This window comes from Phyllopteryx taeniolatus, chromosome 15, assembly GCF_024500385.1.
Source record: "Phyllopteryx taeniolatus isolate TA_2022b chromosome 15, UOR_Ptae_1.2, whole genome shotgun sequence".
NCBI classification, from domain to species: Eukaryota; Metazoa; Chordata; class Actinopteri; order Syngnathiformes; family Syngnathidae; genus Phyllopteryx; species Phyllopteryx taeniolatus.
Genome location: NC_084516.1, coordinates 16,352,637 through 16,496,815, shown reverse-complemented (window position 1 = coordinate 16,496,815; position 144,179 = coordinate 16,352,637). Strand labels below are relative to the sequence as shown.

At 40.6% G+C, this 144,179-nt stretch overlaps 2 protein-coding genes across 3 annotated transcripts; both read right to left on the bottom strand.

Moving 5' to 3' along the window:
* Nucleotides 1–61,071: 61,071 nt before the first annotated feature.
* On the bottom strand, nucleotides 61,072–127,775 carry eng (endoglin). Its single transcript, XM_061799701.1, has 13 exons — nucleotides 127,550–127,775; nucleotides 126,631–126,760; nucleotides 98,989–99,131; nucleotides 86,851–86,964; nucleotides 77,531–77,708; nucleotides 74,478–74,694; nucleotides 74,298–74,400; nucleotides 74,021–74,213; nucleotides 72,417–72,565; nucleotides 71,256–71,486; nucleotides 69,663–69,729; nucleotides 66,580–66,690; nucleotides 61,072–64,850 (listed from the first exon to the last, which is right to left on the bottom strand). Exons 2-13 carry the CDS (start codon nucleotides 126,674–126,676, stop codon nucleotides 64,687–64,689), a joined length of 1,716 nt encoding a protein of 571 aa, XP_061655685.1. The 5' UTR covers nucleotides 126,677–126,760; nucleotides 127,550–127,775; the 3' UTR covers nucleotides 61,072–64,686.
* A 9,208-nt stretch (nucleotides 127,776–136,983) lies between these two features.
* ak1 (adenylate kinase 1) lies at nucleotides 136,984–143,108 on the bottom strand. Of its 2 annotated transcripts, XM_061799570.1 has the most exons (7): nucleotides 142,933–143,089; nucleotides 140,211–140,248; nucleotides 138,996–139,031; nucleotides 138,754–138,917; nucleotides 137,990–138,106; nucleotides 137,725–137,916; nucleotides 136,984–137,089 (listed from the first exon to the last, which is right to left on the bottom strand). In XM_061799570.1, the coding sequence occupies exons 2-7, from the start codon at nucleotides 140,215–140,217 to the stop codon at nucleotides 137,024–137,026; spliced, it is 582 nt and encodes a 193-aa protein (XP_061655554.1). In that variant the 5' UTR covers nucleotides 140,218–140,248; nucleotides 142,933–143,089; the 3' UTR covers nucleotides 136,984–137,023. The 2 variants fall into 2 exon arrangements, with proteins under 2 accessions (XP_061655554.1, XP_061655555.1); XM_061799571.1 differs by lacking the exon at nucleotides 140,211–140,248 and having other exon boundaries at nucleotides 142,933–143,108.
* Between the last annotated feature and the right edge of the window lie 1,071 nt (nucleotides 143,109–144,179).

Here is a 144,179-nt window from a genome sequence, read left to right as displayed (position 1 = left end):
TATTTTTTTTTTACTTTAGGGTTGTCGACTTGCAGTTGTCAGTAGCTAATAGATAGAAAGTTTTATGTGTGTGGTGTGCTGTGTCAATCATTTCCAGTACACCAAACTCTACAAGAAAAATAAGCGCGCATGAGATTTGTTATCTCGTCAGGTGTGGGCTCTCTCAGTTTATCCAGCCATCCATTTTATCCTCACTAGGGTTGCGGGTATGCTGGAGCCTATCCTAGCTGACTCTGGGCGAGAGGCGTGGTACACCCTGAACTGGTCGCCAGCCAATTGCAGGGCACATATTAACAAACAACCATTCACACTTAAGTTCATACCTACAGACAATTTAGAGTCTTCAATTAACCTACCGTGCATACAAAATAAAATACAAATAAAAAAGTGGAGGACTACCACAGAGGTGTTTGGCATGACAACACCGGACCATGCGTGCCACACTTGTGTGCCATCTCCACAGCAGAGGACAGATGGACAGATGTTACGCCTGAGCAGCAGTGGTTCAGTGCCACAACAATGTCACACTCATTCCACTCTTCCATCCATACAGTGTTTGGCCAAGCTTGACGCATTTTAGCAAGTCGACCTTGAAATAAAAATGTCACGACGCTGACGGAAATAAATTGTGAAGGAACTTTCCCCCTACTTGAAATGCATCTGAATTTTGAAAGATGTCGCTGTATGTTGACTAATATAGTATTTTGTTTTGCAAAATTAACGGAGACGTAATTTTCTGACATGCTTTCGTCAAAATACAGCAAGGCTTAAGAATTATAGAATGCTTTGCACCCCCTTTTTAGCCTCTTGCTAAAATCAGCCTGTTTTGTGGGTGTGGTGCTGCAGCATGCAAATGTGTGTGAGATTTTCAGCTTAGTTACACTTCCGTCCATCTTTTTCCTGAGCCGCTTATCCTCAAAAGGGTCGCGGGAGTGCTGGAGCCTATCCAAGCTATCATCGGGCAGGAGGCGGGGTACACCCTGAACCGCTTGCCAGCCAATCGCAGGGCACACATAGAAACAAACAACCATTCGCACTCACATTCACACCTACGGGCAATTTAGAGACTTCAATTAACCTACCATGCATGTTTTTGGCATGTGGGAGGATTAACCCACGCAGGCACGGGGAGAACATGCAAACTAGACACAGGCGGTTCCGGGGATTGAACTCCGGTCCTCAGAACTGTGATGCAGATGCTCTAACCAGTCGGCAACGTGCCACCTTAGTTTCACTTGATAAAACCAATTTATTTCTTTACATTTTCTTTATATTTTTATAGTTTTTGGGTGGGCTATAATGGATTAGTGGCATTTCAATTCAATGGGGAAAATTTACATGACGTATGAACAAATTGATTTACGAGCTTTTTCACACAACGAAATAAACTGATAAGTCTAGTAACCAGTGTGCAGCTAAAGTCGCACAAAACAGCATAACGCCACGTGAGACTTTTACCTTAGCATCAAAGCTTTACCTAGTGGAAAATGTATCGATTATAAATAAAAGTTTACACATTTGAATGCGCCAAGGGGGCACACAATTCAGAATTTTCATGAAATGTCTTTAAAGTCACATTTGCTTTTCTGTGGGTTATTTTATTTTTTATAATTTTTTTTGCGACATGAAATACAACGCAGCATGACAGGTTAGCACATCTGCCTCACAGTTCTGAGGACCCGGGTTCAATCCCCGGCCCCACCTGTGTGGAGTTTGCATGTTCTCCCCGTGCCTGCGTGGGTTTTCTCCGGTTTCCTCCCACATCCCAAAAACATGCATGCTAGGTTGTTTGCAGACTCTAAATTGCCCGTAGGTATGAATGGATGTATGTTTCTATGTGCCCTGCGATTGGTTGGTGACCGGTTCACGGTGTACCCCGCCTCCCTTTCAAAGATAGCTGGGATAGGCTCCAGCAACCCACCACCCTAGTGAGGATAATCGGTAAAGAAAATGGATGGATGAAATACAAAGAATATTTTTTTAAAAGTTACAATGAAGTAAGTGGATATACATTCAACGCAGCTTGATCGGAAACTCAGTTGAAAAGACTTGATTGATGATTTGGATCTTCTGTGTGGTCAACGTTGGAGGTAACACTGTACATAAAAATACATTTTACTATATGGACATTTTATCTTATGGAAGTTTGGTATACATAATATAAAAAAAAAATAGGAGCACTTTTCTCTGTAGTTTCTACATGTTGATACGGCATGATTCAGTGACTGATGTATGTGGTCTTTTTAAGGGGGGGGGGGGGGGGGGGGGGGAATGCAGGTTGACAGTTGTGAGAGGGGTTCAGCACCATCAACTCTCTGGAGAACTCGGATGCTTTCGAGCCCTGAGAGCACGCTGGCGCATTTTTAAGAGAAGCATCTGTCATGAGCTTTATAACTCAAAGCAAAGCACCAAAGCTTGAGCCGCAGCCTCTTTTCGTCTCGCCACCCCATGGGCTTCTTTGCACTCATGGATGATCCTGCCTGATGGCGACTCCTCCGACGGCCACAGTGGGATGCCTTTTGGGGAGCTGCATGGGCTTGTGGGAATTATTTTTATTTTTATTATTTTTACAGAGAGAAAAATCCAGACTTTTCTTGGACTGAAAGGCAATGCACAATGTCTTATCATTATACCTTTGGCAAATACCACAATAATAGAATAGAATAGAATAAGACATTAAGAATCCCGTGATGGGGAAACTCCTGTTTTACAGCAGCAACATGTACACTAGCAGGAGCACACGAGAATAATAATATCAAAGATCAAGGGAAGATCTATGTGCATATTTAAATCAGACAATGAGACTGACTGGAATGAGCAGCCCCAGTGTATGTGACAACTGTACATGAATAAGGAATACTATACATGATGATGTGAATGGCAAACTGAACGTCGATAAATGGAAACTATGTCTACAGAAGTGAATGTGAACATCAAAAAGAATAGTCAGCAGCCCTGTATGCAGCAAAAATGTACATATTAATAATTAGTGTGTAATTCACTGGCGTCGGGCGGAAACCTCACTTTTCAGGAAACCAAAAAAACGGCCTGCTTGTTGAGCCATTAACATTGCATCGTCAAAGAGAGCAAAGCATTTTCCATTTCCATTTCTATTAGTCAATAATTTATAATGAATAAATAAATAACATACCGACGTGGGGACTGACCAGTAGTATTGATTTATGAAGAAAAAAAATATTAACTTGACCAAATTTGGATATAGGAGGTTTTGGCAGCATGCCAGCGAAGAATAGGTTTGCAGCTATCCAATAGTTTTAGAATTGATTATTTTTGGGTACTGATTAATGCAAAGGACTACGAGTTGATGTACACTTTTGAGGCTGCTTCAAGTTCCACGACAAGTCAGTTGCAAGTTTTCCATACTGTGGCTGCAAATAATGATTAGTTTTGTAACAAAAATTAAACTGAATATTATTTTTTTCCATAAAGTAATTATGTTTCACTCACTGATGGTGTAGTAGTACATTTGGCTGACTTCGGTGCAGGCAGCATGGGTTCGGTTCCCACTCATTGATGGCGTGAATGTGAGTGTGAATGTGGTCTATACAGTATGTGCCCTGCGACTGAATGGCGACCGGTCCAGGGTGTAGTCCACCTCTCCCCCAGAAGCCAGATGCGCTAGGCTCCAGCACCTCGCCACCCTGAACAGGGTCATTGAAAATGGATTCATGATTCAGTTGCTGGTTTGGTCCGTAACATGCCAGTAAATAGGTAAAAAATGCAAACTAAAACAAGCAGATATTCCAACAGCTTCTTCCCTCTTGCCATAAACTTCTTAAACAGTTAATTTCTAATTTCATTGTAACATGCTGTCAATTTTGTCTTGAGATTGTTGTCTCTGTCAGGCCAATTATACATTATTTGTGCACTCACTGTAGTGAGTAGTCTCGCCACCCTGCGCTACTTGCATATCTGTTGTTGACCAATACTACCCACTCTTGTGCTTGAGAAGTATCTGCACCATTTGCACAATTGACATTGTCCCAGATTATCGCACTAAAAGTAACTTTAAACTGCATAGATCGCTAGAGGACTCGGCATCATTTTGCACAATTGTCAAAAAAAAAAATAATAATAATAATTGTACTGACATTATTACATTACTGGTAACGTTTTATTGCTCAGTGACTGTGGTTTTTATGTTTTTATGTCTCAAAAGTATTATCTGTCAATTGAGTGTCTGTTGTCGTAATAGAGCTCCAACTACCGGAGACAAATTCCTTGTGTGTTTTTGACATACTGAGCAAATAAAGATGATTCTAATTCTTGTTCTGAAAAATGGTGATCATTGTTTTTGAAAGTAAAAGCAGATGTTTGGAAATGTCTTTTTTTAAAAGACAAAGATAATCACTCTGCTTTCATTGAGGACAACAGAAATCAGAGAATATTTACGGTTGAGAGGCTGAAATCAGAGGATTTGGACGATTTTAAATGAAACAATTGCTCTAAAATTATTAATCGATTACCAAAATAGTTGTCAATTATTTTGATAATCGATTAGTTGTCGATTCATTTTGTTGAAGTCGTCGATAAAGCTGTTGCACCTCTTTGTTAGAAGTTTAGCTTAAAATAAAGTGATAAGTATATACAGAAGTAAACGTGAACAGCAGCAAGACTTTTCAGAAGCATTGCATGTCGCATATGTATGGAGACATATAATACAAGAATAAAAATAAAAACTGTCTTTGCTCCGTGCATGTTTACATTTCCCATTTTAAAAACACTTGTATGTTCGGATTCAAAAGGTTGGAACGTTATGCATAATTGCCAAGCCGTGCCCTTTAGATAATGTGGGATGCCCTTTATTATGACGCACGTTGGTAACCCTACCAATCAAACAGGTGCACTGCTGATAAAGCCCACTTATAGCTTTAAGGGTGCCGACAATTTGCAGATAGACATCAGAAAATTAATATTTGTTGGGGCATGTGTGCCAATTATATAAACGTATTTTGCCGAAGCGGAAAAACCACTGCGCTTCATATTGTGTGTGTGTGTGTGTGTGTGTGTGTGTGTGTTTAATTGAAAGGAAACTAGCATTTAATTAACAATTGACGAGCAGGAAATGAGTTTTATTGACTTGTTTGCGAAGGGACAACAGTCATCTGTGCTTGTGTGCCTCACCACTTGACTACTGCGAGGCAACTGGTTGGTTATCGGCAAATATTGCGCATAGGAATCGATGTTGACGGTCAATACGCGGACTTCTTCAGGGGAAGGAAACCAACGGGTGCAGTCATGGTCCCAAATCACGACAAATTTGTGTACTTAACATTGTGACACCAAGAGGACCAACTGGCTGCCCATTTCTTGCATGCTAATGCTTGAAGATGGTATGATTGTAACATTTTTATTCCCTCAGACGCACTGTAAAATCTATGAAGTCAAAATAGAAATGTCCCTGAATAGAAGCCAGGAGTGTTTATTTATTTAACTACAGATGGAAGAGGCATTGATTGTTGGGACAGAGCATCTATGTAACTGTAATTGTATTTCAATTTTACAAGTATATTCCAATCTATGTGAAAATAAAGTGACTAATTTGGATAAATGCTGAGATGGTGTGGAACAAATAAGTCTCGATATTTATCCATCCAGTTTCTATGCCGCTTTTTTTCATTAGAGTTGCGGCTCAACTGGAGCCGATCCTAAATGACTTCGGCCTAAAAGCGTCGTACACCCTGGACCGGACGCCAGCCAATAGCAGGGCACATATTATAGACCTGGCTTGTCTCATTTCTCAGAAATATATGCTCTGTGAACCCAACCACTGAGATCGATTTATCAGTCAAAATCAATCAGGTTCCTGTTCGCACGCAAAACTCAACGATCCCGAAAGGCTGCTGATTGGTTGAGCCGTGTCAGGTGACTTATGAACTGCTTTGACCTTTATAATAGGGTGCTTCTGACATGAAATCATTATATAATCCTTGAAAACTGACAGAAATTTGGTTCTAATAGTGCCTTGGGTTTAATGTCCTTTAAAATCAATAGCAATCTTGTTCGGCCTTAACTAAAACAACCCCTGAAAGGTTAAAAAAACTAAAAGAGAAAAAAAAAGATTCAATTCAAATAGTGCCTGCTGGTGTTCCGAAAAGTACCGGGGCTATGACTTCATCTAAAGTGGCCATCTTTGGTCCAATAGCCTTTAAAAATCAATAGAATCCTTGGTCAAACAAACACACAAAATCCAACCGATTCAGATTAGGATGGCTATGTCAAATCTTCCAAATCTATAGGGTTCTTCCCGAGGGTACTTTGGCATATGGATCTTGCCACCTCGTAATGCCGTCCTGGCTTGTGCGTCATCAGCTGGTGGACGCTACCTTGTGCAGCCGGACATCAAGAGGAAAATCCGAGGCACCCAAACATGAGTGAAAGCATCTGAGAGCTGCCAATTGATCGTTTTTCTGTGGCTTGAAAAAATATATATATATAATAAGAGCACAGCAGGGGGGAGGAAAAACATGTTATTGCATTTCTTGCAGATAGAACAAGAAAATAGCTTTTTGATTGCTGCTTTCGGACAAAAAAAAAAAAAAAAAAAACAAGCACCTACTGCTGCTGCTGTTGCTGCCGCAAGGTGGGCGGCCAAGTGTGGACTTCTTGCTTGCTTATAGAAGTGTGCGTGGGCGGGGCGAAGCCAAGGTTGGAGGTCACACGAGTGTGTAAACACACATGTATATTGTTTATACAGTATCATTTTACTCATACAAATTCCTCCTTTACAACTCCAACTACCCTACAGCAGTTTCAATTTCAATTTCTTTTTTTAACAGTATCTCAGTTACCAGTACCTAGTTACCTCAGGCCAAGCCGGACTGGCTCCAGCTGATTGTTCTCAACAACAACAACAACAAAATAAACAAAAAATATGTACAATTTCACCAAATTAAGCTTTACCAAGTTCAACAGGCCCAGCTCGCCGCTTAATAAGTCTGACGAAATTCATATTTTTCACCCAAGTTTAGCTCAGTGTATGCGACAAAAATATCATTCACAATTTCACGAGATAAAGGATGAAGTTGGCCGTTACTACGGTACTGTAAATTTGATAGGCCAAGACCTCACTCAGTGAGTCCAAGTGAACTGGAATTTATCAAACAATTCCATCTTATTTTAATCCACAGAAAATCTTTACAATTTAACCAAGATAAGCGCAGAATTTTGAATCTGATTAACTTGAAATTTATCCCACCAAAAATCCAGCTCATTGTACATACACTACAGAAAAAAAATCCATTCAAGGGATGCGCTTCACTTTTAGTCCAAATGACTGATCACTCGCTTCTCTCTTGATGGATTGCTGGTGTAGACTACTGATGTGATGGAATTTTTTATTTTTTTTTTCTTAACCAACCTGGACTCACAGAAGTGGCTTCAAAGCCTCCTTGGTGTGTGTGTCTGTGTCTGTGTCTGTGTGGATGTGTCTTTTTTTATGGATGAGTTTCGCGTTTGCATAAACAAGAAAGTCCGCCCATTCATCACGACTTCCCCGCTCACCTTCATGAATAATGTCAGCGTTTGTGCATCCCGCTGATACCGTCGGCACGGCAATGCAATAGTGTGCAATGCAATGGCGCTTTAATGTTGCACATTACAAAGCATTTGCATCAAATAGTAGCCACACCTGTCGTGATAGGGACGCTATTAAAACACTTGTTAAAATATGGCATATTTCAGCATATAGTGGCTGGGGGATGTTTATTTACTCAACTGCAGAGGGCGGAGGCACAGAAACTTTACTAAAACTTTATGCCTGAGCACAGAGGAGATTATAGAAAGGTTGAAGAGGAATGCTAATGCTAGCTGCTAGCTCTAGCCTAGCCCTAGGCAAAGTATGCCCGTGGCCCACATCTGCAACTTGGAATACAACTTAGTTACTTTTAAAATCAAGTAATCAGTAACGTAGCAGATATTTTGCGCATTTTTTGTGTGTGCAGTTGCTCAACCTCGCAAGGTCTCTAGGCATTTTGAATAGCATATTAAAATAAATAAGTAATGGTTCACATAGCAATGGTTATGAGTAATCTAATAATCCATCCATCCATCCATTTTCTGAGCCGCTTATCCTCACAAGGGTCGCGGGTGTCCTGGAGCCCATCCCAGCTATCATCGGGCAGGAGGCGGGGTACACCCTGAACCGGTTGCCAGCCAATCGCAGGGCACATATAAACAAAGAACCATTTGCACTCAACTCATTTGCAGGCAATTTTAGAGTCTTCAATTATCCTAGCATGCATGTTTGTGGGACGTGGGAGGAAACCGGAGTGCCCGGAGAAAACCCAAGTAGGCACAGGGAGAACATGCAAACTCCACACAGGCAGGGCCAGGGATTGAACCCGGGTCCTCAGAACTGTGAGGCAGATGCTCTAACAAGTCGTCCACCGTGCCGCCTAATCTAATAATAATTAAAAAAACATTTTTTTTAAAACAGGTTGCTAATGCAGGCCAGATGTGGGCTAAGCAGGCAGAAACAAATGCAGGAATAAAAGTGAGGAGTTAATTAAAATTATTCCCCACAGAGCAAAAAACTGAGCAATTAATGGGTTATTTGGTTGATAGGCAATTAATCTACAATTATAGTGATACATGAATTGGGAGAATTAAGCAGATGTGAGAAAAGGGTCTTGTTTGTTCAAGCCCAATAATTGAGAATGGGAAGTAACAGTCAGTGTTGTTGAGTCAGTAATGAAAAAAAACACAAGCCAAGCTAGAATGTATTTTACGTAACGGCTATTAGCCAGGCGGCACGGTGGACGACTGGTTAGAGCGTCAGCCTCACAGTTCTGAGGACCCGGGTTCAATCCCCGGCCCCACCTGTGTGGAGTTTGCATGTTCTTGCCGTGCGTGGGTGGATTTTCTCTGGGCACTCCGGTTTCCAGGAAGCAGTTTAGCTGTTGCCAAATCAGGACAGTCGAGGCGAGGCAGGCCGCTCGCTTTACGGTGATAAGATGCAAGATGTAATTCCATTACAACATGCTTTTTTTTACTTGAGTTCGTTGTCACATTTCTGTGGTGCCAATTCTATATTACTCGTGCACTCACTGTAGTTGTCTCGCCACGCTGCCATATTTGCATATCTGTTGTTGACCAATACTGGCCACTCATGCCAGAGTAGCATCTGCTCCATTTGCACACTGATTGAGGAGTATCTGCAACATTTGCACAATCAACATTGTCCCAGATTATCGCACGACTCGTCACTTTAAACTGCATACATTCCTTGAAGTCTCGGCGCCCTTTGCACAATGGTCATTGCACCGGACTATTGTAATATTAGTCATTCGAACTGCTCTAAGTGCTAGAGGACAAAAAAATAAATGTACCGGCATTACCAGATAACTAGCAACCTTTTATTGCTCAGTGACTGTTTTTCTCAATGTCTTTATGTCTCCAAAGTGTTCTCTGTCAATTGACTGTCTGTTGTCGTACTAGAGCGGCTCCAACTACCGGAGACAAATTCCTTTTGTGTTTTTTTGGACATACTTGGCAAATAAAGATGATTCTGATAAAAGGATCGAGCGTGGCCAGGAAGCGCTCGTGCAAGCAGCATGCAACTTTTTAATCCTTTTCCGTTTAACCATGGCAGTCCTTAACATGTTTTTCACAGCCAATTAATCCAACATTTTGTCTATAATTTATCTGAAACTGGGCCCACGTCCACAGATACTGTATGTTTGTTCTTTTCATCCAAATGCATTTTGAGTGACTAAAATACATTTTTGGGACTCGTGAGTGGAAAGGGGCTATGATGTCACAGTGTGCAGCAGTTTTTGTTGTTTGTCATATTCTTAATAGTGGAACTTCTCAAGTCAAACACTAAAATTTCCCGGATGCTGGTCAGTCGATGCTTTGTTGACATTGCGAAAAACATTTCGCATCAGAAATGAAAATAGAAATAATCAGCTTGTTAACTGTTTACTGTAGATAATTTATGTATCCATCCATTTTGTATACCGCTTGTACATGCACCAACATCACGACACATTTGTTGCTTTATGACAGGGGTATTAAACTCATTTTTGTCATGGGTGGGTACGGTTACTCTCAGAGGACTGTTATGACTGTGAAACCATATTGATCGTTCATCGCCTCATCACAGTATTCAGCGGTGGCTGGTCAATAGAGGGTGCTAGGGCGCTGCCCCACAGCTGCTGAGTCACCTTGAAAAGGACAAAAGTGTAATAATGAAAATGAAAATATTATAATCAAAATATTACAAATTATATGCATATCTATTTTTAGACAAGTAGGATAAATAGCATACAGTTAATGATGAGGAAAACTGATTTTTTTTTTTCTATCTCTGGTTGTCTCATTTTATGACGTAACTTCTGGTTTAGGGCGCATCAACGCTTTCCCATTGTATCTCGTTAAATGTTTGACAGTCAGTCCTCAAAGGTACAAAAGTATGGCGTTGGATTCCAGCGCCCTTTAATGTTAAACAGGGTTACTGTTAAACCCTCCCACCCCCCATCAAGTTACTGTGAAAAGGGGTTGGTTAAGAAAAAAATGCTTGAAATATCGCAGCATTATTCTACATTACATATAACAATTTTAGATTTTTTTACAAGTTTTAGCACTTAATTTGACACAAATGATTTGCTTTCGTGGGCCACATAAAATTGTGTGGCGGGCTGGATTTGGTCCTCGGGCCTTGTGTTTGACACCTGTGCTTTACAACGCTGTCGTCAGTGTATACGGCCGTAGGGATGCTGCAAGCATATTAAAATATTTTACCTTAAATTAGACCGGTAACTCCCATGTGATTGGCTGGCGACCAGTTCAGGGTGTAGCCCGCCTCTTCTCCAGAGTCAGCTGGGATAGGCTTCAGCACACCCGCGACCTTAGTGAGGATCAGCAGTACTGAAAATGGATGGATGGATGATGGACAGATGGATAAACGGATGGAGGAACGGACGGACGGACCGGTAGCACAGTCATTTCCGAAATATGCAAGTTTATCTTCAAATGCAATTAGCAATAGTCCAAAGGAAATAGAAACAGTGAAAGGGGGGGGGGGGGGTCTATAGTAACAGTGATAATTACAGTAAATGTTTGTCTGAAAAACATTTCTAGGACATACATATAAAACAATCACATAAAAAAAGTGAATAAGGCAGTAACAGAGTAGGTTTTCCTGTGTGCATGACAACATACTCATATGCCACTGCTCAAACTAGTTCATTGAGTTACCTGAAAACATCGTATGTCACCTTAAGAAAAAGGTAGAAGAGGAGCTTAAGGGTGCTTGCCAGATGGACAAAAGGGAGGGAGAGTTCGCCTCTAGCTGTAGTAATTAAGTTGCGTAATTGCACAGATAATGAATCATTGTGCCTTGGAGTCAAAACAGTCCATGATACACAGCAGAGAGGTTTTTTTTTTCCATCATCATCTACTAAGAAAGCTCCATGTGCTTCAATATATTTCTAATGCAGAGTGGTAGCGGGCTACACTGGCGGGCTGGTTGATACGTCAATAAAATACATCTACGATGGCTTTAATTCACCTTCGTATAATATTAGAGAACATAAAGCATCGTGGAAACCGTCGCCTATAATAGGATGCAGAGCAGCCAGGCGGTGTAAAACCTCTTTTATGGACACTTGCAAGCCAATAAAAAAAATAAAAACATGCATTACTGTTAATACTATAATAAAAAAAAAATCCTTCAAATATACAGTAAATGAGAGTTTAGCCTGGATTTGAGGAGAACAACTAGCCACAATATTTTTCAATTGAAAATGGTTAAGGTCTTATTTGGAGCATGATGAGAGCAAAAACTACAATAGTGTGCCACAAGGCTGTCACATTTCAAATCTTTTTAAAAGGGGTCCTCGGCTTTACGCTCCTACGGTGTACTTCAAACTTGGACGTAAGTCATAAAGACGGTAGTCAGTCACTACCCACGCTACCACAGCCATGAAGTCCTCACAACAGAAAATATTTGTCAAATTAGAATTTTAAAATCTTTTTTTTTTTTTGTCATTGCATAGTGTACAACAAAATTGTAGGAGAAATACTTCGAGGCTATGAATATAAAACAAATGGAAAAACAATACGATCACCAGCCCACACTAATGCAGCAGTCATAATTACAGTAAAAACACTTCATAAATATAGGTCATAAATATAAAACAATGAAATGAAATGTGGTAAGTGAGTGTGCCTTTTTGTGACCACATATTCTTACACTCCTACGTAAACTACGATAGTTCATCGTATGACTATCGTAAACTAAGGACAATCTTACTTATGTTATTCCAGCTGACTATAGGAAAAAAAAGCAGTCCACTACACTATTAATGACTATAAAACTGTTCCGGTAAACGTCAACATCTTAACGTGGGCTGACTTTTCAATTTGTTATCTTGTGTGTCGATTTCGGTGGTTTATAGTGATCTTCGCGTAACTACACCTCCCCACGCCCCCAAACCCCTCACATGGGCCTAATAAAGAATGTTCTTGTGAGGTACAGCGGCTCCTCGGTTTACGATTGAGCTCTGTTCCTGCAGCAGCGACGTAACCCAAATTGTGGCTTTTTTCTTTCTTTAAGGTCTTTAAAACAGAGTTCAGTTAGACAAATCTGTATTTGAAACAGTTTTTAACACACAAAACAGAAGAAGAAAAAAACACTTATTTTGCTAATGTGTCCCAAGAATGAGAGACGAGGCATCAAATTGGCTCCGTTTAAAAAAGAAAAATGTAATTAATTAATTTAAAAAACACCAATAAAACCTGGCGCAAAGACAGGTCGAAACAAATCTTCTGGACCAACTGCAAGGCTCATCATTAGATTGCTGGTTAGTCGCCGAAAACAAAGGTAAACCTTTAAAAGCCCTTTTGACAATTTAATCAGAACAGTCACACACCCAGAAAGGCACTCCAAAATCTGAAAAAAAAAGTCTTTGAAGGAGATGGAGGTGTAAGACCAGAAAGTGTGCATGGTTGTATGAGTCCTGCTGAAAGTTAAACTTGCTTCGTCTTTTAAGACTTTTTTTCCGTCTTGAGTTCTGTTAGTCTAAATGGAATTTCGAACATATACAAAGCAATTGAGACAACAGATAACAAATAATAAATATTTGCGGAGATTTGTCCTTGAAAGAAGTCTGATAAAAGTTGTTTTAGATTGAAATTGGAAATTTTTACATCAACATGGGGGAAAACTTCATGTGCAATTCAAGAAATAAACATAACAGACTTTTTTTTTTTAAGTCCTGCCACAACATACACCACAACTACACAAAAAAATATATATATATTAAAAGTTCTGGTTCCACACAGTTGCATATTGCAAAATAAGTAATTCAAACATTAATCTATTGTTTTGTGCTTTGAACAAAATAACGAAAAACAGTGTGCAACTGGCCCCAAAAAAAAAAGAAGAATCCCAACTTCACGAGAAGGCACAGCTGCTTTAATATTAAGAGAAAAGTCTGATACTTGCATATCTGTTGTTGACCAATACTGGCCACTCATGTGCTGGAGAAGTCTCTGCGCCATTTCCACAAATTTCCACCAGACTATTGTTGTATTGGGCATTTCAAACTGCTCTAATTGCTAAAGGACTCGGCATCTTTTTGCACAATTGTCAAAAAAAAAAAAAACAATTGTACCAGCATTACCACATTACTGGTAACCTTTTATTGCTCAGTGACTGTGGTTTTATGTTTTTTATGTCTCCAAGGTATTCTTTGTCAATTGACTGTATGTTGTCGTACAAGAGCAGCTTTTGTTTTTGTGTTTTTGACAATAAAGATGATTCTGATTACTTTTTGAAGTAGGAAGTCAGATGTTCGGCTATAGAAAATCACGAGAAAAACTATGGAAAGTCTTTTTTTTAAATCAAATGTAATAATCTTACTTAGAATAATGTAAGCATAAAAATAGTTTGTATTATATTTTGCTTTACTGTTTGTAGCAAAAAAAAAAAAACGAGAAGTGACTTATTTTCTTGGGTGATTCACTGTCTAATTACAGTCATGCTAAAAATCAAAATGTAAATATCAGTTAACTAAACTGTTTACATTTTTAGTGTTCATTTCAAAGGGGTTTGTGTACTATGTAATAAGGTGCGTTATTTAGAAATATTTTTATAAAATGTATTACTACAAATATATTTCTTTTTATTAGTGAGATTCGTGGGCTGTCATCTCATTTGCAATGCACGCACGTGTGTTTGTCGTGTTGCTAAACTCTTGTCAGCCTCGGTGTATACTGTAATGGAGATTCTCTGCCAGATGATTTCCTCGCCGCTAAAAGCCGACTTTATTGTCTTATTGACTGTGTGGCGTGCTGAGTGCATTCTGTGTGAGAAAAACATGAATGCCAATGTTGTCATTGTAAAATGTACTGTATGTGACGGACAGTGGCCGACTTGTTGTGTATGGGAATGAATCTTGGTTAGAGAGAGATTATTAATGTGTTTGCTTGTCGCCGGCCTGTAACTGTCACACTTCTGGCACCTTTATTGTATTTATTTGACTTTTCGCTTGGCTATTTTATGAGCGTCTTACCCACTGTGTAGTGAAGAAACAGGTTGAAAGCGATACAAGTGCAGTGGAGCTCCTTCAGGGTCACTGCGGATGAGATCCAAATGAGTCACGACAATTTCAGCGGGGTACACACATTCCAATTTTTAACATCTTAACTGTATTTTAAAATGTGACAGAGCCCAAACGTGTAAAAAATAAAAATGTGCCCGCTCTTTAGTGTATGATCAACACAACACACAACACACGTGACATCTGTTGCAGTACCAGGCTTGTCTTTCCAGAGACAACATGGTGCGACAAGGTATCCAGACAGCCAGAAAATACAAAGCACAAGAAAGAGTATCAGCAGAAGAAGAAATAGAAAAACACAAGCTTTTTGTTAGTTTATCTGGTAACTCCATTGCAGGTCCAGTTGCACCTGTATTTGTTTCTGGCAATAAAGCGAGCGTCAGGTTTTTTCCTAATTAGCTACTGTTGCGTTTTATGTCACAATCATCGAGTCAGTGACTCGGCCGAACTGCGTGTTGAGTTCACACATAAGGATTGTGTGACTAAGAATTGCAAGCATAACATTTATAGAAAATACTGTGCGTTTTGTAATATCTGTCTGTTCGAAATGTGCTTTTAAGAGACAGTGAAAACTGTATAGTGTTCCCTCGCCTTCAGTGCTTCGCGGGTTTTTCCAAAATATTCATAAAAAATAAATAAATAATGCAGCCATATCGGCAGCCATATTGCGGAAAGACGCGTTGTGTCATGTTGATGCGCGCGAGGGAAGGTTTCCCTGTATGCCAAACAAAGCGATGAGTTGAATCAGAGGCTTCGTACATGCCTGTCTTCTTCTTCTTCTTTTCCTTTCGGCTTGTCCCGTTAGGGGTCGCCACAGCGTGTCATCCTTTTCCATGAGAGCCTATCTCCTGCATCCTCCTCTCGAACACCAACTGCCATCATGTCTTCCCTCACGACATCCATCAACCTTCTCTTTGGTCTTCCTCTAGCTCTCTTGCCTGGCAGCTCCATCCTCATCATCCTTCTACCAATATACTCACTCTCTCTCCTCTGGACGTGTCCAAACCATTGAAGTCTGCTCTCTCTAACTTTGTCTCCAAAACATCGAACCTTGGCCGTCCCTCTGATGAGCTCATTTCTAATTTTATCCAACCTGGTCACTCCGAGAGCGAACCTCAACATCTTCATTTCCGCCACCTCCAGCTCTGCTTCCTGTTTTCTCTTCAGTGCCACTGTCTCTAATCCATACATCATGGCTGGCCTCACCACTGTTTTATAAACTTTGCCCTTCATCCTAGCAGAGACTCTTCTGTCACATAACACACCTGACACCTTCCTCCACCCGTTCCAACCTGCTTGGACCCGTTTCTTCACTTCCTGACCACACTCACCATTGCTCTGGACGGTTGACCCCAAGTATTTAAAGTCCTCTACCCTTGCCATCTCTTCTCCCTGTAGCCTCATTCTTCCCCCACCACCCCTCTCATTCATGCACATATATTCTGTTTTACTTCGGCTAATCTTCATTCCTCTTCTTTCCAGTGCATGCCTCCATCTTTCTAACTGTTCCTCCAGCTGCTCCCTGCTTTCACTGCAGATCACAATGTCATCTGCAAACATCATGGTCCACGGGGATTCCAGTCTAACCTCATCTGTCAGCCTATCCATCACCACTGCAAAAAGGAAGGGGCTCAGGGCTGATCCCTGATGCAGTCCCACGTCCACCTTAAATTCTTCTGTCACACCGACAGCACACCTCACCGCTGTTCTGCTGCCCTCGTACATGTCCTGTATTATTCTAACATACTTCTCTGCCACTCCAGACTTCCGCATGCAGTACCACAGTTCCTCTCTGGGTACTCTGTCATAGGCTTTCTCTAGATCTACAAAGACACAATGTAGCTCCTTCTGACCTTCTCTGTACTTTTCCATCAACATCCTCAAGGCAAATAATGCATCTGTGGTACTCTTTCTAGGCATGAAACCATACTGTTGCTCGCAAATACTCACTTCTGTCCTGAGTCTAGCCTCCACTACTCTTTCCCATAACTTCATTGTGTGGCTCATCAACTTTATTCCTCTATAGTTGCCACAGCTCTGCACATCACCTTTGTTCTTAAAAATGGGCACCAGTACACTTTTCCTCCATTCCTCAGGCATCTTCTCACGCACTAGAATTCTATTGAACAAGCTGGTCAAAAACTCCACAGCCACCTCTCCTAGATGCTTCCATACCTCCACAGGAATGTCATCAGGACCAACTGCCTTTCCATTTTTCATTCTCTTTAATGCCTTTCTAACTTCCCCTTTACTAATCATTGCCACTTCCTGGTCCACCACACTTGCCTCTTCTACTCTCCCTTCTCTATCATTTTCCTCATTCATCAACTCCTCGAAGTATTCTTTCCATCTACCTAGCACACTGCTGGCACCAGTCAACATATTTCCATCTCTATCCTTAATCACCCTAACCTGCTGCACATCCTTCCCATCTCTATCCATCTGTCTGGCCAGCCTGTATAGATCCTTTTCTCCTTCTTTAGTGTCCAACCTGCCATACATGTCATCATATGCCTCTTGTTTTGCCTTTGCCACCTCTACCTTTGCCCTGTGTCGCATCTCAATGTATTCCTTTCGCCTCTCCTCGGTCCTCTCAGTGTCCCACTTCTTCTTAGCTAACCGTTTTCCTTGTATGATTTCCTGTACTGTGAGGTTCCACCACCAAGTCTCCTTCTCTCCTTTCCTGCCAGAAGATACACCAAGTACTCTCCTGCCTGCTTCTCTGATCACCTTGGCTGCAGTGGTCCAGTCTTCTGGAAGCTCTTCCCGTCCACCGAGAGCCTGTCTCACCTCTTCCCGAAAAGCTGCACAACACTCGTCCTGTCTCAGCTTCCACCACATGGTTCTCTTCTCTGCCTTTGTCTTCCTAATTTTCCTCCCCACCACCAGAGTCATCTTACACACCACCATCCTATGCTGTCTAGCCACACTCTCACCTACCACTACCTTACAGTTGGTAACCTCCTTCAGATTACATCGTCTGCACAAGATGTAATCCACCTGTGTGCTTCTACCTCCGCTCTTGTAGGTCACCCTATGTTCGTGCCTCTTCTGGAAAAAAGTGTTCACTACAGCCATTTGCATCCTTGTTGCAAAGTCTACCACCATCTGTCCCTCCAAGTTCCTTTCCTGGATACCGTACTTACCCATCACTTCTTCATCACCCTTATTACCTTCACCAACATGTCCATTACAATCTGCACCAATTACGACTCTCTCTCTGTCTGGGATGCTCAGAACTACATCATCTAGCTCCTTCCAGAATTTCTCTTTCACCTCTAGGTCACATCCTACCTGTGGGGCATAGCCACTAATCACATTACACATAACACCCTCAATTTCAAATTTCAGCCTCATCACTCGATCTGATACTCTTTTCACCTCCAAGACATTCTTAGCCAACTCTTCTTTTAAAATAACCCCGACTCCATTTCTCTTCCCATCTACACCATGGTAAAATAATTTAAACCCTGCCCCTAAACTTCTAGCCTTACTGCCTTTCCACCTGGTCTCCTGGACACACAATATATCAACCTTTCTCCTAATCATCATGTCAACCAACTCCCGAGATTTTCCTGTCATAGTCCCAACATTCAAAGTCCCCACATTCAGTTCTAGGCTCTGTGTTTTCCTCTTCTCTTTCTGCCGAAGAACCCGCTTTCCACCTCTTCTTCTTCTTCTTCTTTGACTTTGACTTCGACCCACAGTAGCTGGATTTCCAACAGCGCCCTGCAGGTTGACGGCGCCGGTGGCGGACGTTGTTAACCCGGGCCACGACCGATCCGGTATGGAATTCTTTGGATGAACGCTCATATTTGTTTGGCAAGGTTTTAAGCCGGATGCCCTTCCTGACGCAACCCTCTGCATTTATCCGGGCTTGGGACCGGCCTACAGTTTGCACTGACTTGTGCCCCCCATAGGGCTGCATTCTTCGTACATGCCTGTACTGTACGGGAACTCAAACAAGGCGCGTGATTGGTTCCCGGTGCGACATCGACCAATGAGAGCACAAGTGGATTTATCCCGTGAGCTGATTGGCTGAGCATCATCGCAGCGTCACCCAGCATCTTCCCTTGTTGTGTCTCGCCAGTCTCGTCCACGCTGTTGTGTTCGCAATAACTTTTTTTTTGTTTAAGCGCTAATTTTTTGGATTAGTTAAGCAAGCCCTTACAATGCCGCCGAAGCGCTGTGCCCCTGCGAAAGCTTCCTCCGGGGCGCCCAAGAGGAAGAAGAAGATGATGAGAGCGAAAACGTTAAACTTATATTTGATCAAAGAGAGTAGAAGTTATGCATCTGTGGCATGCCATTATGGCATGAATGAATGGCAGTGTGGTACATCAAGAAAGAGGAAGCAAACATCCGCAAAACTGCTTCAATAAGGAAGCAAAACGTGTGCTAACTCTACGTAATAAGAGACGGGGTTATGTCCTTGTACAGGGGACAACAACTACCCATCACCATGTTTTTCTCCAAGGTAAAACCCCAGCGACACCATCAGCGCCTCCAGCAGAAGAGTCTCCGAGTGAACCTAAAGCCTCTCCGAGTCAAGTGAGAGCCTCTCCTCCGCCACCAACGCAAGCCTCTTCGCCTCTCTCAGAAGGCAATGTTGATGAATGTTAAGTACTGTATAAGGTTTTATAATTAAAGATTTAAGTAAATACGTGTACTGTTGTAATCTTTGTCTCAAATATGTAAAGTATAAATACTGTTTACATATTTTAAACATTCTGGTACCCATGTACACATCCATGAAAATTCCTTGGGGGGGGGGGGGGGGGGGGCAAATCCTACTTCGTGGTTTTTCACCTTTCGCGGGGGGTTCTGGTCCCCATTAACCGTGAAAAATGAGGGAACACTACTCTTTTTCTAGCAATCATTGCTTATCTCCATCCATCCATCCATTTTCTGAGCCGCTTCTCCTCACTAGGGTCGCGGGCGTGCTGGAACCTATCCCAGCTATCATCGGGCAGGAGGCGGGGTACACCCTGAACTGGTTGCCAGCCAATCGCAGGGCACATAGAAACAAACAACCATTCGCACTCACAGTCATGCCTACGGGCAATTTAGTCTCCAATTAATGCATGTTTTTGGGATGTGGGAGGAAACCGGAGTGCCCGGAGAAAACCCACGCAGGCACGGGGAGAACATGCAAACTCCACACAGGCGGGGCCGGGTATTGAACCCGGGTCCTCAGAACTGTGAAGCTGACGCTCTAACCAGTCGGCCACCGTGCCGCTCATTGCTTATGTGTATTTAATAAATTTCCACAAACACCTCCCTCCCATTGGACGCTTTTTTTTCCGAATCAGGCAAAAAACAATGGCTGTAACTCAGTTCATAGTTGCTAAGGTCAACAGACACAGAGCTGAGGCCATATGAACTCTGTCGACAGTCAGCGTAGACTATGTTCAATCCACAATGTTCTGTGCGTTAATTTTTATGCTTCAGGGATCTTGATCTTTTTTACCATTTCATATAATAGGGCTTTTTATTTTGTTTCTAAATTCCACTTTCACTTGCCATTAATTGTAACAGAGCTGGAATTTTGTTCCAAAATGGCCAACCACAATCCACATCATTTTTATGAATAAATGAATTAATACACCCTTTACACGAGACTTTAAAAATATGGTGAAATGTCGTGCGTGCATGCGTGCATTTGTGTGTCTGTTTTTATGCAGCATATTGCCTCGAGGCATTTTGATAAATTTATCTTTTGCGGTGGTTTATGTATGACTCCCTATTAAATTCCTGCAGGAGTATATTATTATTGACATTTTTAATTAATAAGCATTTTAATTTAATTTAATTAAAATTAAGTTTTACTTAACTAGGCCTGATACACACACACACAAACACACACACACACATACACGCATATAAATGTGTGTGTGCGTGTGTGTGAGTGTGTGTGTATGTATGTATGTGTATATATATATATATATATATATATATATATATATATGTGTATATATATATATATATATATATATATACACACTGCATATTAAAGATAGCACAAACAATCTTGCATCGGCGACATTTAAAATTCAAGAAATGTCTGTCAGAAATGTCAGTAAATGTCACTTTTCCCAACAGAGTTACATAGTTACTATTTTCCGACATAATTAATTTTGCACAACAATAGCAAGATAATGCAAATATGCTTATTTGCGGATGAACCTGGCCGGGATATCATGCTTCAAAAACCTTCTCGTGATCACCAGGTTGGAAAAAATGTAATGGAATTTTACTGCAAAAAGGAAAGATGAGACGTATCTTTTAATTCGGATAGACCAACACAAAGCATATTAAATGATAAGAGGGCCGATAGCAGGAGTCACATATCCAGCAAAGCTCTCCGAGGAATCAGGCCACAATCTGACGTCTGGTCCCCGATGAAGCACTTGAAGACTAATACTTGTGCAGTATGGATGCACTGCGCCGTGAAAGCTAAGCTCACCTTAAATAAACATTGCCACGTCTTTCGCCAAGAAACAAAAAGAGTAAAAGTCGGAAGGACAATTCCAAGAGCAACTGCAAGGACACGATTTAATATTCCATTAACATTTTTGCTATATCCAATATCAATATGACATCCTGACTCTTGAGTACAATTTGTATTTACCACTCAAAAATTGTTTGAAGGAGACATGGGCATTTTTTTTTGCCACAATATGATATACAGTAGTTTCAAGGTGTCTTAATAATATAACAAAATACCCAAGATCAAGAATTATACCACGTTACACACCCTATTTCTTTTCTCACTAAAATTAGCCCATTTTTAGGGGCTGCCCCTGTCACAAGCAAGTGAGTAACTGTGTACCCCACCAAATACTGCTGAGCTAATGGAAAGCCTGGCTTTCATTACCAGGACAATCAGGAGGAGATCCTGAGCATTCCTTTTTTTTTTTTTTGTTGTCCTGTTCGGCTGTTAGGTCAAGCAGAATGGAGGATCTGTATCCCTTTTTTTCCAGTTTTATTGTGTCACAGTGGAGTTTTTAAGCTTCCGCTGTGGTTTCTTAGTATTATAATTGAAGTTTATTGAGAATCAGTCGAACAGAACAAAGTTTCTAGAGGGGAGAGAGAAACAAAGACAAAAGACAAAGCACTAATTGTAAACTGGACTGGCTGGCGACTGGTTCAGGGTGTACCCCGCCTCTCGCCCGAAGATTGCTGGGATAGGCTCCAGCACGCCCGCGACCCTAGTGTTGGTATTCTTTTTTTATTGCTGCTTTTAATTTTTTGTATTGAAGAAAGTTTCTTGGAACATGTCCTAAAAACATTGTTAAATTGTTGTTGTAGGTGGTCAATTCCATGTTGTTCCCTTGTACTAAAATGAAGGAGTATATTATTAATTTCAAAATCTGGATTATGACAGATTGGGGAGAGCATACTGGGAGCTAATTGAGATCCTGTAGATTCTAAACTTTGCCACCAAGCCGTTAAGGTGGATGTGTTTATTGGGTTGTTTAAGCATTTATGGCGTTTAAGTTTTGGGAGTTTGGTGTTGCAGTCTATTTTTTCCAATTGTAGCCAAGAATCATACTCTCATTGTGGTGCAACCATTTGAAGAGGTATTGTAATTGGTTAGCTAAATAATAGTGTTTAAAGTTGGGAGCATTTAGGCCTCCCTCCTGTTTCCTTTTCTGAAGAGTGGATAGACTAATTCCATTTTTCTTATTTTTTGAATAAAAATGTATTACAGCAGAATCTAAGGTTTGAAACCATTTAAATGTGGTCTTAAATTGAATCATTGACAATAAATTATTTATTTGAGGTAAGGTTTTCATTTTTATTGTCGCTATTCTTCCCAGTAATTATATAGGCAAGTTATTCCAGCGTCTTAAATCAGATGACATTTTTTCCAGAAGTGGTGTGTAATTTAGATTGGTTAGCTCTGTGGGTTTTTAAGAAATATTAATACCTAAATACTTATGTGTGTGTGTTGTTTCCTATGGGAATAGGGTAATCTGGGATTTGATCTGCAGGAGTCCAAGAGTTTGCTGTTATTGGGAGTATTGTTGATTTTCTCCAGTTGATAGAGTTGTCTGATATTTGTGAAAATGTTTTAATGAGATTGAAGACTGTCTGAAGAGAATACTTGGGTTCTGTAAGTAAAGAAGAATATCATCAGCATATAGATTGATTTTTTTGTTCTGTCACTAGTGAGCAGATACCTTTAATATTAGCATTCTGACGTACAGTGGCAGCAAGAAGTTCGATGAATATTGCAAATAGCATTGGTGAGAGTGGACATCCTTGTCTGGTTCCTCTTTGTAATGTAAAACTTTGTGGAGTAATCCTATTTGTGGTGACTGTCGCTTTCAGCGAATTGTATAATGTCACTTTAAACCGCATACACTCCTTGAAGTCTCAGCGCCCCTTGCACAATGGTCATTGCACCGGTCGGTCTATTGCAATATTAGTCATTCGAACTGCTCTAAGTGCTAGAGGACTCTGCATCTTTTTGCACAATTGTTTTTTGTCAATGTCTCTGTCTCCAAAGTGTTCTGTAAATTTACTTTCTGTTGTACTAGAGCGGCTCCAACTACCGGAGACAAATTCCTTGTGTGTTTTGGACATACTTGGCAAATAAAGATGATTCTGATTCTGATTCTGATGTTGCTATCCAATGTATAAATGATCTCCAAAGCCAAATTTGCAAAGTACTGCAAACAGGAAAGCCCAGTTAACTTTATCGAAAGCTTTCTCTGCATCAAGTGACATGATGATTGCGTTTAGATTTTTAACAGACGTTATTTATGGAACTTTTACCTTTAATGAAGCCTGTCTGGTCATAGTGGATTATCAACGGGAGTACCTTTTCAAGTCTCGCTGCGAGAGCTTTCGAGACAATCTTGATATCTACATTAATCAGTGATAAGGGCTGATAATTAGCCGGGAGAGTGGGGCTATATCTGACTTTAGTAATAACCTAATTGAAGCTGTGTTCATATGGCTATTGATGTGACCTTTATCGTTTATCTCCTTGACTGTTCTGAGAAATAGAGGCACTCGTATTGGCCAGAAATGTTTAATGAATTCTACGGGGATTCCGTCCGGGCCAGGCGCTCGTCCCGATTGCATATTTTTTTTAATGCGTTATGTAATTCTGTAATGGTTAAAGGAACATCAAGGATGTCTTTAATTTGTGCATTTAATTGAGGAATGTTTCGATCCTTAATAAAAGTTTACATTTGTTTTTGGTCTGGGTTGTTCGAAGATGCGTATAAACTGCTATTATAATTGTAAAACATTTCATTTATTTCTTGCGGTGATTGTGTACAGCTGCCATTTGAATCTTGAATGGCTGTAATTAATGACTTTTCTTTATTGCGCTGAAGTTGGTTCGCAAGGAATTTTCCTGATTTATTACTGTACTCAAAGTTAGTGTATCTTAACTGTTGTTGTAGAAAATCTGTTCTTTTTGATAAGATAACGTATAATTGGTGTTTTACCTTTTGAAGTTGGTTTCTAAGCGTATATGTCGGCTTAATTGCATATTCTTCTGTGAAGTGTTTAATTTTTTCCTCAATTCCATTTCCCAATTTTTGTTCTTTTTTTTTTTTTTAAATACGAAGAGTAGGATATGATTCGACCTCTCAATACAGCTTTCCCGGTTTCCCACAACAGAGATGGGGATATGGTTGGGGAGTCGTTGAATTTCAAAAACCCATCCCATTCCTTCCTCACGAAAGTCAATAGGGACGTGTTGAATCGCCATGTTGGTGGGGGTCCCGAACTTGATTCAACTTTTAGATTGAGAGAAAATGGTGCATGGTTGCCTGAGTATTCCAACTACAGTACATACTGTGGGTTCTATCTGAGGAAGCAGAGCTAACGCTGTTAGCTAATGCTAATCTACGAATCCAACAAAACTCAATACAGCTCTGTTTACCTTTCAGCTTGGACTTGATAGCAAAGGTGTCACACTTGTTTCGCCTCTGCATGATAGTGTTTTAGTGTCTGGCAGCCACGTCGCTTGAAAGTGGCTCTGGATCCCAACCTAGCTGATCAGTAGTACATGGACAGAGAAACTCAGTGGCGGCAACTATTATGTAAATTCCATGGTTCTATTTCACACTTCATGGGTGGGCAGACACCCCAGAGACCCAACTATTTGTATACAAGCACATAAAGTTAATTTTGCATAGGGATTATACCGATAGGGAGAAATGTCCTTAATCGAACAGTCCAACATTTCTGTATGCACCAAGTGATGCATATTATTGGTAATAGTATAATCACAACTGCCTGTCAAGCCAATGTTACGCATTGCTTATGTATGCCGGTGGCGTTATGGTAGCGAAGGTTAGCAATTTTACGGTGGCCGACCGGAGCAAACGTCCTGCAAACAGCCAAGCACTGCAAGAACAGGAATGATGCAAAAAAAAAAACATAAGACAAATGCAACACAAAAACGCTACAAGAGAAAAATGCTGCAATCACGGACACTAAGTAGAAGCAAAACCTTACAAATCAAAAAACAAATGCAAAAGAAAAGTGCTGCGAATACCAAAAACATGTAAACTCAAAATCAACTGCAAAACAGAAATGCTGCAAGTTGACATCACCAAATGGAGGTGCGCCAGGCCCCTAGGGGTCACAATTGACCAGACTTGTGAGACCAGACCCTCTTGAAAGATGTGTTTCCCAGAAAAAAGTTGGCAAACTTCTCAAGAGGAGAATGAAAAGGTACAGTTTACTATACATCTTTTTAAACACCTGGGGCCTCATGTACAAAAGGTGCATACGCACAAAAACCTGGCGTACGTTCTTTTTCACAGCAAAGTTAAGATGTATCAAGAGTGAAATGACCATGGAAATGTGCGGTGCCTCACACCAACTTCATGGCTGGCGTACGCACGTTTCGGCAGCTGTTGGTGCTTTGGCAACACATAGAGGTGATGCTGGGAAACTGTTATAACAAATCTGCACATCAGAGACACATGAGAATGAACAATTAATGCCTGGCAACATTTGATTTCAACAATGTAAAAGAGGCAAGGACATAATTCACTTGTTAACCAGTGTATTTAATGAATCACTGATATTTATGAGGACAGCTAGAAACACTAGAATGCCCAAATCCCAGACATTTGGCTTTTCTACCTGTAATGCCTCAAGAGTAGCCGAGTGGCTGAATTAGTTTGAACTAATATCCCAACTCAGGTGTGAACAGCCCAGCAATTTCCATCCATCCATCCATCTTCTTCCACTTATCCGAGGTCGGGTCCTCAGGCAGTAGCTTTAGCAGGGAAGCCCACACTTCCCTCTCCCCAGCCTCTTCCTCCAGCTCTTCAGAGGGGATCCCGAGGCGTTCCCAGGCAAGCCGAGAGACGTAGTCTCTCCAGCGTCTCCTGGGTCGTCCCCGGAGTCTCCTCGTGACCATAAGTGAGGGCAGGAATGTAGATCGACCGGTAAATAGAGAGCTTCGCCTTTCGGTTTAGCTCCTTCTTCACCACAACGGACCGATACAAGGCCGCATCACTGCAGTTGCTGCACCATTCCACCTGTCGATCTCTCGTTCCATTCTTCCCTCACTCGTGAACAAGACCTCTAGATATTTGACCTCCTCCACATGAGGCCACCAAACTGGAACCCCTCTACACCTAGAAATTCTGCCCATAAAAGTTATCGACACCGTTCTTCTTGACCAACGCAGTTGGCTCTCCATCTGCAGCGTAAGATTCCATTGGACTGTGATAGAGATGCCTTCCGACCTGTTCTTCATGCCACATTGTTCCGTCTTTTGCCTTCTCGGTTGGCCTGGTGTGCGTCTCCAGTCGACCTCTCTTTTCTGGTGGCGGTGAAGTCTCTTCATCTGAAGGCTGATCATATTTTTTAGATGTGAGCAATGAAATATGATGTGAGCGATAAATTCATTTATTCATATACACATGAAAGTAGTGCTATCAAGAAAAATATAAATATATAATAAATAAATAAATAAATAATACAATAAAACACTTCAAAATAAATGAAATAAACCCGTATTGAAAAATCTAAATGTCAATGGAAGTTTTGCACAAGGCGACTTGAATATGGACTATGGAAGAAATAGGAGGGAGGCCTGTTGACTGTTTCGCCATTATTTTGTGAAAAATAATCATCAACTTGCCTATGCTATTTTCAACATCACACAAACTTGTTTTGATAAACCTTTTTTTTTCAAGCTGAGCATTCTTGTGGACGACCACATTCTGATGTCCCTGTTTGACAATCAGTCAAGCACTTAACGCGTGTCACGTCTGTGTACCGCTAATCTGGCAAAAGAGCCCCATTTACAAAAGAAATGTGGCTAATTGTAAGCCGTTGAGTTGTTAATTTTAAGCCACAGAGCCGTTGGGCTGTCCTCTAGGCATTGCAGCAGGAGTAAAAAAAAAACTGTGTTTTCTGGACTTAATTGATCAAGGCGATCATTTATGTATGCCGCCTATTGCCCTCACAATCTCTTCTTGTGACTCCAGCACATGCACTGAAAAGAGTCCTTTGAATTTGCTTAATTTGAACATGTTCATCGGTTGCACATGATTAAAATGTGTTCAAATTACATTTTATTTAGGAGACGAAGGGTAAATTATGTCATTTTAACACATTGTGATCATGTGCAACCGATGTACATGTTCAATGAAGTTAATTCGAAGGACACTTTATCAGCGTGCACGGGTGAGGACACGGCCAGTCGGGGGGGGGGCAGCAAGAGCCGGTTGTTGGAGTGTAATTGCGTCAGAGACGCTGGGGATGCCGGAGGAGACGCCAGGAACGATGAACAAATCCTCCGCGTCTGTGACACCAGAGACACCGGGGAATGTTGACGAAACCCCTGAATATGTAGCACATGGCTGCGACTGCATGACCTCTCCTGTGTATTCAAATAATAAAACAAGTACTCAAACAGAAGAATATAGAATATGTAGCTCAGAGTGTGTGCGCTGTTCTGACTCCACACCATTGACAGCCGTACACACGCTGTCCCATTCGCTCCTCTTTCGCTTGTTGTTAACGCTGGAGGACAGCGTGCCAAAGAAGATTTTCTTGCACACCTCCACTTCATTTAGCAACTTCATATTCAGAAAAATTATTTTTCTTCATTACCTTGCTCATTTTCCTGTTTTTTTTTGCTGATCATGCAGGTGCAGGGTTCATTTAAATATCCATCCATCCATTTTATGAGCCGCTTATCCTCACAAGGGTCGCGGGCGTGCTGGAGCCTATCCCAGCTATCTTCGGGCTGAACTGGTTGCCAACCAATCGCAGGGCACACATAAACAAACAACCATTCCCACTCACATTCACACCTATGGGCAATTTAGAGTCTTCAATTAACCTACCATGCATGTTTTTGGGATGTGGGCGGAAAGTGCCCGGAGAAAACCCACACAGGCACGGGAGAACATGCAAACTCCACACATGCAAACTCATACATCTGGATATTTGTGTGTACGACGTTTTCTGGATTTGAGTGTACGCCATGTTTCAGTAGTAAATCCACCCTAGTCTATGTACATGAGGCCCGTGGGCTTTTAACTGCTTGAATTTCACATTATAGAAGGTCATCACAAACAAATTAAAGGCACTCTTCCCCAAACCTGGTTAAACCCTTCGATCAGTGGGAGTAATATAGGTACTAAGGTAAATTGTTTGGTTCCACTCTCACACCTTGAGGGATCCCTTGAAAGACTCACACAACTCACAGTTAGTTTGACAAAAACAGACAGCATGCTTGTTTGACCCGCTCCCCGGGAAACTCGTTAGAGCTGTTTCCAATCCTAGGACTCGTGAAGAATCTTAACATTATTATTCCTCCCCTCTGGCACTGTACCTGCAGCTTTTAAGACAGTCATGATTAGGCCCTTACTTAAAAGACCCAACCTCAGCCCTGAAAGTCTTAGCATATATAGACCAGTGTCAAAACTAATATTTAGCTTCAAAATTCTTGAAAACAATCATAGTGCAAGAGAGGAATGATCACGTTGCCTCTTGGAATGTATTTTAATTGTTTCAGTCTGAATTCAGGGTGAAAAACTCCACTAAGACAGTCATCAAAAAAGTGGTAAACAATCTTTTATCTATCCTCATCAACTATTTGACTTCAGTGCTGCCCTTTGTATTGATATTGAAGGCTTAGCACTTTTCTGGTTTAGATCTTATCTCTAGTGCGGACGCACAGTGTAATTCATGGCAATGTGACCTCTGATTATTGTAATGTTACTAGCAGAGGCCTGCAGGGTTGGGTACTCGGCCCTTTGTTTTTCTGTATGTGTATGCTGCCAATTGGAGATATCATATGTAAATATGACATTCGCTTTCACTGTTATGCTGATGATACCCAACCATACATGCCTTTAGAACTAGCTAACTCATGCACTTGCTGTAACCTGGAGCGCTGTCTTGTTGAGATTTAACCATGGTCCTGTAACCTCTCGCTTCTTAACCCTGAAAACCTGAGATGCTGGATTTTGGACCTGCCAGACCCAGTCACCTGTGTAAGGGCACTACTCTGAGTTGTGATATATGTATAAATATAGCCACATGACAATGTATACTTACACAGCTGCACAAACTAGTTTGAAGTCTCAAAATGTTTGATGTTGTTATCGTAAACCAAGGACCCCCTGTTCTATAGATAAAAACATCATATACAAGGGGGCTATCTACAAGGGTGTACCATTTGGTGCTTGAAAAAAAAAATCACAATTTATGCACTCTACCCCCCAAATATGAATAACATATTGTTTTGAACAACTTGTATCTTATTTAAAATAAGGCCAGGAGACGGGTGATTCAAGTCCATGCAAGCAAACATCAGTGATAACGTTTTGTGGCCAAAATGTTGCATCTGAACCTGAAATCCTGGCACTGTGCCTGGCTAGAAGCCAGAAGTGATAGTACAGGTTAGACACTGTGCTAGAAAAATCCATAGGGGAGTATTTTCAAGTTCACTGCATAGACTCTTCATGAACTGACTTTATTGGCTACAAGAGTGTCTGACACATTGAAAAGTAATGCAAAAAAAAAAAAGACAAGGGCGCTTTTTTTTCACCTGAGGGAACATTTGAGTGTACTCAAGAAAGGTGGGATGTAAAAAACAGATAAACATCACGGGTGGTGGGTATGCGCGCATCCCTGCAGCTACTCGCACTGTCATAACACTGATTAATGTCACCGTTTCCGCGTGACAAATTGAGCGGCTGAAACGAATGATAAAAGTCCCTTACAAATCTGTGTGGAAGACGCTGTCTGGGACTTTCACGCTCGCAAATTTGACGTCGCCAGCTGAAGGATTGTGAAGGGTAAATACGGTGCGGCGTGGAGGACTCGAGATATGAGGGAAGTGAGTGACAATAGCCCTGCAAGAAAAGGAAAACACATGGCACGACACATTTATCTCCGGTTGTGGAAACAAACCAACAAAGGGCGGTGGAAGTGAAATAAGCAGACCTAAAAAAAAATGAACAAAATAAACTGGAGGTTATTACAACAGCACGTCTCAACGAGCTTAGCACTCCTTGACGACGACGACGCACAACTTTTATTAAAAAGAAGAGCGTAAAAGCCAATTAATCAAGAGTTTAGTTGCAAAAGACTTGATTTAATCTCCCGGAGGAGGCTGCTACATGTCCGGCATTGAAGAATGTCAGAGTTCAGGGCTTTAAGGGATTGAGGCACAGGCTTAGCGTGTCTGGACAGGGACAGTTATTGAGTGCTCTCGTCCTTGGGGGTCGGACAAGGGCTTACGTGATGGTGACGAGAGTGACGGTGGCACATGTCCCCGATTGTGTCCTACAGTGCGTCGCGTGGCAAAAAGGAGCTCTACTTTTACAGCTTGGGAACATAACTGCACCTTTGTAAACCTAGTCACTAGTTATATGGAGTACATCAGCGTAGGACTTGCCCTCCTACTGTACTACGAATGACAGTACACTGGCACTTCCAACGGTTGGGTGCAAAACCCTAATGTCCAAGAATCAGGATGCCAACGAGAAATAAAATACATAATCTTACTTGCCTCCTACTCCAAATGTTCAAAAAGAAGAAAATGGCAAGTTAGACGAGAAAAGGGACTGGGCTTGCAACATATTTTACCACTAACAGCAGGAACTCCTGACATAAATAACACTGATATTTTTCTAAAATGTTACTTTAACATTTACATTATTTTTATGGTAGTGTATTGCATTTTCTTTGCATTTTTTTTTTAGCTAAGCTAAAATGCTACTAGTTTTCAAATGGCAAACGTTTTACCTCTTCAGGAATCCATGGTCCAAAAGTTGTAGAATCAAGAAAAGCCAACCCCCCAGTTCGTATTTGAAAGTTATTCCCCCTGCCCCACCCCCACATATTTCCTTGTACTTTTGTGTGTACTGTAAAAAAAAAAAAAAAAAGTCTGAACGTGAAGGACAATTTTTAAGTTTTACAATTTACAATCTGCCTAACAATTCAAAACTTTTAAGTGTACTTCTCTTCCTAATAACAGTCTTAAGAGTGTCCATTTAATTTTTTTGACAAATGTTCTTATCAGTCAAACATGTTTCTATTATGGTGGAGCTGTTTTGGAATGCTAATTTCATGTTGTCTTGTAAATAGTGTACTGAAGTTTTACTTGGCTGACACTGCAGCTGATGTGATCCCATCAAACAATATTTTTTACTTGAAACAACTGTTATGTTGCACCTGTTTGGTTTCATTTTTCTCCTACTCCACAAACAGCCTTTTTTTTTTTTTTTTTTTTTTTTTTAATTCTTCACAGCATCAACCTCTTGAGCAACGAGGATGTGACGGACAACAGAAGCGCTGCACCGGTGCCATCAGAACTCCACTGATGTCAGTCCATGTGGTTAATGCATGCACGGACTGCCTCCATATGCTCACCTGTACAAGCACATGAAGGCTTACTAATGAAAGCTGACAATCGTGCTTCTGTTTTTGCAGCAAATCTGCCTGCTCTCTTGAAGCTAGTTCTGTCTTTTTATGTGTTTTCTCTTGATTTTTTTTCCTGACTGTTTTTATATGTATGTATGTATATGTATAAATGAAATCCTAGCAAGCAGTCGGACGCAATGGCTCGGAATCTTGTTGCCTTGCAGACTTTATGGGGCTTGAGATACCCCATAGGCCAGTGAAATAAATTGTCCTATGTGAGCCACACGCACGAGGTTGTTTGAATGATAAAGTAGGAGCTAAAACGGCACGAAAAGGACAATGTGGCATGTTTATTTACTGTATACAGAGCAATCATTGAACTACTGCCCAGCATTAAAGAAAGAATACATACAGGTATTGCTGGAACTGTTGGGGCACTGCCCATCCTTACCCAAATCGCAGTTTTTTGAGGAGGTACATGAAAAAAAACATTTCGTTTTTGCAATTAAAATAAAATTCTAGCTAGTTAGGAGTCACAGCAACACCAAAAGAATGGCTCAGATTCTTGCTGGTAGGGAAAGTTTATAGGGCTAGAGCTACACAAAGTCAATGAAAAATAGCCCTATGCCAGCCACATGATAAACTTGCAGCGAAAAAATCCGAATACTTACTATGAAAGATGTTTGCTGTATTCACAGCAATTATTGAAAGACTGCTTTGTATTAAATATAAAATACATATTGCTGGATTTAGTTTTGCAACTGAAATCAAATTCTAGCTAGCAGTCACAGCAACAGACTGAATGGCTGGGATTCTTGTTGCTAGGCGGACCCCATAGGCCATTGAAAAACGTTGGTCAGCCATGCCCACCGGGCTGTTTGAACGATATACGAGGATCTTAAACAACACAACATTTTCAAAGCTCCATTCTGTAATAAATATAAAATACATTATTCCTGTACCTGTTGGGGCACCCCACCTCCTGCCCCAATCGCCATCGTTGTGAATTAGTTTTTTCATCTGAAAAATAAACGTTCATTATTGCTACGCGGTATCTATTTTTGTATTATTAATATGGAAATGCCATCTTTTTAATTGGATTGTAATGTTAGGCCTGCGTGGTAGCCCGCTAAGCAAGAAAATGATATACAGTATTTGAAATGACAAACACAAAACAAGTACAAACGCAATGAAGTCAGCATGGAAACTACATTATTTTTGCATAGACACATTATTCAATTATTCTACCCCCCTACGTTGTCGTATTAATGTGCAGCCAAGAAATAAATATCTCGTCAAACAAATCATGAATCTAATCCTTCTATGCGGGACCGTGAGGAAATTAAAGCTGCCTGGAGATAATTAACAGAAGCTGAGCAGGTCAGCGGGCTATCACAGCGTCATTAAATATACCTGACAGATAAATAAAAACATTTACACAAGCACTCTTTTCTTTTTATGTCCTTCCAGGAAATGATGCAGCTATTCAGCGCTTGCTCAAATGTTTGCTCTTGTGAGGCGTGATTAAATTTGTTGCCGTGTACAGTACTTTAATATGTGACACACACGTGAGTTGCCTCCAGTCTTGTGCAATCAATGTCAATGGGAAAGCCAGTGTTTGTGTGTGGAAGCAGGAAAAGGAGGCTCCTCGTGGGAATTTTTCAAGCAACAAGGGTGGCTGTGTGATTTTTGCTGGCTCTGCAGTCTGCATTAGGCCCACAGTCATGATTGAGCGGTTTTCCTTGGATCAATAATACAGGCGAGCAAGGAAAACAACAGAGCCTTGGATCTCGACGGAAAATCCGACTCCAAACGGATACTTGTTTAAACGTCAGGTGGGATGCACGGTCACGATTGAGCGTGGGTCCAGAAGAAGGTGGGTAAACAAGTGCTCATTAGTCACCCCAATATCCCGGTGGTGTTACAACGCCTGGAACGCCTCCGGCTCTCGCTGCACGTGCTTGGAATATTTTTCCAAAGCTGTCAACACTTTCAAAAAGTGAAAATCTGAAATATATGACTTCATTTTGATTTAAAGTCATGCTATTTGGTGGGATAGTCACGGGTATAGCTGGGAATCAAACTGTAACAAGGAACGATATCATATTACAGCCTATGCAATAATATAAAAAAATGAATTGATATTTTGCCAGTGATAATATCATGAGGATTTTGGGCCATATTCTCCCGTTCGTTCGTAAGTATTTTTTTATGCGCCTGTTTGCGCACCTTCCAGGTACGCGCATTCTCCCGTCAAGAGTAAAAAAAGCCTAAGAGGCGTGACTCATTTAAGTCTGAGACTGACTGTAAATCATGGAGCGTGGAGTTTTCCTGAGACTTGTGAATGCCATAGACCTCCGTTTGAAAATATAGCACATTTTAAATCTGAAATGAACTTCTGTAGCGGATGTGTCAGTCTCACTGGTGAGATGTGCGCACCGCTCGTCTAACACACTACATTTTGAAGGAGCACGCGTTGCTTCATTCTGTATGAAATCAATTTCGTCAGAATGCCGCGCTTATTGCCAAACGCATGTTTGACGATCCATCGGTAGAAAAGCGGGTGTGCCTGCTGTTCTATAGCAGGGAGGCCCTGCAACTAGCTTTCGCGACAGACACAGACCAAATTAAAAACTAATGATTCAAAATCAAACTCACCATTGTGCCACTACAATGGCTGTAGTGGCACCAACAGTATCTTTGAAGCGGAAAAGCTCTTTGCAGGCAAAAAAAAAAAAAAAAAAAGTCCCCCGGCGCCGATATTTTCCGTCAATTGATATGATATAACATGACGACTTTCGTGATAGGGACACATTACGGCCGCTGGGCAGTTGGTGAACGTAGGTGAGCGTTATGGGCCAGGTGTGTCCCACACAGTCAGCATGAGTCAGCCAGCGGGACGTCAACAGCAATCAACTGAATCAAAATGTGCAGTATCATGTTTCACCGTCACGGGGCACTAGAGCAGTGATTCCCAACCTGTGTGCCAGGGCACATTAGTGTGCCGTGAGTCCTCTTCAGGTGTGCCGTGGGAAATTATCAAATTTTACTTCATTGCTCCAAAAAATATTTATTTCCAAGGAACATTGTATCTTTATACATCTATTTCTGCCAGTGGGGCATAGTGACAGACAGAACAAAGGAATGCTCTTCTATTAGATGGCAGGAAGTACATACAGTATTTAATGTGTATCCACTTTTTGTGACATTTTTGTTTGTTGGTGTGCCGTGAGATTTTTCAATTGTAAAATATGTGCCTTGGCTCCATAAAGGTTGGAAATCACTGCACTACTGGAGTGCAGAAGAGGAAAAGTGCTTCAATCCACGGGAGATGCGTGCATACCGTGCGCTGATCCAAATTTGACAGAGAACGCTCACATTTTGGGTTGCTCCACCCAGGCTGTATAACTGGTGCGGAAATGACAGATTTCGATGGGAGAGTGCACGCAGCCAGAAAAGCGCGTCGCTGCATGTCTTTTCTGATTTACGGGAGAATCTGGCCCTCTGTGATGATTGAGGATGGGAATCGTAGTTTGACTTCTGATTATACTTTTGATTATATCGCCAAAGATTATGATGGTATCATGATACAGTGATTATGGGGGTGCTGCAATACGATAATCCCAAAATTCCAACAATACAGATATCGTCACAAAACGGGGATGAAACCATTTTCCATACATTGGTGAATCAATATCTGTGATATTTTGATCATCTATTCCGTCACGACCTACTATAGGTTGACATTGCAAAGTAACCTGCGATACGATAACAAGGTGATGCTAACGATACTGATAATATCACAATACAATTATGATAGCAACAATATATTAGGGCAAAGATCATTCACTATAGTCACAACATCTGTCAGAGCTGGGAATCGCAGCGACAATATTGATAATCAATATTTCTGGAAAAGAAGAGTTTGCCAACGATAATATAACAATGTAGTGATCCTAGAAATGCTGAAAAATGCTTTGGCGAGTGTGGCTTTCATTTTCCATGCTAGTGCATTATATAGTAAGTATACTGTGCTGTAAAAACCCATCAAAAACAATTACTCTAAACCTCAGATTGACGATGTAACTAACATATGCAATGTTTCAAGGTTACAATCTACTTTGCGCAGCATAAAGAATATATCGGGTCTTCATTTCATTGTTTGTATTTATTACCTAGAAAAAATATTGACTAAAATTCCTTCCTACTGCCTGAGCATAGGTTAGTAATCACCGTGCGTTCTGACTTCCATACAATTTGGCTTTCTGGAACTTTGTCGTGAACCAATGACTGCTTGTTGGATCTAACACAATATTTATAAGGAGTCGGAATTATAGATCGGTATTATAAGAATATTTGACCAACAATAATAATATGTCCAGACATTTGTTTTCTCGGAATCAGCATAATTGAAAAACACCATCCAATTTTCATACCACATAGTATGTTCAGGGTTGCTCAAAACAGGCAGTTTTTAAAAAAATCAAAGATTAATAAAGATCAGCGCCAGTGGGTAGAGACGCTTCCTGCCTTTTTCAATGGCCTTTCAGAAAGTCCTCATTACGTGATGACTTCACGTACTTGGAAGAATTTTAGAAAAGTCTTACTACAAAGCGATCAAAGTCAGAATATAAAATGTCTCGAAAAATTAGATTATCCACAGAAACATACAACTTTACCCAAAAATGTAATGTTTTGCCAGAGTGCTGTACATTACAGACAATATTTGACGTTTGTGTATAGATGGAAGATAATATGCATTCCCTGCCTTTAAAAAGCAATTGACATCACATGTTTATTAATCCCCCCATTGATGTCCCCCCTTTAGCGGCCGGCGTGGGGGGGGTTTTATCTATTACCAAACAGTCTGCGCGCCTCCTCATTTATCTGTTCATCCCCGGCTATTACCGTAATTAGCTTTTTGAACCAGGAGCTGCATCGGTTGTAATAAAGAGGCCCGGAAAACGGCGTGCGATGACACAACGATGGCAAATTGGAGCGAAGCGAAATGCGAGTCGTGCGGGGCGAGCCGTCTCGCGGGAGAAATAAAGTCAGGTCCCTGCCAGGAGCCCAGGCCGTAATTGCTCCCTTCAAAAGAGATCCAGCCTTGCCGCGACACAATAGACTGACCTTTTTTTAATTATGATTTCTTTTGCTTGTTTGTGATTGTAAAACCTCTATAGCGCTGCGCCGCTGTGGTCAAAAGCCATGACCTTCTACTTCTGGCTGGCTCTGCAAATATTCTAATTACGTCATTCAGGACTTGCCATTACAACCCTCTTTATTTCTGATATATGCCATGACTGTTCCCAAATGCAACAATATGTAAAAACAAAAGCTTGAAAAGAAAAAATGCATTTTTCAGGGGATACATTAGCTTACAATAGTGTCTGATATTGTTGTCATGGCGATGGCAAAATTCCCTGCTATGGTATGTCTGTAATAAGAGCGGACCAGCCAAGACACTTCTCATAATGTGCTAGCTTTGATACTTCTATAGTGGTGGTCATACTGTACAGTTCTAAAAAATAATAATAATAAAAACATTAAAACATGGGCGCTAAGAAGTAATAGAAGGAAGGTACAGTATATTGTCTGATATCATCATTATGAACAAACATCAACTATTTTAGCATGTCTGTAATATAGGCGGTAAATCCAGGAGACACCTCATGGTGTGCTAAGCTTTAACGCTGCTAATGTGTACACGATATCAGGTAGCTAAGAAGTAAAAATAGGGAGCTTCGAACTAGTGGGAATAAGGTTTGATGAAGTGGTCATGGTGACCACACATTATCTACTTTAGCATGTCTGTAATTTATGATGCGCTCACTTCGATACCGGTTGTAGTCATGCAGTTCAAATCAAATCCACAAAATCAGGTCGCTTCGAACTCATGAGAATATAGTCTGATGATGTCGTCGTAGCCAGTGTTGTGCCTGAACGTGTTGGGCGAACGTGAACTGAACTTAGTTCATTTCTGCCCGATGAACACAATTGAGAACGCGCTCGTCAAAGAACGCTTTTCAAACATAAGTTCATTGTCATTCATGAGTGCCAGGTTTTGTTCGTGACTTCCAGGAAAACCCGTCTCAACACATTACATACGAGCCTTCGTACGTCGGCGGATAAAGGCTGTGTTTGGCAACCTATTCAGTGCGGCCATGGCCGCCATTCATGGCAGGAACTTCGGAAATGCGTAAATGGGAGTGAATGTGCTCTTCGGTGATTCTTTTGTAACACAGTACAGAATTGTAAAAATGGATTACTACAAAAAAAAAAATCAAAAATTCCAATGAATATTTGTACCAGAATGCTTCAGTTAAAACTCTGTTCGATCACGCTGTCATGATATGGAATTCATTTTGTTTTTTAATATAAGAATAGTTCAAATATTTTGTTGATATAGTCAGCCAGAGTTATCAATGTCCATTCACCATCATTTCTGTCCTACTGTATTGCATGTTTTTGTGTGCACATTACGGACAAAGGTCCTGTATTTGTTTGAATTCCACATTCGAAAAAGACCATTCAAGCAGCACGTTTTTCCTCGTTTTTGAGATGGTAGTGTGAAAGCTGCAGCTGGCTACTAGTGTGGACCGGATGGGTGACAACAATGGGAAAACGAAATGCCAGTAGTTTAAGTGGAATAGCCCGTCAGCAACATATTATGAAAAAACGAAAAAGAATTAGGAACTCGTGCATTTTTGGAAAGGTGAATTTAGTTCAAAATTAATTTGAATCATGAACGGAACCCATTCATTTTTGGAACGGTGAACTGAACTTTGAACTAGTTTGCATAGAAAATGAATTTTCCCAACACTGCTCATAGCAACCACATATCAATTACTTGATCATATCTGTAATATGGGTGGACACACCTCATCCTGTGCTAGCTTCACTGCTAATTTAGTGGTCATATAGTGCAGTCCAAATGAAAATTCATATCAGGTACAGTAGCTTTTACCTAATGGAATAATGTTTGGTGTTGTTGTCATGGAGACCACAAATGTCCTACTATAGATGTCTGTTACGTTGGTGGAGATGGCATGCTGTCCTCTATACGGCTACAGAAGTTGTAGTAGCTTCAAAATGTTATATTGTCAGCTCTGAGAAGATTGCCACGTCTGACACATTGCAGAATTAACTTTTCATTTTCTCTCTTCAAATTCTGGCGGTGGTCAAGACTTTTCATCCCCCCCGTTGCACTTTGTATGCTTCCCATTTTGCAGCCGCGCAATTGGGTGGTGGATTTATTCCAAATAACACAGTCAGTCAGCCCTGTTTGTTTTTGAGAAGGTTATGTGAGAAGCATCGATGTACCATCCCCAGGACGCGGACTCCATCTTTCTTATTCAGTTTCTTAGTGGTGGCCCTCTATCAGAAGATCAGCACCTTACAGCTATTTGTAATTGTGCTCACCACCGCCTGTGTCGCACTGGTCCATTAAAATGCCTTCCACTGTTTTGGGTTGGACACCTGGTGAATGTTTTTTTTCATGATTTTAGCACAAGAATGTCTGAAAATCTTGCAATCGGCATGCCAGGCCGATGGCAACGTCACTATGATTGAAAGAATTTCAATCATGCGCGCCGACTGCAAAGCCCAAGATAATATATTTCAGAAGATCCTTTGTCGATATATAGGTCGTCAAACCTGCATATGAATGACAAGATGCGTCTGAAAAGTTCCAGGACTGGTGTCTCGAAAGATAAATTCACCAGCAGGTCATGCGGTGTTTGATTTGTTCAGTGTGGTAGAAGAGGCAAATGTTGTGGCAAGGCAACTGGTTGTTTGCTGCACCATGACAACTCGCCGGCTGACAATTCCCTCAGGATCTGACAGAGTTTTAGTGTATTTTATTTGTATTTAGTCTTAGACAGCAGTTAACTACACTATGTTCAAGTAGTTTTTAAAACATTGCGTGTACATTCTGTAAAGGTGAGTGGGGGGAACTGTTCATCATGTTGGTTCGCGGGACAAAAGGTGTCACCGCAGGCAACACTGTCACGTTTGAATAAATTGGGTTTTTGTGGCTTTTGAAATCGGCCCGGTTTAGATGATGACTCATTTGGAAAGGAGAGTGTAATAGTAATAATAATATTAATATCTTGTACAATCCAGACCCTATTTTTATTTTTCCTCAAATCACAATCAAATATTCACCATTATTTGCTGTATATTAATGTCTTCAACTTTGAGCCTAAAAGGGACTCTTAAGCTACAAGGCAGCTGGGTTGCTTATTTGGCAGTTGACTACAAGCTTATTGTCGCACTGTACAGTGGATTTAATTACATGGATGCTAATTTCGATTTAGTATGGCTTAATGGAAGCTTTAATTACAGCCCTTTCTCCTAGTTACTCTGGGTGTATACTGTATGAGGCTTTTGTGTGTGTGTGTGTGTGTCCCTCCCCCATAAAAAAAAAAACAAAAACAAAAAAAAACCTGGATATCATATTTACCATTTGCCTTTGCCCGCAGCGCACCTTCAGCTCCTCTCATCGCTGTCACGAGATGAAATGCCCATTTTTGTGCCCCCCTCACCTCTTTACTTGATGTATCACTTTGTCTATTTGACTGTGCATTCCCCACCTCCTCACCGCCCCGTCCCCCGCTAACCTTCATCTTGGAACAAGCGGAGACGCAGCCAGCGACTGTTCAAACAAAATGCTAATGCCCTCCTAATGGATCCGTGCCTCCCTGATAGCTATATACTGCGCACATTGGATTTCTCCTGCACGCGCAGTTCTCTGCACTGCAATGAGACAAAGACTCAGCCTGATGACAGCACACTTTTTTATGTAACATTGTTTCTTCTCCCGGAGTTATTCTTTCAGCACAAGGACTGAGTTGAAACCCATTCACACTGACTCTTTGAAAAACAGATTTATATTATGTGTACTGGACATGGAAATGAATGACAGATTGTGTTTGGAAAGACTCTTTCAAATACTAATATGTGTGTGTGTGTACAGTGGGTACGGAAAGTATTCAGACCCCCTTAAATTTTTCACTCTTTTTTTATATTGCAGCCATTTGCTAAAATCATTTAAGTTCGTTTCCACATTAATGTACACACAGCACCCCAAATTGACAGAAAAAAACTTTAGTGTTAAAATGTTTGCAGATTTATTAAAAAAGAAAAACTGAAATATCACACAGCCATAAGTATTCAGACCCTTTGCTCAGTATTTAGTAGAAGCACCCTTTTGAGCTAATACAGCCATGAGTCTTTTTGGGAATGATGCAACAAGTTTTTCATACCTGGATTTGGGGATCCTCTGCCATTCCTCCTTGCAGATCCTCTCCAGTTCTGTCAGGTTGGATGGTGAACATTGGTGGGCAGCCATTTTCAGGTCTCTCCAGAGATGCTCAATTTGGTTTAAGTCAGGACTCTCGCTGGGCCATTCAAGAACAGTGAACAAGATAGATAACCGTTGTTCTGAAGCCACTCCTTCATTATTTTAGCTGTGTGCTTAGGGTCTTGTTGGAAGGTGAACCTTTGGCCCAGTCTGTGGTCCTGAGCACTCTGGAGAAGGTTTTCGTCCAGGATATCCCTGTACTTGGCCGCATTCATCTTTTCTTCGATTGCAACCAGTCGTCCTGTCCCTGCAACTGAAAAACACCCCCACAGCATGATGCTGCCACCACCATGCTTCACTGTTGGGACTGTATTGGACAGCTGATGAGCAGTGCCTGGTTTCTCCCAAAAAAGTTCTATCTTGGTTTCATCAGACCAGAGAGTCTTACTTCTCACCATCCTGGAGTCCTTCAGGTGTTTTTTAACAAACTCCATGCGGACTTTCATGCGTCTTGCACTGAGGAGCTGCTTCTGTCGGGCCACTCTGCCATAAAGCCCCGACTGGTGGAGGGCTGCGGTGATGGTTGACTTTCTAGAATGTTCTCCCATTTCCCGACTGCATCTCTGGAGCTCAGCCACAGTGATCTTTGGGTTCTTCTTTACCTCTCTCACCAAGGCTCTTCTCCCCCGATTGCTCAGTTTGGCCGGACGGCCAGCTCTAGGAAGGGTTCTGGTCGTCCCAAATGTCTTCCATTTCAGGATTATGGAGACCACTGTGCTCTTAGGAACCTTAAGTGCAGCAGATTTTTTTTTTGTAACCTTGGCCAGTTCTGTACCTTGCCACAATTCTGTCTCTGAGCTCTTCAGGCAGTTCCTTTGACCAAATCATTGTCATTTGCTCTGACATGTACTGCGAGCTGTAAGGTCTTACATAGACAGGTGTGTGGCTTTCCTAATCAAGTCCAATCACTATAATCAAACACTGCTGGAGTCCAATGAAGGTGTAGAACCATCTCAAGGATGATCAGAAGAAATGGACAGCACCCGAGTTAAATATATGAGTGTCACAGCAAAGGGTCTGAATACTTATGGCTGTGTGATATTTCAGTTCTTCTTTTTCATAGATCAGCAACAATTTTAACAATTAAGTTTTTTTCTGTCATATGGGATGCTTTGTGTACATTAATGAGGGAAAAAAAATAACTTAAAAGATTTTACCAAATGGCTGCAATATAACAGAGTGAAAAAATTAAGTGGGTCTGAAAACTTTCCGTACCCACTGTATGTGAATGGCAGTGGTGGAAAGTAACAAAAGTAGTTTTTTCAATTGTAGTCTCAGTCTGTACTTTACTTGAGTATTCATTTAAAATACCTGCAGTCAATTCCGAATGCTGCTGTTCGAGTCCTGAGTCGAACCAGGAAATACGACCATATTAGCCCAGTGGCTAGGTCTCTGCACTGGCTTCCTGTTGCTCCGAGAATTGACGACAGAACAGCTCTGCCTATGTGCAAGTCTCTTCATGGTCTAGGGCGCTGACATGTTAAAGCCATATGAACTTTCTGGAACTCCAAGGACCTAATTTAAACGAACTGCCTTGCGTACGAACAGTGCTTTATAAATAAACGTGTCTATTTTTCTGATGACTGTTTCTTTTTCCTCCCTGCATTTAAAAAAAAAAGATAACTGTATTTTATACTCTTTTTCCACCTCTGCAGTTGACAATGTTAAAAAACAAAAACAAAAAAAACTATAAAGACAGTGGTTGAGATCTTCGTGGGCCATGGAGACTCCAGCACCGTAGCCTCCTGCAACAACCCCCACCATTAACCCCCCACCCAAACCCTAACTGAAACATATTGTGTTTTTGTGTGCCTGTTGTAAAAAAAAAAAAAACAACAGATGTTGACATAATGTTTGTATATGTGTGTGTGTGTGGGTGTGTGTGTGTATATATATATATATATATATACATATCCCATATATGTGTGTGACTTGATATGACTTAATACTAATTTGTATGAATAGTAAGACATGAGAGATACAAACTTCAGATACTTTTAATGAACAGGCTGATCCTTACAGTATTGTTTATGTGATGCATAATAGGACAGAAATCCAAACATCTTTTAAAGTCACTGAACAAAGAGAGTGTGAGGGATTGTGAAAGCTGTCTCTCCTCATTACCAGAAACAACTTCCATCATGCTTGTGGTTGGCCAAAATAACCCCTTTGACCACAACGTGGGAAAAAAATAAGCTTCTTCTCAAATATACATTTTGAATTATAATTTTATGGGTCGAATGTGAGCAAATATTGCCTGCGTAAAAACATTTGTGTGCTTATTGTACATGGCGCGACGTGCTCAGGGTTCTAAGATCTCTTCCAATTTTGTTCGCATAGTGTGAAAAATTAGTGCAAAGCTTCAGTCAATGAAAAGGTCATCTGGAGCAACACATTCAAATGCAAATAGGCAAGACAAAAAAAAGTAATTCTGAAGTTAAGATGTCAAGTGTGGGACTGCAGGTATAGCAAGACTTGATTAACTCGTAGAAAACGCATCAGCATAGAGGCTCGGGTTGAGAAGGAGAGACGAAAAAGCCCTCCTTATGAAGGTGGCCACTTCTCCTCCTCTGAAAAGCATTTCTCAGCATTATCGATTCATTCCCTGCTCACCGAACTCAATTACATTCGATCCAATTTGGTTCCCCCACCTTTTCTCCTCTGCAGGACAGAAGAATGATTTGCATTAAAGGGAGAACCCGCGATTGTAAACCAATACTTTTTGATTCTCAGCAACCGTTGCACAGTGTCAAGAAAATGAAAATGCTATGTAAGAAAAAAGTTCTAAAGTAGCAGACAAGCAATACTAATCCATCAACGCAACATTTTTACATTACATATTAACATGAGCATAATATTTGTCAATACAAGAAAGGCTCTGGCTGGGTGTCCTATCAATTTAGGGGCTAGCGCAAGAAGCTAATGTTAGCAGTCTTCATCTTCACTGAGTGCTACATCTTGTCAAACAGAACAAACAGATGGACTCAAATACACACCAATCACAGAAGATCCACATCACCACTCTTTGTTGACAAAAGTTGATCAATAGCACCCCTCAGTTGTCCTTCTTGTCAAACAGGTGGACTCAAATGCACATTAGTCACAAGAGATCCAAATCAAAGTTCACTGCAAAAAGTCTGTTGATAAAGGCTCCAGGTGAGAATCTGATCTAGCGAGTCTGAAAAAGTAACATGGAACTTTGCAAAAAGTTGGAAAAGCTAAGAATAAGAACCAAAACAGGAAACCAGCTACCAATGTACAACAGTATGCCAATTCACCATACAGAATTTAAGTACTCGGTAGCCTATGGACCAACATGTGCCCTTGGTGACAGACGGCTGTCTTGGTAATGTCTCCCAAAACATTTAAATTGGATATTTTTTCGTCGCGGTGGCATGCAATGAGTCATCCTTGAAAAGGTCGCAAATCTGACGAGTGGCAACTGGGAAAAGAAGGATGGCAGTTAGCACATTTCTCGTAAACGAAATTTGAGCCAGAAGAGTTCATAACGACACGGTGGAACATATGAGCCCACCTCCTACCCCCACTCCCCCCCCCCCCCCACCCTCCCGCGCCCACATGCTCGAGTCAAACCCACATCTGGTAAAGCCAAGCGGGGGCCGCTGACAGGACAGCGGGCCAATTAATGATTACTCTTCAGCAGGTGTCCCATCACATCGTATCCTCTGACCTTTCGCGGCAAATACAAGTCGATTGACTGCAACTGCGCCCAGTCAGATGTCCTTCCGTCCTCCTAATGGCCCGTCAAGCACATCAGGAAGAATGAGTCACGTCATCATTTTACATTGACTTGATATTCAGCCACAACCACAACGGTTGAAATAGTCTGAAACTTTCATATCACGATTGTAGTGACGCAATTTTCTGACGCTGGTCACTATAATCATGATATTCGGATGCCTCCTCGTTCTTTGCTGTCGAAGGCTCGTGCAGCTTCTATGGTTTGTGTTTTCTTTGCCCATTTGTATGCTGTTGTGCTCAGTCTGCATCTTCTTTCTTAGTGAGTCTACTGTTGCTGTCGTCTTTTTCTTCTTTTACAGTTGGTCTCTTCTTTTTCTGTTTGCTTCGTCTTTGTGTCTTCATGTTTGTTTTCTGCTGTTTTCTTCTTGAATTGATTTCTTTTTTCTGTTATAAAAATATGCCTTTGCACTTATAAAACAAAATGTATTGTAACGTGTAACCTCTTATAATCCTCTGCTTTAGTGCAAGGATAAGAAAGTAGACCTTGATCCTCTCTTTCGGATTTTGTATTATCAATTTGCTGTGAGACAACGCAAGCCGTCTGTGGCAGTTGCATGAGGACGATAACTGATAAATCTGCTGATTTGGCACAGTTCTCTAAGGCAACGATCCCCATCTTTTTTATACCACAGACCTGTTTCATATTTTGACAGACCGTCGTAGCCGCTGGCAGAAACGCAAACAATGCCTGCCGCCTCATCGGCTGCTCCTCCGCGCTCAGCCGTCGTCGTCGCCGCCCTGCGAGTGGCACCGTTTGTGGGAAAGTTTCTCGAGTGGCACATATTCGCAGCGGAGTTCAACCGAACTGAGAAAGGTACTGATCACTTCATGAAGGGATTCCATTCAGTACGTTCACTCAAAAGATTTGTTTGTATGAACGACTCAGTCAACACAATGGTGCTCGAGCACGTCTACCGTTCCACTCAAAATAAAAGAAATGGCAAAATGCACGGTGACGCATTTGAATGTGGTGCGCTTTTAATATTTTCAGAGTGCGCCACTTATGTGCACCCCTGCTTATTACAGTATTAATGATAATTTGGGTCTCCACCTTCTTCTTTCGCTGTTTATTTACTGTCATTTTCTTTTTCACCTTCCAGGGTTGGTGTCTTCCTTTTACTTACAGTGGATATAAAAAGTCAAACATCTCTATTTAAATGTCAGGTTTTTGTGATGTAAAAAAAAAAAAAAAGAGACAAAGATAAATCATTTTGAAGCGTTTTCCACCATTACTGTGACTTACAACCTGTATAACTCAATTGAAAAAAAAGCACCTTTTCTAAGGTTGAACTAAAAATAAATAACTGAGATGATGTGGTTGCGCAAGTGTACACGCCCAGAGAGCGTCCACAGCATCAGAAGGATCTGATTGTTTCAAAGGTATCAGTCAGGGGAAGGGTGGCACAACAGTGACTTTACCAAGAACTGGACATCACCCTGGAATTGATGAAAGGACGAGCAGAAAACTGGTCAGCCTGTTTAGTACGAGTGACAACATGTCCCGTGTTCATCATACAGTACGTATGTCTGTGCTATGGGGTGGGGTGGTAAGATGGAAGCCTGAGCAAAGCCTTAGCCCTACAAAGAAAAATATTCAAGCTTGGCAACATTTTGCAAAAACACACTTAAATTCTCACAAACGTGAGAAAATGTGTTAATGCCCCAATGAAACCAAGGTTGAAGCTTTTTGACCATCATTCCAAAAGGTACAGTATGTTTGACGCAAGCACAAGACTGCTCATTACCAGAAGAAAACCATGCCGACAGTGAAACACGGCGGTGACGAAATCTTGCTTTGGGTCTGTTTTTCTTCAACTGGAACTGAGGCCGAAGTCAAAGTAGAGGGCATTATGAACAGTTCCGAACACCAGTCAGCACAAAATCTTCAAAACATTGTCCACTCGAACTCAATGTCCCCCGCCTTCCCCGAGACGTGGGTGAAGTTCTGCCGGAGGTGGTAGTTGAAACTCCTTCTGACAGGGGATTCTGCCAGACGTTCACAGCAGACGCTCACAATACATTTGGGCCTCCTAGGTTGGACTGGCATCTTCCCCCACCATCGGAGCCAACTCACCACCAGGTGGTGATCAGTTGACAGCTCCGCCCCTCTCTTCCCCTGAGTGTCCAAGACACTCTGATGACACGACCACAAAGTCGATCATCGAACTGCGACCTAGGGTGTCCTGCTGCCAAGTGCACGTGTGGGCACCCTTATGCTTGAACATGGTGTTCGTTATGGACAATCTGTGGTGAGCACATAAGTGCAAAAACAGAACACCACTCGGGTTCTTCCCTGCCAGAGAGGTGACGTTCCATCTCTCTAGAGCCAGCTTCTATAGCCGGGGATCGGATCGCCAAGGTCCCTGCCTCCGGTCACCGCCCAGCTCACAATGCACCCGACCCCTATGGCCCATCCCAGACTTGGTGGGCGCATGGGAAGAGGGACCCACGTTACCCCTTCGGGCTGTGCCTGGCTGGGCCCCATGGGTGCAGGCCCGGCCACCAGGCGCTCGTTTTCGAGCCCCACCTCCAGGCCTGGCTCCAGAGGGGGGCCCCGGTGACCCGTTTCCGGGCAAGGGAAAACGTTTTCCTCTGTTTAGAATCATTATAGGGGTATTTAGAGCCGTGCTTTTTCTGGTCCCTCACCAAGGACCTGTTTGTCATGGGTGACCCTGCCAGGGGCATAAAGCCCCAGACAACCTAGCTCCTAGGATCATTGGGACACACAAACCCCTCCACCACGATAAGGTGACGGCTCAAGGAGGGGTTATCTACAACATTAAATATGAGTGTTGCATGGGGCTGTAGTGCTACACCCTGTGAGGGAAGGACAGGACAAGATAGGACAGGACAAGGACAGGAGAAGAAGCATGCAGGAGAAGGGTCGTGATCCCGGCTGTACAACTGAAGTGTGGTGGGATTGACCATGTAAATCATAGAAGTCTATAGGACAAGAGTATGAGTGAGGGGATACACAAGCAATTCACATATTCATGAGTTATTCGTGTGCCTGCGGACACGTGCAAGGGAATTGACACTGTTTTACATGCACAAAGACTGACAGAAGTGTCCTGTAATTGCTGTGCCCGCACTGCGGAGGCTGAGTACCCCACCCAATCAATCGAGGGGCAGGATCGGGCCCTGGGGTACACCCGAGAGCAGCCCGGTGGACGGGACACGTCCCACACCGAGGGACCCAGGGCGGTCCGCCGGCCCCACCGAGGCGCCCCGACACGCGACAAGTAATGATTGTTAATATTTATTAGGGAGGTCGATTATGCTTAAGTCGCCAAGTATGCACAATCTTGGGGAAAGTGGAATCCTGAAATTCAAAATGTAAGAGAGTTTTAGTGTAACCGAAGACCAAAAGCATGAAAATAGGTGTCTGGGGTATTTTTGGTGCATTGCGCGCATATATTAGATGGAGAGAAGCCCATTTTATGCATAGTGTACTGATTAAAGTGTCTTCTATGGAGCACTTTATATTGTATAAGCTGTAGATTTGTGTTTTTTGTGATTCTAAACGTCTTGTTACAAATCTGTATCCAGTAGATACGGTCAGCGGACATGGAAAGGTCTTCTTCCCATTTGGTGATTGGTAAGTGCATTGATTTAGTACATGCAATTAATTTATAAACTTTTGAGAGATTTCTTTTACTTTGCGGGAGAAGCGTCACTATTTGCTTGACAAACTCCGGCAGTTCGAGGGTGCTCTGGAGTGTTGGTATTCTTTTTTTTATTGCTGCTTTTAATTTATTGTATTGAAGAAAGTTTCTGCCTGTTATTTGGAATTCTTGGAACAGTTCATCACGTGTCCTAAAAACATTATTGTTAAATAGTTGTTGGAGGTGGTCAATTCCATGTTGTTCCCATGTACTAAAATGAAGGGGTATATTATTAATTTCTAAATCTGGATTATGACAGATTGAGGAGAGCATACTGGGAGCTAATTGAGATCCTCTAGATTCTAGACACTTCTGTCAGTCTTTGGGCATGTAAAGGTGGATGCCATCATTGCGTTCTTGAAGCATTTATGGCGTTTAAGACTTGTGGAAATAAATGGGAGTTTTGGGAGTTTGATGTTGTTGCAGTCTATTTGTTCCAATTCTAGCCAAGAATAATACTCCTCATTGTGGTGCAACCATTTGATGAGGTATTGTAATTGGTTAGCTAAATAATAGTGTTTAAAGTTGGGAGCATTTAGGCCTCCCTCCTGTTTACTTTTCTGAAGAGTGGATAGACTAATTCTATTTTTCTTTTTTCTGTAATTCTTGACGAAATATTATTGAGACACCTGGAAACTGCTTTGCATTGAGGGAAAAAATACGCCTCCTTTAACTGTAGTGAAATGGAAGTGGGCACGGTGGCCGACTGGTTAGAGCGTCTGCCTCACAGTTCTGAGGACCGGGCTTCAATCCCCGACCCCGCCTGTGTGGAGTTTGCATGTTCCCCCCGTGCCTGCGTGGGTTTTCTGCGGGCTCTCCGGTTTCCTCCCACATCCCAAAAACATGCATTAATTGAAGACTCTCAATTGCCCGTAGGTGTGAATGTGAGTGCGAATGGTTGTTTGTTTATATGTGCTCTGCGATTGAGGAGAAGCGGCTCAGAAAATGGATGGATGGAAGGAAATGGAAGTGCAACAAGGATCAATACTTCTATAAAGTTATCTAATCTAGCAAATGCTTTAAATGGGAAAGATAGATTCTCCAGATGAATAATGATTGCCGAGTTGTTTGTCCTAATAACATCACGTCATATTATGCCCCGAATCACGCGACGTCTCCGGGAAAAAGCATGAACATTAACGGTTTAAATGTGCAAATTCCACTTCTGGTGTTTTCTCATCACATTAAACCCCACTGTAATTTGTTCCCACTATTATTCCGACCCCTCTGGTGTGTATGTCGCCGTCGCGATGTCCCGAGGGAGCCCGCGAGGAGCCGTCATCCAATTAAGGCCAAATTTGATTTTGCTAAAAGGCCGCCATCATTTAGATCGGTCTTTGAGTGAAGAATCGCCAAGATGCATCGACGCCGATACAAGCTTTGTTTTGTGTTCATTTACGCGCCCTTTAGCACATTGATGCTAAATGCCATCTTTGAAACAAACTACTATGCTTCTAAGTCACATCAACTCAAAACATACATGAGGGTTACTTCAGTGGCTTCGAAATGAGGCCGTAGAACCATCGAGTGCAGAAAAAAACTTCAGGGAAGTTCTATAGCAAAGCCCGAATGCCAAAGAAATCCAAAAATAAACGAGATGTGACAATGTGAATTGATATATCACAGCCTATCATAGCAATCCCCATAAATGTTAAATAACAATAACAAGCTAATGCAACAAACACATGGAAATGGAAATGTCAATTACGGCAGATGCCATTGCAAATCCATATTGCCAAAGAAATAAAATGAACTAAGTGTTACAATGTCCTAATACATCACAGCCTATCACAGCACTTACTTGAAGCTTTGAGGTGATGTCACCATTCATTTTGTCACAGAATGGTTACAAATATGAAATAATCAATAATTGAAACAAAAAATAAAATAATACCTAATTTCTCCTGAATGAAGACCATATTTGAATGTAATTTTCACAGAAGTTGTAGAGGGTATCATTTCATTTTTTACTTTTAATAACTAACTAAATTGATTAAATAAAAATAGAAATTGAAGTGATATTACAATAAATAAAAATATAAAGGGTAAATAAAAAATAGTTTAAATATACCTTAAAATACATATATGTGTGTGTTTATGGAATATAGAAATATGAATAAGTATATTTGGAGTAACAACAGTTTTGAATATTAAAGAAAGGTTAGAGACATAAAATAACTGCATACCTTAGCATTAACAAATTAATAATGTAATGCTGCTTCTATTTAATGTGCTACAAAGAAGCTGAAATATGTATACAAGTATGATTATTATTTAATTCTCGAGTAGCATTCAAACAGTATCTCAGATTTTAAAGCACCAAGTGGCCTACAATGCGTTAAAACAGCCGCAGGCTTATTTTTACACATTTTCTTCTTCTTTTTTTTCAAAAAGAAAAAGCTACATCTTAAATAATACTAATAATAACAACAATAATAAAAAGTGGGAGACGGGCTAAATTAATTCAAAGTAAAGGGCAAATAATTTTCATGTACGGTATGTGGCTCCGGCTGTCATGCTCTATACTGCCAAAGTCGAGTCGTGACACACTGTGTAGGCGTTGCCTGCTATGACATTAGTGCGGGACCTTTAGGTGCCAAGGCAGCAGAAGAAAACAACACAACTGGCCCAAATGAAAGAAAATTTAATCCAATTTGCTGGTGAGCTTTCTTGGCCAGTGATGAGGTGTTGCTGGTCCAGGAGAGGTTCTCGGTGATGGGCACTCCCAGGAACTCGGTGCTGTGCACTCTCTCCACCGCAGCACCGTTGATGTTCAGGGGAGCATGCTGGGAGTGCGCTCTCCTGAAGTCCACAAGGATCTCCTCGGTTTTCTCCACATTTAGGGAGGGATTGTTGCCCATGCACCACCCGCCCAGGCGGCTCACCTCACTCCTGTCGTCTGTCTCGTCCCTGTTGCTGATGAGACCCACCACAGTTGTGTCGTCTGCAAACTCTATGAAGAGGTTGGCTCTTGATGAAGAGGTTGGCTCTTTTAGTTGAGCGTGTGTGCGCTGTTCTGACCAAAATTGACAGCCGCACACGCTGTCTCATTCACTCTTCTTTCGCTTGTTGTTAACGCCAGAGGACAGCGTGCCATAGAGGATTTTTTTTGCACACCACTTCATTGAGCAGCGTCTCAACTACACTTTCAGAATTGTTTTTCTTCATTACCTTGCTCATTTTCTTTTTTTCTGATCACGCGGAGGTTGGGATCGCAGGTGGCGGGTTCATTTAAATATGATTTGCATATTTCAATGTGGGCGTGGACAGCGAGGAGTCGGCTACTCCAACATGTGCGCTCAATTCTACATTGTGTGCTTGGATTCATGCGTACGCACAGATTCATACATTTCGATATTTTGGTGCTTATGACGTTTTCTGGATTTGAGCGTACGCCATATTTCAGTAGGAAATCCAAGCAAGTCTTTGTACATGAGGGCCCAGGTGTGTGAGGGCAGAGTGGAGGGCGGTGGAGACGGCGTCATCGGTTGACCTTTTGGACCAATATGCAAATTGGAAGGGGTCCAAGGAGGGGGGGAGGAAGTGATGTGGTGCATGACTAGCCGCTCAACGCACTTCATCAGGATGCGAGTGAGTGCTACCGCACGGTAGTCGTTGAGGCAGAAGGGAGATGACTTCTTCGGGACCGGGATGATGGTGGTGGTTTGAAGCATGCAAGGACAACAACCTGACTCAAGGAGGTGTTAAAGATCTCCGTGAAGACATCTGTGAGTTCAGCTGCACAGTCCCTCAGAACACCGCCAGGTATGTTGGCTGGCCCTGGGGCTTTTCATGAGTTGACTCAAACATAACACTAAACTTAATCATATCCCATAACCATATTTAATAAAAAAAAACAATTTCATTTAAGACTAACCTAACCATTACCCTGACCCAAATCACACTGTAACCCAACCATAACCAATTTACCCAACCCAATCCTAACCCTGAAGTTAAATTACACCCTAATGCCAATCTTTACCTAACCTAACACAAATCTAACCCAGTCCTAACCCTAATTCTAACCCCAAACTATACCCCAACCCCAAACCGACTCTAACCCAACCTTTATCAGAACCCCTAATTCCTAACATAAATTCATCTTCAAGGCATTCTGGCTGGTTTTGCTAATGCATATAAGTAGGGTTTGAAGGTGGTATAATATATTTTGTGGCCAGTCCATTCCTGTTGTGGTCAAAGACGAGAATCAATGTTCACCTTAGTTCCACGTTTTTGCGCCTTTCCACCGTCAATACTTACAGAGGTCAGAATCCTTCACACACTGTACGATAATTACCCAATTCACACGGTGCGTCCAGACACCAACAGCTGGCACGACTAATGAATCGTTTGAAAATCAACGTTGTGAAAGATGAATGACGATTCTGCCGGAAACAAAGACCCAAACACCTGCCAGAACCTCTGACTTACGCCCTCATACGTTACGAGTTCTTGATGAGGCCTGCCATCTATGATTTAGGGCAGTGCAGACTCATCTTTTTTTAAACTGGGCTCGCTCCCCTCATCCTCCATCAACCTTCACGCTGTGATTCTGCTTTTGAAAACCACTCGAGTCATTCGCAGCATTTAATTACCTTGTGAGTTCTTATTAGACGGTGCTTAGGCAATCGCTCTCTTGGTGTGCTTTGACTTTTCTTTTTTTTTTTGGGCACATATATCCTGTTAAGTCACTTTATCCATCTCAGTAGAACAGAGGAATCTATGAATTCTGCAAAGTGCCCCCTGAAAGAGTATTCCTGTGCAGGAAAAGGTCAGCGAGAAGGGTAACCTGTCCGAAATGGTGTCAAGATATCACATCCAACACACCTTTGTATATGTTTGTATCCATAACCCAAAGAAACCCAAGACAGCACAGGGAGAACATAAGAACTCCACACAGAATGGCCGCAGCCAAAAGTTGAACTTTCAAAACCTCATTCAAAATTTCTGGGATCAAATCCTAGCTCTGTGCTTGCGTGGGTTTCCTTCAGGTGCTCTGGCCTCCTCCCAGATTCCAAAAACATGCATATTAGGTTCACTGAATACTAAATTGTGCATAGGTGTCAATGTGAATGCTTGTTTGTCTATATCTATATGTGTCCTTTGATTGGCTGGCCACCAGTCCGGAGTGTACGATACTCTCTTGCCAATAGTCTGCTGGGATCAATTCTAGCTCACCCACCGTGACCCTAATGAGGAAGAGCGCTGTAGAAAACGAATGGACAGATACTTCTTTTTAAATTTTCATTGCAAATATTATTTTCTAAATCCTAACTGCTGTGCAAAATATGGTGTTTCTGTAGCAAAATACAGTCCCTAATCCCAACTCTTACTTACATGACCTTATTCCCTGTTATGAAATGGCAAACTCAACTTTCAAGGTTTCATGTACAAATGTGTGGCCAAGCCCTGGCCCAAAATATTTTGTACTACTCTGTACGACCCCATTCACCTGTGCTTTTACCTTTTAAAAGGCAATAGCTTTTTGCTTTTTCCAATTGTTGTCTTTGGGAGTGTTAGTTTGTGCGTGTGGCGGTTTGTTTGGGTCTGAGATGGGAGCTTTTAAAGGCAACCAAATGTGTTAAGGGTTGAAGAAGGTGCACTTCACTATAGTATACTATTGTATTGCAGGTAGTTTATCAAACTTTGGGCGGATTTTCTGCATCCTTCCCAAAACTATGTGCAGCATAACAATTGCATGTTTGTGGAACATCACTAATATTAAAATACCACATTATATATACACACAAATTATATATATATATATAGTCTAATAATATAGGCTTATTATAATAAATAATACATTTTGTTTTACTCTACTGTCTGCAGCCGGGTCAGAATTACAACTGAGGTTGTGTTGCCCTACCTAAAATTAATAATTAGATAAATAAAATCTTAAAGGTATTGCACGTGTGCCATAACGATCACATGCTCACATAGTCAAAATAATCACTCTCAGAGCTGTGTCTCAACATTCACATGTGGAACATCGCTAATATTAAAACATCATATTTACAGTATATACTGTACAGAACATGTCATGTCATGGATACGGTTGGCATACTATTCTAAGCAATCACATGATGTGAGTCATACTAAATCTACAGTAGGTGTGCCACACCCATCACATGCTTGTGTCGTCAAAACAATGGCACTCAGAGGTATGTGTGGCATAGCAATCATAAAAGAGAAATAAAAGCAAACGAAAAAAATTCTGTTAGTGCGGTTTCGACAGAAAGGTAACATGGGAAAAAGTAATTTAGAGTAGCCTTGGATCCACTGTGCAGCTATTTTGTAAAACTGGCTAAATTTCTGTTATCTTTTTGTGAACTCGCTTTGAACCATATTGTGCTGAGCGGTCACGACAGAAACTCTTGTATTGCTTTCCTATGTAACAAAATAACAGCAGAGCAATATCTCCTCTTGCTTCTGTTTGGGGGAAATGCTAACATCGCTAAGCCTTAAGATGCAAGTGCACGTTCCGTCTCTTATCTCCATAGAATGAGAGAACAAACACAAACACCAGAGATGCTTCTAACCTTTCGGCTGTTTAAGCCAACAGACCAACCCACCGACCCACCATCCACCCCCCAGTCCCCATAGAGATTGGGATGACTTTGATATTCCCTGGGCACAGGACCCAAGGTGGTGGGATTAAAAGGCTTTTATTCACAGGTGACCTTTTGCCGGCCATCTTCCCTCAGAGAAATCCCCTCCCGCACCCCAGACCGCCTGTCCATCTCCTTTCACACCATGACAGGCCATTCCCTCCAAAAATAAAAGGTCAAGTGGGTCATCTGACAGCAAGTCAATATGAGCCTCATGGTTGGCGTTCGGAAACGAGAACCTCTGTGCTGTTGTTGTTTGTATGGGGCAGATTGTTCGAATTGGAAGTGTTGATTTATCACTTATTAAAAATAAATGGTCTTGTATACGTATGTACTGGATATAGCTTTTCTTTTCAGTCTATGACTTATTATATATATATATATATACACATACATACATACATACATACAAACAGTAGGTACGGAAAGTTTTTAGACCCCGAATTTTGAACTGATATATCACACAGCCATAAGTATTCAGACCCTTTGCTGTGACACTCATATATTTAACTCGGGTGCTGTCCATTTCTTCTGATCATCCTTGAGATGGTTCTACACCTTCATTGGAGTCCAGCTGTGTTTGATTATAGTGATTGGACTTGATTAGGAAAGCCACACACCTGTCTATACAAGACCTTACAGCTCACAGTCCATGTCAGAGCAAATGAGAATCATGAGGTCAAAGGAACTGCCTGAAGAGCTCAGAGACAGAATTGTGGCAAGGTACAGATCTGGCCAAGGTTACAAAAAAAAAATCTGCTGCACTTAAGGTTCCTAAGAGCACAGTGGTCTCCATAATCCTGAAATGGAAGACGTTTGGGACGACCAGAACCCTTCCTAGAGCTGGCCGTCTGGCCAAACTGAGCAATTGGGGGAAAAGAGCCTTGTTGAGAGAGGTAAAGAAGAACCCAAAGAGCACTGTGGCTGAGCTCCAGAGATGCAGTCGGGAGATGGGCGAAAGTTATAGAAAGTCAACCATCACTGCAGCCCTCCACCAGTCGGGCCTTTATGGCAGAATGGCCCGACGGAAGCCTCTCCTCAGTGCAAGACACATGAAAGTCCGCATGGAGTTTGCAAAAAAAAAACACCTGAAGGACTCCAAGATGGTGAGAAATAAGATGCTCGAGTCTGATGAGACCATGATAGAAATTGTAGGCCTTAATTCTAAGAGGCATGTGTGGAGAAAACCAGGCACTGCTCATCAGCTGTCCAATACAGTCCCAACAGTGAAGCATGGTGGTGGCAGCATCATGCTGTGGGGGTGTTTTTCAGCTGCAGGGACAGGACGACTGGTTGCAATCGAAGAAAAGATGAATACGGCCAAGTACAGGGATATCTTGGACAAAAAACTTTTCCTGAGTGCTCAGAACCTCAGACTGGGCCAAAGGTTCACCTTCAAAAAAGACAATGACACTAAGCACACAGCTAAAATACTGAAGGAGTGGCTTCAGAACAACTCCGTGACTGTTCTTGAATGGCCCAGCCAGAGCCCTGACTTAAACCCAATTGAGCATCTCTGGAAAGACCTGAAAATGGCTGTCCACCAACGTTCACCATCCAACCTGACAGAATTGGAGATGATCTGCAAGGAGGAATGGCAGAGGATCCCCAAATCCAGGTATGAAAAACTTGTTGCATCATTCCCAAAAAGACTCATGGCTGTATTAGCTCAAAAGGGTGCTTCTACTAAATACTGAGCAAAGGGTCTGAATACTTATGGCTGTGTGATATTTCAGTTTTTCTTTTTTAATAAATCTGCAAACATTTTAAAAAAAAAATTCTGTCAATATGGGGTGCTGTGTGTACATTAATGTGGGAAAAATGAACTTAAATGATTTTCGCAAATGGCTGCATAATAAAAAAAAAAAGAGTGAAAATTTGAAGGGGGTCTGAATACTTTCCTTACTGACTGTATATACACACACACACACACACACATATACATATATATATATATATATACACACACACACACACATAGCCATATATATACACACACATTATATATATATATATATATATATATATATAGCAATTGGCTGGTGACCAGTTCAGGCTGTACCCCGCCTACAGCGGCTGAAATAAGTATTTAACACGTCACCATTTTTCTCACTAAATATACTTCCAAAGGTGTGATTGACCAGAAAATGTCACCAGTTGTTGGGAACAACCTGAGTAATCCATACATACAAAGAAAGGGGAACAAATAAGATCAGAAATTAAATTGTATGTAAAAATGTGAAATGGCACAGGGAAAAAGTATTGAACATATGAAGAAAGGGAGGTGCAAAAAGGCACGGAAGGCCAAGACAACACCTAAAGTCTATCAACAATCAAACAGCAATCCAGCCCCTTGTCAGTGCAAATGAATATCAGCTGGTTCAACCCAAATTGATGGCCGACAAAAAGGTCTCATTGCCACGGTGTGAGTCAAGACACATCTCATGATGGGTAATGGCAAAGAGGTATCTCTCGCAAACTAATTGTTGCAAAACATAACGATAGCATTGGTTACAGGCGTATATCTAAACTGCTGAACGTTCCAGTGAGCATGGTCGGGGCCATAATACGTAAGTGGAAAGCCAATCATACCACCGTAAATTTGCCTCCCATCATACAGGTGCTCCTCGCAAGATTTTTGACAGAGGAGTGCAAAGAATAATCAGAAGAGTTGTCCAAGAGCCAAGTAGCACCTGTGGAGAGCTTCAAAAAGACCTGGAATTAGCAAAGAAAACAATGAGTAATGTACTCTCCCGCCATGTACAACTGTGTAACTGTTTGATTCTCAATGGAACCCCAGCCCAGGATACAAAATGGTACATTCCCGTCTGTCTATTCCTAATCCATTCTCTATGATGCAGAAAATAGCCTGCTAATTAATAAACACAAGTAAGATTTTTGTCCATTGACTGTATTGGGTGAACAAGGAAGTGCCTGTCTGATTAACTAACAAACATCTTTTTTTTTTTTTTTGCTTGGGATTGTTTTTGTTTCTTCTAACTTCGGTGCAGGAACTTTTGTCTCTGCTGTTGAGTCTCACCGTAACAGCCACCCCACCTTGGACTACAAATAGGAGAGTCCAGTCCGTCTCATCCGCTCGTGCATGAACCAGATTGTAGCCTGCTAACTAACAAACACAAGTAAGATTTTTGTCCATTGACTGTATTGGGTGAACAAGGAAGTGCCTGTCTGATTAACTAACAAACATCTTCTTTTTTTTTTTTGCTTCTGTAGGAGAAACATCCTCTTCTACGGTTTAACTAAAAAAATAAACATTTAAAAAATGGTACAGTCCTGTCAACTTCTGTTAGTCCTCTTACCAAATAACAATATCGTATGTTGTGCTCAGAGTTAACCGAGATAAATGCTTTTCATTGTCATCTGCTGCCTCGCTCTTGTCAGAGCACACGATTGCAGAAACTGTCACACATCTTGCTTCATCTTCGATTGTTCTGAAGTTGATTTGAATCTTCTTTGCCTTTGTAATTGCCCACTTGGCCGCTAGAATATTTATCTTTCCAGTCCAGCTCTCTCAATCCACTGTGACCAATCCACCTCCACTGTGCACAAAGACCCCCGTGCCCCATCATTCATTTTCATTTAGCCAACTGCCGCTAAATTGCGGCAGCTTTGTTTGCAAGGACACTTTGGCATTCTGCGCACGGAGCAACCATCGACTTTGCAGCCAGTCGCTGGTTTATCTCCAGCCGCACTTACTGCTTTCTTCACTTACTTACGTGCGTGGATGCGTGCGTGCGTTGTATCCACGACTTATTTCCATATCTGCCTTTGCACAGGAGGAGAAGGCATATCAGTCATGTTGACTTTAAAAACGCAGCACTACTCAAACTCCATGCAGTAACACTACCATGCAGGCAGGAACAATGAGGATTCGGGTGGGCAACCGACAGCCCGTGGGCCATATACGGCCCCGCAAGAGCATTTTCATCCAGATATAAAAATCCCCAAAACAGTTAACATACAAATACATCCTATATATTTATATACACTATATTGCCAAAAGTGATGTCAAACACTGATGTGGGACAAGCCAGTCTGGCTCTCAGTCTCCGCTCTAATTTATGCCAAAGGTGCTCCACTGGGTTGAAGTCGTTAAGTGCTCAAAACCAAGACAGCAGGTTTTATTCCTAAAAGGAATATTTAATACTGTATTATTGTGTGTGTATATATATATATATATATAGACAGACAGACATGCATACATACATACATACACAGTGGTTGAAATAAGTATATAACATGTCACTGTTTTTGTCAAATATATTTCCAAAGGTGGGGGCACGGTGGGCGACTGGTTAGAGCGTCAGCCTCACAGTTCTGAGGACCCGGGTTGATTCCCCGGCCCCGCCTGTGTGGAGTTTTCATGTTCTCCCCGTGCCTGCGTGGGTTTTCTCCGGGCACTCCGGTTTCCTCCCACATCCCAAAAACATGCATTAATTGGAGACTCTAAATTGCCCGTAGGTGTGACTGTGACTTGTTTATTTGTATGTGCCCTGCGATTGGCTGGCAACCAGTTCAGGGTGTACCCCGCCTCCTGCCCGATGCCAGCTGGGATAGGCTCCAGCACGCCCGCGACCCTAGTGAGGAGAAGCGGCTCAGAAAATTTATTTACATGAACATTTCACCAAATGTTGGGAACACCCCAAGTAATCCATACATACAAAGAAGCTCAGAAATGAAATGGAACGTTCAGCAGTTTAGATATACGCCTGTAACCAATGCCATCGTTATGTTTTGCAACAATTAGTTTGCGAGAGATACCTCTTTACCGTTACCCATCATGAGATGTGTCTTGACTCACACCGTGGCAATGAGACCTTTTTGTCAGCCATCAATTTGGATTGAACCAGCTGATATTCATTTGCACTGGCAAGGGGCTGGATTGCTGTTTGATTATTGATAGATCTTAGGTGTCGTCTTTGCTTGCCATGCCTTTTTGCACCTCCCTTTCTTCATGTGTTCAAAACTTTTCCCTTGTGTCATTTCACATTTTTACACACAACTTAATTTATGATCTTATTTGTTCTACTTTGTATGTATGGATTACTTGGATTGTTCCCAACATCTGCTGAAATCTTTGGGTCAATAGCACCTTTGGAAGTATTCACCAGATGTTGGGAACAACCCAAGTAATCCATACATACAAAGAAAGTGTGATGTGTGATCCTGATTTAATCATTAAATTTTTTAAACTTTAAATGTTTTTAAAGCCAGCACGGTGGACGACTGGTTAGCACATCTGCCTCACAGTTCAAATCCCGGCCCCGCCTGTGTGGCGTTTGCAGGTTCTCCCCGTTTCTGGGTGGGTTTTCTCCAGGCACTCCGGTTTCCTCCCACATCCCAAAAATGCGCGCGGTAGGTTGATTGAAGACTCTAAATGGCCCGTAGGTGTGAATGTGAGGGGGAATGGTTGTTTGTTTCTATGTGCCTGCGATTGGCTGGCGACCGGTCGAGGGTGTATCCCGCCTCCCACCCGAAGACAGCTGGGATAGGCTCCAGCAGCCCGCGACCCTCGTGAGGAGAAGCGGTAATGAAAATGGATGGATGGATGTTTTTAAACTTTAAATGACTATCAAGGAAATAGTCCTGATAAAAACAAAGCAAATGGTGGCCCAAGACTTTTACACAGTATTGTCGATTGTGATATTTTCCATTTTTTAAATCTATTTTTTTCATTAAATTATTTTCTGTAAGTCTCTATTATGTGACGTCCTTTTGTATCATGTACAGCTGTTTTCCAGCTATTGATCTTTCTTGATTCATTCAAATTGCTTTAGTATTTTATTTTTACACTTTCTAAATTTCGTGTTCAAATGATCCACTCATAGGTTATTAATATATGGTAGGCAAATATTTTGCTTCTTTTCTTTACTCTTATTGACATCCGTTGCCAAATAGGACCGTTAAAAAATAGCACCATCTGGTGGTCGTCATCATACGCCCAACGCGCACACGTACACGCACGCAAAATGCATCCTGTGCAAGGGCCAAAGGGCAACGCAAACATGTCATGTTTGATCGTTCTCCGTAAATATGCATTGTTCGCATGGCTCCAAGATCTACAAGCACACTGTTTATGAAATGGCGCCTGGCTTTTAAAATAAAACCTCGCAGAGTACTCCTAACACTCTCTTTCAGTTCATTGTCTGTATGTTGCATGATGGGAAATAGAAATGCCTTTCTGTCACCAATTCTTCTATTTAAATAGGTTGTTTTTATTTGGGAAAAAAAGGTAATTGTACAGAGACGATGCATGGAATGCAGTATATAAGATCTTTGGTCTAACACTAATCATGGTGACCTGCTTATGATCATAAACATACAATTGTTTGCAGTAACTTGGAACAAATGGTATGAAAATAACACAATGAGCCACATGCTGCTTCACCAAGACATTACAACCTTAGAACACTGGAATGGATGTACAATGCCTGTTGTGGTTGCTCAGTACAATATAGCTAAAGCAACAACAATTTGACAATATTGTAATGATAAAATAATAGCGGGATTACCAATCTATAATCTTTTGCACAGCCCCAGTCCCGTTTATTTATTGTAAAATTTTCTTTTTTCTGGCTTTTTGCACATCTGTAGCATCATTTCCTTATCACGAATTTCTTTTTCAGACGTGCACAGCCACAGACTTGTGGCTGTGTATAAAAGGATATTTAATTCAGTCATCACTTTATTCAGGTAATTTTCTTTTAAAAAAAAATGTGTATTCCTTCACATACAACATAATACGCAGTCTCAATAAATGTACACTTGTTTTTGTCACTTTTGTCAGTTTGTGTGCCAAGTCAAATGTATACAGTAACTATGAAGAAAAAGGAACTATACAAAAACAAAACATTGTGCATTTGGTAAGTGCCTTCATTGAGAGTTGGTCCCAATTCTTCAAAATGCAGGGAGAAAAGAGTAGTTATCAAACAGTTGTACAAAAAAAGATGTAGACATTGCGTACAAGGGTTGGGCATATTGTGACGGATACATTAATCCTGCAATTCTTCTATGATACATTTTAATACAGGATGTGATGATGTCATCAGCAGCATGATTTTGCTCCGTATATAAGTGGTTAAAATGAAGGCAGGAAATCATAAACTGTTTTTAAAACATTAAAAACAAAGCGACAACACCATGTCATCGCCCCTCCACATATTGCACAAATACTCAAGTGATGATTTGTACTGGCCTTCTCTGATCCATATTTCATACAAAAACATACAGAAGCATAAAAACACGCAATTAAGGGAGTCAGAGCATACAAATGAGGTAAGATTCAACTAGTCAACACTGTCCAATGAAAAGACTGACAATGGCTTATTCTTGGTTTTTTTTAGGGAAAAATGATTTCAAACCGGACAAATAGAACTCATGAAAATGCCATGAAAATGCCAATTATCTCATTTATTATCTCTAACAATTATCTCTAAACAAACATCTTTTTGTCACATATTCCTTTTTGGAAAAGCAACAAACATGGCTTGTTTTTTCAGAAAAATAAAGGACTGAGTTTTCTTCATTTTGGGGAAAAAACTAATAACATTTGTTGTTGGAAAAACAACAAATCACTTTTTTTTCCCAGCCAAAACAAAAAACATGACTATTGTTGGGAAAAACAACACGTAGCTCTGTTTTTCGTCTAAAACGTTGAAGATTAAAAAAAAGTTTTCTTTGTTATTTGGAACATGGTTTGGTGGGGAAAACAATGTCTTTTCTTTGTTTTTCTCAAAAACAAACACTTTTGTCTGTTTTTCAGGGGGAAAAAGTATGACTTGTTTTTAAAAGAAGAAATTAGCTTGATTTCTGACAAACAAAAATATTTACTTTTACATTTTTATTCTGCAAAACTACTAATGGGACTTTTTTTTTTTTTTGCCTGAAAAATCTTGTGACTTTTCTTGTGACAGAAAAATTGGAGGAAAATAAACAATCAGCTATTCAGAAAAATAAGTTTTCTTTATGTTTACAAAAACCAGACAAATATTTATGGGTTTTTTTCCCATTATATATATATAAAAATACGACTTCATTGTTTTTCATAAACACAACCAATGTGACTTGTTTGTTTTTGGAAAAACAACAAACATGACTTTTCTAGGTTTTTCCAAACAAAAGGAGAGAAAAAACATAGTAGATGCATGCTTTTCATTGGACAGTGACAAAATGCAGTCTTGCTATGGATGCCACTGATCAGTTACATGTTAGGGAGAGTGAATTGTTGAAAGCAACCAGCGGGAATTTACTGCTTACATCTATTACATGAATATAAGTCATTAAAATCATATTGCAGGCTGTAACAGTAATAGGCGATGATAACGTTTTTTTTTTTTGGTTTTTTTACATTGCCTGCAATTATATTTTTATACATTTTTGTAATACAGGCAATTGTGAAAAAAAAAAGAGCTTTAACATACATTTACACCAATCCCTCTGTCCAGCAGCCGACTGAGGCAGTGTTCAACGTTCTGTGTTGTGTTGTGCTAACTGACAAATGCTACATTTCCTAACGTTGCATTTCCTAACATTGACTAATAGATTGCTACCTTCAAGAGTCCTTCAGTAAGTGATCCTTGAATGTTTTTTTCCTTCAGCGGTATAAGCTAATATCAGAGGCGTTAGTGGTGGCGACAGGAAATACAAAGACAGTTCCTGCTTTTAGGGTGTGTTTTTAGCTACCTCACTGACGTTTTGCAAATTTGTCATAAAGGGCAATATGAAATATGGAGACATATCTCTTTCAGGAAGTGATTTAGACGTTTTGCTAACTGTTTGAATGCAGCTAGTAGAACAACGCTTTTCTTTTCCAAGTTGGCTTTTTCGCTGCATTTCCCATCTCTCAAATAGCTAAAATAAGAACTGTTAGCAGTTAGCATTAAATTAACAAAAAAGGCCAATGGAAAATATGAATACAGACATTTTTTTAGACGTAACTAACCAAGGTTTTTGCAAACTATTTGGACGCAGTTAGCTGTTTTTTTTCCCCCACGTCTGCCTTTTTGCTTCATCTCCCTTCCACTGAAAAGCTGATAAAAGAGCTGTTAGCAGTTAGCATCAAATTTGTTATAAAGGGCAACAGGAAATATGATCAAAATGGATGAATGAAAATATGGAAACAAATACAGAGACAAATACCTCCTTAGGTGAGGTACTAGAAGTAACACTAACCGATAGGATGCAACAAGTAGTTTTTCCTATGTTGGTCTTTCTGTTTCATCTCCCGCCTACGAGCTGTTAGTCGTTAGCATCAAATATGTCATAAAGGGCGATGGGAAATATGGAGACAGATACCTCTTTCAGGGAGTGTTTAAGATGTTTCGATAACCGTGTGGACGCAGTCAGCTAGCCTTTTTCCATCTCTGTCGTTCGCTTCATCTCCCGCCGTCCCGACTTTGATTGCGCCGGCGATCGCAACCGTCACAATTGGTGGAGGAATGCGGTGAATTTCCTGCTAGCTCTCAGGGGAAGACAAGGTTTGTTTTTCCTGTTGCTGGAAGCCAATTTGTTTTTCTTTTCCTCTTGCCCTCTTTAACTTCCTGTCTGGAAACCGCACTTTAAAGGGAGACCGCAGAGGTGAGCGTCACACGCCATCCATTAGACACCGCCAGCCGACAAGACAAACAGCCCGACTGCATCAAGTCCAGGCTTGTATATCAAATATGAGGAATTTTAATTTAAAAAAATAAAAAGGGATGGATTGGGTTTAGTTTTCTCTCTTTGTGAAAGAAAACTAAACGTAACTAACTTTAAGGGGTTTGGACAAATCCGTCTCCGCTGGTGGTGGTGATGTGCTCGCCCGAATCTCACGCCATGCTGCTGGTGGGTGTGCTCTGCGTGCTTCCGATGCTCGCGTTAGCGCTGCTGTTCTCTGAGGCGGAAGGGTTTGACGACGAGGGCTGCTGCTTGGCTCCCGAGCAGGGACAGCCGGAAGACAGGGAGGAGGCCATGTCCAATCCAGTCGGGTAGCCTGAATCAAGTAGAACCTCAAGCCATTATTACCTCCGCCAAGTACCGAAATAAAGCGGTGTGGTGTTAAATGCTGTTAACGTCATGCATAGGGAAGACACAATCTGACTTTTGTTTGTTTGTACAACTTTTGGTCCTATTACAAAAAACAACAAATATGTATATTTTTGGGAAAGCTACGACCATGAATTTGTTTGTAGTCTTTGGGAATAAACAATAGGACAATGCTTTGTGTCTCAAACAAAACAAAAAAACAATTACCATTATTTTCTCAATTTCGCTTAAGTATTTCTCACTGTGATAGACAAGAAATAGGACTTGCCCACACACACACATTTCTATATATATTTGTGTACATATAAAAATACATACTGTATATTTCCTACATTTTTCAAAAAACAAGAAATCCAGCGTTCCCCGCATATTTGCGGGATGCCAATTCATCTATTGGTGGACATTTTCTTTAACCTATCCTGCATTATATGTTGAAAAGCTCAACCATCTGCTGTTTTTGTGCTCGGGCCAAAGCCCTTTCCAATATAGGTATACAAGTATTGCTTATCGCATGTTGATGCCAAGGAACTATGTTCAAGTGAGGAGAGGAGCTTTATTTAGTCAGTTATATATTTTATAATATAAAATTAGTACTTTTCCATCATCTAATGGCATCTATAGGCAATTAGAAACCTTTTTGGCGGGGGCGTCAATCACTAGCAGATTTTGTCTATTCGCAGCAGTGCTTGGTCCCTATCCACCGTGAATAGCAGGGGAACAACGTATTACTTTTTGGGGGGGTGGAATCAACAACGAACAAGACTGTCGTTTTTTTAGGATAAGTTGTTGTTTTTTTGGGGGGGTATTGAAATTGAACACAATTTACATGTCAAGGAATCAAGGAAATTACATGCAATGTTTTTTTTTTTGCCATTTTGACGAACAATACAACTTTTGCTAGGTCTTGGCTTAAACAACGAAATATTACTTTTTTTTTTTTTCTTCTTCCAGATGCTTTAGTGTGGAAAAGCAACAAATTTGACTGTTTTTAAAGACATAAATATTACTTGTCTTTGGAAGCACAACACGCAGAAAATTAAAAACCTTTTTTGTTTGTTTTTTTGGGTAAACAACAATACAGTGGAACCTTGATTTAACTTTTAAAAGCTTTTTTATATTTATTTGCAATAACCCTGTACTGTACTGGGTGTTTTAAGCCATGAAAAAAGTACAAAACTTTATAACATAATTTTGTACTGTACAGTAATATTGGTGCATATGGCCACAAAAAAAAAAAAAAGTGCTTCAATAACAGACAATCGGCTGTAACGGATGACCCCTCCACCCCTATTAGTCCGTTAAATTGAGGTTCCACTGTATAGATTTCTGAGATTTTTCGAAAGAAAAACAAACATTACTTATTTGGGGGGGGGGGGGGGGGGGGGGGGGTCAATGAATATGACTGTTGATAATAAAATATTTTCAGGAATATAATTGCCAGTTAATGGAAAAAACATGTCCTAGCATGAAAAAATGGTTCACTGACTGTTGCTTTCTAACATATGGGCAAACAAACGGACACTCTCGGTACGAGTCAAACAAACTCTTTATGAAAGCATGTACAGTAGTCTTATTGTTAAAAACTCATTCACTGCCATTGACGGCTGTTGAATTAAAATATCTATGTTAACTTGGAGGACTGGTATTGAATTAAGCATATGAAATAGTGACCCTACCTGTTTTTATTTTGATAAACCACAGCGCTCCAATTAGTAACACTCCTATCAGGAAGCCTCCAAAGGCGATGCCCAGGACGCCGGGGAGGCCAAAATCAAAGTAGGGAGTGTCTGAAACATATACATGAAAATGAAAAGAAAAAAGACATGATGCAACCTTCAACATCAATGACAGCACTGAGCCTTTTCCACACGTCTTCACCTCTATTGGTACACACAGCAGCAGACTATGTTGACAATCACATTGAACACCCTCGAGGCAAAATGTGGCAAACATGATGTTGGGCTGCCGAAGTGAGTTTTATTCCGGCTGCTTCAATGCAACTGAATGGATTCACACAATGAAGCCAACATAGGAAAGGTCAGACTAAATTAGCTAAGACGCAATACGGATCCATATTTGTTATTGAGGGTTGAAAGGATGTTTAAGGACAAAACATTTTTGACATGAAATTGATACAGGTTTTTGTGACAACTACTTTTTAGCAGTGAAAAATACAAACATGGTTTGCAAATGACACCATCATTTTAGACTGAAAGATGAAAACTGTTTGAAGGTGTGTGGTAAAGATCAAATATGACTTACCTCCTTAAAAAAAAACAATACTTTCCTTTCGCTTTAGAAAAAAACATATGACTTATGAATTTTTCAGAACAAATAAGGCTTTTTTTTAATATCCAAAAAACAAATGACTTTTCTGTCTTTCTGATGTGAAGAAAGACAAGTTTTCTGTGTTTGTAAGAAAAGAGAAAAAATATTGTTCACTTTTTGTTTTACGGAAAAAATGTCAAATATGACATTTGGAGGTTTTGGGAAATACAATAAATCAGACTTAACTTTTTTGGAACGGACAAATGTGAGGAAAAACATTTAATATCTCCAACACCAATGTGAGATTTCTTTTCCTTGACCCAAAAAATATATACAGGATAGAATAACAAACCCTAATTATGGTCATTAGATAAAAAGAAAAACTCATGTCTGCGCGACACTCCAAATTTACTAAAATCAACAGACCTGCTGTGTACAATTTATTACTTAAAACTTTGCTAAAAAAGCTACTTTGCAGGTGGCTAATTTCATTTTTTTTCATGCTGTCACAAATCAGAAGGATGCGTCAGAAGAATATGACTTTTTTCCCCATTTCTCTGAAAAACAAGCAAACATTATTTGTCTTTCATTAAAACGACAAATATGTTTACTTTTTTGCAAAAACAAACTATGACTTCTTTACTTGCGTGTTGGGAAAAATGTCTGTTCTGAGAAAACAATATGACTGTTTTCAGGATACAAAGAAAAAATATACAACACAATTGCAGATGCATGCTTTTTCTTGGGTCTTTAAGAGTTGGAAGTTGAAAATGAGACTGTTCTTTCCAATTCTGTTTCTGCTCATATATCTTTTTATAAAGCCAACTAGCAAAATAAACTTACTTATATCAAATTCTTATCACATGGAAGGCATTCCAAATATGGTTTATGTGGGAGTTGGTACGTCATGTTTCTTTACATTGCCAACTAGTGGCCTGGCATGTGTGTTGCAGTCTTTAAGGTGTGTGAACAGGGATCTTTTTGACAATGTGACATCTATAGGTGAAACATTTAGCACAACGGTCCAACCACATCACCGAACATTTGCCTTGAGTCTGGAAGCAAAGATTCTTAAAAAAAAACTACACATCAGCGAAAAAAGTAGAAAATCATACTAAATCCTTGTGAAACCACTGCGGTGTATGACCCAAAGGAAAGAAGATAAAGGGGGAATAGGCCAGACAAACTGCAGGTTTCCCTCCTTTTAATCAGCCTCCACTTCCTCGCGTGATTCTACCGCTGGAATCATCTAAGTGTTCCTGCGTGCTTGAGTAATGGCGGTCCAATGGGCCGACAATAGCTGTAGGCCCAGCTCCCGTGTTTGGACAGCAGCGCAGTCAAAACCCCCCGTGGAAAACACAAAGGGCTCCGGGCCACGTCCCCTGAGGGTCGTTACTTGTGATTGTGACCACAAGGTCAGGCTGCAGGCCTTCCTAGAGGACGAGCTCCCCGCCCCCGCCCCCTCTTGGCTCCGCACCCACTTGCAAAGGCGGCATCCTGAGTTCACTGCTATGACGACCGCCTGCACGCCGCTTCTGGTGCACTCAGTAACAATAGCCACCCAAACTGGAGCCAGCAGTGAGGACACAGAGCAAGGAGACCACTGGCCATTTGGAAACAAAACATAAGTTGACGAATCCTTCAGTTCTGTCTCATCTTTACAAAGAAAATGTACAGTATTTCTACACTGTACTGGTAGTGTTTCTGCAATTATACCACTTTTTAAAAATGTAATATATGATATGAGTTTAAAAAATTAAACGCAAGTACAAAATTCTAAAACCAAAATGGCAATAATTTTAAAAAGAAAAAACAGGTTTTGTGTGTAAACATTGGGGGGGGAAAAAGTATGTTAAATTGCATAGGAAATTGTTTTAAAAAGATTAATATATAAAATACAAAAATGTATATATCAATAAAAAACAAGACTAATGTTAACTTTGTCGGTAATGTTAAAATAAAGAGGAACTGAAAGAAAACTCATAAAAATTCATTAAAATAAAGGAAAAAGTAATAGTAACAAAAAACATTTAAAAAAAACATTGAAACAGGAATAAAACAAATAAATAAAATGTTGCTTTACAATGGAAAAAAATGCAATTACAATGAATTGAACAAATGAAAAATATATTTAAAATTGAAAAAAATACATGAAGTACATTTACAAAATGCTAAAAATAAAATATAAAGAAACAAATAATGACTGAACATGTCAAAATAAAATAAATAATATAAATACAATATTTCTTTTTAAGTAAATTGCTGAGTGGAGTTTAAAACAAAATAAAAATGACTTAAATGGAGAAATGCAGAAAAGTGCTAAGACTGGGCAGAATAAGTCCCAAAATTCCTCGTAACATCGACACAAACAACATTGTGCCACGATCACGTCTGATTCTACTGGACTGTTAACTGTCGCAAAATATCATCTTTGGTAGGGTGCAGTGAAAGCAGCGAGTAGAACAAATGTTGGAGATTAAGCTGAACTTACTGAGCGTTTGTTGACAAGGCTGGGTAACCTCCAAGTTCCTTTTCACTCGTCCTCCATCGCCACATTTCTGGTGAGCAGCAAAAGACAAACAGTTGACTAAGATGTCCTGCATTTGAGCCTCTAATGAGTAGGGGTGGGCAACATGGGCCAAAAAAAAAAAGAAAAATCTCTATTTTTATTTTATTTTACAATAATGATAATTTGACAATATCCTTTAAAAAATGGTGTAAATCTCTACTTACTATACTTCTCATGACATGTATTGAAAGACACAGCGTTTCAAAATAACAGCTCTTATTTTGTATAGTGCTTCATTTACTGCAAAACATTGCACAAGAATATTGTATGGCAATAGTTAACAATTAATAACTTCAAGTTATGTCCAGGCTGTATACAGGAGAACAGGCCAAATCAGGCTTGTGCAATACTATTTTAGTTAAGCTTTTGTAACAAAACAAAAACAATTTCGATGACATCTAAATGTAAACCGAATGACATTTTTGAACTAAATAGATTTTTGTTTGTCACAACAGCACACACGATCATACAAATTTGTCTTGAACACTGCAGAAAGAAATGTAGTTGATGACATTCTTTATGTCTTGGCAACATATACCTGCTTTGTCCTATGATACGCATTTGTTAAATGACTTGGGGAGTGTTTTATGAGTGCGTTGTGCAGATTTATCTTTTCTTTAGCGGTAGTCGTGCTTGTGGAATCGCAAAGTTTTACACATTCCTCATACTCAGGGTTGGGAGGGTTACTTTAGAAACGTATTCCGATGCAGTTACTAGTTACCTATGACGATGACGATATGAGACGTCATGACCGCGGAATCTTTTTTTTATCCTGGTGACAAGTTTAGCAGCAGTGGGTGATCAGTGATGGGATAGTGACATGAACTAGCTAGCTCCACCATGAGCCTCCCCAATAGTGACTGCACAGTTTTTTTTGTTAATGTTACTCAAAATGAAGAAATCCTCCAGTGAATATACAATTAAAACAGTAGTGGGCATTCTTCATTCTCTTCGCTTCACTTTTAAACTTGCCACGTTTGGGAAGTCAGCACATACATCAAGTGGCCTGTGTCATTTTCCTGTTGGCCAACAAAAAAATTATACATACGTTCCATTGAGGTCCATAGCGACCATTCACCCAGTTGTTAAGATGCTAATCTCTTGAAAAGATTGCTCGGAGTCAGCCCACAACTTTGAGATCGAGAGTTTGTTTTGCTTGTCACATGACTGAATCATGTCCACTGATTCGGCGAATGACGACTTTATACGCTTCCTCCTTTCTCTCTTCGTCCTATGCCACCCATGCACCCGTTTGGTTGTTTTCTTTTCGAGACAGTATGAATACTCGGTAATGTAAAATTGCACATCGTTAAAGCAATGCTCACAATTATATCAAAGGCGATATACTGTATATTGCCCACCTCTACTTAATGAGCCCTAAACCCGCCCTGACATCCTCCATGTTTGTCATTTATTGATCAGACTGTGTGTGATGCGCTACATTTCTCACTAGTGATGTAATGAACTGTCACATCCATGTGGATTTAAAAAGCAGCGTCTTTTCTGAGTTGTTACCTCGCTGTAGCACAGTTTGACAGAACATTCCAGGTCCCAAGTGGTGGAGCTGAGCTCCTGCAGCTGATCCAAGGAGAAGCTCAGTCGTGTGCTGGTGGGACATAAATTTGACGAGCAGAACTCTGGTATGAAGGGGAGCTCCTGTACTACCGGGCAGGAGCCTTTGGAGTGCACGAAGCAGCTCATCACTTTGATGGTCAGGACGATATCGCCCAGAGTGTGCCCCGAAATCTGACAAAATAATATCATTCAAACAAAAGATAAACAGGGGATCAAACCCATAATTCTTAACCTAAATAAATCCGAATCACAAATGCATCTAAGTGCCAAGAAACTAATTGGTTAGTTTAATTAATTGCTTAGTTTAGTAAGTTAGTTCGTTCATTCATTATTTCTTTAAATAGTTAATCAATTTACTTAGTTGCTCGCATGATTGCTCATTTGTCCGTTTATTTAGTTGGTTACCTTGTTAGTTGATTGGTTGATTATTTCTTTAATTTTATTATTAGTGTGTTGGTTGGTTGAGCATTAGTTCACTTAGTAAATCAGTTAGTTAATTGGCTTGTTACCAATGTTAGATTGTTAGTTAATAGATCAGATCATAAATAGATATTTAGCTTGTTTTTACATTTGTTAATTGAATCAAGTAATTGGCTTGTTGGTGCGTTCGTTAGTTCATTTAGTTAGAGTAGTTAGCTTGTTATTTCATTAGTTCGTTCAATTAATTAAGTAGTTTGTTTGTTGGTCCGTTCTGCAATTGATTTAGTTAGCCTCCCACAATACAGTGTTGCATTGTGGGAGGTGGTGGCCATTTAGGGCTCGCAGTAATTACATGAACGTAAACATTACTGTACCCAAAAAGGCTGCAGAGTGATTTGCAAGGAAAACCACTGTTATTTCATTTATCATTAGATGTGTGTTGGTATGTTTGTTTAGTGAGTTAGTAAGTTGCTTTGCTAGGAATATTACGCAAAAGTACCCGAAAGATTTCCATGATATTTTATAAAATAAAAAATACAGGGGGCAAAACCCACAACACTTTAGTCAAGATCAATCAAACGAAGGCCTTGGCACAGGTCTGCACTCCTCTGGGTGCCATTGTAGCTCTTATTGTAACCTACTACATTCTTCAGACTGTCTGAGACGTGTTGTTACTCTTACCTCGGCATAGATTCTCTTGTCACTCTGCACCTTGGTATTGGGGTCCAGGGGCGAGTGAAAATCAGGTGACGTGTAGAGCTGCATCAGCAGAGGCATCTGATGAGGCTCCGTCGTGGTTGACAACATAGCTTCTGTTACTGTTTCTGTTACTGAAGCAAAAAGACAGATTACGTTCATGTATCGCCAACTGTTGCAAGTTTTCCCTTTGTATGGGGCACAAATAAAAGTTACCTTGGGGGGCTTTATAATATTAAGTAATACTGTTAGTAATTTTCATGAAATACCAAAAAAATAACACTGTCGCTGCCAAACAAAAAACATGCATGTATCTGTTTCTTTGGGGGGGGTGTATTTTTTGAATTAAAAAAACAAAATGAAGTACAGTACATGTAACCTAGCTACCTGACTCATGATGTAAACGGTGGGGGGGGGGGGGACAACAACAAAAAAACACCACGCTCACTAACAAACCATATAACGAGCTAGCTATCTAGTTAGTGAGCTAGTCAGGTAGCTTGTTGGTTGGTTCATTTTTCTGTTAGTTCATTGAGTTATCTAGCAAGTTAGCTCGTTGGTTGGCCAGGTAGCTTGTTGGGTCATGTATTCATTAGTTCCCCTAGTTGGTTAATCAGTCAGCTGGTTGGTTGGTTAATTTGTTAGTTCATTTAGTTAGTTAGTGAGCTTGACAGTCAGTTATGTTGTACTTTGTGTAGTTCTATTTGAAGTGAGGCGTTTATTCATAATGGGCCATATTCTCCCGTTGGCATGCAAGTCTTTTTTTTAACGTGCCTGGATGGCGCACTTTTTAGCTATGCACATACTTCCATACTTCTGACAAACCCACCGTGCATAACCAGGAAATTTGAGCGCAACCACCAAAAAGGTGTGAGTCATTGAAGTCTGAGGCTGGCTGGAAATCATGGAGTTTTGGAACATGGAGACTTCTGAATGTTATAGACACCCATTGAGAATCTAAAGCACACTTTAAATATGAAAATACCTTCCGTAACAGATGTGTAGCGCTCTGTCCAACATGCTATACTTTGAAGGAGAGCAGGTGTTTTGTTTGGTTTTTTTCTGTATGAAATGAGTCCAATAAAAATAACAATCCGAGTATTGTGCTTATGACTGAACACGTTTCGAGGACCATCAATAAAAAAAAAAAGGGCAAAAAAAAAAAAAGGGCTGTGCCTCCCGTTCTAAAGATCAGCAGTGCCCCTGCAACCTTCTTTGCGCCACAGACCGGGCGAGCAACTAACTTATTTGATGACTGACATAGAAGCAAGCCAGGTAGGTCCCATACCGTCAGCACGAGTCAGCCGTCGCCTGGCCATTGACAGGAATGAAAATGTGCAATGTTTCACATTCACAGAGCGCTGGACGGAGAATGCGACAGCATGTGGGCAGTTCCAGATTTGACCGGGAACGCCCACATTTTAGGGTCGCTCCACCCAGTGTGCATACATGGCACGAGGGTGTGTACATTACAGATTTGAGTGGACGGGAGAATGCATGCAGCCACTGATGTATGCACACGGGAGAATATGGCTCTATAATGTATGAATTGAGGTTTATTAGAGCCGAGACCACTGTATTTTCATTACCTGCTGGGGTGTCTCGACCAAGCACCAGCAACAACTGGGAGCCCTCGGGCCTCATTTCGGTGTAGCTCGTGAAGGTGTCTGCCTTAAAATAATCCAAAGCCTTCCTCTGCACGTCCTCCGCCTGGTCACTGCTCAACTCAAACAAGGGCTGAATTCGATGGGTCATGGCGGGCAGCACAATCTCATTGTTGGACTAGAGAGGTGTGGAGGCAGGCCCAGTGAATTAGTCATGACTCTGGAACAGTAAGTGTAAATAATGCAAGATGGCAAGTCCTACACAGAACTTGGTGTGCTGCGGGTTGAGGACGGTCCACGTGGTGCCGCGAGGACCCCTCAAGAACACGCTGGACTTTCTCGTGTCCACGCGAACAGACAGGTTGCTGTAACACCAAGAATGCAAGATTGAAGACATTTACACTTCAAGAGGACCAGGGCAATATACGATTTCGTCGCCTACCGAATATTGGCATCCTCTGGGATATTGATGATATGAAGCTCCGATGCGGCGTCCTCGTCATTGACAGTGGGGCCGCGTGGCTGCTGCTTCTCCGGCTCCGGTGGGGGAGAGCAGGACTTGAATGAAGACGTCAAGGGCGTGGCTTCAATCTTTATGAAGTGCTTTTCAGACGGATCTTCGCTGTGGAGCACGCATTCTCCAGAACCACCTTTTGTTCCTGCACAAGTCCCTTGTTTTGAAATTCGTGTGCATTCATTGACATTTCAGCTAAATAAAACACGCTCTGTTTGTACAAGCCATGATCCCATACAAGAAACATAATAATGCTCACTTTTTATTGACAGCCAGAAGGGTATTTCTATTTTATTTTTTTCTTTCCACATGTTTATATGAGAAGCAGCTCAAGCAGTGTCAATCAACACAGAGCATTGTTCATGAGATCCAGCGCAGGCATGGATGCATCTATTAAGTTTTGGTAATTTTTCTATCAATGTTTGACAGTAACACATTCTAAAATCATATTTCTTGGGGGTTTATTCACTCAAATGCAGATGGGGTAGGGGTGTCTATTTGAGGGGGCACCTTTATTTGAAAAAGCGATAGTAAATTAACATAGACCTCACTAACAAAAAAAAGTTTGAGATATTCTGCTTTCGACTGAAATTTCAGGATGAAACTGAAATGCACTACAACCTTTACAGGTGAAGTTAATTTGATATTTTCTATGCTTTTGAATGCTCATGTGAAACGGTTCAGTGTTTCAATAATTTTTACACAACTTGCTGTTCTCCAACAAGGAGGTGAAAGTCAAAATTTACCACAGGTGTTTGATCCATGAATACACCAAAACATTACGTGGTCCAAATAGAATTGATCATTTAACAGTCCTCTTCATCATGCTGTTCCCATTTTGACATCATGAGACCACCTAACAACTGATCAACAGTACCACGCCATTTTGATGCTGCAAGCAGGATGTTCTTAGAAGGAAGTGGCCACTGAGCTTAGAGGGGCAGTGTTTTTAGCAGATCGCAACAGAGATACAGAGAGACTGGACGAGGTCACAGAAAGGCACAGAAGTGAACATCTTTGGAAGTTAAGAAAAAAACTAACAAAAAAACACCTGTTGTAAGTTTTGTATTAAAAAAAAAAAAAAAAGGAAATCACTGAAACATTGAACAGTGGGACATGCATTAAAACATTGAGGGGAAATTCAAGTTCTTTTGTAAAGGTTATTTTGCATTTTCGATTCTTTTTTGGATCCGAGATGTCACACAAAAGCCAAATACCTTGAAGTTTTTGCATAGTGCTGCATGTACTGGATTGTAAATAGTTTTTGCAAACACAAATGTAAACCATGCACATATTAAACAGCTTTTGACAGAAACCTCAGTCTCCACCTGTTGAGAGTGTCGGCTACTACAAAGATTCCAATAATCACTTACATCTCCTTTAACATTCAGTCAGACTGTCGAGGAACGGAGGCATCGAAAATTTTAATGTCCACAGCTGCTTAGTATGTATTTTCCTGTTGGTAACTTGCACGGTGTGAATTCCAAAGCTTTCTCTCTCTTTTGCGCTCTTTCCAGGGGAACTTGAATTTTATATTTACCCAGCTTTCAACTGCACATGCAAGACAGCAACAAGACCAACAACACCCCCCCCCCCCCCCCCCCCCCCCCACCCCCCACAGGTCATGGAACATTACAACCTGTTCCTGCTGCTTGAATTTCCCAAATCCTTACAGAATATGAGCCAATAGTGTATAGCCACAGAAAAGTCAACATTATTGAGCTACTATTTCCCTGGATTGCCTCAACCCTTACAGTAAGGTAGACATCACCCTCCTCTGATCCGTACCCATTCCTAAAGAACAGCATATATCTGGACCACTTTTTATCATTGTCCATAATCCAATTCTTTTTCACCCATGCCTTAATATGTGCATTTCTCAAAGGTCCCATATTTTACCAAACCAACTTTCTAGTATTTGGGCGTTACCTGTATATTGGTGCTGAAGTAACATGAAATATGAATTAAAATGGTCCACGCATCCCGAGTTTCAGACGTTTTTCTGCCGACAGGCCTGAAATCGGGTCATTCGAATTTCTCAAGCTTATCTACGTCACTAGCGAAGATCTCTGCCTTTCCTTTCCGCCCCCGAGCCAGCGCGCTCAACATAAACACATGTTCTCTCACAAATGGGTCTTCAACACGGAGGCAACCAATCAGAGGAATGGGGGGGGGGGGGGGGGGGGGGGCTCTTAGCCAAATACGGACAAAGCGGATACAAAACTGGGTCAAACAGAAGTACAGTAGATGTCAGAGGGGTGTTTTATGGACAGTCATATGACAAAATCAAGGTGTTTTCTGGAATGAAATTTACAATTTTATACTCAGTCCATGTAAGAGAGTCACTCTATGAAGGTCTAAATAGCCAATATATGGGACCTTTACAGTTTAGACCAGGGTTCATCAATGGAGAATGAAAGAGGTTAAAATGAGGCTACCATAAATCTCCCAAAATTTGCCCAAGGTAAAATATGACAAACAAAAAACCAAAAGAAGATGCACCGGTTCAAATAAGACTAATGCATTTACCCCAGATGTTTCACAGGTTAACTAAAGACTAACATAAATCCCCCCAAAGTGGCACAAGATAAAACGAGACTCTGCTAAAAACCCAAAAAGTATAATGTATACAGTATATAAGGAATATTTACAGTATTAACAACTGGATCAATCATCCAATTGAAGGCTCGTTTGTACTAATCGGCATGTTTAAATTCAGGTGGGATGCATGTAACATGATCCCTGCAGATAAACACCAATGTAATGGAGGGGAAAAAAATGGAACCGGATAAAAAAAGCAGCCGCCAGCATCACCAACATCCACCTTGATCCATGTTGGAGCTCTTCTGTGGCTCAGAGCGCCTTAAGGAGGATTTGTTGGGGAAATGATTGTGTTCACACGGGCGAGGGCAAGGCAGTCCTCTACGCTTTTTATTCTCGTTTCAGAAAATGACACGTACTACTAGGAATGGCAACCTCACCTTCTGTGGGCCTGGAGAGCAGCACTTTGAGATTTTCCACGGTGGTGAAGGAAGTGACGCCGCCGAACCTGCGGGTGGCCCACCTCAGCAGCTCCTCGTCCTCACCGGGGAAGTCGATGGGATGGACGTTGCTATGAGGCTCGCTGGCGTGCAACACTAGTGTTGAGGCATTGCTTTTCTGTAAGGTGGAGACAAAATATCAAAACACCTTTTGTAATTTTTATTTTTTAAGTGTCAATACCTGAAACTACCCTGTGAGCATCTAAAGCAGCCGTTGGAAAACTTTTACACAATGGCTAGGTCATTTGTGGAGGAGGTAAAAACAAAACAAAGAAACTAATAATAATAATTTAAAGTGTATTTTAAAAACAAGCTTATCAGCAAGAAAAAAATGTAAACAGAAGCGAAGCAAACAGAGCGAGCAAAAAAAAACTTCTGCACTGTACGAGAGCGAAAGTGCTGAGTGGTACTGAGTGTATGGTATAAATTTGCTATACAGAATTTGAAACCAAAATGCTAAATGCTAAACTGTTAGCATTAGCATGGTAGCGATTACCATTTAAGGCCAAAAAACGCTAACTACCATTCAGCTGACTCATACCTATCATGTTATATGATAACATTACACACCTAACAGTGTGCTAAAAATTACTTACAGACACTCCTTTGGCAAAGTTTATAATTGGCCCAACATTGCATGCGTCTGCAATAAATGTCTATAAGAAACATGGGTTCCGGGCAGAACTTCTTTTAAATTTTGGTCCCGGCGAAGCTTCATGGCAGAAATTGTCTGTCGACCTATTTTTAAAGTCGACTTAGGTGAGTAATTACATTTTCTTCCCAAGTCCAACATAATATTATGACGTTTTTGTGAAACTAAATGGACTTCATTTTTGTAATTTTAGGATTTTTGTTATAATATTCACACTGATAAAAATCACAAACTTTCTACATGTAGCTATGTGCCTATGTCTATTTATAAAAAAAAAAAAAAAAAAAAGTACACCATTTAATTTTGTTAATTTTCCGGGTTTTCCCAAATTCTAAATATGGTTAAGTATTATTGTAAATCATATATATATATATATATATATATATATATACACACACATATATATATACATATACATATATATATATACACACATATATATATATACACACACACACACACACACACACACACACAGACAGTATATGCTGTATAGGTACGGCTTGGTGGTTTCGTGACAGCTGGCTGGGTCTGAGTTGCGCTTAAAACTTGGAAACTATTTTTTGTGCGTGAGAAAGCTCATGCATTAGTGATTGATTGTTGCATTTGCAACTTTCTGCACCGACAAATTAAATTCTTAATTGCAGAAAAAATGTAAACTAGTTGCTAAACCCCGCACACTGTGTATTGGTTCAGTCGGTTTCAGCTGTTTGTTTTTTTTTTTAAATGACTTTTTTTCTAGTAATGTTACTGCCTTTTCTGAACAAATTACGGCATGATTTTCTTATTTGTTTTCTTCTGTAGGCTGAATTCAATGAAACTGAATCAAGAAATTTACTGAATCTCAACGATCAATTAATTGGTTATTATGCCCATCCATTTTCACTAAATAAGGTGATGGAAAACCTCTGTTTTAATTTTTTTTTTAAATAAATAAATAAAAAAGTCATAGTTGAAAGCCAAAGAACAGTCAGCGGTGTGTCACCATTGTTTCTATTTCTATTTGCCTCCAGCATTCCCAGACCTTTTTCCATATCAAACATGTTTGTCTGCCCCTCTCTCTCATTCTCTCATTCACTTATTCCTCGCCTCCACCCAGCTCTCCTTCACGTCTATTCTCCGGTTAGAAAAGAAATGTTTATTATGGTTAAGCGTCCACGGGCCCAGTTGCACAACCCACTTTGGAGCCAAGGTCTTTCCTTCACTTCCTGACTGGGGCCAGGAAATGGGACCTTTTTTAGCTTTGTGCGTCACCACGGTCGACTGGAATCTGGCTCCATACAAGGTATAAATATATACATCCACTCTGTCGATGAGACACTGCTGCTTCCACGTCTGGCCTGATGGGAAATAATGGAGTTTATCGCTACACGAGAGGCGCTGCCTATGTATGAACACGTATGCAAAAAGATCCATACAATAAATAATGTAAACGTTGGCCGTCAATATCCCTTTGGATTTGAATGGATTTCAACATAATATTGCGACAAACTGACTACTAAACGCAACCTGTGAAAGCATTTATCATACAGTCTAAAGATTAATAAAACCTCTGATTAAATGTTATAAAAAGCCCCCAAAAATATAAGACACAAATGCTCTAAATACAAACATTTGTTCAATCATATTTTTTCATAAATTTAGTACGGCTCCTCGGAGGAATTTATAAAAAAAAACGAAATGGCCCCTAATTGGGAACAGGTCCTACCCCCTTTTCTGGAGTATTACAACTTTATACTCGTAAATTAAGTAATTTTTCCATAAAGAATGCAACTTTGCCTTGTAATAAGAACTTTTTACTTGTGAATTCACAATTAATATTACAAATCCGTTTTCATAACATTTTCTTCTGTAACAATGACTCTCTCATAAAAAGTCTTTGTTCTTGTATAAAATTATGGCTTTGTTCTCGTAAAATTACAAAATCTACTTAATTTTTATTCTCGTAGTATTTCTACTTTAGGGTTACGAATGTTTCCCGCATAACATTATGAACTTTTAACAATTTAAATAGAACATTTTAAAGTGTTATTCAACTAAATTATGTATTTTTTGTGGTATTATTATTATTATTTTTTTTTTTTTTTAGGTACAAAAGTAATTGTTGCAATATTATATGATTTGTTGAACAAAACTGACTATTCTCAAATTTTGTAATTTGGTCATAAATTATGATTGTCTTAAACGTTTCAACTTGTATACTGTAAATTACATTTATTGTTGTCATGCAAACACCAATTTCTGTCTCAAGATTTGCTGTCATGAAAAAGATTCTGCGTTAATTCTTGGAATATGACAACCTGGTACTCTGGTTTCCTCCCACATCCCAAAAACATGCATGGTAGGTTGATTGAAGACTCTAAATTGCCCGTAGGTGTGAATGTGATTGCGAATGGTTGTTTGTTTATATGTGCCCTGCGATTGGCTGGCGACCAGTTCAGGGTGTACTCCGCCTCTCGCCCGAAGATAGCTGGGATAGGCTCCAGCACGCCCGCGACCCTCGTGTGGAGAAGCGGCTCAGAAAATTAATGGATGGATGGATGGATATTAAATGTTTCCATTAAATTATATATTTGTATTATAGACCAAATTACAATTGTTTTTCCTGCAATTTTAAGACTTTTTGTCTTAAAGTTATGAACATTTTCATGATATTATGACTATTATCATAAAGCTTTTAATGAGTCTGCTCCCATTATGACTTAAATAAGTTTTTAAAAAAGAATTGAAGAATTATCTTAAAATTAAAAGATTATTATGGCCCTTGTAGTACTGAAACCGCCTCTGTTACGGCTTTTTCTCTCTTTTATCTTTAAGACACAAAGTGACATTTTTTTGGATTGGTGACAGACAGAACACAAATGATAACCAGGTCAAAATTGGATCATGAAAAAAGCAAAAGTGCTGAGTCTCCTACATGGCTTATCTTTTTGTGGCTTTTGTGTTAGTGTAAGTCACCGAGGTCACACGTACACTCGCACACAGTCGCTTATTCGAGTGTGTCATGCAGAAAAAGAAAGAGCGCTGAAAGGTGAGGTAGCCTGCAGGGAGTCATTGGTTCTTGTGTGACCCTTTCACTGATGCAGGCAGCAAAAATAGTATGTATGATGGGAAATCTACCAAAAATAAAAAAGGGGAACTCCAGTCATATTGGAATCGAAAGACATGAATTCTTTAAAACAGGGGTAACCATTTACCATTTATTTTTCCTAAGATATCAAAAAAACTACATTTTTTAATGTATCTCAAGATTCAAATTAACTTTGCTGGTTGCATTCCTTAACCGAAGAGCACTGACGTCCGTATTATTGGGAAGCTTTTATTTTGAAGGTGGCTTTCGCTGTGTGTTGGCGACTTATTACCGTAATGCCAAGTATGAACAAAATTAGGGGCGGCTAGCTTGACTGCTACTTTACGAGTGGAGGCTGGCTTGACCGCAGTTTGTTTCCGCGGAAACTCAGCTTAGTCTTCTTGACTTGGCGAAGCTCGTTTTCCTGCTTCCTCCACTTGCAAACCATGGATTCGTTGATCTTGATCTCGCGGCTGCTCGATTCCCATGTTCCTCCGCGTAACTAATAGCTTGCAGTTTAAACTGCTTCGAAAGCGTGTCTCTTCGTGCCATTTTCGGGGGTCCTTAGCCAAACCGATGCACATACCGAAACTATATACCTACTGGGGGCGTGTCTTCAGCGTCCTCTGTCACGCGCACCCTTCCCCCTTTACGTCCGCATGCTGTCCTCAGTCAATTCCGCCTTCCTCTATATAAGCAGCGTGTCGGCAGGAAATGCTCCCAGTCAGTCAAGCGGAGCGCTCATTAATGTCACACAACAACATTTACAGATTTTGGAACTCGGTGCACACATAAGGTGCGCCGCATTATAAGGCGCCCCGTCCATTTTGGAGAAAATTTAAGACTTTTAAGTTTGCCTTATGGTCGTGAAAATACGGTAGCTCATATTCCACACAAAATGTTGACATTCTCAAAGAGTTTTAACAAATTTCACAAATGTGTTCTCATAATATATTTGTTTTTCCTATTGTGAGTGGCTCTAATAATCCTTTGCAGCATGTCTACTACATAATTTTTAAAGAACGATGAACACAATTCTGTGCTACACAATCAATACAGTGAAATATGTGTGCGTATTTGCCACTAGCTGTGACTGAAGTGAGGTGTCAACGACCCGGAGTTAGTGTTAGCGAGGGTGACCCTGAGCCAATCTGTCAGAGCCATGACGCATGTCCTCTGATGCAGAGCAGCTGCTGTTTTCTCTGACACTGCACTGAAACACTATTATCCCCCAGTGATGTAGCTCATCCCTCAAAACAAAACAAAAATTTGAACAAAACATCCCGTGGTCCCAGGGAAACGTTGTCCAGACCCTCAGTTAGCCATGATAACGTTTGTGCTATCACACAACTCTCAGCATATCTGACAGACAGGACATTTCTTCCAACATTAGACAACCGTTTTCATTGCCTCGCTGCTTTTGTAGTGTTAAAAAAAAAAAAAAAAAAAAAAATTGATGCGTTACACTTTCACTGTCGTGGTAATAATTTCAGCGTTATAGTGAACCTTCGCTATAACACTGTTCATCTTCCACGGCCCCGCTATAACACAATTTTTTGGGAGAAAACAATCCGTATTATACACGAGAAATTACTGGCATACTAATTTCTTCAGGCGCTATGGTTTCTCTTCTTTTTTTTTTTTTCTGTTTTGGTCAAGAATTTTCATTTCAGTGCTTGAGATCATTATATTTTGAAATACCTGCAGGGAAAAGTTAATTATTTTTTTGTGATGTTTATGATTGTAAAATAAATCTGCTTTATAATGTCAATCAATTTGGTCAGATCCAGTTTTATACATTTATAAATTTTGATTCAATGGAGACATCGAATATTGACATTAGGTGGAAAATAATTCCGACACCAAATTTAGCCTATTACCCTTTTTTGGTGTTTAAAAGAAACAGCGACAACAGGACTTTAGCTCCTAAAATCCAGACCTTTACCTCTAAAAATACTTGTTTTTCCGATTTTATTCTTGTAATAATATTACTTCATTCCTACTATGATTTACAACCCTTTTTTCTTATAACACTATATACAGTTCACAGAAACTTGATTAATAAAAATGACATTCCCCTAGAATTTCACCTTTTTATTTTGTAAAACTACAACTTCATTCTTCTAAAATTTCAATTTCTGGTTACCGTATTTTCACGACCATAGGGCGCACCCTAATAAAATGTGCAGTCTCAGTTACGGGGTCTATTTCGGTATTTAACACATACACAATGCGCACCGTATTATTGGGCGCAGGCATGGTAAAACATACGCTAGCTTAAAACATACGGTAGCATGCATGCACGCTAAAACAATGTTTTTAAAAAGGCAGCGGGAGCAAAACGGAGTTCGGTTGTACTTTATTGAAGTATTTAACAATGTACTCACGTTATTTTTTGATCAATCCTCATCCACAAATCCATCAAAGTCCTCATCTTCTGTATCTGAAATGAACAGGTCGGCAAGTTCTCCAACAAACGCGCCGGGTTCCCTCTCGTCATTGTCAGAGTCAGTCTCGTTGCCGGGGGCTGTTCAGCACTGATGTCAGCTTTCGCGAAAGCTCGGACAACAGTCAAAGCAGATACCTTAGCCCAAGCATCCACAATCCATTCACATATGGTGGAGTAACTCGCTTGGTGTTGCCTCCCAGTCTTAGTTGCACTTGGTTTTTCACAGCGGCTGTGTGATTGGCGTGCATGGCGTCACAGATCCGGGACGGTGAAAACCATTCGGACTTTTAAGTGCGCCTTATGGTTGTGAAAATACGGTAACTTATTTTTACACTCATATGACCCCAATGAATGTTAATATGGAACTTATAACAAAGATTCCATGATGGTGATCAGTTTGACCCTGGAACATATGAACTGTATTTCCAATCTTCATTGCACCATAAATCCGAACAAACTATGTCTGTCAGTCCTTTGAAGGGTCCACTGGAACTGGTGCCTATTTAAAACAATTCTCGTTTGCTAATGTTTATGCAATGACAAGAGCTTCAAATCTAAATCCTGCTTCCAGGCTGCGATGCTGATAGGGGCCGACACCGGTAGCAGGATATGAGGCGACAAAAAGGACATTTGTCAATCAAGAAAACACTTAGCGGTGCAGACAAAGTTCAAGACCACAAAAGAAAAGTGCTACATGTGCAATAGTGGTGGAAGGTACAATAGTGCTACACGACAGCACAGGGAGTTGGAGCTGCTTTGCGGGCCAACACACTTCGGATAAAGCACTGCAATAAAGAGGTGGGCCAGGGACCACGATTTTATTATGACTTGGATAAACCCAAATACTGTTTTAGTCATTGCTAACTGACTAATAGTGTTCTCATTTAGCTACACTATGGTAGAAGCGAAACACATTAGAAAGCACTGACAATTTGGTGAGAAAGTTGTTATATATATATATATATATAAAATCTTGCGAAATTATTGAAAAAAATCAATATTTGTAAAAATATGAGTTTATTCTGTTTTTTGGGATAACAAAACTGTATTGCCCTAAAAGATGTGTTTAATCATCCAATTTTAAAATATATATATTACAACATTATTTGTTAAAGCATCTTCACTCTTGTTTTTGGTATGAGAATTAAGAGATTCAAGAAAAGATTGTAAAATTACAACTATGTACAAGTATGACTTTTCTCGTAAATTTTTTTATTTTTAAAGTCATGTAATTTTTTTATACTAAACATTACAAACAATTAGTTGCATAAAATTACAAATTTGCCCTCCTAAAATTAAAACTTCTCCCAATAGAAATATGACTTTATTCTCGTTAAAGAAAATCTTGTAAATTTAAGACATGCTTATCCAAAAAAGTAATTAGATTTTTTTTTTCATAATTACGAGATATAAAAACGTAGTAATTTTACAAAAAAAGTTCAAATAGTACAAGAATGAATACATCTTATTTTTCTAGAAAATCCTGAATTTTTACGTCTTCCTATGGCTTTTTATTGTAAAATTGTGATTTCTTTTCTACAACTCGTCCTAGTAAAAATATGACTACAAATTATAATTTAGGGTTCTTTTCTAGTAAAATTACATTAGTCTCTTCAAAATCATAAATGAATTTGTAAATTTACAAAAAAGTAATTTTACCAGAAAACAGTTATAATGTTACAAGAACAAAATGTTTAATAAAAATGGTCTTATTGTACCACTTTAGTCTCCTAAAATCATAACTTTTTCCATTTAAAAATGTGACTACATTGCATGAGAGTAATAATTCTTTTCTTTTACTATTGCAACTTGGGCCCAAGAGCATATGTAGAGAAAAACAGTTCTGGGGCCTCACTTATCAACGCTGTGTACACACAAAATTGGGCCTGAAAGATACATATACAGGTTCCTGCGCAAAGTTATGTGACCTATCAAAAAAAATAAAAAAAACTATGGGGAAAAGTGCACGCATGTACAGAAACTCTAACCCATCCGTACGGTTACGCACATTTTGGAGACGAGAAAATGCATGAAGTAGCGTGTAGGAGCCATGCCTCACACATCCAGTTTCAATATCAAACAATGATGGATTAGATTTTGCACTGTGTGTATGACTTTGTTGTTGTGTTGTCTGTCCTTTTTTAATAATTATGTTCCTCATGCCTTCAAATTGCCCTCGGCGATAAAGTAGATTCATTGATCGATCGAGATGTATCTGATGCAAAATGAAATTGGTGTCTGGCGCTGGGGAGCAATTATTTTTATTGGCATCAACTTTTATGTCAGACCGTTTTTGAAATTTTTTCTACAGTCCATCCTCCATGTTGAATTCACTGTGTTCACTGCAGCAATGACCTCCTGCCACTCGCTGCATTTCCTTTTATTTGTTGTGGCGCTTCCAAAGCCAACTTCCTTGCCAATAACTTCTGCCTCCGAGAAGTTTCTTCTTGACAGAATTGTTTCTGCTGTTGCCATAAATTCATCCTTCACAATACATTAGCCAGTATAATCATGAGCTGATTTTGTTTGTTTGATTTTGTTGTGGGATCAATGTATGCACTTTCCTAAGTGGAACTGTGACTGGTCAAGGAAAATTCCCTTCAGATGTACGCATCACAATAATACCCAACTGGTGCATGTAATATGCGTATTGATTCCGAATTTGCATTTCGCGTGTGATTTTATCATCAGTCGCACATGATTAACATGTGGTAAACAGATGTAATGTTTTTTTCAGTGAAGTAGCAGCATAGCCTACTGTCGAAGGGCCCCAATTATTATTTTTTATTTTTTTCACTTAAGGCAAATTCCCTACACGTGCCTTTGTGCGTACGCACGATTTTAAGGGATTTTGGTCATACGCCATTTTCAACTTTTGTGCATACATACGCGTTTAGTCAGAATCCTCACACTCTTTGATAAGTGAGGCCCCTGGAGTGTAGAATTTACAATATTTTTAAAGTCTGCTGGCATTAGGAATGAGTGAGGCAGTGACCCACCAAATTCAGCAAACTGAGCTACTTTGGAATAAAGGTTACCGTAATTTACTGCATTGTGGCATCACAAACCAAAGGCAAAACGCTACTCACATAAATGTTGACACCAGCATTGATCTTGTATAGACCATGGGCCGTGTCCCGTGACGTGATGATCAGGTTCATTGGTCTGGCGTCAGTCATCTCCAGAGAGAACATCTTGACGTCCTAAAAGAAAATTAAAGCAACACACTTGACATTGAGGAGAAGAGGAGTAATGGGGGGGGGGGAGAAGAAAAAAAAAAAAGCCATTGTGCATGTTGCTCTATCTCCATGAATTATTATGCCGTGCAGGATGCGTTGAGCAATGCGTCACTTTTATATGCAAATGTTCCACTGCTTAAGCATAATAACCCGTAATGCTTAAATGAGAGTTTCATAATACGGCGCTAACGGTCCTGTTGCGGGGGAGGTTTGGCAGTTGATGAAAAGGTGGCCTGTGATTAGGCAAAGACGTTCCAGCGAAGCGGCGTAAATATTTCCCCCAGAGCTGTCAAAGCGTCCCGGTGAGAGTTACGGAGGAGCCAAGTAATGAGGCTCGCCGAGCATTCGCCGTGTTGCACAAACAAAGCACAACCTTGTGGGATGGGACACCATCTTCTTTGGGATCAATACGAGGAATAGAGGAGAAAAGCATACAGGGTGATGTGATGTTTAAGGACACTCGTTGACAGATTTTCAATGAGCGCAAGTAATGCATTACCACAAACAAACGCCTCCCTTTTCTCAATGAGGAAAAACAGTTACTGATGACATCAGTTCATAAATGCCAGTGTTCAAAAGACTGACAAAGAGATATGTGCTGAGGAGAGTTGAACTCTTTTGAACTCTCAGCGAAACAGCAGTACCTAACGAAGCTGAGGAGAGTAGAACTCTTTTGCTAGGCGAAACAGCAGCACCTAACGAAGCATACAAACAGCGTCAGATAAATGTACGTCTGTAATGACGACCAGCTTTCCAGGAGACACTGATATTTCTGCAATGCAACAGTTGCTAACCAGTTATTAATGATAAACATCACCTTGCAGATTAGAAATGAATGTCCTGAAAAAAATCTACAAAGTAAAACATTATTATTATTATTATTTTTTAAACTCAACACCACGCTTTGTCAGATGCATGCATGCAATGTACTACCATATGATTCACGCAACGGCACCTCTCACCAGTGATTCATGATAAACACAACCATGCACAATAGAAATAAAACAATGACTACAAATAATCCGAAGATTCAAATAAATTCACACCACCCTCGGTCATGCAGAGGCACATGCGTGTGCACAATAAAGGCATCATTCCTCTTGTCTTCTTGGCAGTTTTTCATGATAACCACCACCTTGCACAATTGAAATAAACAGAATGACTAGAAATTATCAGTTAAAAAAATAAAAAAGTCCACAGCACGCTTGTTCACACAAACACGCCAATCTCAAGTGTCACCTAAATGCAGTCTCTGCTCTTGCAATTTAACCAACAATTGAAGTAATCACTTGGAAATAACAGGGTCAAAAAAAAAAAAAGACCATCACACGGGTATGGCTTGGGCACGGTACTCTATGATATGAATAATGCAACAGCTGCTTTCGTCAGTTATTTATGAAAATCAAAATCTTGCAAAATAGAAATAATCCCCAGTTAAAAAATAAAAAATAAAAAAGGTCTGACATGCTTGTACACATGTATGCGTGCAGTGTACTATCATGTGATTAATGCAATTATTCCTCTCGCCAGTTATTCATGATAACTGCCACATTGAACAATAAAAATGACCTTTGTCAATCAAATGACTCATCCAGGAGGCCACAAAGGAACTCAGGACAATTTCGAAAGAACTGCAGGCCTCACTTGCTTCAATTAAGGTCAGTGTTCATGACACACAAAAATAAGGAAGAGACTGCGCAAAAATGGTACCCAGGGCAGAGTTCCAAGGCTAAGACTGCTGATAAAAAAAAAAAACAAAGGCTTGTCTCACTTTTGCAAAAACACATCTGAATGATTCTCAAGACTTTGGGGAAGATATATGGACTGACGAGATGGAAGTTGAGCTTTTTGGAAGGTGTGTGTCCCATTACATCTGGCGTAAATGTAGCACAGCATTTCAGAAAAAGAACATCATACCAACAGTCAAACATGGCGCTAGTAGTGTGATGGTTGAGCTGCTTTGCTCCTTCAGGACCTGGAACTTGCTGTGATTGATGGAACCATGAATTCTGCTCTTTAACAGAAAATCCTGTAGGACAATGTTCAGTCATCAGTTTGTGACCTTGTGTTCTGCAGGATAACGATTCAAAACATACCAGCAAGTCAACTTCTGACTGGCTTAAAAAAAACAAAATGAAGGTTTTGGAGTGGCCTAGCCAAAGTCCAGACTTGAATCTGATTGAAATGCAGTGGCATGACCTTAAAAATGCTGGTCGTGCTTGTAAACCCTACATTTTTGCTCAATTCAAACAATTCTGCAAGGAAGAGTGGGCCAAAATATCTCCACAGATATGTGAGACTCATTTATAGAATTATAGAAAACGTTTGATTACAGTTGCTGCTGTTCAGGATGGCCCAACCAGTTATTAGGTTTACGGGGCCATTACTTTTTCACACAGGGCCATGTAACTTTGAATATTTTTTTTTTTTCCTTAATAAATGAAATCACCATTTTAAAACAGTATTTTAAGTTTATTTTTGGTTATATTTGTCTGAAATTTACATTTGTTTGATGATCTTAAACAAAGTGGGGAAACTATGAAAAAATATAAGAATTTGAGACAGGGGCCTATACTTTTTCGTGGCACTGTAACTAGAAATTAGAATTAGAAATTATTCCGAGTAAAAATAAAAGAATAAAAATCCATAGCATGTTCAGTCACTCGTATACATAATATGATTGCAAATCTTACCACTTATGATAACCAACATCAGACCAGAAATACAAGACTAAATGTATATATTTGTATGTATACATGTGACCGTGTTAATGTAACAGGACTTGCCAATGATGCTCATTCCTTGCGTAAGGGATCCAAATTGTAATCAAACCATTTTCCTCCTCTACTCCCTCATCCTGAGAGCGTCCACTCAATTAACAAGGTTTCTAATTGGCTTGGAGGAGTGAGACGTTCATTTGAAGTGTTAAAAATAACTTCCAGCTGCAGTCAAGTTTGACTTACACTTCTTAGCCTATTACGTAATCAGCCGAGGGTGTGACAGCTATGCAATGTCAACACGTCTCCGGAACAAGCGGCATGCCAGTCACTTTCTTGTTGCGGATGCTAACGAGGTAAAATGTGCTTGCTATTTTTAAAACTGCTGTACCATGCAGAAAATGTCAAACCCAAATGAGAACTCGTGAGGCACGTTATTTGCTGCAGTTTAGGTCTGCGTAGTTTCAGAACACTGACATAATGAACAAAACGCATGGAAGGGAAGTTTTTCCCCAAAACATTGTCAGGGCTCATTCGTTTACTTAACTGTAGATGAGGGTGGTATATAGAATGGCATCAAGCAATATAACCATTATATTTAAGGAGTTTAAAACAAACTAAAATCACACTGTTATGGGGAAATACACTAATAAGGCAATAACTGATACGCACGTGCTGGAACGATTAAGTCTCGTAGCTACCCAGAACATAAAGATGGACGCACACAACATTGTGGAAGAACTATGTCAGAGTCAACTGGAACGCTAACTGTCGTTAATGATGCTGTCTCCACTTAACGTAAACATATCTTTAATACAGTACAGGGAAAAGTTTATAACACTTTTGGCATTTAAACATGGATGCACACACCATTGTGGAGTGACGACATCAGTGTTTACTGGAACAGTAATCGCCGTAAAAGACGCCATCTCAACATTCAGTATTATAAGATCGTCTTTAAAACTGCACAGGGAACTCAGGATATTTTTGCAGTCTAAATATGGATGGATACAACATTGTGGAGTGACCAGACATAGTCCACTGGAACAGTAATCGCCGTAAAAGACCCCATCTCCACATTCAGTATTATAAGACTAACTTTAATAATGCACAGGGAACTATCAGAACTCAGTCAACTGGTCAATTGCCACATAACATAAGATTGTATTTAATACAAGCATAGGGAACTTGTTTGGAAATGTTTTGCAGTCTGAACCTCGAAACACACAACCTTGTGCAGCCACCAGATTGTAGTCCAAAGTATTAGTTCTCAACCGTTGTCACCCTGGGACCCGCATTTTTCTCTTGCTGCCAAGTCGCAAACCACTATTACAGAAGTTAGGAACAATAAAGAACATCCACCCATTTTCTGTACCGCTTCTCCTCACCAGAGTCACGGGTGGGCTGGGGCCTATCCCAGCTATCTTCGGGCGAGAGGCGGGGTACACCCTGAACTGGTCGCCAGCCAATCACAGGGCACATAGAAACAAACAACCATTCACAGATACATTCACACCAACGGGCAATTTAGTGTCTTCAATTAACCTACCATGCATGTTTTTGGGATGTGGGAGGAAACCGGAGTGGTAAGGTTGGTGACCCCTGATGTACAGTATACCATTATTACTAAAGCAAGAAACATAATTAAACCTTTATCTACCAACTTTACCTCCCAAAAAAATTACAAACCTATACACTACATTATATCAGTTCTAACTACAATATATCAGTTCTAACTTATGACAAAAGCACAAAAACTTGAAATAAAATAAATCATACTCACCAGAGATGCGTATTATTTATAGACAAACTTCATAATTGTTTGCTTCTCAGCGCTATAGTTGTGTTGTGTTGGGTAGTCAGAGCTACAGTACCTGAAGCTAGCAGTCACAACTAGCATGTTGTTGCTGCTCTAGAGAAGCAAATAAACTCCTTTTCCAGGTTCAAACAAGCAAGCCACTCTGTCCTCACAATGTTCATTTTTCATCTTTGAAAATGAATTTTTAATATGTTCGATATTCGTCCATCTTTAAAGGGGACATATTTTGCCAGACCAACTTTTTCTAGTATTTGGGACATAATATTGGCTCTATGGTGCCTCAGTAAACATTAAATATGAATTAAAATTGTCCACACATTTCTTTCCTGAGTTCCAAATGTTTGTGGCCAGAAATCAGGTCATTCGAATTTCTTAGGCTTACGACGTAGATACGTCACAAGCAAAGATCTCCGCCTTCCCTTTCCGGTCCCATGCCAGCGCTGTCAACATAAGCACATGTGCTCTCACAAGTGGGTCTTCTACACAGAGGCAACCAATCTGAGGAAAGGATACAGTCTTATTCAAATATGGATGAAGCGGATACAAAACTGGGTCAAACAGAAGTAGCTGTCAGAGGGGCCTTTTCTGGACACGTATGACAAAACAGAGGTGTGTTTTTTTTTTTTTTTTTAATAAAATTGACACTTTTATACAAAAAGTCCATGTTACGGAGGACTAAATAGCCAAAATATGGGACCTTTAAGGTACCTGTGCGAACCCCAATAATCCCATTGAGATAGCGGAAGGACAATAATCAACCAATCATACGACGGGAAATTCAACCAATCAGAGGATGGGAAAATGCAGCTGTACAGCGAGAGAGAGACTATGCAGCAGAGAGTGATGTGAGAGTAGTGAATATGACATCTGATTGATTAAGAAAGACAGCCACTGTTCATAGTGCATATTTGTCCTAAACCAGCCTTCAGAAGCCCCAGAGCAGATTATATTGACATGGCAACACACAGAAACTGAAATCGGATTGGACAAAAAAATAAAATAAAAGACACACGCTATGAAACAAAGACAAAAGATTATTGGAAATAAATTCCATTCATCCATCCATCCATTTTCTGAGCCGCTTATCCTCACAAGGGTCGCGGGAGTGCTGGAGCCTATCCCACCTATCATCGGGCAGGAGTACACCCTGAACTGGTTGCCAGCCAATCGCAGGGCACACAAATAAACAACCATACACGCTCACATTCACACCTACGGGCAATTTAGAGTCTTCAATTAACCTACCATGCATTTTTTTTTGGGATGTGGGAGGAAACCGGAGTGCCCGGAGAAAACTCACGCAGGCACGGGGAGAACATGCAGGCGGGGCCGGGGATTGAACCCCGGTCCTCAGAACTGTGAGGCAGACGCTCTAACCAGTCGTCCACTGTAATAATAATAATTTAATTGTAAATGCGAATGTTAGTGCTGATAGTGTTTAGGTTCAGCAGTGTTTGATGTTCAAGTGTGAACAATACTTTTTTCCCCCCAGGTTGTAAAAATGGACATGTCTATTTGAGGGAGACGTTATTTACACAAAATACTGTATGTACCGTTAGACACCATCAACTTATGATGTGTCACAAACGTTTGGACACGGTTTGCCTTGTAATAGCACTAAAATGTATGTCCAAACTTGACTGGTAGTGTTCAATTACACTGTACACGTTATGGGAAATAAATGCAGCATAGGAACACCTCTCTCGTGAGGATTTAATGTTCATGTTTTGTTGTTGTTGCTGTGGGGGAGTAAGATTGTTTTTTGGGGTACATCCAACAGGGTGACAATGCGCAGGTCTAACACTTATTGAATTTTTTTTTTTTTACACGCGATTTTGTGCGGGATCCAAGAGAATAGTGATACGCCTGGCTGGGCCAAGGAACATTTGCAGACCCTGCGCTGAACAAATTAACCCTGACATTTTCATTCTATGGTTATCACATTTTTACTATTTCTGGGTCAAACTACAGGAATAAAAAACATTAACCGCACAGTCCATGATTTAATGATCATGATTCATTATACCATTGTAAATGGTCATACAAGTTTAAGACCAAGGTCATAGTCGTTTCCATTTCCTGTTCTATGGTTATCATCACATTTTTAATCTGGGTTAGGGTAAACCTAAAGCCATCATAAAACCTTTATCAACTGTACAGAGTAAGTTTTAAGTAACATTTTATCATTGTAAATGGCCATGCAAGTGTAAAAACAAGTTCATTGTTTTCACTTTTCTTTCCCGTTTGATGCTTATCATCACATTTTAATCTTTTCCAGGGTTAAACTGCCGCCATTCTAAAACCTATATCAACTGTACAGGTAATGCGTTAGGTAACATTTAAAAATGTTTAATTGTCATACAAGTGTAAAAAAAAGTTCATCCTTGAAGTTAGCATTCCCTGTGTTATGGTTATGATCACATTTGTATTCCATTCCTAGGTCAAACAACGACCATCATAAAACCTTTATCAACTGTACGCCAATGTTTTAAGAAACATTTTAATATTCTAAATGGCTGTAAAGTGTAAAAACAAGCTAATCGCTGTCGTGTTTATTTCCTTTTCTATGGTTACCATCACGGGTACCCTTCTGCGGTGGAATTCAGTGTTAACTGTATAGTGAGTCACTGACATCGTCAAGGAATTTGTTAACATAAACTCAAGTCAAAAAGGACACCACTTGTCATGACTTTGAAACTCGATTTACGTCCTCATTTGTAAAGGATGTCTGATAGTTCCGTTTCCAGCTATTCTATTGCTCCACTCCCTGAAAAGGAATTGGCTCCGCTGGTCTCATCTCAGCCTGGTGCCAACAAGCCTGACTAACCCCTAACACCCCCTCGCAAAAAAAATAATAATTCATTGTGAAAACAAAGAGAGAGAGAGAAAGGTTAAAATGTTGAGGACAAAAAGCTCCCGTATGACTGGACAGTTTGGCAAAGGATGAAATCAGTCCACTTCCTTAGCCAAGGTTGAACCGTTAAGTCATTTGTGTTTACTTGTCAGTCCATATGCAAGCATGTAGCATGAAGGGATTATAACCAATTTGTAATATGGTACAGGAGTACAGTTCCATTTTGACTCAAACAGTTAAAAAAAAAGATCAGATGAAATACCGGTAATCACTTTTGTCGTGGCGTGTCATGTTTGTTTTTTCGTCCAAATGCTAGGATGCCACAGATGTAAAACAAAGGGGCCCTGTCATTGTTGATTTGGTGGGGATGAAAAGTTCCATTGTGACTCAAGCAGCAAAAAATGAAATAAACTCCTCAATTTGTTATTGTTATTGTGATTTTTCATGTACATGTTAGCATGCTGCAGATGTAAACCAAAGTAACTGTAGCATTGATGATTCTGTTGGTGGAGGGGGTTGCTCAATTGTGACTCGAACAGCAAAAAGACCAAATTAACCATTTAAACAAATAAAAATAAGTCCGATTTTATTTCACATCGTATGTTGTTGTTCTTTGGTCCAAATGCTGGCATGATGCAGATGTAAAAGGATTCTTAGAGGGGATGTTGGGGAGATGATTCTTAGAGGGGAAACAGTTCAGCTCTGTGTCAAATGGCAAAAAGAAAAAAAAAAAAAAAAATCTTCTAAAATTCTATTTGTTAGTTTTGCTGTCCAAATGCTAGCATACTGTTCGCACAAATAAATAAATAAATAAAGTAAATACTACTTTTGATTCTGGTGGGGGGAAAATTCCAATGTGTGTCAAATGGCAAAAATAAGAAACAAATTATTCTAATTTGTATTCTAAAACATCGTGGCGCGCTGTATTTATTTGTGCGTCCAAATGATAGACATGCCTCAAACGTCAAATGAAGGGGCTGTATCATTTTTTATTTTGGTGGGGATGAACATTTCCATTTTCACTTAAACAGACAAAAGGCTTTTTAAACCCCTTGAACAAAATCACGCTGTATTCATGTTTGCCTGTCCTTACGCTAGCATGCAACAGCCATAGATGAGACTGTGCCATTTTCCATGCATTAAATGCTGGTTGCATCACACATGCCTCCAAATTCCTTTGTTGTACCCCCACAAAACCCACATTGGTTTGTGGTATTTTATAAGACAATTTGCACTCGACTTTCTTGCCGTTACCTCAAAGATTAAATCTTTATACAACTTGACTGAGTGACTACAATATGACGCCTACGTTATCGTAATGATGAACATATGAGAAGGATGGAAGCAACAGAGGAGCTTATAAGAGAGCAAACAGAAGAAGAGTGAGCATGAGCATGCTGATAAGGTCATGACAAATGCAGACTGCGTCAGTGAAATATGGATTCCGGAACAACGATAAGGTGTGAGAGATTCCGTAGTTCCTTTTCCTGCTAAGCGAATCCCAGTTTCTTCAAAGGGGCACACTATTTGATTTCAGAGTGCAGTCTCAGGGTAACATATCAATACTCCAGTATTAGTTATCGATACCGCCAATGTGGACATTTTTAACGCAGTACTGTCAACGCCACATTACTTCATACTTTTTGGTATCTCTTTTGGCTGTAGTGTGTTTCCATGTGTTTCAATCATCAAACACAATGTATAAATTACCACGCAATTGCTGTATGGTGATGCGATCCATATCGTGCTATTTTCAGTATCGTTGGCAAAGTCTCATCATATGCTGTAACATATTGTGAGTTATCCCCACTTCTATTATTCAGCTCGTTTGACCTGAGGTATGTGCTTCCACGTTGCAAATATTTTGCAGCGCCCGCCTTGCCTCGCCTGTACAACACTATGTGAGAAAAGACCTTAAGAACTGGAGGAGCTGCAGCGTTACCCTAAAAGACATATGGACCAGCCAAGCCATGCAATTTGACAACTGGCTTTATGATAACGTGTTTAAAACTTAAAATCTTAATTCATCAAGGAACACTCTTTAGAAGAGAAAAATATTTATTGTCCCCAAAATATTCATTTCTATTATTTCTATGGAAGTTAATGCCGAGTAGGGCTGTGCACGAATCGGTGGTGACTTGAATTGGGACTCAAGTGGGTCTGAAAAAGCAATTAACAAAGCCGAATTTTGGGGCTCGAATCATATCGAAACTTAGAATATCAGAGTACTTACTTTATTCTGACAAGAGGTGCCACGCCGCGTTTACTTAAAAAAAGAAAAATACAAAATATTTCACGATTTTTAGCATCTCTCTGCAGAAGGAGGTGTCCGATAGCAGAGCACAAGGGGTTGCATGGATGTTCATGGCAGTGCCACAACCGAAGCTGGAAAGGAGCCATCGCTGAAGGGGGACGGCGACTGCAGCAGCGTGTATAAAAAAGTTGTGCAGGATCCAGCCCAGCATGGCAGATGACGAGAGCTCGCCAGCTAGCTAGCTAGCTAGAAAAAGAGTCAGCTGGTCCCAGCCAGCGAGGATTTACGGCAGGCGCAAAACCAACCCGGGTTCTACCTTTGGCCATGGTACAGCGATGGAACCTGGTTAAAGTAAGTCATTTTAAACTAAAAAGAACACATTTCCAGAGTGAGAAAACGCGCCAGCGTACTCTCTCTCTCTCGATTTCGTTTCAAAAGATAGTTTTCAAATAATCAAGCTGGATTTTTCATTAGTTGGACTCGAACATCTCTTTATTTCTGAATAGTACAAGAGGTAAACGGTTCAATTCTGATTCAGAAGTCATTCGTTAGTGTCGACACTGATAACGAATAGGGATTTAGAGGACGAGTCCGAGCCCTAATGCTGAGGGAAATAACTTTGCATCAGAAGAAATGAAGCTAATCCTAGAAGGGGTATAAAAAAAAAAAGAAAAAAAAAAAAACACAAAGCAAAACTTGTTTTGAATAATGCCATTGTCATTTGCTTTTCCTATTAAAACAAAGGAAAAAATATATTAAAATCAAATGGTATTTTTGTGAAAATATATTTGAGATTTTTTTTTATGGCCATATCGCCCAACCATTTATCAACACGATGTAATTAACTTTGTAATGTTAGTGTATTAAAATGTGCTTTGTCTTAAAGGGCTACATCGGACTACAAAGACTTCAAACTCCATCAAAATACAGTTTCTCCAACTAAGTACAGAAACGTATTTGCTGACATGATATTTGAGAATGGCAGATTCCATTAGCGCAGAAGATATGGTGAAAATGTATTTCCATGATGCTCCCCGGCCCCGCTCATTTAATAAGTGGAGAAACTGGCCTTGCCATGCTGTATTGTCCTGTCAACTGAAGATAATCATCAGGAAGTGATTGATATAGGACGTGTGACAGAGCGTGGTGCATTAGATATAAATACCAAATAAGCAATGTGTGACATCTCGACACTTGTCAGTGATGATGACAAATTTGCAAAAAGTTTACTTAAGTGCAGATGCCATATATGGGATCATGTGTCTCAACCAGTGACTTCCAACCTTTGTTGAGCCAAGGCACATATTTTACTGTCGAAAAATCTCACGGCACACCATTAAACAAAGATGTCCCAAAAAGTGGATACACAAGTCAATTATACACTTTCTGCCATCTAATAGAAGAGCATTTATTTGTTTTGTCTCTATATGCCGCCGGATACAGTAGATGAACAAAGATACATTATTTGTAGTGAATAAATAATATTCTGACCAATTAAGTGAAATTTGATATTTTTCCACAGCACACCAGATGAGCTCTCATGGCACACTAATGTGCCACGGCACACTGGTTGGGAATCACTGGTCTAAACCAAGAGCTAAAAACAACTAAAAGAAAGCAAAAAATACAGTTTGTGCCTGGGATTAATTAACATGTTAGAATTACACAAAACCTACAAAAGACATCTAGATTATAGTAGCATGGATTTAGGAAAAATCCCCGTAAATATTGGTGCAGATCTGGATGAAATTGCCAATGGAGAATTTCATTTTCATTTTCAAGTTTGCAGTCTGCTTCCATTACCTCCACCTACCACACTGGAGTAGAGCGAATTTTCAATTGAAGCATTTCAGCAAATCTTTGACTGGGTTAATTTACTAAACTGAAAATGGGGGAAGGTATTTATTCAAGTGTGTGTGTGTGTGTGGGGGGGGGGGGGGGGGGGGCATCATTTGCACGCATTATTAGACTAATACTAAACAAAAACAGTTCAACAGTAAGTATTTCGGCAGATGGTGAAACGCACAATATTGTTGACCACCTGCGACTCGAATGAAATGCCAATTGTCATTAAAGATTGCTTCTCCTCTTTAACGTCCGGGCGTGAACAGCAGTCTATGATCTGGGTTAATTTCAGTAACTATCTTTTTTGTGCATTGCAAAAGGGAAGCATTTATTTGAGGGAGACGTTTTCTGTCTCAAGTGTCAACAATGAGAGAGGGCGGCCAGTATTTGAGGAAATAAAGTATGATCTTGCATTATGGTGTCCTATGCTTTATGCATCCTTCCTTGTTCACATTTGCATCAATTATCCACATTAGCATTCTTAGCTCGACATTCTTACCGTGGCAGCAAAGTTGAGCTTCAGTATGTGGACCTCGGCCTTGTCCTGTCCCACGAAGCTGGTCCAGCAGCCGAGTTGCATCTCCCTCACGTAGATCCAGGAATTGTCGCTTACCTCCACAGGATCACACATCGGATGTGAAGCTGGAAGACACCGCAAAGCGCAAACGGTTCAATGGTGCAGTGTTGAAAATTGTCAGGTGCGTCTGTTTACTACTTTTGTTCTTACTATGGTGACAAAATTCGAATTTTGTCGCAAGTTAGAACCCGCCGAAGTCTATCACTGACCTAAAAAAATGCACTTAGTGTGAAATCTGGCCCTCTTAAATTGAACACAAAGCTATTACTCTGTGTTATGAATGGCAACAGGTGGCTACGCAGGTAAACTGCAGATGATTTAATTTCCTGTCGCTATATGTCGCTTGCATGGATAGATGAAAAAAGATCAATTATTTGTAGTACATAAATAACCATTGTTGAACCAATTAAGTGAAAAGGGATTATGTCCCGAGATCTCTCAGCGCACATGGGCATGCGGGACAGTGGTTGGGTACCGCCACACAGACCTACTCTTACACGGCAGTTAAGTAGTAGTTAAGCAGTTAATAAATATTTTTTTGTGAAAAAAATACTCCTAGGTCATAAATCTAAAACAATCAAATGAAAAACATTATGTCCAGTGGTAACTGAGCATGCCTTTTTGTGCTGTGTAACCACATTCCTATATCTCTTACACCCAAACTAGTTCATTGCGCTCGATTGTAACCTCAAAACATCGTCGGGACAATTCTATACCGAGGATGGCCTGGAAGTATAAGTTAGGAAAAATGTGATTGCCTCCGCTAAAGATGTAATGTTTTTCATCATTACTGTTGTAGTGTTAGCAGTGTAACACAAACACACACGTTTTCTACTAAACTTTGCCGAAAAAGAGTCCTGTTCTTCATCAAAGTGCATTTTACCACATTTTTTGCTCCCGCTGTACCTCAAACTTCAACTCCATGAAGGTTGCACAATTACAAATCTTAGCAGAAATTAGGGTTCTCACTGTCAACATACATGAGACCCCATAAACTGCTGACTGACTAGTTGCTATTTGCGCCAACTTATTATGAATGTTTTATTATGTTAATGATTAACATTTAATATACCCTCATCCATTAAAGTTAGTAGTGGTTAAAGTTTTTACTTGAATGTAGGACTATTACAATGGTTAAGTTACCCATTAATTTTACAATAATTTTACTTAGAACATGACCTGTACACTTCTTAAAGATTTACAATGCAACCAGTTAATATTATTTAGGGGTAATGTGTATCGAGGTCGACCAAAAATGGATTATGTTCGACCTCGAAGGTTCCACTGTATCTACGACTATTTTATTGTTCGTCCTTGGTAGAGGTTTGTGCTCCACTGAGGGCGCATTCTCGTTCAACTGATAAATTGAGTCCAGGTATGTGTATCAGACTCATGGTCCAAAAGGGTTGCTGTTGCATCCCTCTATGTGAGACTCGGACGGTGCTGTTTAAAAACGAATCGCCTGGGACGCGTTTATCAAATGTGTCAGGATAAGCAGCCGCAGTCATCCGTCAATCCACTGGTATGGGCCTCTGTTTAACCCCGGGGGGATCCCATGTCTCTGTAGGAGGAATCAATCTGGACCAGCCTGTCTGGTCATGGATGAGGCAAAGGGGGGTTAAACGAATGCTGTAACCTGTGCAACATGTTACACTGGCGGTCGCTGTCCGAATGCAAGATGCTCAACTCTGACCATCGGCAGGTGTGAAAAAATATCCCAGAGGGAACGTCCTGTTTCCTCAAAAAGTACTGCGATGAGAGAAAAATCAGTGAAAAGGTCACATGATTTTTCCAAGCCCATCAGGATCAGTAATTCTTTCCTGACCCAGGTCCCACGAAAAGGTTATGACTCTGGAATTAGTGAAATACTAATTAAAACTAGCACGAAGTATGGCAAGCGATACCGTTCAGTTTGGTTCTGGGACAGGAGAATCCCTCTCGGATTGTTCTGAACTCCTACTTCAATTACTCTTAGAGGAAAATGTGTCCATGCCATACAGTGTGTTACTACCAAAAAGGTTGTGCCACAATGAAGGTTGGCTGTGGATGTAGTTGAACTTCCTATAGCTGCCGTCATGTCGTTTTTCTGCTGCAAACGAGTTTGATTCAAGACACAATTGATCAACATTCAATTTAAATTTATTTTTCAGTCTTTTTTTTCCCAACTTTGAACATTAATTACATAACATTTGTGCTTTAAAAAAACACTTTACAACAAATTAAAAACTTAGCACATAACTTTAGCACTCGTTTGTACTTCTTAAGACAGCAAACTACTTTAGAGTGAATCAACATTGCCTCTGCTGGTTGCAGCCAGGCACTGAGCTTTATATCTTGTCTCAATTTCTTCAAAAAGGCTGAATTCTTAACCTTGAAACGCAACACAACCGTGTTACTGCCAGCAATACCCCAACAAAAGAATGCTAAAAAGTCTTGTACTTACAATGTTATAAAAGCTGTGACCAGTTAGTTCATTTCAATGAATACAAGGGTTATACAGCTGACATGGTCAGTAGAGTTTGTTGCATTATGTTGACTATTTTATGAAGTCTACAATGAGATGACGATGGTTGCGTAGACTTTGACAAGTTTAAGCTAGCCTTGTCATAAACTAACGAAGTCCAGACAAAGCCGGTTTGATTTGAAGTGAAAGAGGTATGAAGGGCAGTTGTGTCATTCGTGGAACAACCTCTTTACTCCTTCCCATTCTGTACTGCAGCTTGTCTTTGTCCATCCCCATCACGCCATCCCTCCCCTCACCCCAGAGGTCAAGGCCGGCTTCCTGTTATTCTGCCTCTCTGCGTTCATGTCTCTAGCTCAATAGCCGCCACGACCACAAAGGCATTTTCTCTTGTTCTGCTGTGACGGAATCAACTTTCCATGACAGTCACCCCAAGAAGTCTTGCTCATAAATCCTGTTGATTGCAGACTGTATTTGTAAGCGTGTGTGCGGGCATGTGTCACATTTTTACAAGGCACCATAGGATATGAACAACATTAATTTTGCCCTTGTGACCCAGGAAATGCCAATGGCTTCACTAAGCGGTTTGCTGGTAAATGAGGTATGGAGGACTATTCCATCCCCTGTCCTCCTTATCCACTTACATCAGCCGCCTCCATTTCCAATTTCATGAGCGGGGTGGTGGGGGGCATGTTTACAGCACCTTGCTGATTTCCAGTTTGATGTTTGGCCTAAAATCTGGGGAGAACAGACGGAAAATTAACCAAATTCCACTGATTCATGTCTCGGCATATCAGCGATACGGTCAACTGAGTGAACACTTTGACGGGTGATTGCAGTACAGTGTTCCCTCGCCACTTCGCGCTTCACGGCTTCAGTGCTTCGCGGGTTTTTCCAAAATATTCATCAAAAAAAAAAAAAAAAAAAAAAGAATTCATCAAAAATAAAAAAGGAAAAAATACAGCCATATTGCGGGAAGACGCATTGTTTCATGTTGATGCACGAGAGAGGTTTCCCGGCATGCTAAACAAAGAGATGAGTTGACTCAGAGGCTTTGTACATGCCTGTACTGTACTGTACATGCCACGGGCACTCATACAAGGCGCGTGATTGGTTCCCGGCGCAACATCGACCAACGAGAGCACGAGTGGATTTATCCCGTGAGCTGATTGGCTGCGCATCATCGTAGCCTCACCCAGCATCTTCCCTTGTTGTGTCTCGCCAGTCTCGTCCATGCTGTTGACTGTCTCGCAGACTGTATCTTAGTGTTGTGTTCATGATAACTTTTTTGTTTAAGCAACAACTTTTTTTGATTAGTTAAGCCCTTACAATGCCACCTAAGCGCTGTGCCCCTGCGAAAGCTTCCTCCGGGCCGCCCAAGAAGAAGAAGAGCGAAAAAGTGAAACTTTTAGATATGATCAAAGAGGGCAGAAGTTATGCATCTGTGGCACGCCATTGTGGCGTGAATGAATTTACAGTGCGGTACATCAAGAAAGAGGAAGCAAACATCTGCAAAACTGCTTCAATAAGGACGCGAAGCGTGTGGTAACTCCTCGTAATAAGAGACGGGGTTATGTCCTTGTACAGGGGAATTTTGAAGCAAAAGAAAAAACAAAGCACTACCCATGTTTTTCTCCAAGGTAAAACCCCAGTTACATCATCAGCACCTCCAGCAGAAGAGTCTCCAAGTGAACCTAAAGCCTCTACGAGTCAAATGAGAGCCTCTATTTTGCCTCTCTCAGAAGGCAATGTTGATGAATGTTCAGAATCAGAATCATCTTTATTTGCCAAGTATGTCCAAAACACACAAGGAAAATTTGTCTCCGGTAGTTGGAGCCGCTCTAGTACAACAGACAGTCAATTTACAGAACACTTTGGAGACATAAAGACATTGACAAAAAACAATTGTGCAAAAAGATGCAGAGTCCTCTAGCACTTAGAGCAGTTCGAATGACTAATATCGCAATAGTCCGGTGCAATGACCATTGTGCAAAGGGCGCTGAGACTTCAAGGAGTGTATGCGGTTTAAAGTGACGAGTAGTGCGATAATCTGGGACAATGGTTGTGCAAATGTTACAGATACTCCTCAATCAGTGTGCAAATGGAGTAGATGCTACTCTGGCATGAGTGGCCAGATTTATGTATATGTTACTGTATATGTTAATTACTGTATAAGGTTTTATAATTACAGATTTAAGTAAATACGTGTACTGTTGTAATCTTTGTCTCAAATATCCATCCATCCATCCATTTTCTGAGCCGCTTCTCCTCACTAGGGTCGCGGGCGTGCTGGAGCCTATCCCAGCTATCATCGGGCAGGAGGCGGGGTACACCCTGAACAGGGCACACACAAACAAACAACCATTCACACTCACATTCACACCCACGGGCAATTTAGAGTCTCCAATGCATGCATGTTTTTGGGATGTGGGAGGAAACCGGATTGCCCGGAGAAAACCCACGCAGGCAAGGGGAGAACATGCAAACTCCACACAGGCGGGGCCGAGGATTGAACCCGGGTCCTCAGAACTGTGAGGCTGACGCTCTAACCAGTCGGCATGGTGTGCCACTGTCTCAAATATGTAAAGTATAAATACTGTTTACATATTTTAAACATTCTGGTATCCACATACACATACACGACAATCCCTGGGGGGCAAATCCTACTTCGCGTTTTTTCACCTTTCGCGGGGGGTTCTGGTCCCCATTAACCGCGAAAAACGAGGGATCACTGTATTTTTAAAACCAGGTCCACGAAACAGCTGTTAAGTAAGCCCATGGGACATCTGTCTTTAGCCCAGCTATCCTGATGAAAGGATGCCAAGATCCAGAGATAAACCTTTGTGTTCACGTCATACTTCTTTAAGACAAATTTGAGCAAATTAATTGAGGTCCGGTTTTACGGGATGTGTACACTATACCTTTAGGTAACAACATTGGCTCAGCTCTCCAACTCCTCACAAAATAACTGTTGTTTTTGTAAGATCCAAAATGTGTTTGTGTCGTGCTTCTTCCAGGCACAACTGCGCAAATTACCTGCTTCGTGACTTTTACGAGATGAGTAAACAACTAATGACATCGGCTCCATTTACTCTTCGAAAAAACGTTTTACACAGAGCTCCGGATAAAAACCTTTGTGTTAATGTCAAATTTTACCTTGGCACAAGTTTGCGCAAGTAAGAAGCTTTGTGGCTTTTATAAGAATAACACACAATACCTTTAGCTAACAACAATGGCTCTACTCTCCAGCGTCTCCCAGAATAACAATTTTCTCGGCAATATCCAGAGATAATTGTTTGTGTTCATGCTGGGCTTCAACCAAGCTTTGTTGCTTTCATGAGAACACCATTAGCTAATGACGACCATTCCACTCTCGAACTGCTCTCGGAATAACCGTTTTCTGGGCAATATCCACAGATTAAAATTTGTGTTTATAGCGCACTTCTCCCAGGCACAAGTATGTGTAGATGAGCTGATTTCTAGCTTTTCTGAAAAAAAAGTACACAATACCTTTAGCAAATGACATCGACTCCACTCTCCAACTCTTCTTGGGAAAATGATTTTACATAGTGCTCCAAGAGAAAAACCTGTGTGTTCATGCCATGATTCTCTCAAACACAGGTTAGCACATGGAACACCCTTTGTTGCTTTTACAAGAAGCGCACACAATACTTCAAACTAACCACATTGTCTTCATTCTCCTACTCTTTTCAGAATAATAGTTATCTCAGAATAGAGTGCTTCGCTGAAGGAATCCTAGTTTGACTGGCAGTGTTACAAAAAAGACCCCTGCTGACACTTCATATAGCGTGCAAAAGATGGCCATTGCAAAGATTGCGAAGGAGGGCATTGTTTTTTTTATCTTGTTTGGGGCGGAACAAACACCAGTCACTGCTTCGATTTTCAAATAACGACATTTATGGATATAAATTATATTTCTACTGCACCTCGCTTGAGCTCCCACTCATTTTCTACATTTCCTGCAACGACTCACCTCCCACCAGATTTCACAGTGCAGCTTCTCCTTGAGCGAGGCTTTCCGTTTGACAGATTTATTCGGGAAAGGATCCCTGCGGAGACAGACTTGCATCTGACAAGATAAAACATCAGCACGCGTCGGCGGCAAAAAACAACCGCTGCTCACAAGAACGCAGACAAATGCCCCCATTGCAGCGGTTGCTGGTATTTATTTTTTATTTATTTATTTGTTTTAATATATTTTTTTAACACCACGTCGGACTTACATGGCCCTACGGTAGTTTTCAAATACAGGAATTGGTTCTTTTGCTAGCCGGCATGGTGGACGACTGGTTAGAGCGTCAGCCTCACAGTTCTGAGGACCCGGGTTCAATCCCCGGCCCCGCCTGTGTGGAGTTTGCATGTTCTCCCCGTGCCTGCGTGGGTTTTCTGCATTAAACATGCATTATTTGGTGACTCTATTTGTTTGTATGTGCCCTGCGATTGGCTGGCAACCAGTTCAGGGTGTACCCCGCCTCCTGCCCGTTGACAGCTGGGATAGGCTCCAGCACGCCCGCGACCCGAGTGAGGAGAAGCGGCTCAGAAAATGGATGGATGGATGGGTTCTTTTGCTATATTTGCTGCAAGGTATCATTGGTTTATCATTGACTCTCTTCAGATTATTTCTCAGCTCAGCTAAAACAATTACTTCATGCATGCTTGGATAGAAAGTCAAAGCAAACAACTCAAGTGTAAAACTGCATAATAGCCACAAGGCATGACATGAATGCTTCAGATTAATGCTGTTCCACTTAAAACCTGTAGATGTCAGTAATGCATTTCAAACTGTGGTCGACAGTCAAAAGCACGAGTGGTCAATTCCCCATCGTAAATTCCTGTACTCTATACGACTAATGATGCCCAACATGATTAAGAACGCCCAACAAGACCTGAAAGCAGCCGAGGTTCAAAAGGTCATAACCCTCATAAAGACTAGGGGTGTGATCAAATATCAATATCGCATTACCTCGTGTGGTACGGTATCGATTCGTCTTCATCTGATATTGATATAATCAATGCGTATCGAAATGACCAATACATTATTTTACCTCTGACAAAGCATGGAGTAACAACACCATATTTATTTTTGATGGAGCAGGTCATAATTACTGTGTTTTAACAAACCAATGGTTTCTTCAGGTTTTCCATTTTCAGTTACATTGATATAAGGTTGGACCTTAATTTTATCCAAATACATAACCATAATCCAAAGAGTTGATAGTTTTTTTAATATTCACAAGAACTAAAAATACATTTGCATGAGGCACAATCTGGGCGGTGGGTTCTGTAACGTAACTCCCGCAATAAACGAGTGACTAATGTATATCCTCTGAGTCACTCTCTTAGTTGGAAAACTCAGCGACAATCCAAACTGAGACGAACAGCAGGCATTTTTATGTAATTCTTGAAATATCAACATCTTTTTTTCCTCAACGGAAGAATGCACCTGATTATTGTTGTTGTTTTTTCAAATAAATGTATTATCGCTTTACCGCATAATCGCTGTATTGCAATGCCGCTAATATTTGTGTAGTTGTGTACCACTGGCGTCCATTTCAATATTTGCTCCTTTAACATTGTAAAGATTAGCAAGCCAACACAATCATCTCCCCCGTAATGGACTGTCCAGAGGAGTCTATTTTCCCTGAGAGAGTATTCCTCTCATTTGTTTCAAGGATTAAATGAAAACACTCTTATTATTCCTAAAGCCGAGCCGGGCCTCCTTAAATGAAAGCTCACCATCCGCGTAGGACCAATATAATTATGCAAAGTGCACTCGAGCTGCACTAAGGGCAGCTGGTGACTGTGTTTGGGCGTTTCTGGAGACTTTGTGGTGATTTATCTTCTTCCGGGATCAATGCAGCCCAACACAGAGTTGGCTAGCTGGCATCCTGTATTTCTACTTATTCCCTTTTGTTCCCCAGAAGCGGCTAAATCCCTGACAGCAAGTGTCTCGGCTTGTTTGCACTGATAGTGACTTAGGATACAAGCATCACACATTGGGACTAAAAAGTGTATATCAGCACAATGGACACAACTATGCAACGCTTTAAGAAAAATAGTTATTAATCAGCACTCAAGGCCAGTGATGCATTGCAGTGTCTACTGTATTTGTGCACTGTATTATTCTGCCTATAATCTTCCCTTTAGAGTAACAGATTGCTCCACGCTCTGTTAAACATTAGGGTGATAAGGAAAATTTTATCTGTCATGGCTCAACCTGAATAAAGGCAACTGAAGGGACTTTTTATTTTTGTGGGAGAGGAGTGAAAGTGATGAGCCCCATGTTAGAAATGTTGGAGGAGTTCTTCACTACATTGCAGTTACAGATTACACGCTATTGAAAAGTGCAAGTCACCAATATTTAGCAAGTAACCTTTTTCTATCCACTGTTTCAGTATAAGTACTTTTTTTACTCCCATTATTATCACGTTTATTTGCTGATTCGCCGCGATAAATCACATGGTTCTACTGCTTTATAGTGTGGCCTGTGAGGTTCAATTACTAGGGAGTATGGCAACTTTTAAGAGAAGTGAGAGAAAGTACAAAAAAGTTAATGCCGTGAGTACAGTACAGGACTGAGCTTTGAATTAGATGTCCCCCGCAAAATGTTTAGAATCAGTAGTTTGCTGTGGTGGGAAAAGGTGAGCATCTCCTGCGTGAATTACGTCCGAAATATCTATATTGTTTTTCGCTTTTTAGCACCCCTGTTAAAAAAAATATATATTTTAAAATATTTGTGCAACATTCATCCAATGTTTTAAATTATTTTCTATATTTTATTTTTTTTTTAATCATGTGACATTTTTTATCAAGTAACATTTGTGTATTTTTCATGTCATGTTTATTTTTCATGTCATATTTTGATAAGTTTTTTTTCCTCGTGTTTTTTAATATTTGCATTTTTAGTGTAATATTTGAAGGTTTTTGTAAAGAATTTGACTATATTTGTGGATTTTTCATGTAATATGTTTGTTTATGCTAACATCTTTGTATTTACCTGCATTTTTTTATTTTGTCAATATTTTTTAATTCAATATTATATGTACCGTAATTTCTCATGTATAATGCGCACCCATGTATAATACACACCCCCAAAGTTGACCTCAAAATTCTGGAAAACCCTTCTACCCATGTATAATGCATTTTTGCAATGCATGATTTTGCTTCTACCCATATGATCAAAACATTTTCATTTTGCTAGTTTTTTCAAGGAATTATTCTGAAGTTAAGCACTTTGATTATACTTTTTTTTAAATTATACTTTCGTTTTATTTACTTGCTCTTATTTTGAAATTCACAGCCTTATTTTTATTTCGTAAATGAGAAAACACAGTTGTGCTCATATGCTTGATTACCCAGGCAGAATTTGTAAGATGGGTACAATTCTTTAAAGAAAACATGAAGGGCCAGGCGAAACATTTAATTTCATTTTAATGGGATTCAAATTAAACTCTCAAGCATTTCAGAAAAGCATTATCATTGAATAAAACATAACCATAAAGAAGTTAATGATGGATGTTGTTCAGTTATCAGTTGTATTTAGAAAAACAATATTTCACTAATTCTGCCAGGGTATGTAAACCTATGAGCACAACTGTACATGTATGCAGTCATACGTACGCCTGTCATATTGGAATGAAAGTGTAGGCTTCACCTTTTTCATAACCTCAAGGTGGCAGTGGCATATACTGGAATGAAAGTGTACATCTTTTTCATAACCTCTAGATGGCGGCATACATTTATAAAATGGGAAAGTTTTTTTTCCCCATTTTCCCCTATGCCTATGTATAATGCGCACTATTGACTTTTGGGGGAAAACATTTGCATTATACATGAGAAATTACGGTATATTATTTCCACATACTGTAGCAAATCCCTGACGTATGAAAAGATTTTGAGTGAAGTGTTCGCATCTAGCGAAGGAATCATGACGAGGAAGGGGAGGGGCCAAAGTTCCTTTAGTAGTTAGCCATGGCGGGAAAAGGCGAGCGTCAAAGCCACAACACACCATGAATATACACACACACGCGCACACAAACACACTCGCGCGCGCGCACACACACACACACACACACACACACACACACACACCTATTGTCCCGGCGTTTCCGCAGCTGCAGATTGAGGCCTGACCATCCACAGGAAGGTAAACAAGCTCTTATCAGTACTCTGCAGGGGTATGTACTGTCCCTTGGCCTCTCACCCCTGTGCTTGCTACACACCACCACACAAGCTTTCCTGAGCATCTCGCTTCCTCAACCACCTGAAATGCTATCCATTAAAAAAAAAAAAAACACACGCACACAACACGGTGATTAGTGGTGTCAAAGTTTTGACAGCTTAAAAAGGCCGTGAGCCAAACAGGCGCTCCAGCCAAGCCGTACTTGGAAAGGAAGCCAGGACGTAATCGGCGAGCCTGGAGACAGCCTGTCTTCACACTAGCTCTGTTTACACCTCGGGGAGCCATTCGTCCGTCGCCTCATCGTTGTCGGAAGCCGGCGGAACAGCGAGTACAGCGGCGGCTTATGGAAGGTCTACGGCTCGCTTCCTCAGTGCTCGCTTTATGCCCGTAATGAGACATTCCGTATGCACGCAGCCACGTTTGCTTCTATGCTATTTTTTGTTACAGTCATAAACAATACCTTATCACTTTTATGTACACGCTTATATATACACCGTATTTCAATAGAGGCAGGGGCAGTTAGTATTTGCTCAACTTCTGATGGATGAGGGGTTTATTTGTAATAATATCAAACAATGTTGTCAACACAGTATATAACGGTTATTGTCAAGTGAGTTTAAACTAGGGGCATGCCATTACCAATACTAGTATTGACACCTCTGTTCAGTATTGGTACAGTACTGGTTCTCGTAAAAGTTGTCAGATACTGTACACACCAATACCACTTTACCAGCCTAACATATAACTTCCAGGTAAGCACCATATCAGCTGCGTGTGTGGAGATACTTTAAGGACACGGATGACAACACTTTTAGGAGACTGCGAACTGTACTCTGCAAAATGGGTGATGAACTCCTCGAGCGGCGACGGTGGCGGCCACCCCGGGAGTTGACAGTCACTGAGCAATAAAAGGTTGCTAGTATTCTGGTAATGCCAGTACAATTTATTTATTTTTTTTGACAATTGTGCAAAAAGGTGCAGAGTCCTCCAGGAATTAGAGCAGTTTGAATGACTAATAGAGCAATAGTCCGGTGCAATGACCATTGTGCGAAGGGCGCCGAGACTTCAAGAAATGTATGCAGTTTAAAGTGACTAGTAGTGCGATAATCTGGGACAATGTCAATTGTGCAAATGTTGCAGATACTACTCAGTCGATTGTGCAAATGGTGCAGATGCTCCTCAGGCACATGAGTGACCAGTATTGGTCACCAACAGATATGCAAATAGTGCAGCGTGGAGAGACTATTACAGTGAGTGCATGAGTAATGTATAATTGGCCCGACAGAAATGTGACAAAAAACTCAAGACAATGAAATTGTCAGCATGTTGCAATGGAATTGTAAGTTAACTGTTTAAAAAGTTAATGGCAAGAGGGAAGAAGCTGTTGGAATGTCTGCTAGTTTTAGTTTGCATTGTTCGGTAGCGCCTACCTGAGGGAAGGAGCTGAAAGAGCTGGTGACCAGGATGTGGAGGGTCCAAGAGGATTTTGCATGCTTTCAACTTTTTTGTTATGAACCCAAACAGTAATCTGTGTGGATTTTAAAGTGACATTTTGAAGACAGAAACACTTTTCCCCGTTAAAGTAATATGCAGTTTTTCATTTTTTTGTACAGATTAAATTTTGTTTTAGGTAACTCCATGCATCTCTGCGTCAGTTTTGGTCAATTAATTTTGTTTCTACTTTATTTTTCATCCGTTTGTTGTGTGGTTTGCTGTTCAGTGCAGCCGCCAATCACGTTTACACTTGCAGTCAAGTAATGGCTGCGTGAGCTGCATTCAGGTACAATTTGCAAACGAAAGTGTATGTATTTATTTGTCTGTGCAGTATTATGTACTATAACACAGATTACTAGGGGAATTAACATTTATATTAGAATGCTCAGGTAAACACACTACATTACAGTTGTAATAATTCATTTTGTTTTGCAATATGGTATTCAGCGGCACGGTGGCCGACTGGTTAGAGCGTCAGCCTCACAGTTCTGAGGAGCAGGGTTCAATCCGCTAATCACATCACAAATTTAAAAAGTTTGCATGTTCTCCCTGTGCCTGCGTGGGTTTTCTCCGGGCACTCCGGTTTCCTCCCACATCCCATGTTAATTGAAGACTCTAAATTGCCCGTAGGTGTGAATGTGAGTGCGAATGGTTGTTTGTTTGTATGTGCTCTGCGATTGGCTGCCAACCAGTTCAGGGTGTACCCCGCCTCCTGCCCGATGATAGCTGGGATAGGCTCCAGCACGCCCGCGACCCTAGTGAAGAGAAGCGGCTCAGAAAATGGATGGATGGATGGAATATGGTATTCATTCTGCTGGTGTTGTCATGTTGTTACTCTAAAAGTGTTAATGTTTGAATGAAATATATATGTTCAAGAAAGGTTTGTTTTTGGACAATATTTGCCAGGGTACATATCATTTTTGTTTGGTTCTCAAAGGAGCACCAGGAGTTGTTGTTTGGTGCTCATGTTTTTCCTGACCCACCGACCCCATGGATGAACTTAAAGACTTTCAGTGCAACTGGTCAAAGTACATCCCGTGGGCCAAATCCCGCAGGTCCGGTCTCTTACCAGCACTCTCAGCATTTATGAGATCAAAACAGAGCTTCAACTATGGCTGCTTTATTTTGACATGCACGTGTGTCAGCAGTGCAAGCGAACAAGAGCACCGACAACTTGAAGATATTATCACTGTATTTAGTGACTTTTCTGACCATTCTAGCAACATTTTTTTCAAAAACATAAATGGCGCCAACGCCAACTGTGGTCCTCATGTGAGCAACATTCTTATTTCTTGCACGGTGGAGGGATGTGAGGAATTTGCCTTAAGAATGACTAATATAAGTTCGTGGTTTGTGCTCATAATCACTTCACAAATTAAAAATATAGAAAAGCTTATGGACACTGGAGACATGATTTTTGTGAATGTTGATTAACAATGTTGAATGTTGATTAGCGATGTTAATATCTCTAAATATGTTATTTTAATGTGACTGAACATATACCATAGCTACACACGTAGCAGCTTATTAAAACTATACAATTAACTGCTTTATAAAGAGACATAAAATTCATATTCAACACAATTGAGGTTAGCATGTTGGTGTGGCCCTCAAAATTTTTTTTACTTTCTTACATGGCCCCTTCGAAAAATTAATTGCCCACACCTGAATTGTATTTAGCACAGTTCTCTAGGGCATCAGTCCCAGATCTTTTTTGCACCTCAGACCATTTTCACGTAAAGATATATTTTGGCAGACTGACGTAGCTGCTGCGCAGCGAGATTACCACGAACCCTGCCGCCTCGTCGGGGGCCCCACGGCACTCAGCCACTTTTTCCACCCCGCGAGTGTTGCTGTTTACGGGGTACATGCTCGTGGCTGAATGCAGCTGAACGTTCAATCAAAAGATTTGTTCATATGAACAAGTCGCGAATGACAACACGACTTGAGCCCTGTCTACCTCTCTGCTCAAAAAAAAAAAAAAAAAAAAAAAAAGCAAACGCTAAATGCTTGGTAATCAAATGTACAGTGACATGCTTGAATCTGGTGCACTTTTAATATTTTCAGTGCGCATGTGTACCTGCGCAGCACATAATTGCACCCCGGAATTTCTGATTCCAATAAAATACATTTTTCAAAACACTAAAGGTATGAAAAAGGTGACCAAAAAAAAACAACAAAAAAAAACATTGTAGTAAATTGTAGATCCCCCCACCCCCCACATGCCCCCGCAGAGAATTTACAATTTAATACTTTTTTTTTTTTTTTTAAACTGAATAGTGCAATGAGCCAAAATAAAAACAATTTCTTCACGCAGAAAAACATTTATTTACACCGCTCAAGTACATGTTGATGTAAAAATTTAACATTAAAATAAAATTTGCCTCTTTTCTTTGCTTTTTTGTTTTGGCCTCCAACTTGAGCCAGGCCCATCTCCACCTGCACCTGATGCCTGCTTCAAGCTGTGCCACATGAATAGCATCCTCCTCTTTAAGCACTCTCATTCTGGAAAAGAATTGACTAAAATCAGTCTGTTTCACTTCATTTTTCACTATTAGCAACTTCAAAGGCTAATCCCAAATGCATCCTCCAGGAAAATATTAAGTACAATATTTTTCTGTTTTTACTGGCCATTTCTGAATTCGCTCCGTCGCTTAATACATTTAACATTAACATCTGTAAACTAACTAGATAATTGTAGGCGCGCTTCCTAATTAATACAAGATGTACTCGCGGATCAGCTCTTGTCGCCGATGTTACATGTGCTTCGCGGTTCCACTGGGACCACAACCAGGGCCACGACCCGCAGCACCTCAAAGCGAAAATACAAAAAAAAAAAAAAAAAAAAAAAAAAGACACTGGCTAATCTGATGAGCAAAAATGTTGTTTAAACGTAAGAGTAGCAATAGATGACGTCCGCTCTAGAGGTGGGTAGAGTAGCCAAACATTGTACTCAAGTAAGAGTACTGTTACTTGACAATAATGTGACTCAAGTAAAAGTAGTCCTCCAAAAAATGACTTAAGTGTAAAAAGTACACAGTGAAATAATTACAAGTACTGAGTAAATAGCGAGTAACTTCAGATTTTTTTCAACCACAGCATGAACATCAACTAAAAAAAAAATACAAAATAAAATGTGAATGTGCAAATTCTGATGTTGTTGTGTGTATGCAATTTACTGCACGGTGTTTTCTCCACGTTTGGGCAGACAGTGCCAGTAAAATACTACAAGGCACGACAATCAGCCGGGCTGGCTTATCTAGTGTCAATACCTATGCCCGGGAAGCCCAATAGAAGACTTTGTGTGAGGTCATGTGACTTTCTTGTGTCGTTTGATTGGTGAACTAGACTTAAACGTCACTAGCACTTAAATGGGATTGGCGCAAACAGTACCCAATGCGGAAGTCGAAGTCTTGCGCACGAAACAGTTGATAAATAAGCAATAATTGATCAATAAAAGCAGCGAGCGACATCTTGATCATTGTAACGGAGTAAAAGTAAGGATACTTGGAGGGTGGATGTGTGGAATGGATCTAGCTGCCAGGGTTCAAGCAAAACAGCCTATGACGTCAGCAACGGTTGCAGCAGTAGTAAAGTCATAATAACAGTAAATATTTGCAGTAAATGGGCCTCTGGTTTGACACCTGTGTTTTAGAGCAGTGACTCTCAATGTGTGCTACGCGGGCTATAATGTTTCATGTGATGTCTAAAATACGATTCCTTTCAAAACAACAGGGCAGGAGAAGTGAGTCTCGAGTGTTAAAGACCCCTGTCACAGCGTTCCAAAAACAAAACCTTACTCAGACTCTGATATTACCTTTGAAAGTGGAACATTGCCAGGCCAATTTCATCACCCTCAAATGACAGATTTTACAGGCAGTGAAATGGGAGCTTATGTTTACCGTATCGCCTCGAATAAAGGCTGGGGGCATTTATTTACTCAATTGCATTGAGTCCCAGGCATTATTTGAGGGACGCAACCCACAAGGTATGTTTGAGGCACTTTCAAAAGATATAAGATATTACCTTTTTTTAAATGCATGCAGGAAAGTGATACGTCTGTTCAGGACTGAACTTGCTGCATGGCTTTAAGACCAAGTTAATGTGTATTTTGTTTGTTGTAGGTTTCATCATTGTGATTATTTTTTGTTTGTTTGTTTGGTTTTTTTACATCCCCCATTGTCTGGAGAAGTAAGCCTCTGTTTTTGTAACCCAAACCTTCCATTTGGTGAGCTACTACGGTGGTCCTGGCGTACGGGACGAAAAAAAGGGCTATGTTGTTTTTTTTTGTTTTTTTTTTTAATACTGTAATAAACACAAAGATGCTTCTTGTATTGCTCTTTGTGGAATTCGTGCAGCTAGTCTGCTACAGTGATTTTCCTTCAGATAAAACGCATGCAACGGAAATGTTATCCAAGTGCTAACAGGTGAAGCAAACTGAATGCTTAAGAAAATCCAGAGTACAGGGGGTCCATAGTTTACCATAAAGTTCAGTTTCTACGGTGGCGGCGTGACTCAAATTTGTCCGCAAGTTGTGCTATCGGCGACCACTAACCTACAGTGATGCAGTCGTAATGTCATAAGTATAGTAAATATTTGTAAGAAAAAAACGTCTTGGCCATAAATATAATCCAATCAATTAAAACAACAGTACGGTTGTAACTGAACGTGCCTTCTTGTGCTGTGCGATCACATATTCTTAAGCCACTGTGTAAACTAGTTCATTGCACTTTGTTCGTAATGTCGTATGCAAGTAACATTAACAAAAAAACCTCTATAAAAGATCATTACAGCTACCTAGCAGCACTACCCGAGGCGTAAACTTGGAGAGGTGTTTAATTGAGGGACAGCATCTATTCAAGTGCAGGCCAATATTTGAGGCAATGTGGTACTCTCCCTGGTCCCACACAAGATCGATTGTGTAACGGAATCATTCATCTGCGTGTTAGATGAACACACAGACTAAATTAAAATATCCCGTGCTAATTAACCACAACTGAAAGGAGAGACTAATGCCACATTGTCTGTTCACAATCACTGGAGATTGATGAAGCTCTGCAACAACCTATGCATCATCCGCAACCAGCCAAGATTAGCTTCTTCTTGGTTTTTTTTTTTTCCATTTTCGACTGATTCTTTCCAGCGGATATGGATGACTTCCAAATTTGAAGGCAGGAGCGCAACAAAGGCTGTGATATTTGAATAAAGACACAAGCCAAGTGGAAACAACAAGGGGAAATGCACAGTGCTTATGAGACGAGAGAGGTTATCACTCTCAGAAAGCTCGTTTAATACTCCCGCAACACGTTACGAGCCAATTAAAATGTTGCCGTAGTGAGGAGTTTGACTTCCAGTGATGAAGAAAAGTTGGACATGTTAACGACAGCAAGGTTTCGGAATCAGCAGAATCTTTAACGGATATGTGATGCAACTTTTAACTGCGGCGCAAACTCAAACGCTATAGAGGTCGTTTGACTCAAGTTCAGGCAGATTTTCCTTTTAACATTTTAGGGACTGTGAGTATTTGTCGTATGGGTTGCCAATTAAAAGTAATTTAATTTTCAACCCAGTTCGTCTAAATCACAGGTGTCAAACTAAAGGCCCAGGGGCCAGATCGGGCCCGCCACATCATTTCATTTGGCCTGTAAATGAAAGCAAATAACGTGTGTCTACTTCGTGTTCATCTGTACCAAAATTTAAAATTGTCTTCACTTTTAATAACATTGAGAAATGGCAAGCGTGACCCTAGCAGGTAGTTGCTTTGGACCATTTTCAACTGTACAAAAACCAAGCGGATGTATGACAACTGGGACATAATTTCGGCCAAAACAATTTCAAAAACCGAATCATACGAGAACTACGGTATACGAAAACAGAGGTTCCACACTATGTGTACACGGAGGCAACCAATCAGAGGAAAGGCATATGATGAGGCGATCAGACATTTATGTGGCTCCACAGTCACAACGGCCCTCTGAGGGAAAACCATAACTACAATCTGACCCGTGACAAACATCAGTTTGACACCCCTGGTCTAAAGAATAAAAGTCCTCCCGCTGAAGAAACTAAAGCACAGTAAAGAAGAAAAAAAAAACATTAACATATCGCATTTTGTTGCTTTTCTACATTTGCAGTGGCTATAAAAACCTCTTTTTACACTTGTATGACAGGAAAGGGAAAGATACAATATCAATCTGTGACACTTGCATACAAATAGTTACGTTAGGCCTCTGAAGTGTCTGACCACCAATTAAGTGTGAAATTAAACAACCTTTATTATCTGTGTTAATTCTGAAAATGTGCCTGTGAGTGATAATTTATATACAGTAATATCACCCCTACACAGAGTTTCTCCACCCATGACTTGGCCACTAAACAGGCTGAAGCAGTTTTCAAGCAGCAGATCCATTACACTAATTGAGAAAGTGTAATTCACTGAATTGGTGATGAAGTGCTGCCTCCATGACTGAAAATACAATACAATCGTTCTGGGTGCTGGTTTGGGGGACACCGTTCATTTGCTGTTTTCTGCTTTAGAGGGAGTCTTCCTATTCTCCAGAGGTCTACAATCATCCCACAAAAAGACGCTAGATTTGTTGCAAGTCATTTGAAAAATAGTTGCGAGAGAGGTCGGAAAAGCAACAAAGTTTCTAGTGTCAGGTCTATAAATACAGATTGAGCGGTGTGGCACCTGAATCAACAGGAAGACTTCCCGCCCAGTGCTCACATTCAACAGGCCTGCAAATACCTCATTGGGAATGATCCTCTTCCCGATGTCTCATGAGGACTTATTTTCTAGGATTTTGAAATACAAGTAACACACTAGTTTTAGTATACAACATATTTTAAGGCAGTTACTTGGGGGGAAAAAAACACTTTCGGTGTTTGAACCTAATATAAAGGCGGAACTTTCAATGATTTGCAACAAACATTTTCTGAGAATACTGTACAAGTAGAATGCTGAGACCTGTGTAAATTGCCACCGACTGGATGCATCTAAATTTTGTTATTACTGGAAAAAAAATAGTAAAAAAATAAATAAATAAATAAATAATACTCTATCCGCAACAAAAAATGATGGTAGTTCAAGTTTGCCTAGTCCTTCCCACAAAGACAATGAAAACTAAGAACTGATACATTTCCACACGACAAATGGAATATGATCAATCAATTCATCGATTGCCTTCATTTGTTGAACCACTAGTTTATATTGATTTCAGATGGCAGAAAATACTACAGAATGTATATTTTTCTTTTTTAAAGATTTGTTTCACAACAATATACCAGTTCAACAATAAATGCTGTGTAATAAATCACATGGTTTACGCAATGTCAGGCTTCTTTAAAACAGCAAACTTGTTTGAATGAATTGTGCCTTTGTTGGTTGCAAGCCAAACTGTGCATTCCATTTTGACTGATCCAATCAGTTTCAAACAATCGAACAAATTTTTGATGATCAACTGTCATTTTTCAAAATCAGAATGTATTCATGCAAGCTGACGTTTTACTCTTGTAATATAAAAAAAAACATTCGAAACAAAATACCATTAAATTGTTGTAAGAATACAACTTGAAAAAAAATACATTTACTATTTTTCTTTTTCAAATCACAAGCTAGCTGAGACTAAATCAACAGCGCCTCTGCTGGTTGCAGCCAAGTAGCGCACTCCATTTTGCCTCATTCACTTCAAGGCATGATTAATCACTAATCAATCCACAGAGTTCCTGAATATCAATCAAAGGGATTATTATGCCCATTCCTAAAGGTCCTGTATTTTGACTATTTGGACCTCCATAGAATCTCTCTAACATGGACTTAGTATAAAAGTGTCCATTTCATTTCATTTAAAAAAAAAACACCTTGGTTTTGTCATACAAGTGTCCAGAAAAGGCCCCTCTGACAGCTACTTCTGTTCGACCCTGTTTTGTATCCGCTTTGTCCATATTTGGCTAAGACCGCCCACTTTCCTCTGATTGGTTGCCTCCGTGTAGAAGACCCACTTGTGAGAGCACACGTGTTTATGTTGACAGCGCTGGCACAGGTTTGGATAGGGAGGCGGAGATGTTCGCTAGTTAAATAGATAACCTCGAGAAATTCGAATGACCTGATTTCAGGCCTCTCGGCAGATGAAGACATTTGAAACTCAGGAATGTGTGGACAATTTTAATTCATATTGCACCAATATAACTCCCAAATACTAGAAAATGTTGGTCTGGTAAAATATGTTGGTCTGGTAAAATATGGGACCTTTAAGAAATGCAGATATTAAGGCTTTGGAGAAAAAAGGATTGGATTATGGAGAATGACAAAAAGTGGTCCTGATTTATGCTGTTCTATAAGAATGGGTATGGATCAGAGGAGGGTGATTTCTACCATAGCGGCTTCATAGAAAATGGACATGTGCCATGAGAAAAGCTAGAGGCAATCCAGGGAAATAGTAGCTAAATAATGTTGACTTTTCCGTGGCTATGCAGTGTTATTGACTTATATTCCGTGATATTGACTTATATTTGGCAAATTCAAGCAGCAGGTACAGGTTGTAATGTTGCATGACCTGTGCGGGGGTGTTTTAAGTCTTGTTTGTGTCTTGCGTGTGCAGTTGAAAGCTGGGTAGAGTACAGTGTTTGTTATGTCGACAGCGCTGGCTCGGGAGCAGAGTGGTAGGCGGAGATCTTTGCTAGTGACATAGATAAGCTTGAGCAATTTGGATGACCTGATTACAGGCCTCTCGGCAGAAAAACGTCTGGAACTCAGGAATGCGTAGACGATTTCAATACATATTTCATGTTTACTGATGCACCAAAGAGACAATATTACATCCCAAATACAAAAAAAAGTTGGTTTGGCAAAATATGTCCCCTCTACTATAAAGAAAAAAATTCTTTGCAATTCGCAACTGTGGTGTCCTGGAGGTTCATTCAAGTGTGAATCATATTGAGACCACCACAAAAACATTAACAATCACTGGCAACCATTTATTATTATGAACTAAAGAACTCTGATGCCAGACTGTTAGCCAACTGGATACAATTCTTTAGTGGTTTAGAAGTACATAAAAACACAAACTTTGTACAGTGTTCCTAATGTAATGTTATTTGGGGTAGTATTTAAAAAAAAATAAAAAATAAATCACGATATGGTGCTTTTATGCCGATATTTTTTCGTGATCAATCTGTCGGGTACAATTAAAGCACTTACGCTCCCCCGCATAACGCTATCCTCATTAATTCACGTCCCAAGTGAACGATTGAGTGAAATTAAGATAAGACTCAGCCTAGATGAGAAATGAGCTAGAGACTTCAACGCCTTTCGAGCACTTCATCTCATTGGTTGGTCAAGACGGCCCATGACTTTGCGCCCTCAAGGTTCCATCCAAATGTAGGCACTTATCCTGTGAGAGCCTTTGGGGTCCGCCCGCGGGCACAAACGGTCGAGAGATAACAGCGCACATAATGGTCTTATGGCCAGGTCTTATCAGCGCAGACAGCAGGCATGTTGACATGGGGCACAAGTGGTCGCCATGCTGACGAGGTATTTATCTCAACGACGACTAATGAGGCGTTCAGGCAAACTGCAGAATAAGAGCACTGGGCCAGACATCACAATGAGGGAGAACATTACTATTATTTTGAATAATCCTTGCCGTGTGTATGCGTGTGTGTTGGAATAGAGGTATGTTATGTTTTAAGAAAAAAAAAAAAAACGCTTGACTCGCACAAACCCTTGCCATTTAACGTACCTCACAAGAGCTCCGTTCAGCGAGTGTTTTGTGAGCCCATTTTCTTGGGCTTTTTTGCAACACTTATAGCAAAAGATGGACTAGTTTAAGAGAAGAACACAAAGTTACAAATTTCCTCTCAATTTAATTTCAATTTCAGCATTTTTTTCTCCCTTCGTTATTTAAGTCAGCAAAGGCCTCATTATTAACAGATGTCTCTAAAAGATTATTCTGACCGACCATCCTGTGGTGCGGGGTGTGTTAAGAGGGATTTTTTCCCCCCCTATCAATCTAATGGGAAAACAGTTCGGTTGACAATCCGTCCGTCCATCCATCCATCCATTTTCTGAGCCGCTTCTCCTCACTAGGGTCGCGGGCGTGCTGGAGCCTATCCCAGCTATCAACGAGGAAAGGAGGCGGAGTACACCATGAAATTGTTGCCAGCCAATCGCAGGGCACATACAAACAAACAACCTTTCGGACTCACATTCACACCTACGGGCAATTTAGAGTCTCCAATTCATGGGAGGAAACCGGAGTGCCCGGAGAAAACCCACGCAGGCACAGGGGGAGAACATGCAAACTCCACACCGGCGGGGCCGGGATTGAACCCCGGTCCTCAGAACTGTGAGGCTGACGCTCTAACCAGTCGTCCACCATGCCGCTCGGTTGACAATCTTAAACACTAAACTTGTTCAATATTTACTACAGCAAAGCCTTATGTGTGCGGTCAACACTGAGTTGGGACAAGCCATGGACTCCATGATTATGATGTGAAACGGAACGATAGCCAGTTATGAAGCCTGTGCGGGTGCCGGACACAGACAGAGGAGCAACTAGTTGTGCTGAGTAATTCTATATCGTGTCTAACAAGGCATTCTCTTGAGTAAAAATTAGAAGGTGAAGAATTAGCAACCGCATTGTTGTTACCAGATCAGCCTACAGTTAGCCTAGCTGCTTCTATTTTCTTATTCTTTGTAGTTTCTATTAGTCTGGTTTCCCTGTGGGAGTGTGCTGCTTCTTAGAGGTCAGTCTTGGTACAACAACAGACATCTTGTTTGGGGCAGGAGACTGCGATTGTCTGTAGAGATATTGTGTGCGATGTGCTGTGTTGGTCATTTGGACTATTCCACACACACACAGACACAAAATAAGAACCCACTCGATTTTTCCTCATCATCGGTTAAGATGTTAATCGTGAGCTAACCCTTTTTTTATCGTTTTCAGTCTTAACATTGTAGCAGCCAGCACACAGTGTCTTGAACTGGCGCATGGGAAAATTAAATGAAAGATGATCAAGGTACGCTGGAGTGAAACGTGCCACTGAGTGTCAGAAAGCGTGGACTCAGCGTAAAGGATAATGACCCAAAAGACACAACTTTAAAAAAAAAAAAAAAAAAAACATGGGACTATATGAAGAGCCTGGATCTAAATCCTATTGAACATTTGTGGAAGAAACTAAAATTAGATTTATTTATTTATTTTTATAATTCTGTTGGACCAAACAAATAAAGCAATGTCAGATATTCATCAGTTAATTCTGAATTAAGTCTTATTATTTATTACTTGGGTCCATTTCAAAGTGTTTCAGTGACCATCGTAGGTTTTCCTTTCCTCAAAGAAATGGTATCAACAATTTCATCCACGGGTGCAGTTCGTATTTCTGGCCAGTCAAGAGTTTCGATTGTACATGAAGAATAAAGGAGACTGGCACCGGAGCCTTCTTTGCAGTGCATGGGGAGTTGAAAGAGAGGAAAAGCAAGGCAGGCAGAAATGGATTGTTATTTGGGAGGGGCATAACATTGAGGGAGATTGAAATCAGTCTGGGCCAGCGACAAGTGGTCGCGTCTGTCTCCCTGCCACCCAGTCTGACGGCCGCCCGGGGCTGGCTAACGCCGCATTAAAACAGGAAGTGGACTGTTTTGACTCACCACGCAGTTTTTTTTCGCATGACATCGGCCTCCTTTCGTCTGAGAAGGCCCCCCTCGCGTCTCATCACCATCGCTTGCTATAGTTCCACTTTGTAATACATAACCAGCTCCATATCCAATCTAGTTACATGATTTTTACTCTGCAAAAGGGGAACCCTCTACTTCCCGTATGTTCTTACGATTACTGTTATCTCTATCTATTTCCCTCTAAAACATCCCTCCCTTTTTCTCCAGGCGCTGGTTAATGCGCTTTTGTACTTTTCCTCCAGTCCGTGGAGGGACACTCCAGGGTGGGCACAACCACAGCAGGCGGTCCGAGACCTCCAAATGGGATGTTAGCTACAGTACAATAGCATGTTTTGCACCGTTTCCCAACTGACAAAATGATACTCAGTAGTCAATAATTTCTATATTTTATCAGCAGTACCTCACAGAAAACAAAAAAAGAGAACAAAAATAAAACTATGAAAATCAAATGAAATTATGAAAGCAAAGTAATGTAAAAGTCATCAAGTTATTAGAATGAAATTGACTGTTGCAGAAAAAGTTAATCTGATTGAAAACACACCGGCAGGTAAACAGGAATTCAGAACAGTTCAGACAGAAATTCTCCTACCCAATTAACCATATGCATCATCACTTGTTATCAACAGTTCAGTTAAGGTAGAGTGTTGTGCTGTTATGACATATTACACGTTTGCCACCGCTTTAGGCATGCCTGTCGGCCTTCCAGCAGAGGTGGGCAACCCAAGACGTGTGGGCCATGTACAGTACGGGTCTGGGAGAGCATTTGACCAGGCCCGCCAATCAATTTTTCAAATAAAAATAAGGAACTGTAATAAAGAGCCCCAAAAATGTAACTCCAACCCCCAAAATGCTCATAGTAATAACAATAGGCTATTTGTGACGCTTGAACAGTTTAAAAGGCCCTTTCACACTGCACATACAGAGCCCATTACGCCATTGACCACCCATTCATTGTATATGTGCTGCCACGGCGAGGGGTACCTGCCGCCGAGGATAATGCACTGGAATTGAAAAATGTTCGATACACCGGCGAATCCAATGGAGAGATGGTGGCCGAGTGATTTCAGGGTGAAAACAGAGAGAGATTTTGGTGGAATTTTTGTACACTGAAAACATCTGGGAGAAAATGCCCCAATGTCCCAAGCTGTGGGATACAAATGTTGTACCGTGGTGTGGTAAAGAAGGCACAGCGATTAGAGCTCGACCGATTTATCCGCGGGCCAATTACAAAACTAGAACGAGTTTTAACATCGAGTGAGCTGCATGTCTGAAATAAACAAAGGTATATAAAACTGTTTACTCCCATGTCCACCATTAGGTAACATAAGACTATAATACAGCATTCATATGCAACTTAACTGTTGCAGCTACAGGGCGCAAATGACTGCAGGAGTTGCCTTTTGACTTCAGCTTTCTTTTTAAAGCCAAAGCATTTAGATACTGGCTTCTTCATGTCAACGTGCCTCGGCTGCGGTGTTTCGACTAGAGTTCATTTCGAGGCACACTCAAGAAAAACAGAGCATGAATGATTGTGTCACAATTCGGAAATATCATTAAAAGACAATAGAACATGAAACAGAGTAAAAAAAATAAATACAGAAATAAATACACTAGGAAAAATAAAGTATGTGGGGTGTTTGTGAACAAATAGTAATTCAACAAAAAGTCCTTTTATGAACAGTATGACCACCTGACCAGTCATGAATCTCACATAACTTCCATGTCAACCATTAATATCCATCCATCCATTTTCCGTACCGCTAAATCCTCACTAGGATCACGGGACGTGCTGGAGCCTATCTCAGTTAACTCTGGGCAAGAGGCAGGGTACACCCTGAACTGGTCGCCAGCCAACTGCACAACCTTTCATATGAAAACTAAAACTACTACCACGCACTGTCCTACTTTGCTTTATAATGCCATGCAGAATTTACCAGGGCTTATAAATTCACAAATTAATTTTGAAAAGGTTCCAACTTTATCTCCAATATTTAGTTGTAATTTTATACAATGCATATTTTCAAAGCATCCACATTGTTACTTTAAGTCTAGTTTAGTTCATTGTATTCTATCTTTTTCCACTTTTTGATGTTTGCTTCAGCATTCACGTTTGAAGTGTTTGCAAATACCCGGTGGCTGCAGATAGAACTTTTAAATAGCTAGTAAATATGCTTAATTAATATTGCTAAGGAGTTTTTGTAAATCAGTAGTGTTCTGCTTCTTTGTCTTGAATGTTTTGGCTATTATAAGAATTTAAGAATCGATATATTGCATATCGGCATTGGCCCCCAAATATCGATTGAGTTCTAATAGCCATGGACCGAGATCTCCACTAGCGTGAATTTATCAGGTTGCTTGAAAGTGGTAGAAATTTGTGATTTTAACATTCATAACAACAGTGCAGTATACTGTACCATCACCTGTTGCACCAGAATGCGTTATTAGTATTAGTTATTATGAGCTATTAATTAGTGAAAGATACCATGATCGCTAAGTCAGCGGCAATCTGCCACCGAAAATAGTGCACTTTGTCTTTCAGAATAAGAGCATGATACAGGAAGTGTGATGTGCTAACTGCGCAATTGTTTATTATATTGAATTTTGAAAATGGAAATGACGTTTGATTTTTATTTTGTATTTTTGTTTTGAATGAAAAGGACATTTTTTTTTAATATTACAGTATTATCGCATGTTGCCTGACCGACCTCAATAAATGGCCCTTTGATTCATTGGAAAAAAATATTATATATATATTAAAATGTGCAGTTGAGTACCAAAATATATTTCTTCACAAACTTTAACTTGGGTACTTTATAAATACGAAACCTGATGGAACTCAAACGTAGGGCGTTGTTTACATACTAAAAGCTACAATCGCTAAATAATTGGTACTGGTTGACGGATGGCATTGATGGGATTTTGTAGCCTTGTGATTTAAAGATGATGCAGTATTACAGGAGATTTTATTGAAGGTTTGGTAATAAAACGAGAGATTCAAACCCAAAGTTTTGTTTACGTATTCGATGGAGTTCTATGTGTTGATGGATGGGATTGTGAAGGGTTGTAGTTTAAATAAAACAGTATTCATTTATTATTTAGTACATTTAATGACGGTAATGCAACAGTATATGCGGCACGGTGGACGACAGGTTAGCACATCTGCCTCACAGTTCTGAGGACCCGGGTTCAAATCCCAGCCCCGCTTGTGCGGAGTTTGCATGTTCTCCCCGTGCCTGCGTGGGTTTTCTCCGGGCACTCTGGTTTCCTCCCACATCCCAAAAACATCCATGGTACGTTGATTGAAAACTCGAAATTGTCCGTAGGTATGAATGTGAGTGCGAATGAATTGTTTGTTTCTATGTGCCCTGGAATTGGCTGGCGACCAGTTCAGGGTGTACCCGGCCTCCTGCCCGAAGTTAGCTGGGCTAGCCTCCAGCACTACCGCGACCCACTGGAGGATAAGCGGTTCAGAAAATGGATGGATGGATGCACATTTTAATCAACGTAGGTTGTTATAATGAGAGGCTGAAACGTAACATTTTTTCACATATTTAACGCTACAATTGTTAACAGATTGTTCTGGGTTGGTGGATGAAATTTGCAAGATGGTAGTTCAAATATAAAGCAGAATTACAGTATATTATAGTTTAGTAGAGTTTAAATATGCTGCACATCGATCATATTACGGTATATTTTGATGAGGGTAAGGTATTAAATCAAGTGGCTCACCCGAGACAACCACAGCGAGGCAAAGAAGCGAAATGAGCGAATCCATGATGGACTTGATGTTCCGGGGTGTTTGGATGCAGAATTTCAGGGGTCTCCTGGAGCTGGATGCTTCTAATTTCACTCGCAGGGCCTGGAAAAGATGAGTCAGGATGGGTATTTTCAAGGGCAAGGTAAAAACAACGGGATTTATTTAACAACAACAGGATTCCGAGGGAATTTGGTGACAAAGAAATCCATCATTTTGTTACAAAGTGAGTCGATTAGTTAATCCACAACACACACACACACACACACACACACACACAGGTAGATGTCAGGATTTTGCACGATCACCTGACTTCTTCCCGGCTTCCTTGATGCACAATCGGAAATTGAAGGATTATCGTCTGGACTCTTTACTTGAAACGTTTCAGGAAGCGCTTAAACTGCAAGGCTTTTTGCTTTCAATAAAATCACAATGCGGGATCAGATAAGGAGCAGGAGGGTGACTCCTGTTATGTGATTCACATTGGAGGTGGGATAGGAAGACACTGTTTGTCCAACTAAAACGTATTGATTTAAAAAAAAAAAAAAAAAAGTACATACAAAGGCAAATGGGGGATTTTAAGTTGAAGTGAATGTGGCGAAAGTGGCGATTGAGTTGGAATGTTAGCGACATGTCCGAGAAGGTTAATATTTATTAGTACTTCGCGTGGACGTGAAATAAAATCGACTTTGGTAAAAATGTTAAATTATAAATTTAGATAAGGATTAAGGGAAATGCTGGGGTTGAGTGAAATGTGGCGAAAATGGTGTTAGAATTGGTCTATCTGCAACAAGGGAGCCCCAAAATGGCTAATGTTTACGAATATGAAAAACACTCGAATTAAGTTAAGAAAGGGGGGCAAAAAAAAGGTACAATGGTGGCGCAAAAACGTACCTTTTTTTAAAAGCGGTGGTCGGTGTGTTTAAAAGGAAGCTCGAGGTCTTTTAGTCCACGCGTGGAGATGTGTCTTCACTCAGCCGTGTTGAGCAACTAAGTCAGCCTTGTCCCCAACTTTTGCCACTCTTCTGGGCGGCGCACTTGGACGTTGCTACGCCCCCCACGGAGCCTCCTCTGGCCGCCTAATAGAAGCTCCAATGTGCTCCTCCGCAACGTCATGCATTTTGTTGTATTATAAATATGGGAAGCGTACATACACAGTGGTCAATGGCGTGCAAAGGTGGGGGGGGGGGGGGGGGAATGGGCGGTGAGGCACGAGTATTTCACCACACTGACAGTCGTACCTTGAGATACGATTTTTATTCTTTCCTTGACCGCGCTCTTAACTGAAAACACTCGTATCTCAAAATTATCTTTCTCTATTGAAATTGGTGGGATTGCCATTAATCCGTTCCAGCAACCCCCCCCCCCCCCCCCCCCCCCAAATAAAATACAAATATAGTTGTAATGTGTTTGTTAATGAGAGAAAAAACACCCTATACCGGCACTCCGGTTTCCTCCCGCTTCCCAAAAACATGCGTGGTGGGTTGATTGAAGACTCTAAATTGGCCGTAGCTGTGAATGTGAATGCGAATGCTTGTTTCAGGGTGTACCCCGCCCGCCTCCCACCCGAAGATAGCTGGGATAGGCTCCAGCAGCCCGCGACCCTCGTGAGGATAAGCAGTAAAGAAAATGGATGGATGGATGGATGGATGGACGTGTAGCTCCACCATTTGTGATCATATATCCATCGCTCACAGGGTAACAACACTGCTGCATACCGATAAATGCTAATTGTTAGTCCATTTGCCTATGGCATTTCCCATTCTAAGTTAGAATTACTGTAAGGTAGTGGAGACTATGTGGTTGTTTTAACTCTTTGTGTGATTTTTTTTGTCAATGAATGGTGTGCGGGAGGATGATTCGTCTCATTCTGTTCAGTCCAGAAAGGATGTTGTGTCTACTTACAGTCTATTTTTCCCCCTCGCCAGTCTGTATTTGGTAAATGGTAAGTTTCATTGTGATGGAAATGTAACCATAGTAGAGTGCCAAATGTGATCAGATAGAAATGTCTTGGTGAAGCAGCACGTGGTTCATTGTTTGAGGTTATTCTTGCACGCTCTGTTCTAAGTAACCACAAACAATTGTATGTTAGTGATCGTGACGCGGCTCCAGAAGAGCGTGTGTACTGCATTAATGTGATATTTGTCTTTATTAAGGTGGAGTTCAACATTGACTGACTTAAAGACTTACTTGTAAGCACATGCGTACACTGTTTCCATTCTCTGCCTCCCCCACCCCAACCCCGTGTTTCAATAACAGGAAACAATTGGCCGTCATCCTTCATCGCGACTTGACGTCGGTTCCCGGACGGTGCCACCGGGTCTCTGCGGTGCCGGCCGGCCCACCACCACAAGGCATGGAAGGTGAGGGGGTTGGGGGGCGAGTATGAGTATGAGCTAGGTGACTCGTTTCCTTATGGTCCTCTAAGGGAACATCTGATGCTGGGCCTGACTGTATATTTTAATGTCGGCCAATACAAAATGTCTGCCTTTACAAAGACTAATAAAAAAAATATATAAAAATAGTGCTAATATCTGGAAGAAAAAAAAGAAAGAACGATGTCCCGGCCATCGCCTCAGACTAATCAGATTGTTCTGATGTCATCCCCTATACAGCCACCAAAAGGTGCATTTGTTTGGTATCCAGGAACTGATATTAATTGCAAAGCGGAAAATGTTTTTATTGTTTAATAATTCATGACAACGTTAGAAAATAACTTTAATATCCTGGTAGAAAATAGATGAACATTTTGTGCCATCTTTGCATAATGTAAAATACTGTATATTTAGAATATTTATATATACATGTGAAAAATATACTAGTTTTATTTATATTGTCTCTTAATGGGGCAGCACGGTGGACGACTGGTTAGCACATCTGCCTAACAGTTCTGAGGACCCGGGTTCAAATCCTGCCTCCCCTGTGTGGCGTTTGCATGTTCTCCCTGTGCCTGCGTTGTTTTTCTTCAGGCACTCCCACATTACAAAAACATGCACGGTAGGTTGATTGAAGACTTTAAATTGCCCGTAGGTGTGAATGATGGTTTGTTTATATGTGACCTGCGACTGGCTGGCGACCAGTTCAGGATGTACCCCGCCTCTCGCCCGAAGATAGCTGGGATAGGCTCCAGCACGCCCACGACCCTTGTGAGGATGAGGGGTACGGAAAATGAATGAAATGAACGGATATCTCAATGTTATTGTTATATATACTTTTTGTAATATCGCTTTCATTTTATCAGCTGCATCTTCCTGGAATACTCTACAACAGACACTCAAACACGACACAATTGTTACCATGTACCATTTCAATCCGATATATGCGCAACCTACTTCCGCATTTGGAAACTGTGCAATATGCAATAAAACTTTAAGTTCAACCACAGGACCAGGTCAGGCCTCAGGTTGGTTGTTGTTATCTCTGGTGGATGGCAATAATCCTGAGCTGACTCCAGTTCACCCACTCTTGTTCTTGTTCCCCACCTTGAAGGAAAGCAATTGTTACACTGGAGGTTTTTCTGGGTGGTAAAGTACTGATGGTGGTCCTCTTGTCTTCCAGGGTTGCTGCCAGGCATTTCAGCTCTTGGTTATGTCTCCAGGTGTAGGCTAACTTTGCATCCAGTAAGGATTTGTCAGAGTATAGCTGGTGTTGAGACTTAGTCACAAAAACATCTAACCTTGGTCATCCCTCTGATGAGCTCATTTGTGATTTTATCCAACCAGGTCACTCCGAGAGCGAACCTCAACATCTTAATTTCCGCCACTTCCAGCTCTGCTTCCTGTTGTCTCTTCAGTGCCACTGTCTCTAATCCGTACATCATGGCTGGCCTCACCACTGTCTTATAAACTTTGCCCTTCATCCTAGCAGAGACTCTTCTGTCACATAACACACCTGACACCTTCCACCACCCGTTCCAGCCTGCTTGGGCTTGTTTCTTCACTTCCTGACAACACTAACCTAATCAAAACTGCTGAAAGGATTGTCGGTACCCCCCTACCCACCCTTGAGGACTTGCACGGTGCCAGAACTAAGACAAGGGCGTGTCAAGGGGAGGGCGTGACAAGGGGAGGGCGTCCTCTCGGACCCTCCCCACCCCGGTCACCAGCTCTTCCAGCTCCTTCCCTCAGGTAGGCGCTACCGATCAATGCAAACTAGAACTAGTAGACATTCCAACAGCTTCTTCCCTCTTGCAATCAACTTCTTAAACAGCTAACTTACAATTCCATTACAACAAGCTGGCAATTTTTTGACTTGAGTTCGTTGTCACATTTCTGTATTATGTATTACTCGTGCACTCACTGTAGTTGTCTCGCCGTGCTGCACTATTTGCATATAGTGGCCACTCATGCCAGAGTAGCATCTGCTCTATTTGCACACTGATTGAGGAGTATCTGTAACATTTGCACAACCATTGTCCCAGATTATCGCACTACTCGTCACTTTAAACCGCATACACTCCTTGAAGTCTCAGTGCCCTTTGCACAATGGTCATTGCACCGGACTATTGCGATATTAGCCATTCGAACTGAGGACTCTGCATCTTTTTGCACAATTGTTGTTTGTTGTTGTTTTTTGTCAATGTCTTTGTCTCCAAAGTGTTCTGTAAATTGACTGTCTGTTGTACTAGAGCGGCTCCAACTACCGGAGACAAATTCCTTGTGTGTTTTGGACATACTTGGCAAATAAAGATGATTCTGATTCTGATTCTGATTCTCTGGACTGTTGACCCCAAGTATTTAAAGTCCTCCACCCTTGCTATCTCTTCTCCCTGTAGCCTCACTCTTCCCCCTCCACCCCACTCATTCATGCACATATATTCTGTTTTACTTTGGCTATTCTTCATTCCTCTCCTTTCCAGTGCATGCCTCCATCTTTCTAACTGATCACAATGTCATCTGGGAACATCATGGTCCACGGGGATTCCAGTCACCCTAGCCATCACCACTGTAAACAGGAAGGGGCTTAGGGCAGATCCCTGATGCAGTCCCACCTCCACCTTTAACTCCTCTGTCACACCTACAGCGCACCTCACCACTGTTCTGCTGTCCTCATACATGTCCTGTACTATTCTAAAATACGTCTTTGCCCCTCCAGACTTCCATATGCAGTACATCCTTCCCATCTCTATCCCTCTGACTGGCCAACCTGTATAGATCCTTTTCTCCTTCTTTAGTGTCCAATCTGGCATACAGGTCATCATACGCCTCGTTTGGCCTTTGCCACCTCTACCTTCGCCCTATGTCGCATCTCCATGTATTCCTTTCCCCTCTCCTCAGTCCTTTCAGTGGCCTACTTCTTCTTAGCTAACCTCTTTCCATGTATGATTTCCTGTACTTTGAGGTTCCACCACCAGGTCTCCTTCTCCATTTTCCTACCAGAAGATACACCAAGTACTCTCCTGACTGCCTCTCTGAACACCTTGGCTGTCGTGATCCAGTCTTCTGGAAGCTCCTCCTGTCCACCGAAAGCCTGTCTCACCTCTTCCCGAAAAGCTGCACAACACTCTTCCTTTATCAGCTTCCACCACATGGTTTGCTGCTCTGCCTTTGTCTTCCTAATATTCCTCCCCACCACCAGAGTCATCTTACACACAACCATCATATGCTGACTAGCCACACTCTCCCCTACCACTACCTTACAGTCGGTAACCTCCTTCAGATTAAATTGTCTACACAAGATGTAATCCACCTGCATGCTTCTACCGGCGCTCATGTAGGTCACCCTATGTTCCTGTCTCTTCTGAAAGAAAGTGTTCACTACAGCCATTTCCATCCTTTTCGCAAAGGTCACCCTATGTTCCTGCCTCTTCTGAAAGAAAGTGTTCACTACAGCCATTTCAATCCTTTTCGCAAAGTCTACCACCATCTGTCCCTCGAGGTTCCTTACCTGGATGCCGAACTTACCCATCACTTCTTCATCACCCCAGTTTCCTTCACCAACATATCCATTAAAATCTGCACCAATCATGACTCTCTCTCTGTCTTTTTACTTTTTCCAGCTCCTTCCAGAATTTCTCTTTCACCTCTAGGTCACATCCTACCTGTTGGGCATAACCACTAATCACATTGTACATAACACCCTCAATTTCAAGTTTCAGCCTCATCACTCGATCTGATAATTCTTTTCACCTCCAAGACCTTCTTAGCTAACTGTTCTTTTAAAATAACCCTTACTCCATTTCTCTTCCCATCTACACCATACTAAAATAATTTGAACCCACCCCTAAACTTCTAGCCTTACTGCCTTTCCATGTGGTCTCCTGGACACACCATATATCAACCTTTAACCTAATCATCATGTCAACCAACTCCCAAGCTTTTCCTGTCATAGTCCCAACATTCAAAGTCCCCACATTCAGTTCTAGGCTCTGTGCTTTCCTGTGCAAGAAATTAGCTATGAACATTATATTGTACTAAATATACTGAAAATAAGATGAAAAATAAATTTTTAATATTTCATGTTTTAAAAAAGACCTTAAAATGATCAATTATTTTAGATTAAGGTCGAAGATAGATTCTTTACTGTATAAAGAAAATATTCTCTCCAAGGTAATTTTCTGTTGTGCCACAAGGGGGCGTTAAAGCATGATGAGGTGGACTGTATCCCCACTTCAACTGTGGTCTCCAGTTTATAGTTTCATTTGCATGGCTGGAATGGTCTGTGTTGTCCACGTGCTACGCTTCCTGCCCCATTGTCCATTTTAGTGCCGTACGTGATTTATCCCATGGCCTCCTCATCTGTTGTCCACTGGATCTTTTTTAGTAGCGGCATTCCACGCATGACTTCTGTTGTGAAAGTGCTTGCAGAGGAATTTCTTGTCACGACTTTCCGACAAGGATGCATCCTGTACAGCCAACCTGCTTCTTCCTCATCATCATCCCTCCAGTGTCCTTGGAGGATAATCCGGATACCTGGTGGAAGTGTGTGCTTGTTATGAACTGTTGACTTGATGGCAAAGTTGTGCCAACAAACGCAAACTGTGATGTCCGACATCCTGTTGTCGCTGATATTTCTGAAGTGTGAAGAGTTGATGTCCGACATCCTGTTGTGTCTCTGATATTTCTGAAGTGTGAGTCACGTGGACTCGTCGAGACAGGTGTACACACATGCCAATTTTTAACATCCCACCAATTTTTTTCTTTTAATGTGAGAGACCCCACACACGATACGAAAAAAATCTGGACACGAGTTTTTCATGTTCTGTCAGTGTGTGGTGTACTCCAGCTGACAAACACACCACATATGTCCAGGATCAGTGTTCTACCTGAACGAGTTCAATGAACGAAAGTTCATGAAGTCGTTCATATTTTGGGCGAACGTGAATTGAGTTTAGCTCACTTCTCTCTGACGAACGTTATTGTGAACGCGCTCATTCTGGCATCAAAGAACATTTTTTGAACGAAAGTTCATTTTCATTCAAAGAGTACCAGGTTTTGTTAGGAACTTCCAGGACAAAACCCACCTGAACAGAGTATATACAAGCCTTCATACAGTTTGTCGGGGATTAAACGCAACCGATTTAGTGCGGCCGCCATTCATGTTTACATCACAGCTGGGCGAGTGTTACGAGGTGCATTCAGGGACACTGCATAAATGGGAGCGGATGTGTTCTTTGATACATAATTGTAAAAATTGATTACTCGGAAAATTCTTATTTGTCTCAGATTTCTTTAGTTAAAACACTGTACGATCACACTAACATGGAATTTATAGTTTTTTATTATAAGAGTAGGTAAGATAAAATGTGTTAATAGTCAGCCAGAGCAGCGAGAAATGCAGTCATTAATGGCCTTTCACCATCATTCCTGTCATACTGCTTTTTTTTTTTGCACATTAAAGACAAAAGTCCTGTTTTTCTTTTAAGTCCTCATTTAAAAAAAAAAACAATTCCTCATCTATTTGAAATTGTAGTGTGACAGCTGCAGCCGGCTACTAGTGTGGACTGAATGGGTGGCAACAATGGGGAAATGAAATGCCAGTATTTTAAAGGGAAATAACTTGTCGGCAACATACAATATTGAAAAAATAATTAAAAAAAAAAAAAAAAAAAGATACCATGAACTAGTTTGTTGTTGGAATGCTGACCTTAGTTCAAAATTTTAAATTATGAACTATCAACTGAACTAGTTCATTTTTGGAACAATGAACTGGACTTTGAAGTAGTTCGCGTAGAAAATGAACTTTCCCAACATTGTCCACAACCATCTCGAGTCTCCTCTGGCATACTACCAAGGCCGGCCTGTGAGAGGCAGCAAAGTACCACAGGAGATCCAGACTGCAGAATATACAAAGAAGAAATCGAAGATGCTATGGTCGCAACATCATGGTACTCTGGCTCAGCCCAAGAGCCATCGTAAAGATGGCAACCTGCTAGTTTGTATATGTCCATTTGAGAAGCACATTTTTCTACAATGGAAAGACGAAGCCCCCCCCCAAATTTGGAGTTTTTCCAGAAAATTACAACTTAATAAATAAGTCATCATAACCTTGCCAAACTTTAGCTCAGTGAGCATTTAAAGGATAAACTACCAGTGTGGCAAATGGGTTTGATGATAACCCTAGAAAAGGAAATACAACTCATTGCGGCCAAACAAAAGGTTTGGTACACTGTAGTTTACCAAACGGTTGCAGTCGTAAAAAAACATATTGGCTAATGACGAGCATTAAAATGACAAGAGGAGAGCTTCACCTTTTTGTGACTGTCGGGCCTCAAAGGGTGAGTAGTTTGTTTATTTGTAATGACAGAATACAGTTAAGGGTTTTATATGATGTTGACAAATTGTAAACAATTAAAATATATTGCTTTCCGTATGAATATACTGTATACAAGTGAATATTCGCTTATTCATGCTGCAATATGCGGATTCATAAGTCTGTGTGAACCTTTTGTTTTCTTACTGCAGGTTTGGAGGCACATGAGTGGGAAATGTGCTATTTCTGTCATTACCTCCGCCAAGGACGTTTTCGTTGTTTGTGAGCAGGACTACTTAAGAGTCATACGATAAATGGTTTGATTTCGTTTGAATAGTTAGCATCTTTTGATATTTTACTCAGTATCTTCGGGAATAATACAAATATACAGCAGTAGGCGTGTGCATCTGTTGCCCCTTTCAAGCTGCCTGTAGTGTATAAACAGCATAAATGGAATCGGGGCAATTTTCCACCTTTGGAATTAGTATCAGAGCTGTAACAGGCAAGACCTTGTATGCGTGTAAAGCCTCTTTCACAGCCTCTGAAAGGCATGCCTCCGCCTTTTCTTCCGTCCCACTGTTCTGCAGGAATGGTGCGACAAAATTGACATTTTCCTGCCTTCGTCGGTAATATCAGAGCCCTGCCGTGCAAGAATAGATGATGCATGTGTGTGAAAATTGGCACGTTTCTACCTTTTTCCATGATGCTGTTCTGTGTAAACCTCACCGACACGGAATGGGAGGAATGAAGTCAGCCCGGCATTGAGTGGCAGGATGATGCTTGTGTGTCAAGTCCCTTGCACTTCCTGTAAAAACTAGCATTTTTACATCTCTTTTCTGTGTTGCTGTTCTTTACAAACTGCACTGACACAGAATGGGTGGGGCCAAGTAGACCTGCCAATTTTCCACATTCGGAGGTAGTAGAACAGGAGGGAGAACACTTGTGTAAAAACCCCTTTACACTGCATGTACAAGCTGTCTTTCGTCTGCCTTTTTCCAGGGTTGTGTGAGGTATAAAAGGCACTGACTTGGGATGGAGGACCAAGTGGACCGGGCACTTTTCCGCCTTTGGAAGTAGTACCAGAGGCGGGGCGAGGCATGTATGTAAAGCCCCCTTGACACTGCCTGTAAAAGGCGAGGCGCTGTTCTGTACAAATGGCACAGAATTGCGGGGACGAAGAAGAGGAAGTATCAGAGCCTGTGTGAGGTTTACACCATTTTACCGGCCTGTTGTCGCTGTAAAGCAGGTATTTCATTATCACACCAAACGCTGGCGATGACGTCATCGACTCATCTGATTGTGGGATGACCGTCGTGTCTGCGGCGTACGCCCTGGATTGCTCACCAGCCAATCACAGGTCCCATATAAACAAGCAAGCATTCACACTCTCAGACACACTACGGACAGCGGAGAGCAGCGGTGTCCAAACTACACCCCGCGGGCCATTTATAGACTGCTGTCTCTTTTTTAGCAGCCCGTGGCATATATTAAAATCAACAATTGACACGGCCTGTGTCGTTTGTCTGAACTGTTCTACTTTCTACACTGGGTGGCAAGGCAGGAGAAGAGGAAACCCAAAACCTAGGCTGGGCCTTGGCGGAGGTCACGGGAAACTCAAAGCAACAAACAAACAAGAGTGTTGTCATTGTGTGTTTTTTTTGTTTGTTTTTTTATGAACTACAGTGCATCAATAGCTTTGGAGACCTGGCTGAAGACCTCCTCCACAGGAAGTTCAGAGTCCACCTGGGCAGGGTGATATGATGATGTCATCAGATAGATTCACAGTAATATTACAGTGGTACCTTGACTTATGAGTTTAATTCATTGTGTAACCACGCTTGTAACTCAAATCGCTCGTATCTCATATCAACTTTTCCCATTGAAATAAATGCAAAGGCCATTAATCTCTTCCAGACGCAACAAACGCACCAATGAAATTATTTTTTATTAAAGAAAATTAGCACTCTTAGTATTTTACTGTATATAAAAATATACATAATTAATTAAAATAAAAAGAACATTTTTTGCTGTAATTCAGTGGACATTGTGCTGCTCCTTCTGGTGCGCGCGCCTTGACCACCAGGGAGTAGTATAATATATACATATAGCACATGTAGGGTATAATACACAAGATTTGATGACCTTTTTTTTTTTTTTTTTTTTTTTTTAATAGAACTGTTTGCTATCTGCCGGAGGGCACGCTAAGGCAGGGCAGAATAGGGATCATCTCCGCTTCTTCTCAGCACGTTATAAGCAAAAATAAAGCATATATATATATATATATATATATATATATATATATTGACAGCTCGTAACTCGAGAAAAGTTGGGGCACTCATAATTCAAGGTACCAGTGCGATAATAATGATGCTCCTCACCTTCCTGACGATGCCACGCTTCTCGTAGAAGGTGATGACGGGCTCGGTGGCCTTGTAGTAGAGGTCCAGACGCTTCTTGATGGTCTCCTCGTTGTCATCCGAGCGGCCGCTGGTCTCGCCGCGCTTCAGAAGCCTCTTGACCATGGTCTCGGACTTGGCGTCCACGTACAGCAGCAGGCACGGTTTACCGATCTGGGACCGCAGAAACGTCACAGAGATTGGTTTAAGTGTTGTTTTTGCATCATCAAAAAGTCTTTTAATTAACCTTCTTCTCAAACTCCTCGCCCTGCTTCAGCTCGCGGGGGTAGCCGTCGATGAGGAAGCCCTTAGACACGTCGGCCTTGGCGATCATGGCGTCCTTAATCATGTCCAGCACCGTGTCCTGAACATACAACAACATAACTCAAGTAGACTGGAACATTCAAAAGTTGTACACTTCATATGTTACTTCAGCTCAGTTAAATATACAGCAGACCCCCCAGCGCAGATTTGTTTTTTGTTTTTTTCTTTGTCTTTTCTTTTGGTGGGGTGACCAACCACAAAAATGCTTATTGGTGGATTATCAACACACTTATTGGAATGTTTCTAATATTTTAAGAACAAACACATTTTCTATCGTGGAAAGTTTGTAAATTTTTTTTAATATTTGTGAGAGTATCTTTGAGCATATCTAATAATTTAAGGGTGATAATATAACATTTTAAATATTTAAGACATTTTAAATATTTAAGACATTTTTAAATTATTATTTTAGAATGTTTTTGTATTTTAAGGCTACAAAAACATTTCTAATATTTAAAAAAATAATTGAATATTTCTATTATTGCCATGATATTTTTGTAATATGTTTATAATATTTCTAGAGTTTATGATACAGTACTTCAATTTTGGGGGGGAATGAATTAGAATCAATGTTCTCTATTCGCTAAATTGCCTGTTTGTTTTGAATAACCCTCATCTTGGACAATCAAAAGAAAAAAAAAAAGCAAGAGAGTTGTTTCATGAGTTGAACGTGTGTGCCCGTCTCACCAGGGGCACCAGCTCTCCCTTCTGCATGATGGCGTGAAGCTGCTTGCCCCTCTCAGAGCCCGAGTCCACCTCGGCGCGGAGCAGGTCGCCGGACGACAAATGGGTGAAGCCGTACTTTTTCACCACCATCGCGCACTGGGTGCCCTTGCCGGACCCGGGCCCGCCTGGAAATGGCAGCGTGTTCAAACATACATGAGCGTCTTTGCATGTGTGCCAAAATTCAGACTTGTGCTTATACTCACCGACCACAAAGATGATTTTAGCGTCTTTGATCTTGTCTGCAAACAGAAAAAAGGCTATTTAATAATGATGAGTCATGATACCCTTAGCTTTCTAAAAAATAAAAAATAAACAAAACAAAAAAGTAAAATAAAGAATGTTAAAAAAATTCTAAATAATTCAACAAAACAATCAATAGAAAAAAAAGACAGTTTAAGACTGCATGAATGCAATCAATAACAAAAATGGATGGATGTTAAAAAAACAGTTTGCAAGGATGAAAAAAAATTAAAAAGTACACTTAACAAAAAATAAAAATGTAAACAAAAATTGAGTGGTTCCATTAACTTTTAAAATTATTTACAATATAGAAAAAAGGCAGTTTAAGACTTCATAAATGCAATAAATAACAAATGTTGCAATTCATGTAGAGGATACACTAATAGTAAGAGAATTTTAAAAAATCCTATTTTATATGTAAATTGAAAGAAAATTGCTATCAGTAGTGTCTGTATTATATTTCTAAAACAATCACAAACTTAAAAAAAAATGAAAATGGCAGTTTAAAAGTTGTATGAATGAAATTAAAACCCCATGGATGTTCTGAACCATGTCGGGAGGTTGATAATAACATATGCAAACAAATACAAAACAAAAATGTTTTAAGTTATGAAACGCTGCCTCATTAAAACAAATCAAAATGTAAAAAACATAATATTTTTTTTCTAAAATATTACAAAACCTAAATGGAAAAAGAAAAAAAAGCTGTTTTAGATTGCTTAAATACAATAAATAAGAAGGACGTTACAGACCAGGTCGGGAGGAATAGTCATGCGAAGTGCATATGTTTCCCATGTCTGCAACAATCTTTTTGACTCTTACTATTGTGTTGGCTTGGTTACCATGTCAACGGCTGGTCGCCAGGTAAAACTATAAACAGCTAATAGATTTTTATTTTATTATAATTTATTTTATTTTTTTTTACAATCCACAAAGATTGGAGTAGATTTTAGCTTCAGTTTACTACAAGTATAAATGGAAATAACAATTATTGATAATGAAAATCTGAGCTTTTTATACGGCGCTCTCTCGCAGTATTCTTCAAAATGACCACACGATGGCGGTAGTTGTCAAGAATACAACCGCGGCAGCCCGTTCAGCTCCATGTAAGGACAACGCGTCCCTACGTCATAAACAACATGTTGTCTTCAATTTGTCACGTTTGAGGCGTCGTTTACCTGCCATTGTGTTGCGTTCGTCGTCAGCTCCCTTTCAACTAAAACAAAGAACAAGAACATCTCGGTGACTTTTCCTCTATTGTTGTTGTTGTTTACAAAAAAAACTATAAAAGAATGAGGAAGGAGGAGGGCCAACGTTTTGATTGACAAGTCCAATCCTGCCCAATAAGCATGTTTTAAAGACATGTACAGTATTTAAAACATGAATACAATTTGCCACCAGTAAAAACTCTTTTGTTCTTTTTTTTAAAAGTCAAAATAAAAAATTTGCACAAGAAATGATTTTCTCAATAAATTGTACAAATCACCACCAGTAGTGAATATTTTTCTAATATAATGTGACTCGTTTTTTCTAACAAAATATTTTCAAGTCCGGATACCCTAATTTTCTTTAATTGACATCAGTACCGATTCAAATCATTTTCAATAATAATAAATAAAATTGGCACACTAGTCAATCCATTATTTTTCTAAAATAGAATAAAAATCTATTTTCCCACCAGTAGTGACTTCCTTATATTTAATCATTTTTAAATAATAAAACAAATACAAATAAATCCATCTGTAGTGTCTTAATTTTCTAAAATAAATCAAAGAAATAATACATTTTGTTACCTTAATATGACTTTGGTTTTGTCTGATTCAATCCAGATTCATATCGTTCCCATTTATATATATATATATATATATATATATATATATATATGGCCATTATGCAAATAGGTAGGGTGTCATGTTCTAGTACAATAAAGTCAAAAGCTGAAAATAACCAAATTAGTAATATCACCGCTGCAAATTACAAGTGAAATATTGCAAAGGTTAGCGTGTCGCAAGCTATACTCGTCAGTCGTCCATTTTTTTAGCCTGTGCCCGTTGACCCCATGGTGCTGGTAAAGGTCACTCGGAGGCCCGCATCTGAGTCGGCATCGAGCCTATTTGGAAACGGGAGTTTTTATGGCGCGTCACACATGTTCACATTTGATGCAGACTGCCAAAAAATCCTGAAGTCATAATCAAAGTGAATGTTTGTCAAAATGTCTTTGCATGTTTAAACACGACAGGCACCTTAATGTCATCCCGTCACCTCGATGATGTCCTAATCCTATTTTTTAACGCGCTAAAAAAAGAGCACATTGCAGCTGTTAAGTGAATGGATAGTGTGTCAGACGGGCGAGGCGTTCACTGACTCCTAAGGCGTGTAAAAGGCAAGTGGCGCATTCCCTCTCTGGTTGCTGTGGAGAGTATTGAATGAGAACAAGTGCTTGCTGGCCCTTTAAGGAAGGGAGGGAGGCAGGCAGTGTGGATAGAGGATCCTTTGACGTCAGTGCAGTGGGCGATGTTGTTTGCTGGGGGAGAGCATGTCAGTGCATGCAGCCTGACTTCCACAAAACACTCGCGTCAATCAATAGGCTGCTGTTGTTAAATGGCCATTACGGACACGTTTGAATTATACAGCAGATTGCACCAAAATGGACGCTAATGGATGCAGATGGGAAACACGTTCCATAATGTTGCATAGTGCAAATAGGAAACCATACTACTCATACTGACGCTTGGCTACTACATTGTTTTTCTACAGACAAACAGTCCAGTCCACTTTGTTACAAAATAACAACATGAGGTCAATTCTGCCTTCACTTTAGTCTTTCCTAGGGACCTTGTCTTGAATCTGAAAATCTGAATTTTTCCTGCCTTCCTTTTCCTGACAGGAGTTGAAGTCAATCATACATTCTTCTTACCTCCTTAAACCCAATGACAAAGTCAACCCTGCCTTCACTTTTGTTCTTCCTGGACCTGGTCATGAATGACAGAATTCCAGGGACTGACTAGCCTTCTTTATTATGACTACCTGAGAAGTCCCACTTTCCTTCTTGCCTCCACCTCCCATATGACACAAAGTCGAAGTCAACCCTGCCTTCACTTTTGTCCTTCCTGGCCCTCATCTTAAATGACAGAAGTCCATGTCTATACTTCCTGAGCAGAAGTTGACAATCCGCCTGCCTGCTTCTTGTCTGCACCTTCCGTATCACATGAAATTGAAGTCAATGCTGCCTTCACTTTATTCTTCCGGAATGTCGTCTTGATTGACACTTGATAAAGTCAACCCGAACCTTCTTTCTCCTTCCCACACCTCATTTCTTTCACAATGTTGAAACTGTTGTAAACCTTGCCTTCACGTTTTTCCTTCCTGGACATAATCAATGACAACAGTTGAGGTACTCTCTAACTTTCTTTCTCCAGAGTAGAAATTCAGGTAGAGACTGACTTCTTCATCTCGCTGCGGTGATAAAAGTTGAAGTCCATCCTGCCTTCTTCTTGTTTGCACCTCCACGATGACCTCCTTGATGACAGGTTTGTTTACCTGGGCCCCGAACCGAAATTGAAGTCAACCCATCAAGTCTTTTTACTCCTGTTGCACCTGCGCTACGTGAGGTGAAGACATGATCAACCCTAATTGGTCCTCCTGTCTGTGGGGAAGTTGAAATTAACTGCACTTTGTCACGCCTGTGACCAAATTGAAGTCAAACATCTATCGTCTAAACGTCTATCTTGCATCTCGTCTCTGTCAGGATGTCAACCCTGGCTGCACCTCCTCTGAGTGACATTCAGATTAAATCAATCCTCCCCTGCCCTCTCTGACATAGATGACATCACCCCCCCCCCCCCCCCCCCCGCTTTAGCCTTCACTTGCTCTTCTTCATTGTGCATCCTCCGTACTAACCTTTCCTGTGGCTCCTGTCTCGAGATCTCCCGGTGCGAGGGGCTGGCCGCAGACCCTGTGGATCTCCCCACCAGCGAGCGAGTGTGCACGGTTCCTTCTGAACGGCAGCCCTCCTTCCCCCACGCTCTGCCTTTTTATAGCACAGCTGAGCCTGCGCCGTCTGCTTGCGCTGCATTCTGGGTAAGAGGGCACCGGAGCAGATAAGGAGGGGAGGGGGGGGGGAGTATGTGGGAATGGTCGGGAGGAGGAAGGGGTGAAGTTACACAGTGGAGGGCTGAATTTGTCAGACCCCTTTTCACCGCCTGGAAAATATTTTACATTACATTGTACAATTTCTCGTTCCTCTCTCAGTCTTCTGTATAAATGCTACTAATACAAAATGGGAGGAAGAACTCACCTGTAACAGAGACGCAACAACACCTGTGTCAAAAACCCCTTTTACACGACCTGTAAAAGCAGACATCACCCTGGCAAATGTTAGTACCCGAGCTGTAAAAGTGGGGCACCGCCTGTGTGCACAGCCATTTTCACGCTGGCTGTAAAAAATAATTCTTCTACCTTTTTCCGTTTTGCTGTTCTGTAATAGTGGGCACCAGCACTGTATCATGGTGGTGTCTACCAGTAACAAGATCCGCTATTGGAGGAAGTATCAGAGCTGTAGAACTGGGACGACGCCAATCTGTACCACCCCTTTTTACACTGCCTGTAAAACCTGACATTTTCCGCATTTTTCCATGTCACTATTCTGTTGTAATGGACACTCACACGGAATGAAGTCTAACTGTGATTTTATTTTATTTTTTTAAACTGTAAGGAGCACCTGTACACAACACTACACTTTATACTACAGTGATGCTGTGACTTACAGGTTTATTTCCTGATCACGCTCGTAACTCAAAACCCTCATTATTTTCCCTATTGAAATTAATGGAAATATCAGTCTGTTCCAGCCTCCATTAAAAAGCAGAAAATATTTGTAGTTTCTTAATAAATATAGCGCTGTGTAGTATTGTAACCCATAAAAAAACACAGTACTAACATAATAAAACAGAAGGTTAAGAATTAACAGTTTGTACATCATATTCATTAATTGTGTGGCTCCTTCTGGTGTGGCCACCTTGGCCAGTAGGGCTCAGTATAATACAGACATAGAGAGCCAGTAACAACTCCTCAGTAAGCTGCTGTAATATTAGTTGCTCTTTGCAGAGAATAAAGAATGCATGTCTGTATTGGTATATTGTCTGTCT

Excerpts from the sequence above, each read along its gene's own strand:
- eng (XM_061799701.1), bottom strand. The coding sequence starts at position 126,676 with ATGGATTCGCTCATTTCGCTTCTTTGCCTCGCTGTGGTTGTCTCGG. Across the intron at positions 99,132-126,630 it reads CCTCGCTGTGGTTGTCTCGG|CTTCACATCCGATGTGTGAT; the intron begins GTGAGCCACTTG and ends GGTGTCTTCCAG. Across the intron at positions 74,401-74,477 it reads CCAGAGGATGCCAATATTCG|CAACCTGTCTGTTCGCGTGG; the intron begins GTAGGCGACGAA and ends TTGGTGTTACAG.
- ak1 (XM_061799571.1), bottom strand. The coding sequence starts at position 143,107 with ATGCAGCGCAAGCAGACGGCGCAGGCTCAGCTGTGCTATAAAAAGGCA. Across the intron at positions 138,918-138,995 it reads TAAAATCATCTTTGTGGTCG|GCGGGCCCGGGTCCGGCAAG; the intron begins GTGAGTATAAGC and ends TGCCATTTCCAG. Across the intron at positions 137,917-137,989 it reads GCGAGGAGTTTGAGAAGAAG|ATCGGTAAACCGTGCCTGCT; the intron begins GTTAATTAAAAG and ends CTGCGGTCCCAG.